Raw genomic sequence first — 144,179 nt, 5'->3', positions numbered from 1 at the left:
TTCAAAAGGATATATTTGCAATTTTTACGGAACTCCAGGCAATGGATGGATACACAATTAATAATACAAAGATGGAAATTTTACTCTATAATTGTTCCCTGGTCACATTAACTTCAGTCATTATATAATGTAAGGCCTATACCTAGGTATATTCATAATGTAAAATGTGAACGATGTCTATATTTTAAATCATATTCGACTATTACCTAAGATTAAATGCTTGTTCGCAAAATGGAACCAGCTCCCAATCTCAGTAATTGGCCGGGTAGGATTGATACAAATGTCCATTTTACCACTATCAGCAATTCCTTATGCATAGCAAATCTCCTTTTTTTAAAGAAGCAGATGGTTTATTCGCATCCATCATATGGGCCAACAAACCACCATCAGCGCTAGCCACTTTCAGTAATCCGACTAAGGATTGTGGGCTGTCTCTTTTCAATTTGAGGGAATATTACTATGCAAATTTTACACATATGTATAGATTTTTGAACCATCTTGACTCATTTTGCACAGACATTTTATTACTGAAGGCATATAAAATCTCGGACACAATGAGACTGTTGAAAAATCCCCAAAACGTTCGGTATAAGGTTCTCCAGTAGTTTTTAAACAGAAAACAAAACTTTTCAAATATTATGATATACCTTTAATAAATGGTACTACGTGTCTGACACGCCTATATATTGGGGGTCAGAGGCTTATCCAACTTAACATTTTAGTGAAATGGGAACAGAACGGTTATATACCTTTGGGAGATTATATTACTCTGATACCTGGAAGGAATGGACAGAAATTGAGTGCGGCCTAAGCCATTTAAAAAATATATTTAAGTGGTCTTTCCTTCAAATTAAACACTTTGTGATGAATTTATATCCGGTGAAACACTGGGCAAAACTAGAACTCAGTGAGGTTCTCTTGGTAACAGCTAGATGTAGATTAATAAGTAGTTGGTTACAAATCCTTAACGAATATAAGGATAAGAGGGTGTATGAAAAAACCCAAGTTAAATGGCTAACAATGGCCTCCAGGTCTCAAGGTCGGTTTGGAACAGAATTAATAAATACATTTCAACACTCCTAAGAGTCATCAATTTTAAGAAAATGCAGTATCACACTAAATGGTTATTGTATAGGACTCCAGCCTTTCTGCATATCCTCAGATAGAAGACAAATGTTTCCGGTGCTTAGCAGAAGGGGGAGGCAACTGGACCCATATTGTATGGGAATGCCCAGAAATTAAATATTTCTGGAAAGAGTTTGAAAATATTGTAAATTTAAGTTACGTCCTAGGTCAACCATTGATAGATATATTGCAACGGTGGGATATTCCCCAAATATAACAGCCAGCACCACACAAGCGGGAGGCTTATATACTTTAGCATTAATGGCTAGATCGATATTATTGCAGAATTGGCGGAGTGAGATTATACCTCCATTTTACCACTGGCAGTCAAAATTGCATAAAGTCAGAGAAATGGAAAAACGTTATGCTTTACTATAGAACATTTAGATCCATTGGAATTCTATAGGAAACTAATCAGCAGAGAATCAAAATCAAACAGAAAGTTGTTATTTACCTTAAATTTGAGCTCTGTAATTTCTAAGGTTTTGTGTAAATGTGCTTTTATTCCATTGTTTTAAGTTATACCCTCTACCTTTATATCTTTGAAGTATATTGTATTGATTAAGTATGTATACTTGAGAATATGAGTTAAGATCGTGATAGTAAAATTTTATCATATAAGCACATTATGGGCCATATTATCAAAAACAGCGATAACATTATCGCCACTTCTATTGGAATTCTCGAGGGCATATTATCAAGCCCCTTATCACCACTTTAGCGGCAGTTTCCTGCCACTAAAGCAGCAATATTGTTATCACCGTTCTTGATAATATGGCCATTGTATATACGATATTGCAAAATGAACACTCATTAAAAAAATATGTTGAAAACAAAAGAAGAAGAAACATATGTTGTCATCGAGCTCCCTCAGAGGCTGCTGGTGTTGGTGCAAAAGGTCTGAGTGAAACAAAACTGTGTTTTGTAGCACCAAGGTCATATATAATTGCTGTCTGATCCTGGTTCATAGGTTTACCATCTGACATATTCACCTTTATGGTAGTCAAAATCCTCCAGCAGGGCAAGACTTTAAGGCACAGCAGGGCTTCATGATGATAGAGACCTTCATGATGATAGAGACCTTCTCCACTAGGTCTAGCTGAACATTTTATCAGGGCTGCAAAAAATTTGGAGCAAGAGGAACCTGTTTTTGTTGCCCACATTGGGTGCTGACCTCTCCTAGCAAGCCTCAGCACCTTTTCCTAGTCCTCAAGAGGTGGAAAATATGAGTCCCAAGTGCTACAATGATTCCTCTTGGCCTGGTCCTTTAAGCCGTAGCTCCTCATGGCAGGGTCCTCGGCATTAATTCTCTTTCCAGTCAGGTTTTCTGCTGTTTCAGCCCTCTGTGGTCAACGGGGCTGTCTTGGAATCAGATTTTATTCTACTTTGAATGACCCTGAATCAGGAGGGCAAGTACTTGAGCTTCAACAGCAGGTCAATTCCATGCATGCTACCAGGATTGAGGAGTCCTTGAGTTCTTGCATACTTGGGTAAGCCCTCTCATTCCAGCGGGAGTCAGGTGACTTCTTCCAGAAGCGTTTCATGTTTCAGATGGAGTCTTCTCAGCTCTGGAATGTTCGGAGGAATTGACGGCTTATGCGCCATATATCTTGTTCACTAGCCAGTGATTGGAGAAATTATATAACCCAGTCCTAACTATTTTCTCCCAGCCCCCAACTCTATTTTCAGCACTTCAATTTTGCCTTACTTCAAACCACCAGTCAAGCCTCTGTTAAGCTTCTTAGCCACTCCCATATTTAGATGAGTTACCCTGACATCTGACTCTGGCAAAACTGGTTCTCTTAGAGACTTGGGAAAGGATAGGAAAAGTCCTCCTAGGCATCTCCAACTCAAAAGATGTTGGGGCATATTTACAAACCCCTATCACCACCACAACATTACTTTTAGTGACGTTGCGATGGCGATAGGGGCTTTGCTTTATTTACAAGGCAGCAAGGGTTGGGAGAAAACCTGAGAACAGTACCTTAACAACGGCAGCACACACAGGGCATGGAAAACGTTGTGGTCACATCTGATGCAAGCAACACCTCTGGACACTGAGAAAAGACCCTTAGCAACTTCCTAATTTCACTCCTGACACAGATGGAAGAGACTACGACATAAAAGTGTCCCAGGATATGTCTCCAAACTACGAGGCTACCCTGGACGCTCAATAAAGCGTTTTCCAGGCAATGCCCTGTAGTTGAGGGGCTGCCTGGGCAATGCAGTAAATCAACAGCTTAGCATATCCTATGTCAGGAAGTCTAGCAGCTGGACACTCCCATGATCAGCTGCTGAATGAGCGAGGCTCCAACTAGCCAAAACCTATTTCTACACCAAAAACTTCACTTTACAGTAAAGGTGCATATTATTCTAAACACCTGATGTAAAAAGCCTTACTTTACATAAGCTCATCTAACAAAGCCTTAATTTACAGAAGCTCCTCTGAACCTTACTAAAATGTTAGGTGGTCTGCCTTCTGAGCCATCTATTTATATTACTAAGTACTACAACCAGTAAAGCAGTATTAAATCTAACAGGTCTGATGGAGAATCAGATGATCTTGCACTACCTACCATCAATAATGAAGACATTAAAAAGATTATTCAACAAGAGATCCGCTCCTGCATGCACAAAACACTCAAGCAGGTCATGTCAACCAAAAGACCTTTTATTGAGGAAGAAGATGGCACTATTAAAACTGAGAATGGCCAAAACTGGAAATACAATAAAAAAGGGGGCAAAATATTAAAGAAAAACAACAACATTGAAAGAACAGGCCCCATGAGCACATTGGGAGGTCTAAGCACCTAAATCATTTGGGAGGTCTACACTCCTCATCATATAAAGGAGGCCTAAGCACCTCAAACTATAAGGCATGTCTACGCACCTCAAAAGTATCAGGTGTCCTAAGCGACACACCTATCAAGGTGTCCAAAGTAGAACAGAATATCTAAGTGCTCGTCATGATACACAAGATCTTAAAATTGAACCATAAGGGGACCAAAACATGAACCCGTTGGATTAATACATCCTTGACCAAGACAAGGATGATCCGAAGAAGAGCTCCCTTCATCCTCTAAATAAATTATATCGAACCCACTGGGTGAGGAGAAGTCCTCTCCACATAATATCAGACACCCGAGGAGCTCAGAATGTTGGCCCCAAGATCACGTAGCCAAATTCATAATAAAACATATTCAGAATTCCCTAATTCCTAAAAAGAGAAACACGAAATATCATAAGGACAGAATGGCCCAGACCAGTGGTTCAAGAAAAGGTATGACTGACACCCAACCTCGACCCAGAATTAATACAATTCTTATTCAAACTGGGTAGAGACCACAGGATGGGCATGGAAAGGTCACAGAAGGCCTGCCAAGATTGCATGCTTGATATTTTTGGTCAGCTGACTAGAAAATTAGATATGGCGGAAGAGAGCCAAATTAACAGTACATTTTTAGACTTAGATCTCCTGAGAGGATGGCGTCAGAGAACCCTGATCCTATTAAGGAATGCAAATGCAGGGATAAATGCATAGCGAAGAAGAGTAGTCTTTACCAAGATCAACACTAAGCTGAGTAACATTGCTGACAAAGAACCCTCAGCAAGCCCCAAAGGACTCCTATTCAGAGAGGACATGATCAAGACCTTAGGCAAATATGTTGCAACCTTCACAGCCATAGACAAGGCTCAGAACAGAATGCGTTGAGTATTCAACCCTAGTGTTTTTGCCACGGCTGGCACAAGCGGCCTTTCTACCAGCCGGTTGACCTTACCAAGTGACTATCCCTACCATTATACCCCCAGAGAAGAAATCCCTACAGCGCTAAAGGATTCAGAGCACATGGACAAGGCTCCAGTAATTTCCAGAGTGAATACCAGCACCCCTCATTTATCTTTTTTCCCGGGAATAGGTGGGAGATCTACTCAGATTCTTTTTACATGTGGAAAACAACTACACAAGACCCCTGGGTTTTAGAAAACATGCAAGGCTTCAGAATTGAATGCTTCAATAACACCCACACAATCCTCGCCCCCAAGAAAGATAGTACTCTCCACAGAACGACAGAAAATAGTAAGGAGGTGGAAATGTCCATGACAGAGGAAGGAGCAATTATAGAAGTACCAAGGAATTGTATGAAATTCGTAAGCATTCTCTTTCTGGTAGGGAAAAAAGACAAGAGTTGAAGAACAGTCATAAACCTGAGTGAATTGAATAAATCTCTCATCTATAGACACTTCAAAATTTAGGGTATCCACATCCTGAGAGACATGCTTCTAGAAAAAGATTGGCTAGTGAAGTTGGACTTGAAAGATGTCTACTTCACAATCCCCATGGCCTCAGAGTTTCAACCATAGCTCCAATTCACATGGAACTGTTGACTATTCCAATTCCAAGCTCTCCCCTTTGGGCTATCCTCTGCTCCTTGCTGTTTTATTGAGGTAATGAGAGCTACAGCATCCGTCTTAAGAGAAAGAGGGAAACAAGTGATTGTCTATCTCTACGACATTCTCATTATGTTCCAGCACCACTCTCAGATTCTTCAAGACCTGAATACAGCAGTATATTAGAGAGCCTTGCCTTCATAATAAACAAAGAACATTCTATCATGACTCCCTCAAAATCTCTGGAATTCTTGGGATTCACAGAAGACACAGTAAAATCACTTTTGCTACTACTCTAGAAGAAAATCACTAAAATACGGTAAGAAATATGACTTGTATTTAAATGAAACCTCTTGTCCCTAAGAGAACTAGCTAGACTCCTGGGCCTCCTATCTGCCTCTATCCAAGCTATCTTTCTGGGACCTTTGCATTATCAAGCCCTTCAAAGAGTAGAGGGGAAAGCCTTCCATGCTAGACTACGGTATGGAGACAAAGTAACCCTACACCTCGAAGCAAAATCAGAACACGAGAGGTCTATGGTGCTATACAGAGAGCTCACACCACATAAACTAACTAGAATTAACTGCTGGCCTTTACTCTCTGATGAGCTTCAAACAATCCCTACAAGGCAGATCGGTTAGTCTAAAAATGGACAACATATCGTCTGTGGCATACATAAATCGCTTAGGTGGTACAAAATCCTAAGACCTATCAAATCTGGCCAAAAAACATTGGATGTTCTATCTAGAACACAAGATAGCCGTAAAAGCAGAATACTTTCAGAGAAAAAGCAATATTACTGTATACTGGAATTTGAGATCACTCCTAGAACACAACAACTGGAAACTCAATGTGGAAGCCTTCAGAACTCCAAATCAGTTCTGGGGCCCTCTGTGAATAGATCTTTTCACAAGCAGACTGACATTCCAATCTCAGAAATATTTCAGCTGGATGCTAGACCCCGGTGCTCAAGCAGTCAATGCCTTTCTCCAGCCACAGAAAGGAATCCAAGCATACACATTTACCCCATTTGCAATGACCCAGATAGTCCTCCAGAAAGTGAGATAATACCAATGACCCATGGTACTAATAAGAAAGTAAAACCAAAGGGGATGATGGACGGAGTGTTGAACATTGCAAGCACTCACCCCCAGTCAACTGATCTGGGTTTAATCCATCATCATTATTTAGCTCACCAACCCAGTTCAGACATGGCCATATGTAATTCAGTCTGACCCTGTGCCTCATGGGAACAGTCCAGCCCGAACTGCCAAGCCATGTCTTCCCTGGACTGGAAACAAGCATCCTGGCACCGGTTTCTGGCTAATCAGCCGTCATCAGCCAGCCTAGCTTGAATCCAGTAGCAAAGTGAGCAAGGGACCCATGTCTGGGCATACCTTGCCAACTTAGGGCGAATAAAGCAAAACCAAAGGGGATGAAGGCGGCAGACCCTGAAGCAGAGGTCAGACCCGGGACCAGGGTTCAATTCCCGACGCGGCAGGGTATTGAGCCCAATCATCCACGGACTCGATAATTCTCGTTTCGGTGCCTACTCGAGTCACAGGTTCACACTCTGCAGCTCTGGGCATTAGCTTGCTTAATCTCCACTACGGCCCCCCCGCGGCGGGATGCCTGGCTTTCACCTTGGGGATGCCCAGTACGGGTATCTCACAGGGAAAAACCAGGATGGGTTCCCAAGGCAAGCGCCGAGATGCCTACGAGTAATCGAGCGCTATATAAGAACGCTTAATAATAATAATAATAATAATAATGTATGACATTGTTCTGCATTCTGTCCATCAACTGTTGTTTTTGCCTACTCCTCCAAGAGTCATGAGCTCCTGGAACCTACTTTAGATTCAATGGCATCTGGAGAACTCTGGCATGCTGGTGCCTGGAGAGGAACCTGGATTCTGTGGAGGCTCCTATTTCACACGTAACATACTTTTAGTTGAAGAATATGATAGAGGTCTTACTTGCAGATCAGTTAATTGATAAAGATCAGCTATTTCAGCAGGCCACTCTCTAACAAATGGCAAGACCATAGGGAAAAAGCCATAATATGTAGAATTATGAAAATTATCAGACTAAGGAGACAACCTAAACCTAAATACGAAACCCTATGGAACGTTAAGTTACTACAAGACCTTTTCACTATCTGGCCTGAGAACTGATACCTAGATAAGAAGAGACTTTCCATAAAATAGCTTCTCTAATCTGCCTAATCGCCTGCCATAGAGTACCAGACGTTAAAGCACTAGAAGTAACTAATAGGGTCAAGACACCTATGGTGTCAATTTGGAGATCATTAGGAGAACAAAGACTATGTCAGATACAATTTTCAACCCATGTTTAATGCATGCAAAAAACTTTATGTGGTAAATTGTTTAAAAGAATATGATGGAAGAATGAGCAAACATTGTGTGCATGGTGTTATCCAACTACTTATCTCGTTTGTAAAACCCTTCAAACCCATTACATCAGCTTCTATAGCAAGATGAGTTAAATATGCAATGCAATCAGCTGGTATTGACCTAAAAAGGTTCCAAGTACACTCAATAAGGAGTGCTATGACTAGTGAATTATTTTGGAAACGGGGTAAACTGGATAACACTTTTAAAGCAGCTGATTGGTCAAATTCTAACACTTTTGCTAAGCACCATTGGAAACTATTGAACATATGTCAGATGTAGTGTTACTAAACTACCAACAAGCATAATGGTAGCCTCCGGTTTTGTAATAAAATTGCAATTCTCCTAATAACATGACAATATAATCTGGATGTCATAAAAGACACAGAGGCTAACATTATCCCACCCTTTCCCTCCCATGGCTGGATAAATAAATTACTGACAAATAGATGCATAATTTATGATACAATCTTTTTTCAATGTATTGTAGAAAGTTTCATAGAACCTCTTTTAAATGGATTGTTAAACATGTCATAACTTGTCCGCTTTGATATTACACCTTTCTCAGTTACATGACATCAGAGCACTTATACTCTTCCTTATTTCAGATAACTCAACCTAAATGATTCATTTATACTGCTGTTTCGCAAGGAAGATGTTCAGAAAGAGTTAAAACCGTGTCCCCATCCTTCAATCTTCATTGTTTCTATCTGTTTGGAATGCACAACATAAAAAGAGAGAAGAAAGAAGAAAAATAAAGAAAATGTTATACAGAAGAAGACTTATCTTATTACCTCGCATTTAAAAGAGGCAGACTATCCCATGTGCATGGCTATTGTAGATCTGGAAGATTCTATTCTAGATCTGTTTCACTTTATGATGTATTGCTTCTAAGTGGCTGCTTGGAGTTAGCATTAAAAGAAATATGCATAATGTTAGCCTCCGTGTCTTTAATGAAATCCAGATTCTCTTGTCATGTTATAAGGGAGAATCTCAATTCCCTGACATCTGACACTGACAAAACTGGTTCTCTTCCCGACTGTCACTAGAGCCTTGGGAAAGGATAGTAAAAGTCCTCCTAGGCATCTCCAAGTCAAAAGATGTTGGGCATATTTACAAGCTCCTATTGCCACCTCAACATCACTTTTAGTGACTTGTGGTGGCGATGGGGGTTTAACACTACCTTGTAACTAAGGGAATTTATTCATCAAGATTTTCAGATTCAGATTTGTATTTCAATTCTTACAAAAATTTAATCATTTAAATCAATATCTGCTATAACTTTAGTGACCCATTGCAATGTGGTCTAGTTCTGACCTCAGGAAAATTGGAAACGGTCAAATGACTTTCATTGGTAGTCCTGGTGTTTATCTGATTTTGATTATCCCCGGGACTAAATTTAAATGTTTTTTCATTTTTGTAGACCAGTCATCCTCTTTTCCTTACTGCACTTAATGCTTCCAATTTGTAAAAGCAATCTTTCGGTGTGGTACGCGGAAGCCTCTCGGAGTCACGTGAATGCTGACCTCAGCTTAGGAGGTCAGCATTCAAAATCAGATAAAGACCAGGACTACCAATGAGAGTCATTTGATCGTTTCCAATTTTTTTGATGTCAGAACTGGACCACATTGCAAAGGGTCACTGCTAAATGCACACTGTGTAGTCCTGAAGAAGGTCCGATGGATTAATACAATTGAAGACCGAAACGTCTACTAAATAGTCCATTTCTCCATGTGTGAATATTTGTATGTGACCGTTTTATTTAAGAAAAATAGATGTCACTTTTTTTTTCAAATGAATTATAGGAAGAATTGTTAAACTATTTTTTCATTTGTAAGCATTGCAATCAACATGAACTGTTGATCTGCACCCTATGAACTTATGAGCAATATAAATAAGATTTTTTTTTCTCAAAAAGATTATCCCCTATTGTTTTTCATCTTTACTCTGACTATATCACTTGAATAGTTTTTTTGCTGTATTGATTGTCAGAACATTACAACTCGACTAAAGTTATAGCAGATATTGATTTAATTGATTAGATTTTTGTTAGAATTGAAATACAAATCTGAAAATCTTCTCGATTAATAAATTCCCTTGCTGACACCTTAAACCCTATACTGTTAGTACCTGCCCAAGCCCGCAAGGGTATATTGGGTTCTCCCACCCCCCTCTCTTTAGACCTTGTAAATAAGGTGCCCTTTCAGGGTGTACTTAGCGTGGAAGGGGAGGGCAATGGGTGTTGCAGTGGGTGTTTCACCGCAACCCCCGTTGATTTTGACACTTCCCCCTATTTACAAGGGTGGCGAATTTAGAAAGCAGCGCCAAAATTAAAACCAGGGAAAGCCTGGTCTTAAAAAGAAGAAAAGAGAAGAAATTTGTTATTTCTCCTTGTTTGTGCTGTTTCCATGTGTACTGCCTTGTGCAGCACACATTGAAACAGCAAATTGCCTATGATTGTTTATGTGCAGGAAGATGACCCTTCCTGCACATAAACAATAAAAAAAATGCAGTTTTGCAACTTTTATGTGTACTGCATTAAGCAGCAGACATAGAAGTTTCAAAACGCCATAAATGTTTGTTTATGTGCAGGAAGGAAGAACAATCATTTCCCCCAATGCAGACACCCTTGCACTATGGTGCATTGGCGATGGTGCTAGGCAGCTGCACTTAGCACCAGCGCTAGGGGAAATGCAGGGGTGCACTGCATTCTTGTGAATACGGCACATCCCAGCATTTTCAGAGTGGAGAAGCGTGGTGTTAGCAATGTTTACTCAATGCCCTGCTTCTCCATTCTGTTGAAAATATATGTCCTGTAGTGTTAAAGCTGTCCTTTGTTCTACCAATTACCCCTGCTGACTCTCAGGTAGCTAACCCCCATTAAGTAGTCAGCAGTTAACTCCCACTTGCTCTTACTGGGCTCTGAGGCAAACTATTGTCCCCTGAGCCAGTCATTAACTCTCCCAACCAATCATGTGTATTCCAGCTCTAGAGCTGTGATGAGCGGCAGAACAAGCTTTAAGCCAGTTCTGCCTCAGTCAGCCTTAAGTGCAGTTTCCAAAGTAACTTTTCTACTTATGCAATCATACATCTGATTTTGCCATTAAATCAGATTTACAAAATGTAGCATAAAATAACTTACAAAGTGTTTTCTAGCATTTTCCTAAGTGAAAATGGGAAAAAGGGTTGTTAATCCAATCCAGGCCTGCTCAGGGGAAAGGTTAGCTGGTCCTACATGGTGCAATAGCTTATGAGTTTAATATCAGTCTGAGCAAAATCTAGCCAAGAAAAGTAGTATGTCCTATTTTTATATATTGGCATTCTGTCCTGTGGGCTTACAAAGCACATTTTAGCATGACTTATGAATATACATATATATAGCAATAGACTTTTACTACGTGACAAAGTGACTTTACCTTACATGTGACCCTTCAGGGCATTTAAACTGCAGGTCAGCCAGAACACATTGGCAAAACAAACTATTGTCATATACATTGATATTGTAATGTAAGTTTTCCATTCCACTGGTGCATTTTAGGCACTATTTACAATGGACTTCAGACAAGTTAAATAGACCAAATGGGGCTCCCATGCTCCGCACATGTGTTGGGTGGAAATCACACATGCTTTACTACTGTTTAGCACTGGTAAAGTGCATAGAGTCCTAATGCTAGCAAGGTCACTTAGGGGACCATGGTAAAAATTGGCTAATTACTCATAGCCAGTTTATGACAAGATAAATTGGAGACCAGAGTCATTGAAAGTGTAAGATAGTAATCTAAACGATAAAACAAGAAATTATATAGACTCGAGATATAGGTAGAAACCCCTCAATTGAATTGCAAAGATTTTGAGAATATCAGCATTGTGTATGTACGTGTGTATATGGTATTTGTATGATGCAATATATTGCTAGAGGCACTCCTATGGTTTGACACCGCATGATGACCTTCGACTACCATGATTTTAATTGACTTTTGGTGTTTTATTTTACCCAAGCCTGAATGTACAACATTATTTTTCCCTGCATGTGCTTGTTTCCTTGAAGATGTCTCTAGTGTAGTCTTGTAGTTTGAAAGTTGGAGAACTTTCACAGAGTGGAACTACCTTGCCAAGAACAGAACGTGTGGGGTGTGCATTTGAAAGCATGAGAAAGAAAGAGGTGTGGAATGTACTTTTTGGTCTCACAGTGCAGTGTTATGAGCAGTGGTGCTCAAATGTGCATTATGTTGTACATTGGGGTATGAAGTGTGCCGTGCTATCGGCAGTGGTGCACAAATGTGCATTGTGTTGTACATTGGAGAGTATTATGAAGTTCTTAATATTGGCTTTGACATGCCCTCATGTCATCTTGAATTCTGACTCGGTCTTGCTTGAGCTTTTTGTACGCACAAGCAGTCCCCCAGATTAATCCAATTGTTTAGGATATTCATGTTCAAGGTTGCTTTATTTTTTGAAGATTGTTGAATGTACCGCCGGAGACTTTCGTAAGCTTTATCAAAATAAGGGCTGGAACACATGAGAATGCAGAGGGAACGTGAGAACTCCCTTGCCTTTGGAATGTTTGCATGGAAAACGGCCAATTCCACTAAGATTCCTTGGTGCAGAGGGAAGACCTCTTGGAACATTCTAGTGTATTTTAAAGCTGAGGTTTCTTGACTTAAAGACCGCGATTTGAGCCTGAACGGTGGATGCATCTTCAGTGCAGGAATCTGGTTGCTGAGTCTCCTGATCTCGACTGTGAATACCCCAGTCTGGAGTGGACCAGGATGAAGTTTGTACCAGGTGATGTGATATATTTTTGATTGTTTCCATTGTGATGCGTGACTGTCTGGGTGCTCATTCAGTTTCCAGTGGCTGTGACAGTCATGTGTGAATGTCAGTGTGCACCTCCAAGTTCATCTGATGCATGTAATGTACATATCTTTCTGATTTCTTGCAGGACATCCATTATTATATGCTTGTGTTAATTTTATTATATTATTATCCAGACATTTAACAGCTTCATTCCCAAGTGTGTTTTATTTGCTTGCATATATGTGTATATATATATATATATATATATATATATATATATATATATATATATATATATATACACATATATATATATATATTATTACAGCAAAAGTCCCAATATGAGAGGAGCGGCCACAAGCTGGTGCAGGCAGCGAGGTTCGGGACACCCTCGCAAATCAATGAATACAGCAAAGTTTCTTCAAAGGAAGACGCCGCACACCACCTCAATTATGTGACTTTTTTGTTTATTTCTTGTAGGTTCCCCACCTACGCGTTTCAGACAGGTAAACTGTCCTTGATCACGGTTACAAACCGTGTAACCGTGATCAAGGACAGTTTACCTGTCTGAAACGCGTAGGTGGGGAACCTACAAGAAATAAACAAAAAAGTCACATAATTGAGGTGGTGTGCGGCGTCTTCCTTTGAAGAAACTTTGCTGTATTCATATATATATATATATATATATATATATATATATATATATATATATATATATATATATGTATATATATATATTCGGCTCCAATAATCCTCCAGGACTCCACCTGTACAGATACGCCGCACTTACGGGGATGGTTTTTAAAGAGTTTTATTTTAAAAACCTCTAGCACATCAAAGACGCGTTTCGGCGTTTAGCATTTGTCAATTTGCTCAATAGTTGGCGCCATGTTTGTTCGTGTTTATATATGCATCACATGATTTACTATTATGAACATAGAAAGTGGACTATCGATTACCATTTCAACACATCTCCATTTTGCAGTGTGCAAATGTGTAAATGAGACGAGATAAATATCACTAACCTTAAAATTCTCAAAACATGTCGTATGACAGCAAAATGAGGTCAACCTTTCACAATCCCCATTTCTACATTATCTCGCCCTGAATGGGCTTAACCAAGTCGGAGTCCATTTGTTAACCCCTTCCATGCTCATGACGGAACGGTTCCGTCATCAGCGTCGATGCTCCGGTGCTGATGACGTAACATTTCCGTCATGAGCCAATACGCTTTTAAACCCTTCAGCACTGCAGCGAAATTCGCGCAGCACTGAAGAGGTTAAGCTCCTCACAATCACGCCCTGGATGGGCTAGTAGTTCAGACATAGTAAATCGGACACATACCTATATTTGATGCTAGTTCAGGTCAACTTGATATTCTTATGTTAATTCATCCAAATAATTCATATTTACACATATAATAGAGGAAGACATCATACAAGAACATTAATCACAGCATCATACACTTCGCATCTCTAGCCTAGATGTACTGCTAGTTCTTCATGAACATTTAAACCGTTCGGCATCTTACTTTGCAAATCGATAATATATCGCGACTCCAGCCGCCTCAATTTCTGTAGCCGATCGCCCCCTCTTACACTCACGGGGACGCTATCTAAGCAAATGTATGTCAACAGATCCCTGTTGCGTCCATGTGCTTTGTCAAAATGTCTAGCGACAGGGTAGGATGCGTCAGCATTGTTGTTGGCTCGCATATGCTCCAATATCTTGACTGGATGGGTGGTGCTCCCTATGTACCAGTATATAGCATAGGGTGTCGTGCAGGTCAGAAATTTCTGTATTTTTCTAGGTGTTACTAGACCTGGGTGTCAGGGTCTGACGTGTGCCTACCCAGTTGTGAAGGAGTGGACTACATCTCCCAGAATCCTTAGGGGCGCCAGGAAAGGGAGAGGCTTCAAATATGCGTGAGACGCTGGGGGCGGTGCACGTGATTTGTCTATGTTCGTTCTGATGAGCGAGGCAGTGGAAGCTTGTTCCCTTGGTGCCTGTCAAAGATTGCAGATTTTGATGTCCTGTTAACTCGCTGCTGTGCCTTGCCGGTCGATGTCCTAAGCCGGCTCAACTGCAGTGGAGGATTTTTGTTTGGACTTTGTGGGCGCCTTCTTGCACAGAGCAGAGACGCAGGTTTCCTCTGCTTCTGTTGGCAAATGGTGAGTGCCTAGTTGTATCGCTAGGGACGCTGGATTTCCCCCCCTTGCGGTACAAATGCCTTGTTGTGTTGACTCGGAGAGACGCCGGATTTGCCCCCTCTCGAGTTAGACAGCCTTAGCCCCGGTAGAGAGACGCTGGATTTCCCCCTCTCTAAACCGGAGGACTCATAAGGTGTGCGTGGATGTTGGAACGCTCTCTAGGAAGTGGCTGGCATCACGGTTGCTGGTAAGACCTCTGACAAGAATAATTGACAGTTACAAACTGCTGAACCACTGTGGCTTTAACGGTTTATTCCTTGGTTGCTATAGTTTATTTTCTATCGGGATTACTCGCTGAATCTTCCAAGTGGGTATCCCAGGATTTCCTTTCTGCTACGGGGCGAGAACGCATGGTATGTATGTGGTCTTGTATGTATCATGTGTTACATCGAGTGTTGTCCCAGCGAAGCTCCTGGAGTGTTGTTTATTTTGTTCATATCATTACAGACACCTATCCTTAAGAAGTGAGAGACGACATCTCATATACTTGAGTAGAAGAGGGAAGGGCCTAGCAGCATCTGAGACGTATCAGGTGGGCAACTGTCTTACGGTGGTAGAGAAGTAGGGGGGTAGGTCGAGAACACCTCTAATGCTTGTTCTCTTGTGCTTTTACAGATTACCCTTCCATGACGGTTCCCGCCCCGGCCTCTTTTTTCCCTCACCTGCTGACCACGGTGCTCTGTACCTCTGTTGAGTTGGAGCACGGGGACAGCTGGAGGTGGACCCCTTTATAGCATCTCATCGATCCTGAGGAATCGTTGGTCCGTGACACTGGGATCTTATAGGATACAGTCCGTTTGCTGAATTTACACGCTTTACAGCGGCCACACGGATAGAAGCCATTAAGTTGTTTCAACGGAGGTTGAACACTATGGCTCTCATAGTGGCTGTGTACCAAATGGTCTTTTAGCACCCTAGCTTTCCTGAATGTGACCAGCGGGTTAGATGGAAGGTCTTGTCTAAGGATGTTATCGGTCATTAAGATGTTCCAGTTTTTTCGCAGAATCCTTTTCAGGTCCCCTGCATTCTCCGAGAATGTAGTGATCAGTCTGAACGTGCCACTCTCTGACTCCCTGTTTTTCGTTTTGAGTAGCTCGCCCCTCTCTACACTGTTCACTTTTCTCAAAGCTTGGGTTAACACCCCATCTTTGTAACCTCTTGCTTTAAATCTGGTAAGACTTTCTTTTGCCGCTTTCTGAAATTCTTGGTCACATGTGTTATTCCTCTTAATCCTCAGTAGCTCCCCATACGGAATACTGTTTACCAATTGCTTGGGGTGACTACTGGTGGCATAAAGTGTTGAGTTGCCTGCTGTGGATTTACGAAAGAGTTTTGTGTGTATTTTGCCATTCTCTATATACACAGTAAGGTCTAGATAGTTCACCTCTATACTGCTTATCTCTCCCGAAAACCTCAAATTTACATCATTACTATTCAATACGTCCACATATGCTGCAGCTACTTCAACCGGGCCATCTAGAATGATAAAAAGGTAATCGATATAACAATACCAACCCTTAATTTTCTTATTCCATTCATAGTTGGTTTCTGACGAAGCCACCTGCTCCTCCCACCAGCCCACGAAAAGATTCGCAAAACTGGGGGTGGAGCAGGTTCCCATGGCCACGCCCGACATCTGCTTAAACAATTCTTTTCCAAATAGAAACATATTGTTATTAAGAATGAATAGAATGAATTCAGACAACATCTTATTATGCTCGTAATATATAGCAGGTCGCTTATCCATGAAACTCTGTACTGCTTTAAGTCCATCTTTGTGCGCAATGCACATATATAGACTGGTTATATCTATAACCATCATACAATAACCTTACGTACCACTAACTAAGTACACCGAAAGTAACAGCCACAAGCCCTTGTTAAGGCAAAATTCAATAGTCAAAACACATTTTTACCAGTGCAGTCTGCCTGGACCACGCATCATCACAGGCTCCACACAAACCGCCCCTACCTCAGTCCACCACAACTCATGAACTCTTTACAATAGAATCTTCTGTGTATTATTTGACATACGTGCTCGTACCTTTGTACAGCAGAAGTCATAAACCGTTCATGATTAAATATCTGTATATGATATTATGATTACTATTCTACTTCTTATCAACAACAAAGTAATAAAATGGAGTCGAGCACACGTGCCCGTACCCACTTCAACTATCTATCTGTGTCTGTGTATTTATTGTGTTTTTAAAATGCTGCTCCTCCGCCCTACCACATTATATTGTGCTATAAATAGCGTATGCAACCATCTTACCTGTAACAGTAAGTGTGGGCTATTCCTCCTTTTAAATTTTTTTTTTTTGCATATTTATATAGCGCAAAATTAACCCAAACCTAATACTTTTTCAAGCATGCATACATTACGTCATTAATCTACAATAACAAGATGTGGATGCAACTCCGAGGCTCGAACACTGATTTCCAGCACCAAGTTCTACAGTGTACCTGAATAACCACATACGTATATATATATATATATATATATATATTTTTTTTTTTTTTTTGTACAAATGGAGCGGCACAAAGAGAGAATTTTAGAAGCCTTTATTCAGCGCTTCACCCCACCAACGCGTTTCAGCCACACAAGGCTTTGGTCACGGTCAGTTGGTCCTTCTACTATTTCCTACTTTATACTAGCCCATATTAGTCATTATGGAGCATTATGGGATATGTAGTATGAAAACAGTATACATACACTTTTTAAAAAAAAGAAAGAAAGACTGGTGTGATCTTATGAATTACATTTCTTCTTCATGTTAAGTCATATGGGCAAATTAAATTAAAGTCAGTATTTGGAATATTTCCAAAGTAATGTCACTTGTTGCAGGGTATAGTACCCTACTCATCTTTGTTGACTTCGTTGCTGGTACTGTTACAGTCACTCTAAATGCACATGGAGGTCCTCTCCAAAGTTCATGCCTCTCGGTATTTTTGTTCGCAACCGGATGATCAGACGGGACTCCATTTGTCGCAATTTCCTAACAGAATCACAAACTCTCTCTGTCTTGGTTAGCATTTTCAGTCCATAGAATAGCATCGTTTTCCAATCTCCTTCTTGGCATGTATTTATGTGTTTTGCCGTTGCATACAGCATGTTTTTGTTTTTTACTGCCCTGATGTGTTCAAGGATCCGCTTTTTAAGCATGCATGTGGTGCTGCCTATGTATTTGCTCCCACATTTGCATTCAATCACATAGACCACATTTTTGGATGTACAAGTAATCTGTTGGTCAATGTGCATTATTTTTCCATTTGGTTCCTCAATGCTCTTTTTGCTGGTCCCAATTTTGCGAGCTTTACAGGAGATGCAAGGTTTGAATCCTTTGCGTTGATCTTTCAACCAATTTGTCTCTGGTTTCTTCTGAAAATAGCTTTTTACCAAGAGATCTTTGAGGGATGTGTTATTTTTGTAGGTGATTTGAGGTTGCTTGCCTACTAAGTCTCGTAGATCTGGGTCTCCAGATATAAGGTGCCAATATTTTTTCATCTTATTGGCGATGAGTCCACTTTCTTTGTTGCAAGTGGTTACAAATCTCGGTGGGTCAGCCTTGTTTGTTGTTTTTGGTTTTTCAACTAGTAATTCTGCTCTTGTTTTTTGATCAGCCTTTTTTTTGCATTTCTGTAAGACACGATCTTCATAACCTCTCAACTTGAATGTCATCTTGCATTCTTTCAATTTTCTTTCAGCATCTTCTGGATTAGAACAATTTCGTTTGAGCCTCAAATATTCTCCATACGGTATGCTTTTAAGGAGGGCTTGTGGATGGAAGCTAGTTCCGTGTAACACACTGTTAGTGGCTGTTTTTTTGCGGAACAGTGTGGATTCAAGCTTTCCTTCTGAGATATAGATTTGAGTGTCCAAAAAGTCGATCTGTTTTTTGTTTGTTGTACATGTAAACTGTAAACCAACATTATTCTGATTCAGTTTTGAAAAATAGTTTTGGAATTCAAGATCCGATCCATGCCAAATTATAAACAGATCGTCTATATATCGGACCCACAAAATGATCCGTTCCAGTTCTTGTTGGTTATTTATATTCCATGCCACTGTGGTATTAGCGTAGTTAGGAGAAAATGAAATGCCCATGGCTGTGCCACATTCTTGCCTATACAGGTCTTGATTAAAGAGAAAGACGTTATTTGTCAAGCATAGATGGATCATTTTTAGGAGCATGTTTGTATGTTCCAGTTTGGTGATACTTCGTTGCTTTAGGAAGTATTGACAGGCTTCCATCCCTACGTTGTGTCTTATTATGTATAGAGCGAGACCACATCAATTGTGACTAGAAGATATTCCTCACTCCATACTACATCTTGAATGATTCTCAGGAACTCCCCAGTATCCTTGATGTAGGAGGACATGCTTTGGGCAATCGGAGCTAAAAAGGTGTCCACATATTTAGAGACATTCCCGTACAAGGAGCTGCATGAAGACACAGTGGGTCTCCCCGGTGGATTTATTAGTGTCTTGTGAATTTTTGGTAAAAAGTAGATGCAGGGCATCACTGGATAGTCGTTATTTAGAAATTTATTTTCCTCATCATTGATTAATCCTTGTTTGTGCCATTCATCTAAATGGTTTTTTAATTCCTTAGGCATGTTAGTCATAGGATTGAACGTAAGTTTTGAGTAATTTTGTTGTACATTCAATTGTCTCATGGCTTCCATGATATAATCGGAAGTTTCCATTATTACAATGTTCCCCCCCTTATCGGCGGGTTTGATTGTGATTTTCCCATTCTCCATGAGAGACGTCATAGCTTTTCGTTCATCCTTTGTTAGGTTTTCTCTGCTGTTATTTCTTACTTTCACTAGTTTTTCTAGCTCCTCATTCATTGCATCCGAAAAGAGGTCGATCTTATTTCCAGGTGATAGGATGGGATAATACCGAGATTTTCTTTTTAATCCGGTATCAGGTCTTTCATTGGTTCTAGTGTCCAATTGTTCAAGAATCTGGATATCTGTTAGATTTGCGTTTCCTTGATCAAATAGCATTCCAAACGTTTGTCTCAAATCAGGTAGTTGTTCACTCGTTGTCATCATATCGCCATTCTCATTATCACAATTCAATGTTTGCTCATTTGAACTCGAAGGTTTGTTGATATGAATTTTAGCAAGTTTTAGTTTTCTGACAAATTTGTATAAATCAATTTTCGTTTGTGTATAGTCGAAGTGGGATTCCGGGCAAAATGACAGGCCTTTATTCAAAACCATTTTTTCTTTCTCTGTTAGTTGGTGGCTAGAGAGATTTACAATTAAATTGACTATTTCCTGTTGCGCAGAGGATACTGCCTTCTTTCGCTGTTTGGATCTGCGCGTTTTTCGGGTGCTGGTGCGGGGGTATGTTGTACCTGTGTTGCTCTTCCCCGTCCTCTTCCTTGGTATGGTCTTCTCCCCCTTCCTCATCCGCGTGTGATGCTCTTCTCTAGGTTCATCAATGCTACTTCGTTTAAAACAGACAAGTTTTTTGTCTGAGATGCTTCAAATCTTGCTCCGTTCTCACTTACATCCGACTCACTTGCGCTAGATGCCACATAATGCCCAGGATAGTTCTTTTTCAGGGTGTCATAGCGTCTAGCAAATGTCAGAATCCTGCCACATAAATAATCTTGTTCATCCCGTTTGAACTTGCGTTCCTTTCTTTCTTCAATTTCTTTTTCATAGAGATCAAGTCTGGCTTCCATATCCTGTCTTAATTTAATGATATTATCTTGATTTGTTTCATTTTCTAAAGCTTTTTCTGCTTCTTTGATTTTGTTCGTTAACTCAACCAAATCAATTTGTGCATGTTTAATCAATATGCGCATCATATTCAGTGAACAATTGGTATTATTTTCCATCCATTCCATTAATAATTCCTCTTTAGTGTCTGGATGTGTGGGCATTGTAAAAATGCGGAGGCCTCGGTGAATGCGTTTCACCTCCACGTAATTTTCGAGAGCTATCGCCTCCCAGCTTTTGTTAATTTCCTTTTTATACAGTCTCTCAAGTGTGTTCATTTTTTGTTTCTGTGTCAAACTGTCTTTATCAACTGTTGTAGCGTCTGGATTCTTAGTTACCATTTCTGCCCCAGACTTAAACATTGTGGATGCTTTGGATGCACGTTTAGCTGCTCGCGCTTCCATCTTGATATTAGTATTCTCACACCATAAACATTAAGGGTGATTTCCTTCGCGCTTATTTTAAGCCTTGTTTCTCTCTTCCGAGATGTAATTGTCAGCCGAGCGTTTTGTAAACAGGCGCGGCGTCTATAGACAATCACATCATACGGCCACTTCGATTTTCGCTTCGTGACATATGCTGTCCATTCAGTTCACTAACCTCTTCTTCGGTGTGTTCTAGCAGCTCCGCACAACCGCACGGTTCCCTGCTCGCCGATTCAGAAGGGCGTGGAATCAGGAAGTAATCTCCTTCAGGTTGCGAAAAAATCGGGCGCTTCTCTCTGCAATTTTCAATCTGTTACAAAGTGATCCAGCAGGCTGCGACAGCGCTCCACAGTGTGTGCTCGGCTCAGGGGTCGGATCCAGACCCAAACAATTACCTTTTTGTACAAATGGAGCGGCACACAGAGAGAATTTTAGAAGCCTTTATTCAGCGCTTCACCCCACCAACGCGTTTCAGCCACACAAGGCTTTGGTCACGGTCAGTTGGTCCTTCTACTATTTCCTACTTTATACTAGCCCATATTAGTCATTATGGAGCATTATGGGATATGTAGTATGAAAACAGTATACATACACTTTTTTAAAAAAAGAAAGAAAGACTGGTGTGATCTTATGAATTACATTTCTTCTTCATGTTAAGTCAAAATAGTAGAAGGACCAACTCACCGTGACCAAAGCCTTGTGTGGCTGAAACGCGTTGGTGGGGTGAAGCGCTGAATAAAGGCTTCTAAAATACTCTCTTTGTGCCGTTCCATTTGTACAAAAAGGTAATTGTTTGGGTCTGGATCCGACCCCTGAGCCGAGCACACACTGTGGAGCGCTCTCCCAGCCTGCTGGATCACTTTGTAACATATTGAAAATTGCATAGAGAAGCGCCCGATTTTTTCGCAAGCTGAAGGAGATTACTTCCTGATTCCACGCCCTTCTGAATCGGCGAGCAGGGAACCGTGCGGCTGTGCGGAGCTGCTAGAACACACCGAAGAAGAGGTTAGTGAACTGAATGGACAGCATATGTCACGAAGTGAAAATCGAAGTGGCCGTATGATGTGATTGTCTATAGACGCCGCGCCTGTTTACAAAACGCTCGGCTGACAATTACATCTCGGAAGAGAGAAACAAGGCTTAAAATAAGCGCGAAGGAAATCACCCTTAATGTTTATGGTGTGAGAATACTAATATCAAGATGGAAGCGCGAGCAGCTAAACGTGCATCCAAAGCATCCACAATGTTTAAGTCTGGGGCAGAAACTGTAACTAAGAATCCAGACGCTACAACAGTTGATAAAGACAGTTTGACACAGAAACAAAAAATGAACACACTTGAGAGACTGTATAAAAAGGAAATTAACAAAAGCTGGGAGGCGATAGCTCTCGAAAATTATGTGGAGGTGAAACGCATTCCTCGAGGCCTTCGCATTTTTACAATGCCCACACATCCAGACACTAAAGAGGAATTATTAATGGAATGGATGGAAAATAATACCAATTGTTCACTGAATATGATGCGCATATTGATTAAACATGCACAAATTGATTTGGTTGAGTTAACGAACAAAATCAAAGAAGCAGAAAAAGCTTTAGAAAATGAAACAAATCAAGATAATATCATTAAATTAAGACAGGATATGGAAGCCAGACTTGATCTCTATGAAAAAGAAATTGAAGAAAGAAAGGAACGCAAGTTCAAACGTGATGAACAAGATTATTTATGTGGCAGGATTCTGACATTTGCTAGACGCTATGACACCCTGAAAAAGAACTATCCTGGGCATTATGTGGCATCTAGCGCAAGTGAGTCGGATGTAAGTGAGAACGGAGCAAGATTTGAAGCACCTCAGACAAAAAACTTGTCTGTTTTAAACGAAGTAGCGTTGATGAACCTAGAGAAGAGCATCACACGCGGAGGAGGAAGGGGGAGAAGACCATACCAAGGAAGAGGACGGGGAAGAGCAACACAGGTACAACATACCCCCGCACCAGCACCCGAAAAACGCGCAGATCCAAACAGCGAAAGAAGGCAGTATCCTCTGCGCAACATGAAATAGTCAATTTAATTGTAAATCTCTCTCGCCACCAACTAACAGAGAAAGAAAAAATGGTTTTGAATAAAGGCCTGTCATTTTGCCCGGAATCCCACTTCGACTATACACAAACGAAAATTGATTTATACAAATTTGTCAGAAAACTAAAACTTGCTAAAATTCATATCAACAAACCTTCGAGTTCAAATGAGCAAACATTAAATTGTGATAATGAGAATGGCGATATGGTGACAACGAGTGAACAACTACCTGATTTGAGACAAACGTTTGGAATGCTATTTGATCAAGGAAACGCAAATCTATCAGATATCCAGATTCTTGAACAATTGGACACTAGAACCAATGAAAGACCTGATACCGGATTAAAAAGAAAATCTTGGTATTATCCCATCCTATCACCTGGAAATAAGATCGACCTCTTTTCGGATGCAATGAATGAGGAGCTAGAAAAACTAGTGAAAGTAAGAAATAACAGCAGAGAAAACCTAACAAAGGATGAACGAAAAGCTATGACGTCTCTCATGGAGAATGGGAAAATCACAATCAAACCCGCCGATAAGGGGGGGAACATTGTAATAATGGAAACTTCCGATTATATCATGGAAGCCATGAGACAATTGAATGTACAACAAAATTACTCAAAACTTACGTTCAATCCTATGACTAACATGCTTAAGGAATTAAAAAACCATTTAGATGAATGGCACAAACAAGGATTAATCAATGATGAGGAAAATAAATTTCTAAATAACGACTATCCAGTGATGCCCTGCATCTACTTTTTACCAAAAATTCACAAGACACTAATAAATCCACCGGGGAGACCCATTGTGTCTTCATGCAGCTCCTTGTACGAGAATGTCTCTAAATATGTGGACACCTTTTTAGCTCTGATTGCCCAAAGCATGTCCTCCTACATCAAGGATACTGGGGAGTTCCTGAGAATCATTCAAGATGTAGTATGGAGTGAGGTATATCTTCTAGTCACAATTGATGTGGTCTCGCTCTATACATCAATAAGACACAACGTAGGGATGGAAGCCTGTCAATACTTCCTAAAGCAACGAAGTATCACCAAACTGGAACATACAAACATGCTCCTAAAAATGATCCATCTATGCTTGACAAATAACGTCTTTCTCTTTAATCAAGAACTGTATAGGCAAGAATGTGGCACAGCCATGGGCATTTCATTTTCTCCTAACTACGCTAATACCACCATGGGCTGGTGGGAAAAAACAGTGGCATGGAATATAAATAACCAACAAGAACTGGAACGGATCATTTTGTGGGTCCGATATATAGACGATCTGTTTATAATTTGGCATGGATCGGATCTTGAATTCCAAAACTATTTTTCAAAACTGAATCAGAATAATGTTGGTTTACAGTTTACATGTACAACAAACAAAAAACAGATCGACTTTTTGGACACTCAAATCTATATCTCAGAAGGAAAGCTTGAATCCACACTGTTCCGCAAAAAAACAGCACTAACAGTGTGTTACACGGAACTAGCTTCCATCCACAAGCCCTCCTTAAAAGCATACCGTATGGAGAATATTTGAGGCTCAAACGAAATTGTTCTAAACCAGAAGATGCTGAAAGAAAATTGAAAGAATGCAAGATGAGATTCAAGTTGAGAGGTTATGAAGATCGTGTCTTACAGAAATGCAAAAAAAAGGCTGATCAAAAAACAAGAGCAGAATTACTAGTTGAAAAACCAAAAACAACAAACAAGGCTGACCCACCGAGATTTGTAACCACTTACAACAAAGAAAGTGGACTCATCGCCAATAAGATGAAAAAATATTGGCACCTTATATCTGGAGACCCAGATCTACGAGACTTAGTAGGCAAGCAACCTCAAATCACCTACAAAAAGAACACATCCCTCAAAGATCTCTTGGTAAAAAGCTATTTTCAGAAGAAACCAGAGACAAATTGGTTGAAAGATCAACGCAAAGGATTCAAACCTTGCATCTCCTGTAAAGCTTGCAAAATTGGGACCAGCAAAAAGAGCATTGAGGAACCAAATGGAAAAATAATGCACATTGACCAACAGATTACTTGTACATCCAAAAATGTGGTCTATGTGATTGAATGCAAATGTGGGAGCAAATACATAGGCAGCACCACATGCATGCTTAAAAAGCGGATCCTTGAACACATCAGGGCAGTAAAAAACAAAAACATGCTGTATGCAACGGCAAAACACATAAATACATGCCAAGAAGTAGATTGGAAAACGATGCGATTCTATGGACTGAAAATGCTAACCAAGACAGAGAGAGGTGGTGATTCTGTTAGGAAATTGCGACAAATGGAGTCCCGTCTGATCATCCGGTTGCGAACAAAAATACCGAGAGGCATGAACTTTGGAGAGGACCTCCATGTGCATTTAGAGTGACTGTAACAGTACCAGCAACGAAGTCAACAAAGATGAGTAGGGTACTATACCCTGCAACAAGTGACATTACTTTGGAAATATTCCAAATACTGACTTTAATTTAATTTGCCCATATGACTTAACATGAAGAAGAAATGTAATTCATAAGATCACACCAGTCTTTCTTTCTTTTTTTTAAAAAGTGTATGTATACTGTTTTCATACTACATATCCCATAATGCTCCATAATGACTAATATGGGCTAGTATAAAGTAGGAAATAGTAGAAGGACCAACTGACCGTGACCAAAGCCTTGTGTGGCTTAAATGCGTTGGTGGGGTGAAGCGCTGAATAAAGGCTTCTAAAATTCTCTCTTTGTGCCGCTCCATTTGTACAAAAAGGTAATTGTTTGGGTCTGGATCCGACCCCTGAGCCGAGCACACACTGTGGAGCGCTCTCGCAGCCTGCTGGATCACTTTGTAACAGATATATATATATATATATATATATATATATATATATATATATATATATATTAGCTGCCCATCATGTGCCAAAAACTGCAACTTAAACCTTTCACAGCCCTGTATTACTACAGCTACAACACTCCACTGAATGTATAACAAAGATTCATAATCGCAGAAATGCTTCATGTCCACCATCTTTTATGTATGCAACTATGAACAAATATAGAGCGGAAATGGATGTAGATTTATAAATGGAAATGGATGTAGATTTATAAAGCACGAATTGCTGCCCGGAGGCGTCCAAGCGCTAGAATAACCATGCACCTACAAGGGGAGGCTAGCTGAGATTAATGATGCAGTTTGAAAAGGAAGGTTTTTAACTGCTTGCGAAACTCAGAGAGATTGGAATTAGCTCTGAGATGCAGGGGAAGGGTGTTCCAGGTCCTCGATGCATTGTAGGCGAACGTCCTGCCACCAGATTCGGTCCTTTTTATTCTTGGGGCCATAGCCAGGAAGGTCTGGCTGGAGCGGAGGTTTCTGCTGGGAAGGTAGTGGGTGACTAAGTCACGGGTAATCCTGGGACCTGTGTCCCAGAAGGCCTGATGGGCAATACACATGGCCTTGAAAAGAATTCTCTGGCGCACTGGCAGCCAGTGAAGGCTGACCAACCCTGCCCTCACTGATTGTCTGCGAGGGAGCTCGAGCAGTAAGCGGGCTGCGCAGTTCTGCACTGTCTGGAGTCTGCGCAGGGTGTACTCTGGGGCGCCGAGGTAGAGCACATTGTTGAAGTCTAGGCGTGACTGTATTAGCCCCTGTATAGCCACCTGTTTGGCCTCCATGGGAAGGAGAGGGAAGATTTTCTTTAGCATCCTCATGAGGCCAAAACAGGTGGCTGGGAGTTTTGTGGCCTGGACGTCGAATGAAAGGGGTCTGTCCAGCCATACCCCAAGGCTCTTGATGTTGTTTTTAGGGGTTGGAGGGGGGCCTAGACAAGGGGGCCACAGAGAGTTAGAGAAGCAGAGATCAGGGGGGCCTAGGAGCATCAGCTCCGTTTTGTCCCCATTCAGTTTGAGGGATGATGACGACATCCAACTCTTCACTTCTTCTAGGCATTCTCTAAGTCCACCTGACACAGGCATGTTGGCCTCCTGTGCCAGTGAGACCACCAGCTGCGTGTCGTCCGCATTAGAGATAATCTTGACCCCAAATGGGCGGACGACCTCAGCCAGTGGCCTCATATACATGTTGAAAAGTGCGGGGCTTAAAGAGGAGCCCTGGGGGACTCCGCACTTTAAAGATCTGCTGGTGGACACAGATTCACCCTCGAAGACTCGAAAGGATCTGTCCTCTAGAAAGGATATGAACCACAGCCAGGCTTTGTCCTTGATCCCGGCGCAAGACATACGGTACAGCAAGGTGTCGTGGCTGACCGTGTCATATGCCGCGCTGAGGTCAAGGAGGATCACTGCCACTGATCCTCCTTGATCCAGGATTTTTCTGGATTCCTCAGTGACCATAAGGAGGGCGGTCTCGGTCCCGTGTTTAGGTCTGAAGCCCGTCTGGGTGGAGTCTAGTAAATGGTTATCTTCGAAGAAGTTTACCAGTTGGAGATTTATATATTTTTCCAGAATCTTGCTCACCCATGGGAGCAGGGAGATGGGCCGGTAGTTACCAAGGTCAGTCGGATCTAAATTGGGTTTCTTCAATAATGATCTGACCATGGCCTGCTTCCAGACAGTCAGGACAGTACCGGAGGTGATGGATGCGTTTAATACATCCCTAATAGTGGGCAGAATGATCTGGGAGGCTGCCATTATGATGTCTGGCGGGGCTGGGTCGTCAGGGGAACCGGATTTTACTTTCCGAGCTACGGATTCAAGGGCTGCAAGGTCTAGAAGGGGGAAGTGAGTCAGAGTGGATTGAGGCTGAGGGGGGGGGGCTGTGACTTTATTGAGTTGGGCTGAGGAAGTGATGTCCCTAGGGGGGAAAGCTGAGTAGATAGTGTTCACTTTTTGATGGAAGAACTCAGCAACGGTATTATAGTAGGTAATGGATTTTGTGACTTGCAGGCCGGGGGGAGGTTTTGTTAATTTTTTCACGATTTGGAAAATTTCTTTAGGTTTTGACTTGGCAAGAAGAATTCTGTTCGAAAAGTATGTAGCCTGGGCAGCTTTAACTTGTGCTTTATATTCACTGATTGACTCTCGGTAAAGGGTTTTGGTATCTACCGAGTAGTCTGAACGCCATCGTCTTTCCGTTTTCCTACATTGGCGTTTCTTGTCCCTGAGAACCTCCGTGTACCAGGGGGCAGTTTTATGGGGGCGCTCCAGCATGATTTTACTTTTTGGGAGTGTGGCGTCGAGAGTTTGTGTAACCCAGTCAACGTAGGCCTGGTTGGCTAGACCAGGATCCTCGTTATCGAGGGGTTGGTTGCTGGTAAGTTTGATAGACCAGTCGTCAACTGAGAGTCGGTGATACCCTGTTCCTTCTATGTTGGCCAAGTTGTGGGACTTTACAGATATAATGACACATTTCTTTTTAAGACCCGGGTGATGTCGGAACTACAAAACGGACACCCGAATCACTTGATTTCTCACATAGCTTATGACGGGACCACGCCCATAGCTCCAGAATCATGGTTCAGAGCCTCGCGTAGCACCAGCATACGTCAGGCCAGGCCACTCCACTTACGTTTCCAGGAAAACATAACATTGCCCTCATTTAATTGTAGCGATTTCTTACTTGCAGGTCTAGTTGTCAGAACGGTTCACACACGCTCCCTCATGGCTGGTATACATCCACGCAGGTAAAGGGGCAAAAACATTGCCCGCACCCACCGCACAGTTGCTGAGCCTCTCTGGCAGTCGCTTTTAGTACCTACAATTGTACTTCTTTTTAACCATTATTAACCATTCTTTTGTCAGTCTCTGGTAAATCCATTGATCCACTTTAATACATGCTTTATGTCACTCCACACACGGGATTTTGTAGCAATTTTCAAATTTCTACTACGAATGCTGTGCCAATCCGGACCTCTTGCATAAGCATGACAAAGGCAAAGGGTTCTTCCAAAAACAGCGTTTTTTTATCACATATGCCTATCATTACCCTTTTTCAATCGTCACTCGAAAAAATTAATTAACTAAAAGCAGCTCAAATTCTCTCGTTGAAACGCCCATTTCCATCTCCCTTACGCGCTAGCTTGCATGTTGTCCTTCAGGTGAAAAGTTACACAATCATAGTGTCACATTATCATCGCTTACGCTTTTAAATCAGGCGCTAGCACTGCATACCTGTTCTAAACGTTCTCACCACTGCAGTCGACAGCTTCGATTCTCTAACAATCTAGTGAAACCACCCTTATTTGAACCCCTCCCTTTCTAAACCACTCCTCTTCATTACGGTTCTAATTGATGTCTAGGCATATGTGATAAAAAAACAAAGGGAATGGAACGATCGGCAGACGCATCCATATTCAAAGGGAATGATTTACGCTTTTAGTATTTACTGATAGATATGGGCAATGAATAGGAATTAGAGAACATGGAAAAGGAATGCTAAGTATTCGGATCGTTAACTGAGGTAGCAACCACACCATAGTGAACCACATAATTGGGGGATATAATAGAGAAGTGTTAGTGATTCTAATGTAAAAAGGGTTTTTCATGTTATATAAAGTGATGAGTTATAAGTGATTCTGTAAGCCGTTTAGCACTTGGGACGTAAAGAATGATTTTAATATGAATGAGACTCACAAATGAGACACTATGTACTAAGTAATGACAAATGTATAAAAATGTTATATATTGAGCAGAGCTAAGCTATTATTGAATATTTTTGTTTCTGTATTACTTCCAGAGTACCCTGACGAAGAGCACTTGATGCTCGAAATGCATTGGTTTTTGAATAAACGCTGTTTTTGGAAGAACCCTTTGCCTTTGTCATGCTTATGCAAGAGGTCCGGATGGGCACAGCATTCGTAGTAGAAATTTGAAAATTGCAACAAAATCCCGTGTGTGGAGTGACATAAAGCATGTATTCAAGCATGTATTAAAGTGGATCAATGGATTTACCAGAGACTGACAAAAGAATGGTTAATAATGGTTAAAAAGAAGTACAATTGAAGGTACTAAAAGCGACTGCCAGAGAGGCTCAGCAACTGTGCGGTGGGTGCGGGCAATGTTTTTGCCCCTTTACCTGCTTGTTCACTGGTGCCTTCGGGTTTAGGCACTTACCCAACCTGCACGCAAATGAGGAACATGAGTAGTTCCGAGTGGAAATAATGGAAAAACGGAGTAATATGGAGTGCTCCTTAAAACCCCCCATGTAGTGGTATACATCCACACCACACCCATCCAGCACCTGCATCACAACACACGTGACCCTACCAATAAAATAGACGGGGCGCACGTGCTCTACCCCATTTTAGAGTTGCTCTCATCCCAAGCGCTGTGATGGCCCGTCCGAGTGATTCAAACGCCTCATGTAGGCCCGAACCACTGAGTAGGGGGGCCCACCACTACGTGTGTGGCCTCTTTGGTCACTGAGCTAGTGGTATCAGAAGCACTGAGCGGGTGAGGAACCTGTGATGATGATGGGAGCACGAGTATGTCGGAAGCCATACCGATATCTAGAGTCGGCACCATATATGAGACTTCTTTGTGGCAGAGCGGGACTACATGATGCAGAAGGTGTCCTGTCCACGAAAAGGTGAGTAGTGAGGCCTGTGTGTGCATCAGAGGGAGTCGATGGGCTTGCAGAAGACTGGATACAAGAAAACGACGCAGCGATTTAGACAAACGCAGTCCTATATAGTGTATCAAATTACATGTAAAAAAAAATTCCCACTAGCACGAACATTTTGATAATCGCTCAAACTTCCGGAATGTAAACTATACGAATAGTTCTTTTAAATATGAGAGGGAACGTGCGTGAAAGGCCAATGTTATTCAACTCCACATTAAGATAGTAACAATTACCAAAGATAACATCTTTCTTTTACTATCTTTTATATGTAAAGCGTCAGGGTGCATTATGTCCCAGCACGTGGTGAAAAACACACTGACGACAGAAACTTGAGATGCGAATATTATTTGCATTCACTCTCTCACTTTCTCTCTACTTTGATAAAAAAAATTACATACAATATTAACTTCCTTTTTACCTTACAGGTTGTGTTTCACAAATTGGTGTCCCCCCCAATACCTCTAAAACTCAACGTTTGAGGATTCTGCAATGATGCATCACCATCGTAACAACGTTTGAGAAGGCTGCTACAGCACGTGGTGCACCCTCTTTGAATCACGCGAATGGCACAAGATGAGTAAAAAAGCTTCTTTCCGAAACAACGGCAAGTCATCTGTGAAAGGAGAGAGTGGGTAGTGTGCAGCAGCTTTACTGCGTAGAAATGTACAATTACCTCTGAGGAGTGACAATAGATAGTTTACAACAGTCCGAGAGACAAATCTACAAGCCCCTTACGACACTTTTGTATGTACTATACTATGACTAACTCTATATACTCTATATCAGATCACTAAACTGGAGGACACACTATGAATCAGCACATACTTGGACACACAGCCAAGGCAAAAGGTGAGCTACGAGTATTTTCTCCACTATTAACTGCTCCATCTATAACTTTCACTCTCTCACAGTTTTAATGTCGTTTTCTCTCTCTTTCTGCATCTCCCTCTCACAACATTTCTCTTTCTCTTTTAAAGTTATGGACGCTGTTGTCCACTGTGCCGTGACCAACCAAAGCTGACTTCAATTTGTGAACTCTGTTGGCCACAGTGTTTACACAAGGAAAGCAGAGCGACCTAGATATACAGTAAGCGTCCCCCGGTTGAAATGATATTTATAATTTGAAGTAAAATTCTAAGGCTAACTCTTTACCAGATCTTTACCAGAGTCTATACCTATGACTAACGGTTCCTATAGAAAAGTTTAAAAACTCCAGCACAGTAACTTTTTTCCTTACCAACATAGTGTAGTGGACTTCTAACCTCTGTGCTCATTTAAGTGTTCCATGAACTGTTACTATGGTAACAGGCAGAAAGCTGTTTGGGGGTAGAGCTGAAAGGTACTGGCTGTACAAAAACCGTTGTATTAACCCTGGATCCTCTACAAGACTACAAGACCAAAAAGGAAAGCAAACTAAAACAAAACAATGTGTACAAGATTTACAACCCACTTGCACCACTTTCGCGTCCAAGCCCCCCCCTACAAAATTATAAGTGTGTGGGCCTCAACGATCCCCCTCAATCCCCGCAAACCACCACCCCCATAAATTTGTGTATTGTGAGAGACAGACTGGGTGACCTTATGCCTACAGCCCTTGAGAGCCCTGGAGCCAGCAACGCCGGCCGGGCAGCTCATGCAGTGTCCTGGGGTGCCTACCCCCGGGACACTGGTGTTTGCTTTTAGAGGACAGGAGTATCAATGCTCCTGCCCTCCCATAGCAGACTTAGTTTGCATTTTGAAAGACGGAGCAGAGAAATCTGTTCTCACTTTCAAAATAAAAAGCGGATTGCATTTCCACATACAAGTTAGCATCTCCCCTTGCGTAAAAGCAATGCAGACTTGGAAAGAACGCGGGAAGCCGGCGGGACCGTGGGGGTATTGTAGCTCCCCTCACGGTCCCCAACATTTGTTATAAGACCCGGGGGATAGGGTCCCCAGAGATATTAGAATTTAATGATAGGGGCTATTTTTTACGGTAAAATTACAAGTCGCGCACCCAGCGCAGCGCTCAGTGCGGCCCCCTTGTGTGCACCCGCTGCTCGCACTACTCATAATCTGTAGGGTACGCGACTCCAGCACCTTTGATGCACAACCTCTACGCGTTTGGGACTCGACATTACTTTTCCACATCATGAGCTACTAACATACAACTCCCCATGTGGAAAAGCAATCTGGTTTTGATTTTGAAAGAGAGAACAGATTTCCTTGCTATGGGAGGTGGGATGGACACCCCGGAACACTACAGGAGCCAGGCACTCCCCGGCCCTTCCACAATACATAAAGCCCCAGGGAGTGGAGACCTTACAACCCCCCTCCCTAGCCATACTTTTGTTTCTAGCCCCTGTGGGTAATGGGGCTCTCTAGTGCTCCAGTAGGTGAGCCATGTAGTCCCCCTCCCTCAATACATAAACCCCCGACGGGTGATGGTCCCTGCGTCTTTCAGGACCTTCAACCCCTCCCCCCACCATTTTTTTCTTTTTAGCCCCGGGCACTGACGATCCCCGAGGCTGGAGGTCCCCTCTGGGCCCCACATAAAATTTAAAAATTTTGCCCTCGGAATTTAATCCCCCAGATTAATTATTCTAAAAAACTCCTTTTTATTTAATTATTTAATTTATTTTACGGCACAGTCCACGCACCCTACACGTATACCGGTTTAAAAAAAAATATGTGGGCCCTGGGGACTACAGGGTAAAATTATTTCTACCCTACCCCCTTTTGCCGTTTTGAACACATATTCCACTGACTTTCTCAGCCTCGCTTCTACCGAGGCACAAAATGGCTGCCAACAGTTCTTGGTTTCGAATGTTTACAACCGCTTGACAGCTAATTAGCATTGAGTGCGTGATCAGGAAGGTGCGCTTATAATACCATGACAATCTTTGCACAATCCGCGGATCCCCTGCGCCCATAGATATATAAATGACTTTAACCGTGATTTTCTCAGGAACTACTGAACAGATTAAAATCATTTAAGCAAAAGGCACAAGTCGGAACTGAGGACTACCTCTCTGCCAAATTTGGAGTAATTCCGTTCAGCCGTTCGGGCTGTAGCCGTGGCTAAAGGTCCTATGGGAAATTGCATGGGGAAAACATGTTTTGGGACCACCCTTTTTTCTCAGCCCCCGCTTGACCAATCACCCTCAAACTCTCTGGGAAGGAGCAGAACTGAGCTGGCCAAAAGTTTGGGAAATTTCAAGAAGATTCATCAATCGACGCCAAAGTTATTGTCAATAGAATGTTGCAGTTTTCCTAAGGATAATAGGTCCTAACTATATATATATTCACTGAAAAAACCATAGGTTTTACACCAGTTATAGTTAGGTGGAAATTTTACTGGCATAAAACCATTGAAATTCCCACGTTATAGTTAGTTGGACTCACTATAACTTGCGCGTGCAATGCACTGCTGATGACGTCACATATTACATCACTCATGACATGGTCAGTGACATCACTCATGACATCACTGATGACACCATCCAGTGAATGTGTGTCTTTCCGAGAAATAAATATGTGTTATATATGTATATGTAAAAGTTGATGGAAGAATAAATGTTTAAATAAGTGTTTAGATTTTTTTTTTTAATTGATTGGTTAACTTGCTTATTAAGTGTATCTTAGGCAATACATATAATAGTGAGTAATGTTTAAATATTTAAATATAAGGATTAGTGTTTCACTTTCTGTATAAGTGGCTGCATGGGTTGGTGAGTAGCTACATGTGTATGTATATGGGTTATTTGATCTTTGTTTTAGTATCAGTGTGAGTGTTTGTATGGTTTGGTGGGGGTATTACTTAGCACATATATGCATGAATAACTGACTCTCTGTATGTGTTTTGAAGACAGCATATGTGCAGGACTGTATGGGTGGATGAGTGTGTATATGTGTGTGTTAGTGAGTGAATGACTGTCTCACTAGTGTCTTTATCAGTAACTACATATGTTTTAATCTAGTATATGTGAATATTGATGTATGTAAGTGAGTATATGTGAGAGTATGAGATTGTAAGATTCCTGTTTAAATAAGTATGTGTTTCTATAAGTGATTGTTTAAGAGAGTAAGTATGTGTAAGTTCCCTTAGAAGTAAGGTGGTTGTGTGTATATAGCTGTATATGCAAATAAATGGATGTTCAATAGTTTATTTGCATGTGTGAGTATGTGTGTGAGTAACTTTTGGATGACTGTCGGTGTGTAACAGGATGTATAGGTGTATCACTACATATGATGAGTGAGTATATGTATGAGTGACTATATAGAACTGTTTGTGAATAAGTGGATGTGTATATAGATGGTGGAATTACTGAATTGGTTGTTGTAACTGATATGGGTATCTCCATTTTTTTGAAAATTTTAGTTTTTATTTTTGAATATGTGTTTCTTTTTTTTTTTTTTTTATAAATTTTATTGAGCATTTGTGATAAACAGTTGAATATGTGTTATAGTATACACATTATGATACATAAAAAAGAAACACATTTTTCATCATGTAGGAGCGCACGTAGGATGAAAACATAGTTTAGATGTAAATATTGATATGAGTTCCTTTTAAAGGATGTGGCAAGTATAGTAATAATGTCTAAGCAATAAATTGCTACAACTAAAACTAATAGAAAAAAAAGAAAAAAGCAAACAGTTAACAAAGAAAACAAACAGGAGCAGGCATTACACAATATATACTCATTTTTTCCATTTCAAACCTCTATACTTCTAAACAGTATATAGTATTGACTTCCCTATTACGCTACTATGACTAGTTCTAGTCTCAAGCCCTTTGCAGTTCGTACCAATTAGCCACCAGGGACCAAATCAATTCCCCTCTAGCTCTAGATTTTATCCCTCTAGTTTCATATATGGCTTTTTCTTGTTTAAATGTTGCTAAAAGTCTATTAACCCATCCCTGGAATGTAGGGGCCTCAGTATCCTTCCAGCTGCTAAAATAATCCTGTATATGGCTGTACATATATAGGTCGTGTAAATTTCTGGGTTGCTAAGTTCTAGGGAGCTGTCAAAACCTAATAAGAATAATGTTGATGAAGTTTGAATCTCACGGCTGAAAATCTCGATCCAATATTTGACTATACTATCCTTTAGTTGTTTCAGCTTGGGGCATTCGTAAAACATATGTACTAGGTCTGCAGGACCAAGTGCACATCTAGGACACTTATCCTGGCTGATCTTGCCCCATGAGAATAGCTTAGATGGTGTGTAATATACATTGCAGATCGTTTTATAGATTTGGGCTTTTAGGTTACTTGCTAATAAAACTTTAGAAGATAGTTGCAGCACCATATCTATGTCAACGTTGGGATTGTTTAGTTTATCCGCCCAGCTTTTTTCTATTTTTTCCAAATCATCCGGGTGGTTGTTTAAAAGAATCCCGTAGATATCGCTGATTCTAGCTGTTAATTTTGATATCAAGTCTAGGAGTGGTATCGACTGTGTCTCCATATTTGTAGCACTTTGTCTTAATATTGTGAAGATTTGGATAAATTTTAAATAGTCCGCTTGGTGGATTTGATATTTAAGGCATAACTCGTTAAAGGTTATTCTACCATCTGAATTTAGAAAATCGCCAATAGTAATAATACCCGAATCTTCCCATCGTTTAGTAATATTATCATTGAGATAATGGGGGATTATAGAACTGTGCCATAGAGGTGTATATTTTGTATATTTGGGTATTGATAGTAATTTAGTGACTCTAGTCCAAATTTTAAAGGCATCCGTAATTATTTTAAATTTAATTTTTTTATAGTATGAGGGCTCGATTTGTCGTAGTAATAGTCCTCGAGCTGTTTTTCCTAATGTCAATTCATAGATAGAAGGGATGATATGCAGTGATGTATTTTGATCTGGACCTTTAGGTGTAATTAGGAAGAATATTTGTTGTAAAATAGCAGCCCACATATAATATGTTAAATTAGGAACTGCTAGTCCACCGCGGGCTATCGGTAGCGTTAGCTTGGATATGGCCCTTCTTGTCTTCCCATAATTCCAGATAAATGATGTTATTGTTTGGTCTATCTTCTTCATATAAGTATTGTCGATTAGAATAGGAATTGCACGAAATAGGTATAGTAGTTTTGGAAATATTGTCATTTTTATGTAATTGCTTCTGCCAATTATAGATAACCTAAGGTTATTGACTCTAAGAAGGTCTTTTTTAATTCTTGCGATTAAAGGATCATAATTTAACGTGATAATGTTATTGATATTAGGTGAGATGTTAACTCCTAGGTATTTCGCGTTCTCCACTCTATATTGGCTTGTATATGGTGTGTTGTCGGTACAGACTACCATTGTTTTGTCTTGATTCAGTGAATACCCTGAATAGTGACCATATATTTTAGTGACTGCTTCTATTTCAACTAGTGCCTCAGTAGGATTAGTTGTTAATATCGCTACATCATCGGCGTAGGCAAGAATTTTAGTATTATATGTACCGGTTTTTATCGGTGTTATCGCCGGTGATGTTAGTAATTTAATGATTAAGGGGTTAATATAGAGTGCGAATAAAAGTGGAGAGCACGGACACCCTTGTCGCGTGCCTCTTTGGATGTTTATACTTTCGGATTCGCTACCACCTGTCAAGACGTTGGCTTTAGGTTCTACATATAAGGCTTTTACTGACTTTATAAACCCAGGGCCGATGTTATTTAGGGCTAGTAACTGCCAGAGAAACTGCCAGGAGACCCGGTCAAAAGCCTTTTCGGCATCTAGTAATATAAGGGACATCTGGCCTTTCTCGATTTTCATAATATCGAAAAGTGTTATTACTCGACGTATGTGGTCCGTGGTGCTTTTGCCTGGTATAAACCCATGCTGCCAGGGAGAGACTAGTTGTATTATACACTTGGAAAGCCGGTTTGAGAAAATTTTCGCATAAGTTTTAGAATCTGCATTGATCAGCGAAATCGGTCTGTATGATGTTGTTAAATCAGGGGGTTTATCCTTTTTCTTGAAAACTGCTATATTAGTTTGTTTCCATGACTCTGGAGGTTTTCCATGCCATTGGACGCCTAGGAATAGATCATGGAGGAATGGGATTATTATTTTACCTAGTATTTTATATAGGTCTAGTGGTATCCTATCGGGTCCCGCTGCTTTCCCTGCGGCTAATTCCGCTATTGCCAGCTCAACCTCTGTTCTAGTAATTTCTTTCTCCAATTCTTTCCTTGTGTCATCATCCACAGTTTGTAACATATTGGTCTCGCTGAGCCAGCTGACTAAAAACTCCTTAGTTTCATCAGCCGTTTGCTTATCTTCGTTCTGATATAATTTTTGATAATATTCTTTAAAGCAGTTGGCTATTTCTTCCTGGGTATTATATTTGCGCGCGTTATAATCAATACTTTGTATAGTGTTGTGAGATTGTGTCTGTCGTGTTTTTAAGGCAAGATGTCTCCCAACGTTTTCACCTATCTCGTATGTTTTATTTCGATGAGCTTCGATAGTTTCTGCGGCTTTAATCGTAAGCTCATTATTTATCTCTGCTTTAAGTACTAGGATTTTTGTTAGGGTATCCTCAGCCTCTTTACCATGGTGTATTTGGTTGGCATGTTTATACTCTAGCTGTACTAATTCGTTTATCAATTGGTTATGAATTTTCATACGCTCTTTCTTGCGACTAGCAACAAATGCAGCAGTCTCCCCCCTTAATGCAGCCTTAAAACTATCCCAAACGCTGCAGCGTGAAGCACTATATTGATTAGCATCAAAAAATTCTTTGGTCCATTGGGCTATGTATGATATATATTCTTGACTAACTAATAGTTTCCTATCGAATGTCCATTGTGTGTGGACCCGGTTGTAGCCAGATACTTCCAATGTAGTATATATAGAATTATGGTCGGAGATTGTCTTCGGGTCCTTAAAGACCAGAGCGTTCAGAGCGATATCTGGAGTTGCAAAGATGTAATCTATACGAACATATTTCCTGTGAGGGTAGGAGAAATATGTGTATCCTGGATCCTTACTGTTTTTTAACAGCCATATATCGTGAAGATTATGGGTCTGAATCAAATTTAATACAGCTCTGAACACTCTGGGCTTCCGCCCGGAGTACGTATAATGGTTCTGGAGAGACCGGGTTTGATCAAATGTTAAATTAAAGTCTCCACAGAGAATCAGAGTACTTGGCCATAACGCTAATTCCGATTCCAAATCATTATAAAGTATAGGGTCGTCAAGATTAGGGCCATAAATGGAGCAAATTGTAATTCCCAGATCTAATTGGACAATGGCCCATCGTCCGTGATCGTCAGCTTTTTTACGTACCGGGAGACCTAATCTTGTTCTTGCTAAAATTGTGACCCCCCTAGTTCTTGTGGTTTGTGTTGTTGTAATTAATATATGATAACCAGGTACTTTCAGTTGGTTGATCTCTCCTATTGGAATATGGGTTTCTTGTATACAAATAATGTCCCAGGAACTATGAGCTATTATTTGGCAAAATTGGGCCCTTTTTCCTCTGTCGTTTAAACCAGCCACATTCCAACATCCTATATTTAACCTGCCCATTTATAAATATTAGTTTTTGAGTGGCTTTCATCCATCAGCGTTCCTTTAGTAGTATCATTTTTGCCCATTTTATATTTTTTTACTCCCCCAGCCCCTGCACCAAGTGCACCCCGTGCCCCCCGTGCACCCTGACTCCCACCCCCCACCCCTCTCTCTCCTCTCCATCCCCCCCTCCCCTTAACCACCCAGACAGGGCATTGAGACTCCATAAGAGTCTGTAGTGATGCATTAGCATGTTCCAATCAGGACTAGCGAAGCATACATTCTTAAGTGTACAAAAAAGAAAGAAAAAAAAATAGAATAAACATTACCGGAGTGAGAGAGGAAATGTGATTAAAGAGCATAAAACAGCATGAAAAGGTAGGAAAGTTAATAATTAAAGACTGTAGAATCCATATATTTTCTCATATATTTTCACTTGTTTTTTTCATAGACTCTCTAGATATTCCTTAGCTTTGACCTCGGAAGTGAAAAATTTGGTTTGTCCCTTATATATTACTTTCAGTTTCGCAGGATTGTTCAGATATACTACTGCCTTCTTCTCCATAAATGGTTTGATGAGTTGCCTCAGTCGCCACCTCCTTTCGACAGTCCAGTGGCAAAAATCAGGGCGTACAAAATACGATATTGAGTCTTTTTTGCGATGTTTATCAGGAGTGACTTTTTCCGCAATGGCTTGTCGAAGCAGGAAGTTGCCGAAGTACACTAGTATTGCTCGTGGGTATTTACTTGCAGATGCCTTGGGTTTTAAGGATAATGGAACTCGATGAGCTCTTTGCACCTCATATTCCCAATCCCAGGTATTAAATTCAGGAAGGGTGTCTCGTAATAGTTGTATAATGAAGGTGCGACAGTCCTCACCCTCTGTTTTTTCCGGAATTCCTAACACTCGTAGGTTGTTCCTTCGAAGCCTATTTTCGTAATCTTCAAGCTTCCATCTCATGTCCTCAACCTGTGATTCAGTAGCTTCGACTCGTTCGTTTGTGGCTACGGCTTCTGTTTCATTGACCATGATGCGATCCTCGATGTCATTTAATCTCTCTGTAAAAGCGCCCATGGTTTTTGAGAGTTTACGAACCACTCCTTGAACCTTTTGTAGCCCAGCTCGGGCTTTGCGACTATCTTTTGAGGTTTCCTCTCGGTGTGATGCTATAGCTTGCAGGACTGTCTCCATGACTTGTGTTAAGGTGGTTCCTGACGCCTCGAAAGGTTCTTTATTTAGATTTTGATCTGAGGGTGGCCTCTGATTTCTAGGATCAGGAGTATGACTCTGATTCAATGCCAGAACTGTAGGAGTGTAATCCCATGTTAATTCATTAGCACCGTGGTGTCCAGTTTTCCTCTTTTTTAATATAGTTCTCTTTTTATCACGCTGATCATTTGGTGGATTGGCATCAGATTCCGAGCTTAGGTTAGAGTCTGAATCACTCTCCGGCTCTTCTGTTGCGTCTAGTTCGTGTGTATCACCAGACCAGCTGATGTCTTCTGATAAAGAGTAAAAGTCCGTTATGTCTTTGTCAGTCTCTAATGCCTCTATAGCATCCACGAGGTGTTCATTTATTGCAAAGCTAGATTGTGGCATTTCTGTATCTAGTTTTGCTGCTTCTGAGGTCTCTACAGTCTCTCGTATATGAGTTACTAAACTCTCCAGTGAGGGGTTTGCGGTAAAACTTGGATTAGCGTGCTTGTTACCAGTAATACCAGTGTTACCAGTGTTACCAGTATTGCTGTCGGGCAATGTTGTAGGAAGACTTGTAGACCCATGTCTATCAAAATGATGATTAGTATTTGCAAAAGCATTTTCATTGGTTGCATTGGTTGCATTGGTTGGATAACGATTCTCCACTCGGCTTGCTGGACAGTTATTAACCGCCATCTCTCCGTTGGTAATATCAGCCCCCCCCTGATTAGTTATATCAGACCTGACGAGTGCCGAACCAGAACCAGAACCAGAAGAGGTACAGTGGCTTACCTGATCGGCAGTAGACACAGGTCCAGATCTGTTGTCAGTCTCCGCCTCAGGTTCAGACCCTTGTCTTTGCTCCTGCTCCTGCTGTAGGTCTGGTACTCTCTGTGCCCCTATTAGATCGGTTGCACCATTGTTTCCCACCAATATTGGCATTGAGGGGCCCATCTGCCCTGCTGCTCTCATTCCTCCAATGTCGCTCACTACGCCCCCCGCATTTACTAACATTGGGTCGGGCGCTTGCTGCTTTTCCATGCTCTGCTGTGTCTCTCTTGACACTGTTCTCTGGTTAGCAGCGCGGAACATTGTTACCACTGTAGTGACGTTTGTTGGTGTATTCTTACCGGGTTGGGTAGCTAGCGATGTTTTACTAGCGGTTCCCCTCCGAACCGGTGTTTTTTCCACTGCTTTTACTTTTGCTGCAATCTCTGCAATCTCTGCGGGCACCGCTTGCGCCCTCCCATGCTGCTGCTGCCTACTCGTCTCCTGATCACGTAGTGCTTGTCTTGCAGCCCTTGTCTTAGCTGCTGCTGCGGCGGCCGCCGCCGCGTTTTTCGGGGCCATAGATGATGTCAGTTTCTGCACGTTATGCGCTGCTGCTGCTGCTGCTATTCTCCCGTATTCCGTCTCTCTCGCGGAATTCAAGTTCTCTGCAGCACTCTTCAGACTCTTCAGACTAGCTAGCCGTAGCCACCAAAAGGAGCGCAGTTCAGTCACTGATCGGTGATTGCCGATCAGCAGGCGGAGAACAGCAAACCCGACTGCAGAGGCGAGAAGTGACAGCGGCGTCCTCGTTGGAGGTGAGCGCTCGGACGGAACAAACTCAGCTTCGCCGGGCTGCATTGGTCTTTTCAATTTCTCCCTCTAGGCGTTAGTACATCACCGCATCACCGCATCACCGCATCACCGCATGTCACCGCATATCAGTCTCCGGTATTGATATGGTACACTCCGCTGTCCTGATCAGAGCTGCTACCGGCGTCTAGCCTGACGCCTCCATCTTGCCCAAAAACCGCTCGGTATATGAATATGTGTTTCAAGGGTTACATTACAGTGAATGGTTTTATGCCAGTAAAATGTCCACCTAGCTATAACTGGTGTAAATCCTGTGTTTTTTTAAGTGAATTTAATAGGTTTTTTAAATGCTAATTCCTAACTATAACTGGTGTGAAACCTATGGTTTTTTCAGTGAATTTAAATGGGTTTTTAATAGCAAATCTCTATAGGTATGAAAAGTAATATTTTTTATAACGAAGTTTATATTGTATAATTATGTAATAGTATTTTTTTTATTTTTTTTTATTTTTTTGCCCCGGAGCGCTCCCGGGGCGCGTACCCATGCGCTCACCGGTAAGCGCAGTGCTTCGGCGCACCCCGGGGCGCGTACCTGTGAGCGTCCCGTTAGCGCTATTCCCGCGAACGAAAACAACATCGTGACGTATCGCGTAGCTGCGTGATGCGTCATATGACGCACTGCGTAAGCGCACCCGGAAGCACCCGAGTGCATACGATCGCGCAACGTAAGCGCCGCCGGGCGCGCCCTGGGGTGCGACTACAGGCGCGCCCCCGGGCACGCACCGGGGCGCGTAGCGTAAGCGCGTCGGGTCATGTGACCTGGAAATAACACTTTTGATTAGTTCCGAACACTTTTGGTTTCCAAATGATGAGAAAGCCCAGGTCATGAGACCTGAAAATAACACTTTTGATTGGTTCACAACAGTTTTATTTTCCAAATGATGAAAGACCCCACCTTTTTTCCTCATTCTCACTTTGTTGTTTGAGTGAAGAAGACCTGCATTCATTCTGTGAGAAATGGCTTCACTAGTAGCAGCTGCAGGTGCATCTGCACCACCACCATCTCCACCACCACCACAAGACCACATTGGTGGTCAAGAAGAACAGGAGGACGAAGAGGAGGAGGAGGAGAGGCACTTTCTGCCTGAGGACAATCCCCCATACAGACCCAAGGAACATTTTATTTGGAACTTTTACAAGATGCCAAGGGGTGCAAAAAAAGTGAATGCAGCTAAGGTGACTTGCCTCATCTGTGGCGAACAACTGTCAAGAGGGAACCCAAAGAAGAAGTACTCTTTTGGGAACCACACTATGATTCGACATATGCAGAGGAAGCACCCGAACAATTATTCGGCAGCAGAGGTCAGGGAACTGACCATGAACCCTCACCATCCTTCTTCTTCAAGCGCCTCCAATCAACCCACTCCATCGGGTGCAGAGGCTAGGGAGATGGTCCCTAATGTACAAACCAGGTTTGCAAAATTTAAATTTGTTTGCATATATTGCAACAAAACAATTTCATATGGTGAGCAAAGAATCACTTTACTCAATCGAGCTGCAGACAACCATCACTGCAGCAAGCAACTTTAATTTTTTTATATTTTTTTTTGCTCCAGTTGAGCTGTTTGCAATTCCCTGTGTTTTGTTTCACCCCAGAAAAACCACCAAAAAATATAAAATTGTTCAGAAAAGCCACAAAAAGTAAAAAATGTTCAAAAAAACAATAAAAAAATATAAAACAACAAAAAGAATAAAAAACAGTTCTTTTCAGAACTACCTCCAATTTATATAAAAATGCTACATTTTTAAAAAAACTCTGACTTTCTTTTTTTCTACAGGGTACGCGTACCGGTACGTGTACCGGTACGTGTACCGGGGCGCGCACCGCCTAAAAATAAAAATAAAAAAATAATGAGTTTGTGCGTGTGTGGTGTGTGTGTGTGGGGGGTGGGTGTAGGGTGTGTTTGTGTGGGGGGTATGTGTGTGGGTGTGTGTGTGTGTGTGTAGGATGTGTGGGTGTGTGTGTGGGGTGTGTGTGGGTGTGTGTGTGTGGGGGGTGTGGGTGTGTGTGTGTGTGTGAGGAGCGTGTGTGTGGGTGTGTGTGTGTGGGGGGGTGTCAGAGGTGTGTGTGTGTGTGGGGGGTGAGGTGTGTGTGGGGGATGTGTGGGGTGTGTCTGTGAGGTGTGTGTGTGGGGGGGGAGTGAGGTGTGTGTGGGTGGGGGTGTGGGTGTAGGTGGGGGTGTGGGTGTGTAAGGTGTGTGTGTGTGGGTGTGGGTGTGTGGGGTGTTTGGGTGTGGGTGGAGGTGTGGGTGTGTGAGGTATGTGTGGGGGGTGTGTGGGTGTGGGGGTATGTGTGTGGGGTGTGTGTGTGTGTATGGGATGTGTGGATGTGTGTGTGTGTGTGAGGAGTGTGTGTGTGTGTGTGAGGTGTGTGTGTGGTGTGTGTGTGGGGTGTGTGTCAGAGGTGTGTGTGTGGGGGGGTGAGGTGTGTGTGTGTAGGAGTGAAGTAAATGATTAAGGGAAAGAGAATGAGTGAGGGAGCAAAGGAAGGGAACAGAGGGTAAGGGAAGTAAAGAAGGGGGACTGAAAGAAGTTGAATGTGGGAGGGGAGTTAGGGAAAGGGGAGTAAACATGGAGGATAAGAATAAGTGAGGGAAGCAGAGTAAAGAAACAGGAGTGAGGTAGGGTGAGAAAATAGGAGTGAGGTTAAAGCAAAGGGTGATGACAAACTAAATTTTTTTTGTCACACTTACCATATAATTAATGTAACTTTAATTACATTTTTTTTACTACACTTTGTATCTGTGAAAGAGAGAAGAAAAAAAAAGTTATAATTAGTAAAATATGTATTTTAAAATAAAAGATACAAATGAAGAGGTTAAAAATCATAACAGTGTATTTAGAAATAAAGTAAGAGTGAAGGACACAGAAAGGGAAATAAAGTAAGGTAGAAGGACAAAAAGAGGGAAAAAGAAATAGAAGGAGAGCAAATTACTAAGAGTAAGGCATATAGATTCACTGACAGAGAGGAAGAGAAGAAGAGAGAAATTAACTGAAGGTAAGAAAGATACTAAAAGAATGTGAGTTAGCAAAACTAAATTAGGAAACAGGAGTAAGTAAAAAGATAATGACTGAGAGGGAAACGAGTCTAATTAAGGATGCATTTAGAAGAATGAGGAATGGAAGATAACTGAGAGTAAGTGAAGGAGAGTCATAGAGTGAAGGGATGAAGGGAGAGAGGATAATATAGAAGGATTGAGGGAAAAGGAGTGAGGTAGTTAGTAGACAGAGAGACTAAGAGAAGGACTGAGTGAAGTGGAGTACAATGAGTGAGGAAAGGAAATGAGTAAGGGAGCAAAAAAAGGAAAGAGAGGAGAAGAGGACTAAAACAGTGGTACTGAGAGAAAGTGATTCGGTGATGAAAGTAAAGAGAAGGACACTGAAAGATAGGAAATGAGGGGTAGTAATGGAACCAGAGTAAAAGAAATGGGATGAAGAACGATGAGAGAGGAGCATTGAAGTTGTTGTAAGAGAAATGATAGAAGGTAGATAAACACAACTGAACATAACACAAGGAGAGTGAGGGACTGAGGACATAGAGGTAGTGAACGGAAAATAGAGAGAAGAGGTAAAAAAAAGGAGCAAACAAAGATAAGCGAGGGAGAGTGGGTGAGTTATAGTGATAAAGTGCAACAATACTGGTGAGTGAGTAAAGAGGAATTACTAAAAGAGCAAAGGAGGAAAAGACAGAAAAGGGAAGTAAAGCAGAGAGACTGAAAGCTGAAAAGTGGTGCAAGGTAGAGAGGGGATGCAGACAGTTGAAATGAAAATGAGGGGTTGTGAAAGAAGTGCAGTAAACAAATGGGTGTGAAACAGAGTGAGAGAAAGGCAGTGTGAGTGAGTAAAGAGAGCTGAAAGAGAGAGGAAAAAGGAAAGTGAGTGTGAGACAATGGGAATACAATATAAATTACACAATACAAACTGTAGAATAATTTATACAACATGTTAGATAGTTTATTTTTGCTGTTCTCAGAACATATTGAATTTCACTAAAAACAGTGAGTTCAAACTATTCATCATATGACAGCGGGAAAAAAAACACAATCAAAAAGATTGTGTTTAAAAAAAAACATATAAACTTACAAATCACATATGTACACTAATCTTTGATTCACTTACTTTTCCTTTAGGCCAAATAGTACATCATGAAGGTCCTTTACGTTGGAAGGTACTCTGCTGTTCTCTAAAAAATCAATTTCATCGACTCTCTAGAAAAAAAGCTCGAAGAACATCTGAAATATGTTTCAATGTTTTTATATACTCCTTCTGTTCAGTCATGACTCTTTGCTCATTCCTTCACCTTTTCTTAAGGCCAAATAGTGTCAGATGTATCAGTATATTTTCAAATTACTTAAAACAAACTCTAAAATTACCGTTTTCCCGACAATCTGAAAGAAAGGCTCAAACAACATTTTCACAATATTTAAATATTCATAATTTCATCTCTGGCTCTCTCATGTTGAACATTTCCTATAATACTGATATCACTTACTATGCGATCCACTTACCATACCTTTATGAGAAGTATAATTTTTATATTGTCTTCATCACTTTTACTCACAGTATAATTTTAAACAGCAAACTAACTTTTATTAACTGCTCCCGTCTTCATAGGGCAATTACCTTTACTTAAATTTATGTTCTAAAAACACTAGGTATGAATTTTTTAAGTCAAAAGGCAAACGTTGTTTGAAAGTCAAATGAGTGTCATTACAGTTAGTCCAACCTTTTCGACTTTTTAAATAGCATGTGTAATGCCCTGATGTTGTTGAAGGACCGTCATGATAAATAATAGCTACAGTTGCAAAATTTCTTCCTGATATTGATAACTGAGCAGCCACAACATTTTTAATAGAAGTTGACAATTTACTTCCATCAGGTCTACATCGTTGGAACATTAAAATGACATATTTACCATAAGTTTGTAAAAATAATGTGGACAGCATTGCAGACTTACATTGGGTACACACCATATTGTGATCAGCTGCTTTAACTAGATTATTAAAAGACACTGATTTGCAGTCTGGTAAAGTCAAATATATAAATCTTTCAGTGTCTATTCTAGTACTACTTGATAAACTACAGTTGTCGCAGTTATGCTGCCATTGATAAGAAAGGCTAAAAAGATTTTTTATATCTACACCTTCATCTTCCAATACATCAAACATATACACTAACTGACAATCAGTCAGCAGGTAGACTGAAGCAGTAGAGTGCAGAGGAGTGCAGATCGCCGAACGTTGGAAGCATGAGTGAGAGGAGGGTGAGAGGACGCGTTGGCAGGCGTGGGCTTTACCGTCTTCGGCCTCTCCGCCTTCCCGCCTCTGCCTGCTGTACCTGCTTGCTGTACCCTGCCCCCTGCCCCCCCCGTGCAGTGAGGTGCGGAGCGCGGGGGATGTGAGTGCAGGAGGCCGCTCACAGTCTCCTTAGCAGCCGCGCCGGGCAAAAAACGGGAGCGGCCCGGTAGCGGCAGGAGCGGCCGTCGCGAGGCTCCTTGCAGGCGGCTGGGGCAGCGGGTGCTCTCGGAAAACTTTGAGATAGCCCGGAAAAGGCAGTGAGGGGTTGCAGCCACGGTTTCTTGGGGCGGAGCTACGACGGGAGACCGCGCAAATCCAGTGCCAGAGGAGCGGAGCAGACTGGAGCACCTCACCTTCGGTCCTGACAACTGCTATCAAGCTAACCCAGCTCCATAGCACCGCCTGTTCCGTAAGTGCTGCGCAGCGCTTAAAGCACAAAAGCACAAGTGACTTTTTAAAAAAGTGTTTTTTCTAAGACACAAAGCCACAGCCGTGAATTACTGACGCCTTGAACAGGGAGCGAGGGGCACTGGAGGGGTGTTCATAGCAGCAGCGGTTCTATCCAGGAGCCAACGGCCAACTATCAACTGTCAACACCCTCCCTCAGCCTGAGTCTGCAGAGGGGGAGAGCGCTCACAACAGTTTACAGTGGCGGTACTCTACGGCTAACTCATCTGCCAACGGATCAGAAGTGGGAGCTGACGACGACGGCGCTAGAGAGCAGAGCATAGCGAGTACTGGGAGCGCCGCAGAGAGCAGCTGCGTGTGGAGCAGAGGTGCGGCGCTGTGCCGAGCAGAGCCGAGCCGAGCCAAGCGGGGGGTGTCAAGCGGCGCGGAGTACGGGAGAGCGCCGCTGTAACAGTCCCTCAGGACTGGCAAACCGGCAAAATCCGCAGGCTCGTGGTTGAAGACTGCTCCTCCTCACATCCCGTAGGCACACACAGCCCAGGAAGCAGGAGCTTCAGAGTCCCAACGCTCCCCCAGCTTAAACGCAGCACACAGAGCTCCTGCACCTTCTATTACCGGGCTGCTGCCATACCTGCTGTTGCTCTACTTGCGGCTATTATCATTACCGATCGCCGACAGCTGCTGTTCCGCGGCTGTTGTAGCTTGTGAATCGGACCGGGGCCAGTGATTCAAATCGCGCCCGGGGCCATTGGCAGCCAACTGCCAATTGTCAACTGCTTAATAATAATTGTTAATTGAACACCAGGGGAAATTCAGTGGGAAGGATCACCACATCACCACATCGTTTTGTAATTCGTGGAGGCGCACAGCAGGAGCTGGCAGCACCACCTCCCACGTTATCCCTGTTTTCCTAACACCTGCTCACGCTATCCTTGTTTCCTAACGCCTGACTACAGAGGTTGGCCACTGAGGCTGGCTCTTTGCGCCGTTGAATGGTCTGACACCCCTCCACCTCTGTCACTGCTACCACCGCCACCCAACGGCTGCCTATCCTGACGGCAGCTGCTCAAGCCGATCTCCGCCACATTTCCGTCCCGCTGCATCACTTCGACCCGCTGTTACATTTAACAGTTGGCCTGCGGTAAGCGGTTAGGCGGGCATCCTGCAGAGCAGACAGGCTTGGAGGTAAGCCGAAGCGTGTGATTGCCGTGATTGTTGGATTGGCGGAGAGGGGGGGCAAAGGTCACCTCTAGAAGAACACAAGGAACAGGGTGTAGGGAAAAAGGGAAAAGAACCAAACTGTGTAACAGTTTAACTAAGTGCCGATAAGAGGGGGCTGCAGGTCTACGCAGGAGTGTTACAATCATACCGGAATCGTACCCACAAGGAGCAAAAGCAAATATATAATCAAAAGCACAGTCCTAGACATGCGATCAGGCAAGGTAAGGACTGTGGGAACAGCAATTAAACGTATAAAAAAACTACAGCAATCAAATGTGGCAAAAAAAATTAAAAATAAACACTCCAGGTCAGAACCAATCTCTTATATCCCCGATTGCACGGATGTTGGAGAAATCTGTTAAAATACCAGACAAATTTCAATTTCTGAAGGATCCTGCGGGTGGTATGATGTCAATGACAATGGAAACAAATAAAGACAAAGACAAATTACAAACACCAATGAAACCTTTTATTACCAATACTAATACTGATGCCCTAAATCAGTCACAAAACAGCAAAGAAATAAAAGATTTGGACCAAATTGAATTTATCTGGAATGAAAATGAATCTGTGGATCTAGAAATACAAACTGCAGCCCAACAGCTGGGGAAAACTCAAGAACAATTCTCAAAAGATATGAGAAATTGCTATACGATGAAAGAAAACAATATAGCTGTAACATCTAACCTGGTTGTCACTACCGCAAACAAACTGCTGTCGCAATTTATGGGATCCAACCAACAAGACTGCCACGATATAACTGAGCAAGCTGGGCAGACAGTACAAAGGGTCCCTTTTGAAGTCAACGTTGAGATCACAAAAAGGCCGGGCATAATCTCTGAGGTAACTGAAATATACCCAGACCATCAACAGGACCATCAACAGGAATCCCAAAGGAGCATTCGGACTGACAACATATCCAAAGAAGTGGCTGACAACAGTGTCAACAAGGTTGAAATTCGGGAGCAAACACTAGACTCCGCGGGAGCCGAAGAATCCAAAGATGAAACTTTAGAAACCGGAGCAAAACACCAGGGTGTAGTCAAACCCTGGGATATTTTCTACCAAACATCAACCCTTACGCTGGAAGCCCTTCACTACCAATCAAATAAAATGGATATACAAATTGACCTTCTAAAAATGATGGCAAATAATGTGGCTGGGATTGACAACAAACTGGCCCAATTAAACGACCTGATAATCAGAGCACAAAGAGATAATGAAAAAACATCCTCTGACAGCATCTATGTGCCTATCATGGACAAGCTATCAGCCTTACCTGCGGTATTGACAAGAGTAATAGATGAAGCCAAAAGAACCATCCATCACAGTAAGGATAATCCTAAAATGAACATCACAAGTTTGATGGGAATGGAAAAAATTACACCTGGGGATGGTACAGACAACCCTATTCCCGTAGAACAGCAATTAATAAGTCACGTTGATGATTCAGTTAACATACATATTTTACAGGCAAAGGATTATCTGGACAATGAAATCCCGTGTGAAGCCCCGTGTAAACTCTCCAAAAACGACCAAACTTTGATTGATACCGAGCCGGATGGATTTTCAACAATGTCAAAACGCCAAAAGAAAAAACTCCGCAAAGCAAGAAAAAATGAGAAACAGAAGTTGAATACTACAGGTATTCCACCTAAGGACCTCAAATCACCTAACTCAGGACCCAACAACTTCTTCCCTATCTTTGGAAAAAAAACATTAAACGTTCATAGTTCGATAAAAACTAATAAATTACAAAACCAGGAATGGGAGGAAGATAGAGAAGTGGAAGTACGAGTAATAAACAGCATGCCAGAGAGTCTACAAATGGAATCTAACCAGGATGAAAACCCAAACAAGGAAGAAAGAGATCAAACTACCTATAACTCTGATACAATGAATGGAAGCATCGCTACTAAAGAGATAGAAACAATGAATCCTTATCTTAAAGCATGCAGGAAGAAAAATACAAAAAAAGACATTGTCCTAACAGAGAGAAGGGCAGAAAGTAGCCACGATATAATAACTGAACAAGACTACTTGCAGATTAAATGTGTGGATGGGAATAAAGCAGTAACTTGTACAACGAAACATACTAAAAAAACGGAGGCCGCAAATCAACACACTACTGAAACTAATGAGAAACTCAAATTTACACCAGAATTCCGCTCTAGAGTTAGACACGATATTCTTAATCGAAGGAACTTACTGCGTCTTTTCAAATCCATACCTTCCCTTAACAACATTGTAACTAATGACATTATATCTGTTCAATTTATGGAGGATGACCAAAACAGCCAGACCCCAACCTTAATCTCACTATCTTCAATATCCACAGCTGATCAGATAATGAAGGAGCAAAAGATATTCAAAACCTGGGGCATAATACTTACCAAACAAACTCCAGAGGTTTACCCGAGTCCTTTTATAGGAGTTGACACTCCACTGAAACAAAAGAAGGTAGGGACGAAGACTCTATCAGTCCTAAGAAACGCACTTGGCAGATCTCCAGAAAAAAATTAATGTCCCACCTTGCAAAAGGAGGTAGAAAGAAACACAGAAATAAATGTAAAATGGATCAACTTGGCACTGCATAGTAATCAGAGTCAATGAAATAGAAGTCCGCTACAAATTGGAGCTAAAAGCACAAACAAAGAAATAATAAGTCGATGTTGCAAAATTCTTACTTGGAACGTGGCTGGACTAAGCGCAAAAACTTCTGATCCTTTATGGCAGGGCTTTGTTAAGCAGTATGATATTTTGGCCTTTCAAGAGACATGGGATACATCACCCAGTTTTTCATTAGATGGCTTTCTTAGTTTCTCAACCTCAGCAGTACCGGGGCGGGGAGGAAGAGCTAAAGGGGGCTTGCTTACACTGTTCTCACTTAACCTGGTTGGGGTGTTTAAAAAAGTTGATCCTACCCCTCTGAATTCATTAATAATTGAATGGACCATTACGGACCATCAAAAATTTCTAATTATTAATTTTTATAATTCCAAGGCGGGCTCATCTGAGAACGAGAATTTGACTGCCCTGGCAGATTTTCTGTCAGTCTACAAACATGATCGCACTTCTGTCCCAGAGATGGTCATCATGGGAGATTTTAATATTCACCCTTGTGAGGGGGATTGTTATAATGATGTACACGGAGGATCACCTGTGGAGGGGATCCCCCATTTTGAACATAGTAAGGAGGGTGATGCCCTTGAGAGTCTCCTTGCCAACTCAAACTTATTCGAACCAGGTTTAGGTAATGACGAGACTAGAGCGCCTACATTTATTGGGAGGGACGCAAACACAGTTATCGACTATATTTTTGTTTCCCCTGGGGTGCTAGCCAAAACGCAGGAGTACAGCGTATTGACAGCAATTTTTAGTGACCACAACCCCGTTTTATTGGCTATGGATCTTGAGAGTTTCTTGCATGGGAGGAACTCAAGCGTGGTGGCCTCAAGAGACTTGTCAACTGGAGGGCAGGGCAGGAGGGTAAAGTGGGAGAAGGTTATTCCAGAAACCTTTTTTAAAACACTTGCACAGGAAACCGAGGACAATATGTCTGTCTGCTTAGACTCCACTGCATCAGGGGCTGATGTTGTGGATGCCTATGTAGAGATATGCTCACGGATTTCCAAAAATTTGGAGTCTAGAAACGGCTCACATTGTGAGAAGGTGTTTAAATGGTTTGACAAAAAGTGCTCACTTGCCCATAGTGCCCTACTTAAAGCGCTGAAACTTAGACCTAGGGATAGGCTAATTGTGGCGAACCTTCGTAAGGAATACAAACTGGCGCTTGCAAATCGCAAGAACCAAATTAAGGCAGAAGCCTGGGATCATCTTCAATCTGCAGATGTGTTGAGAGACAGCAAAAAAATTTGGGCTATCATCAATCAGTTGTTTTTCACTGAGGAGGGAAAATCAGATATGGACTGCGTAATTGAAGATGAGAGTTGGCTTAATCACTTTAGAAACATCTATGACATTGAGCTAGGGGTCCCTACTCCCTCAGACTTAGTTGTACCTCGAAACAATATGTCCATTAAGTTTAACACCTCTGAAGTGGAAAAGGCGATCAAAGATACTAGAAAACATAAGGCCCCTGGCCCTGACGGGGTCCCTGCAGATCTCTACATCTTGTACCCACAATTCTGGTCCAAAATTCTAACAAATGTTTTCAATGCAATACTCACCGCAGGCTCCCCATCTTCTTGGTCAACCTCCATTATTGTTCTGATTTTCAAGAAAGGGAACAGGGGGGACCCCGCTTGCTACAGGCCAATCTCCCTGCTGGACTCCGCCGTAAAGATCTTAGGCAGAGTTATTTTACAGAGATTGGTAGATTGGCTTGAGGGGAGTGGGGTTCTTTCTGATCTCCAGTACGGTTTTAGGGCACATAGGGGGCCCATGGATCAATGCCTAAACCTTCATTTTATTATTAGCAAGTACACTGTGGTGAAGGAGGGGCTTCTATATTTGGGTTTTATGGATCTTTCTTCCGCATTTGATTTGGTCAATCGTTCTAAATTATGGTTTATTTTGCGGGATATGGGTTTGGACACTACGTTGGTTAATTTTCTAAATGATCTTCAACAGAACTTGTCGGCTTCTGTTAGGGTAACAAGGGAGGGCAGATGTACCGAGCAATTCAGATCAAGAAGAGGGGTCAGACAAGGTTGCATTCTGGCCCCCCTCCTATTTACGCTCTATATTAATTCTTTGGGTAAATCCCTAGATCTGGCCACCCAGGATGTCCCGCGTATGGGAGGGTCAGCTATACCGGTCCTCCTGTACGCGGAAGATGCTGTCCTACTTGCTCGAACTGGTACTGGATTACAAAGATTGTTAGATCATTTTAGCTCCTTTATGGAGGCCTTAGACTTAAAAATCAACACCTCGAAATCCCACGTAATGGTGGCTGGTTTACGCAGGAAAACCATTAAGATCAAAACCTTTAGATGCAATGGAACGCCAATCTCAAGGGTACCCTTCCTTTGGTATTTAGGGGTTATATTTGATGAAAGAGGGAATTGGGACCCCCAGTTGAAACTTAAGGGTAACGTGGTTGCAAGATCTACCACAGCCCTCATGAATTTTTCAAAAAGACTGGGTGCAAGACCCATGGAGGCTATGATCCGCATCTATAAATCAAAGTGCGTAGCAATCGCCTCATATGGGGCTGATATTTGGGGCTATGTTCCAACAACAGGGATCCAAATTATAGAAAACAAGTTCCTACGATCCCTTCTGTCACTCCCTCAATCATCCCCTACATATTCTATCCACTGTGAAGTAGGCTTGGGGTATATTTCTGATCACTTAAAAATTGCCCCATTATTACGATGGGTTAAAACCTGGCTAAATGAGGAGATCACGCTTAACCACCTAATACTCAATGACTGTATGGCCCTGGATAGAGTGGATAGAATACCCTGGCTTGCGTATGTTAGAGCGGCATGCGTGAGGCTGGGGCGTCCGGAAATGTATCTATCACCACAGGGTCTCAGGAATGAGGATGTAGGGTGGATTAAGCGCAACTGCCTCAATTTACTTGAGTCAGAAAGGGAGGAGGTTGAACTCAGGAAACCTACGGTGAGATCAATCTATCAACTTGTGATCTCCCCAGTCATGGAACCCTATCTGAAGTACGTGACCAACTATTACCATCGTTTCCTTTTAGTTAGATTCAGGTTCAACCTCATCCACCTCACACTTGGTACCTATCTGAAGTGGGGGACCCCTGAAGATACTCCACCCTGCACCTGTGATAGTTTCTCTACACAGGACACGCTCCACTTGGTGATGTTTTGCGAGCACTATCTGGTGGCCCGTAAAAAATGTTTATACCCTGTTCTGAAGGAGCTAAAATTCGTCCAGGTGAGGCCTGCCCTCCTACATTTACAAATGCTTGACTCTATACAGGTTACCTATAGTGTAGCCAGTTTTTTGGTAGCGGCAGCGCGTATAAATAAAATTAGACTCACCCAAATGTATTTACTATCAGGAGGACACATAACTGAATGAGGATTGTTTGAAAATAGGGTTGGGCCTTTATATTCATGACACAGATTTTGTCTCTTTTCTCTTTGCATCAAAGATTGTAACTGTTTTAGATTGTTTTGAACTGCAATCATGTGTATATCTTATTTCTGTACAAATTTTAATGTGTACATAATGTGTATATAATGAATGTTTTTATTGCATTGCTTTTATGGTTTTCATTAACCGAAATAAAGATGTATTGACTGACTGACTGACATTAAAAATTCCTGACAATCCTGCTGAATATTCTGTGAAAATTGATTTTGACCAGAACATATGTCTAGAAAATTTCGAATTTCTGAAACACTTTCTATTTTTGCTCTATCACTGCTACATTTCTCAAACACAGAATTCAATAAACAGCAGAATGTTTGATCCCGATTTTCAACAATCTGTTCTTGTAAATTTTGAAGAAAAAAACAACATTAAGCACTACATTAGCATAGCAGTTGACACCAGAACTGTTTTCAAACTGAAATCCAACAACATCTTCAACAGAATCCTTTTTCTTTCTGCTTACAATTACAGTTTCATCTATTTTTTGTCTTTTTGCTACTACCTCACTGCAATTATTCTCATTTCTTCTTTTTCGGCCTACCACACGTTTTTCAAACAGAGGATATTGAGGCAAATGTGGAGCATACTCTCTTCTTAACCTATTGTATTCTTTAATACAATCTAGATCAGCACAAATCTTTGTTTCATCACACTCAATCAAGTACAATCCTGATAAAGTTCTGACTCGTGATAATGCCACATATGCCATACCCTCTTTAAACACAGAACTTCCAATGTTCACCAAAGCACTATCTACACTTAAACCTTGAGCTTTATGAATTGTCACCGCATATGCCAAACAAACAGGAAACTGTTTTCGGCGAACATATAAGTCTTTCACAAGCAAAAATCTAGCTGAACAACGACAAATTTGTTCTATTTCGTCAATGCCATCAAATTTAATTTTTAATATTTCAATTCCATCTCTATTTTTGTAATTCACAAAATCAACAACTTGCCCCATTGCTCCATTTACCAGACCTCTTTCAACATTTAAATTCCTTCTCAAAATGATACGACAATTTAAACACACATTCAGAGTATTTTCAAAACCAGCAGTTTTAGATATAATCTTCTCTAATGAATCCAATTTTGATTTCAAATTTTCAGACAAAATAATTGTTGCTCCCATATGCTCTATTTTATCTATAGCTTCCAGTTTCACAATCTCTTCATTTTCTAACTTTAACATTTTGTGGTTGAAGATGGAACATTCTTGCAGAGTTGGCATCAAGCATATCCCAGATTTGTTCTCAGTAATTTTCTTAAAAATATTCTCTGGAAGAATGTTTTCATTTGGATACAAATTTGAAATTATCATGCATGTAAAGCTTCTTTCCCATGCTCACTTACTTTTCCGATTCTTACATCTTGTAGAATATTTTTATAATCTTCATCCTTTGCCTGTCACATATTTTGAAGTAGTTCTGCATATTTGAAATTTAACCATATATTAACGTTTCCAATGCTTGCTAGGCACTTCCTGGTATCTTCATGCGTGACCATTTTAAACACTGGTTGTCCTTTTACTGGAGTCAACTGCAGTAGATCTCCAAAAACAATAATGTGTTTTCCTCCGAATAAGACATCATAGTCTGTTCTAAGAATGTCTTGCATTCTCAAATGCACAAAAGCAAGCATTAGATTTGATACCATGCTTACCTCATCAATGATAAGAAGTTTCATTTTCTTCAGGACTCTGGAAACTTCAGAACAAGCATCTCCAGATAGCTTGTGGTATTGTAATTTGTTATCATGCTCAACTGGTAGCATCAGTAAATGATGTAAAGTAATCCATTTAATGTTATGTGCTGCCAGCCCAGTAGGAGCGGTAACAACACAAGACAGCGGTGATTCAGTCCTTTTCTGCAGATAAGTTGCAATTGCTTTAATCAGTTCCCGCTTCTCCACTCACATACAGTCGGACAGGCTTAAATGATGTACATGAGCACTCTTTTTTCTCATGACTGAATCCATGTTCAACCTGTTCTGTGACTTCGTCATATATCTGTTTCTGCTCAATGTTTAGTTGTTTCACCAAATCTTCTAAGTTAATTACATCCTCTTCAGCTTGTTCCATAGCTCTTTCCACCTCATCCATGGCAGTGGCAGCCTCATTTTGAATAATTGGTCCTCCTAGTGGATCCTGACTCAATGAAGTAGAACTCTGACTGTCTTGAGAACTGTCTCTCGCTATCTCTGCAGCAATTGTTGCTTCTTGCTCTATTTCTTCGTTCAACATTTGCAGATAATTTGGAAAAACAGGACATTCTATGGTATCCTTGGTTGCATTAAAAGAGTCTTCGTAACAGGGAAAATCTCCAAGTAGTTTCTCTTCTGTACGCCATGGTTTAAAGAGTTGCAAAAGAGCCAAATAGTAAAATTCCCTTTTGTCTGGATTTTCGCAACTTAATTTTCGATGATTAATCAAATGACCTTTTCTCTGTTTCACTAGACATCCTTCACATCCAATGACAGCATATATTCCATTATTGATATCTTCTCTGATGTTCCTCTTATAAATATATCTTTGCAGAACTTCATAGAGACAAGCGTTCTCAAGGTAAGGACTTCTATTTGGATAGTATGTATCCAACATGTTTGTCTTCAAAATATCTGTACTTTCCGGTTCTTTCTCCGCCAAATACTCTCTTTCTTGTACATATTTCAAAACTCGGTTTCGTGTTGCAGCAAGACCTAGACTCACCCAAATGATGGTTCTAGATTTGGCATATAGACTTGCTGATGACAATCGATCAGAACATTCACATGCTCCAATTTCTCGATGTGACAACATCTTCAGACTGTAACTGTATAATTTCTTGCTTAGACTCTTTTCATGTGAAATATCCTCCCACATTTCCTTCAGTTCTGTCTTTTTTTTTTGTGATGTAAGACGTCACATATCGAGCCACAGCAATAGAGTTGTCAGCAACGAATTGAATATCCATGTTAGCATTCCACATGGACAAAATCACTGGGTTGTAGTCGTTGATGTACTTGGATTCTTCGTTTCTTTTTAAATTGTATGTATTTTTGGGTAATTTCCTCGTCACAGTATGTCGTAGAGAAGACATCAAATTATTTACTCTTCCTTTAGAAATCACTGGTCGTGGAAGGTGAAACGACATTTTGTGTAGAACTTTTCCTTGTTTTGGAATTTTCTACGACAATACTTCCCACAACGATAGGATTGAAAGCGTAAAACTTGTTGCCTTAAACTGTTTTCCTCGGTAGTTTTCAGAACAGCACATGTTGAATACTCTTCAATGAAACTCATCACTGTTTCATCCGAATCTGTTCCAAATTTGGGTGCATCTTTAATCCACAACAACATATGTATGTGAGGAGCACCTCTCGCTTGATACTCCTTTCTCCAAAAGAAATCCAAAACCTCTCCAAGGGGAGGATTTTTTTTGTTGGTAATGAAAGACATCATAGCTTCAAATCTATGATTAAAATATCTGCATACATTCACTGGATCCAAAGAACACAGTTCTCCAGGTGTTTTGAATTCTATATTATGTATATTTGCATTTGCTTCGCGTATAAATTGAAGTAAGTCGTCCCATGCATACTCTGCACAGCTAAGAGTGAGGAACCATGTAGGAGTTCCTAAGTTTCTTAGCATACATTTCAATTCCCCATGACGACGGTACCAAAACTCGTTTGTACCGCGCTGGCATGCCATGAGATTGATTAGATGAGATTCCAAAATATTATCTTGCAGATTGACTTTCTCCATAAAGTCCCTTGCTGAAACATTTTGCAGATGTGCTCCACTTTTCAGTATATGATTTACTGCATAAGAAAGCCCAGACAAGTCACTTTCATACAGTAGATGAAACAAATATGGAATACATTGACGAAACCTTGGATCTTCAGCATATAATCTTAAAGTCTGGTATTCAGATGCAGGAATTTGAAGTGCTTGATCGTCATATCGTCCACCTCGACCTGTTGGAAATAAATGTGGAAAACAAACGAGCTTCAAAACTTTCTTCCCATACACTAATGGGACTTCCTTTTGCTGATTTCATTTGAAACAAGTCAATTGCATTCCCCATTACTTCTTTGGAATGCAAAGGATGAACAGTATAATGTTCATATATTTCTTCACTTGTAGACACATCAACTTTTTCAATTTGGCCAGCTAAACAATCACTGTCTTCATCTGCAGCTGTTTCCTCTGCTACAACACATACATGTTTGTAGTACTCATTCTTTTTGACCAAATACAACGTTGCCTTTTTGACTTTCCTAACATCCACTAAATCTTGCCAGATTTTCTTACTCTTTGTCGGAACCCCATTAACTAGAATAACCAGAGGTTTCTCTTCCACTTTCTCTACACCAATTGTATCAATATTTTTCTTGAAATCTAGAGGCAAATAAACAACTCTTCCCTTTAATCCTCTCTGTAAATCTGAAGGAGGCAATTTCCCTATCTTAGGCTCCATGCGAACAATTGCCTGAAAAGGATGGACACATTGAATCAAAATAGACTCATATGTATTTAAATCCATCAATTCAGGAGGAATGTCTACCAACTCAAGATTATTATGAACAGCTCTAGCAGGCATTCTGTTTTGATTTAATTTATTATAACAATATTTACAAATACGCTGATCAGAACTCAAATGAAAAGAATTCTCCACCCACAAATAAGTTGCAAAATCCTTCCACTCATAATTATTTATCTTTTCACTTTTTACATATAAATCAACTAATCTAGTTTGATGCTTATAATGAGTTCGTCGACAACACACAAAAGTAAAATTAGGCCTTTCACTTGATTTCACCTTAAACCTGGTAATTTCCTGGTCAAACTTTTCTGTACTTGAAATCTGTACATTGTCTTCCACATTACCTTGTATTACTGTGTCAATTTCTACACTCCTCTTTTTCACAAAAATAACAAATCTCAATTTCTTCACAAATCTTCTTCACATCTAATTCAGTTCCATGCAAAAGAGCACTATTTAACTGTTTAAGCTTAAGTGCTGGACTTTTTGCATAATACAACCTTCTCACTAATTTCTAACCCTGGGCGTAGTGTGCGGAGTGGGGCTCCGCTGAGCTACGCGAAGTGGGCGCAAAACTACGCCCACCCGTGCACTCCGCGTAGCCCCACCCGCGCCGCCCGCCTCCCTCCCGCCCTCCCTAAATACTGAAATAAAAGGATAGAAAGCGTTTAAAAACACTTACCTTGTCTGCCGCGTCCCCGGGGCTCCCTCTCGCCGTCCCGCGATTCGCGCCGCCACCGATTCGGATACTAATGCGCATGCGCGGGCGCCCGCGCATTCCTCATGAGAAATGCGCATGCGCGGCCGCCCGCGCATGCGCATTAGTATCCGAAATGGCGGCGCGAATCGAGGGACGGTGAGAGGGAGCCCCGGGGACGCGGCGGACAAGGTAAGTGTTTTTAAAAGCTTTTTATCCGTTTTTTAAAAATATATAGGGAGGGCGGGAGGGAGGCGGGTGGCAGCCGGCTACGCACCGTCTGCGGAGCGCGCGTAGTGCCGCCTGGCTACGCCCGCTACGCAAAATGCGTAGGAGACGGCACTACGTGCACTCCGTGCACGGAGCGTAGCTGGCCGCCCACCGTTACTAATTTCCTCATTTTGTTATGATGCACTGCTAACATCCTAAAATGATGAAAAACACTCTGACAGGCTTTTCTAGAAAGACAAGCCAGTGAATGCCCTTGCAAACCTGTGTTTTCTCTCACTCTGCAAGGATCTAAGTCTTGCAACATCTTCATTTTCTGTTTTCGACTTTTCTTACTATATGTACGAAAGAAATTACGAAGCACATCGATTGAATCCTGTCGCAAACTACAAATACTACTACACTTCCAAGTGTACACTGGACCCTTAGTACGTTTCCCTAAAACTTCATCAGCTAACACCTCTTCTGCTTCTCTAGGCACAAGTTTCTCTTTTTCAATCGGACAACCGTCTTTCACCTCATATGCTCGACCACTGGTGTCAACTGCATGCACCAAATCATTCTCCTGGAAGTAACTCTCCTCATTAAAAAATGGCTCACTACTTGAACTACGCATCCATTCTCCAGAAAAAACTTTACAAAAATGAGTCCGAATAATTACTCTTTTGCATCTACTCTTTGATTTGAAAACATCAATTGTCTTGTTAAGTGTCCTAATTCTATTGATTACTAAAATAAATAATGTTTTCTTAACTTCAAAAGCCTGATCAACAATCTTCTCTACACTTTTCTTTTTCTTACAAAAAGCAGCTCTCTGTTTACCTTTCTTAATATTTTTTAACAAATTTAAAACCACCCTATTGCGAAACATTCGTTTACAAATGTCCCTAAATTGATTTTGCCTTCTATTCCTATACATATTATTGTCTCCTGCTGCAGTAGTAACATTTTTGGGGGATCTCTCCTTCCTCTTCAAATTTGCTCTCTCCTTCTGTACATTCACATGTATATTATCATTTTTTTTGGATCTGCATATGTTCCGAAAAAAAGACTTAGTTGTCTTACCAGGAGCTTTTTTCGCGTTTTTTGAAGTATTTGTTATAGGAGACTGCTTTAATTCTGTTGCTGTTTTTGATATTTTCCACTTAGCATCTTTCTGTCTCCTCTGCCTTGAGGGCATATTTCCTTACTATTGAAATCTTGATTTCAATCTGTGGTAAACAAATAAAAAAAAACTCATTATAGACCACTATTACCAAACAACAAAGCAATGACAATAAGCAAACGATATAAACACTATAATGCTTATACATATGACCTTATCTCTGTTTTTTAAATGTAATTCTAAAAAAATATTTTGGGCACATGAATTGGTTTTACATTATTGACAAGGATTAGATAGTATCTGCATGATTAAAAAAATATTTTTGCACATTTCACAATCATATCACCTGTGTTTCCTCAGATTAGTAAGCAGATTGTACACATGAGGTAAGGCCTGTCCTGGGGAGCATAGGTGGTGAGACCGGTGTCTAAGAGTGCACTGGACTGGACTTCATGAAGCCTATCCCCCACTACACTCTTAGACACAGCCCTCACCTTCTTTCCACCCCTGGACAGACCCCTCTTCCACTACACTCTTCAACACAGGCATCACTTCCTATGCACCCCTGGACAATCCTCACCTCATCTGCAACCCTGAATAGACCTCAACTCATCTGCACCATTAGACAGGCCTCAGTTAATCTACACCCCTGGACACGCCTCTTCTCATCTGCACCCTGTTACCATCAATTATACTCAATGTATTGAGGTCTGTCCAAGGGGCATAGATTAGATAATGCTTGTCTAATGGTCAGAGGAGGTAAGTCCTCTCCATTGCACTCATGGACACAGGCCTCAACTCCTTTGCACCCCTGGACATGCCTCACCTCATCTGCACAATCCACTTCCTAATTTGAGGAAACACAGGTGACATGATTGGGAAAGGTTCAAATATTTTTATGTAATCATGCGCACACTATTTATTCCTTCTCAAAAATGTAAAAGCCATTGATTTGCCCCAAAATCGTTTTTTGAATAACATTTTAGAAACAGAGCGCAGGTCCTATGTACACGCATTCCATTTCAGTACTGAAAACCCACTATTTTACAAAATACATTTCCTCTCTATTGGAAACATTCCTACCAAGCATTACCAAAAAAATTACACAAACCAACAGCAAAGAAGCTCAGTCTGCTTCCTAATCTGAGGTAACACAGGTGACATGATTGTGAAAAATGTAAATATTTTTATGCAATCATGCACACACTATTTATTCCTTCTCAAAAATGTAAATGCCATTGATTTGCCCCAAAATTGTTTGTTTGAATAACATTTTAGAAACAGAGCGCAGGTCCTATGTACAAGCATTCAATTTCACTACTGAAACTTCACTATTTTACAAAATACATTTCCGCTCTCTTGCAAACATTCCTACCAAACATTACCAAAAAAATGACACAAACCAACAGCAAAGAAGCTCAGTCTGCTTCCTAATCTGAGGTAACACAGGTGACATTATTGTGAAAGGTTCAAATATTTTTATGTAATCATGCACACACTATTTATTCCTGCTCAAAAATGTAAAAGTCATTGATTTGCCCCCAAATCGTTTTTTGAATAACATTTTAGAAACAGAGCGCAGGTCCTATGTACAAGCATTCCATTTCAGTACTGAAAACTCACTATTTTACAAAATATATGTCCTCTCTATTGCAAACATTCCTACCAAGCATTCCCAAAAAAATGACACAAACCAACAGCAAAGAAGCTCAGTCTGCTTCCTAATCTGAGGTAACACAGGTGACATGATTGTGAAACATTTAAATATTTTTATGTAATCATGCACACACTATTTATTCCTTCTCAAAAATGTAAATGCCATTGATTTGCCCCAAAATCGTTATTTTTAATAACATTTTAGAAACAGAGCACAGGTCCTATGTACAAGCATTCAATTTCACTACTGAAACTTCACTATTTTACAAAATACATTTCCTCTGTCTTGCAAACATTCCTACCAAACATTACCAAAAAAATGACACAAACCAACAGCAAAGAAGCTCAGTCTGCTTCCTAATCTGAGGTAACACAGGTGACATGATTGTGAAAGGTTCAAATATTTTTATGTAATCATGCACACACTATTTATTCCTTCTCAAAAATGTAAATGCCATTGATTTGCCCGAAAATCGTTTTTTTAATAACATTTTAGAAACAGAGCGCAGGTCCTATATACAAGCAATCCAACCAATTTTGTCCACAATTTGAGAAAGCACGGAAACATGTGAATAAATCTGTTTCTGCTTACATGAGAGACTATGGAATGGGTTCAATATACAACAATAACTTGCGTTACAACATGCAAGATATCTACAGAGGAGATGGTGTGCACTTCTCAGATGAGGGGACTAGAATATTCCTTCTGAATTTAAGACTGTGCATTGGAACCTACTTGTAGGTACCTAAATCATCCACAGGACCCAAAAGCTCTTTTCAGGGCTACCCTACCTCTGATCACTCAAAATGATTACTTTTCTCTAACTTTTTCCACTGTTTTTCACCAAAGTACGCTCCCCGGTACGCGTACCGGGCGCTCCCCCCGCGAAAAATAAAAAAAATATATGATTTTTTTGGCCTATATGGGCCTCCTAAGCCCCCCTCAGAAAACCTAGGGGGTCAGGGGGTGTCTACCGTGCCCCCTTCTACGCATTCCCAACGTTGTTTGTCCTCCATCTTGTGTCTCAATTCTTCCGAAACACAAGATGGAGGACTTCCGTAGCGCTACCAGTACGCGTACCGGGGCGCTCACCGGTAAGCGCTCCCAAAAGTTAATTTACATAAAAACCTTTGTAGAGATTTTCACCAAATATAGAATAGGCCCTACTACATACCAGACCCTACCATTTTCCCAAATTTTGTCGAATTCCATTGAGCCATTTGGCCTGTAGCCCTGTCTAAATTACATGACTAAAACACATATGAAAGTGTTAGAATTTGCAACCAATGAAAATGTTACTTTCATTTTGTATTTTTAGGTGCTGACATTTCATTGGTTATAGACATGAATATATATTAAAAATGCGAGGGAAACACAGCCATTTTGACTAGTACTACCTGAGGTACATTTATAAAAGATTTCCTCTAAAAACATCAACTCCTTTCTGAAAGGTAAGTTGTTAATTTGTAAGGGCAACTATGTTCTGCACTTTAACTTAAATTGGAAAAACTTTTCTGATAGTTTTTTACTGTCCCTCTGTAATAGTTATAGATTGAGATAGGCTTCTCTGTAATAGTTATGGATTGAGTTAGGCTTATCTGGTATAATTATGAATTTACTTACTTATGCTTCATCACATGCACTTTTTAATAGTTCTACTTTCTGCCTGAAACCATACACTGCCGAAAATTTACTTCACTGTTAAAGACTCAGAAATACCTGTCTGAACTTAAACCCAAAAGTACCCTAACTCACCTGATAAAGTTATTTTTTATGCAATTTACAGAAAGAAAATGGAAGAAAAACATCAATCCAATGTAATTTCTTTCGAAGTAAAGATTGAAAACAATCCAGATGAAAAAAAAAGATGTCTTGGATTTCATGGATGACTCTATGAACCAACAATTAATTGACTGTTTGGAACAAATTGAATCATGATAATTATGAGGAAATTCCAGACAATATAATGTTAGAAGTTTTATTAAATTTTGAAAAAGAATCAGAAGAATACATTTATATTTATTCATCAAAAATAGTTTGAGACATTATTCATTTTTATATGTAGTTCATGAAGTACTACCAAAATGATTATAATATAAAGTGAGACTTATAGTATTCTGTGCAACTTTTTTGTCTTACATAGTAAGTTTACTCATTTTCATCATCATAAGGGAGCAGGATAGACTACACATGATCCCCTAGGCCTTCTCAGGGAGTGCTCAAAGTATCTATTTCTGCTTTCCTGACAGACTATGATATGGATTCCATATACCACAATAACTTCTGTAACAACATGCAAGATATCTACAGAGGAAACGGTGTACATTAAATTTAAGACTCTGCATTGGTACCTACATGTTGGTACTTAAAACACCCAAACAACACAACAACTCTATTCAGAGCTACACTACCTCTAAGCACTTTAAATTGTTATTTTACTATTTCACTGGGTTTTCACCATGGTACGCTCCCCGGTACGTGTGTGTGTGGGGGGGTGAGGTGTGTGTGGGGGATGTGTGGGGTGTGTCTGTGAGGTGTGTGTGTGTGTGTGGGATGAGGTGTGTGTGTGGGTGTGGGTGTGTGGGGTGTGTGGGTGTGGGTGGGGGTGTGGGTGTGTAAGGTGTGTGTGTGGGTGTGGGGTGTTTGGGTGTGGGTGGAGGTGTGGGTGTGTGAGGTGTGTGGGGGTGTGGGTGTGGGGGGTATGTGTGTGGGATGTGTGTGTGTGTGGGATGTGTGGGTGTGTGTGTGTGAGGAGTGTGTGTGGGTGTGTGTGGGTGTGTGGGATGTGTGGGTGTGTGTGTGTGTGTGGGGGTGTGTGTCTGTGGGGTGTGTTTGTGTGTGTAGGATATGTGGGGTGTGTATATGGGGTGTGTGGGTGTGTGTGGGAGTGTGTTTGGCGGTGTGTGTATGGTGTGTATGTGGGGTGTGTGGGTGTGGGTGGGATGTGTGACTGTGAGGGGGGTGTGTGGGTGTGTGTGTGTGGGGTGTGTGTGTGGGTGTGTGGGTGTGGGTGTGGGTGTGTGTGTGGGGGTGTGGGGTGTGTGTGTGGGTGTGTGTGTGTGAGTGAGAGAGGTGTGTGTGTGGTGTGTGTGTGTGTGAGGTGTGTGTCAGAGGTGTGTGTGTGGGGGGGGTGAGGTGTGTGTGTGGGGTGTGTGGGGTGTGTCTGTGAGGTGTGTGTGTGTGGGGGGGTGAGGTGTGTGTGTGGGTGTGGGTGTGTGGGGTGTGTGGGTGTGGGGGGGGTGTGGGTGTGTAAGGTGTGTGTGTGGGTGTGGGTGTGTGGGGTGTTTGGGTGTGGGTGGAGGTGTGGGTGTGTGAGGTGTGTGTGGGGTGTGTGTGGGTGTGGGGGTGTGAGAGTTATGTGTGTGGGGTGTGTGTGTGTGTGTATGGGATGTGTGGGTGTGGGTGTGTGAGGAGTGTGTGTGTGGGTGTGTGTGGGTGTGTGTGTGGGGTGTGTGCGTGTGGGTGTGTGTGGGATGTACTTGTAGGTACCTAAATCAGCCACAGAACCCAAAAGCTCTTTTCAGAGCTACCCTAACTCTGATCACTGAAAATGATTATTTTACACTAACTTTTTTCACTATTTTTCACCAAAGTACGCTCCCCGGTACGCGTACCGAGCTCTCCCCCCGCGAAAATCGATTTAAAAAAAAAAAAATGTTGCCCCCCGGGGCCCTTTTATGACACCCACATCAAACCTAGGGGGTCAGGGGGGCTCTACCCTGCCCCCTTTTGGTCATTTCCCCCTTTGTTTTTGCCACATCTTGTGTCTCGATCCTATCGAGACACAAGATGGCGGCCGCTCCGGACTGTTTGGAATGTTGACAGACACCCGAAAGCCAATCAGCTTTCCGCTCGCGAACTCGTGGTGCACGCTGGAGCGCTTCCCGGTACGCGTACCGGAGCGCGCTTATAGATATATATTTTTTTTTAACCTAAATTACTCAAAATCCACTGGAGCACATATCTTGAGACATAGCAAAGGCACATCGGGCTACCAGTCCCTACAATTTTGCCACGTTTGGTGGAAATCCATTCAGCCGTTCGGGCTAAAAGTGAGTCCAACCGCCCTATGGAAATTAACATGGGGAAAACATGTTTTGGGACCCCCCTTTTATCTCGGCCCCGCTTAACAAATCCCCCCCATATTTTCAGAGAAGGAGCGGAGCGGAGCTGGCCACCTAATTTGAGAAATTCCCGAAAATTCGTCCACCGGCGCCAAAGTTATTTCCAATAGAATGTTGCGGATTTCCTATGGAAACTAGGTCCTAACTATAACTACCTACTGGCGACCGCCAGTAGGTAATATATTACCTACTGGCGGTCGCCAGTAGGTATATATAGTTAGGATTTTTTCTCTATGGGATTTTTGAAAATTCTATGTCTAATAACTTTGGCGTTTGTGGACGGAATTGGCTGAAATTTTCAGGAAAATGGCACATTTTGTTTCTGAGCAGCCCCTGAAAATTTGGGGGGGGTTCGTCAAGGGGGGGCCGAGAAAAAAGGGGGGTCCCAAAACGTGTTTTTAACATTGAGTTTTCCATAGGGCGGTTGGCCTCACTTTTAGCCCGAACGGCTGAATGGATTTGCACGAAACTTGGCAAAATTGTAGGGACTGGTAGCCCGATGTGCCTTTTGTAGGTCTCAATATATGTGCTTCAGTGGATTTTGAGAAATTAACGTTCAAAAAAAGATATATATCTGTAACAGCGGACCGGGCAGCGCTCCGGTTCGCGGACTTTACGCGGTACGGAGCTTTGTGAAGCGAAGCTGATAGGTTCTCCGGCGTCTGTAAACATTCCAAACAGTCCGTAGCGGCCGCCATCTTGTCTCTCGGTAGGATCGAGAGACAAGCGGAGGCCAAACCGAAGGGGCAAATGACCATAAGGGGGCATAGTAGATCCTCCCTGACCCTCTAGGTTTGATGTGGAGGTTTTAAAAGGGCCCCGCGGGGCAAAAAAAAAAATAATAATAATAATGGAACGGCTGAATGGATTTGCACGAAATTGGCAAAATTGTAGGGACTGGTAGCCCGATGTGCCTTTGCTAGGTCTCAATATATGTGCTCCAGTGGATTTTGAGAAATTAATGTTCAAAAAAAGATATATATCTGTAACAGCGCTCCGCTTCGCGTACTTTTCGCGTTACGGAGCTTTGCGAAGCTGATTGGTTCTTCGGCGTCTGTAAACATTCCAAACAGTCCGTAGCGGCCGCCATCTTGTCTCTCGGTAGGATCGAGAGACAAGTGGAGGCCAAAGCGAAGGGGCAAATGACCATAAGGGGGCATAGTAGATCCTCCCTGACCCCCTAGGTTTGATGTGGAGGCTTTAAAAGGGTCTCGCAGGGCAAAAAAAATAAATATTGTTTTTTTAGTTTTTTTGCGTGGAGTGCGCCGGGTTCGCGAACCGGGAAGCGTTCTGGGGAGCGTACTTTCTTGAAAATTAGTGAAAAAAGTTAGAGTAAAATAATAATTGTGAGTGATCAGATGTAGGGTAGCTCTGAGAAGAGCTTTTGGGTTTATGGTACATTTAGGTACTTATAAGTAGGTACCAATGCACAGTCTTAAATTCAGAGTGAAAATTCTGTTGGCCTCATCTGAGAAGTGAACTCCATCTCCTCTGTAGATATCTTGCATGTAGTAACGCAAGTTATTGTTGTACAGGGAGCCCATTCCATGGTCTCTCATGTAAGCTGAAACAGATTTGTTTACATGCTTCCTCGATTTCTCAATTTGTGGACAAAATTGGTTCGACCACCTCCGTTTTTGTGTTTGGCATATATTTGAATATACCAAGGCAGTCTGAGGAAAAAGTGCCATCAATTGCTCAAAGGTGTCCTTTAAAAGCATTTCCAGACCTACCCCAGTCAAAGTGCCCAAATCATTACCTCCACAGTGCACAATTAACAGGTCAGGTTTTGGCAAATGCATAAAGGTTTTCACCAATGGTATCAATTGGTGACATTTTAATCCTCTGTGGCCAAACCACTTAATTTCCACATCTTGTAAATTGAGGTTAGGTAAATTCCTGTAGATGTAACTATGTCCAACAATCCAGACAGAAAACATGGCGAGAGAAGGTTCTCCTGCAGTCAGATGAAGTGTGGCAATGAAATGGCAGTTGAAAAAATGAGAGTGTAAAATGAAAAAAACTGAGGAGTTTCTGTGTTAATGAAGCAGTAAGAGTGATTGGTGGATTTTGATTGCTGAAAACAGAAAGTTAGGGTGCATGGATGAGTTCGTTGAAAGATGTATTTTGAGTGGCGAAGAAAAAATCATTAAATGAAAGATTGCACTGGATATGCAGGTGCACTGAGAGTTCAGAGTTCAATTGCAACATTGTTGTGTGAACTTGGAAACACCAGAGGTCTTGCAAGAGGTGGTTGCTATGCAGAAAAAGCAGAGAGGGGGCAGAGGGGGAAAGGGTTTTGATTTGAAAAAAAGTGAGGGAAGAGTTTTGATTGGGTGACATGAGAGATATGTGTGAAGAATTACAGCATTTCTGTGCTTTTGATAGCTGCAGACTCTGGAGTGCATACCTTTTGCTCTGCTGAAGACAAATTGGTGTGTTTCTGAGACTGTTTTGAAACTCAAAGTATTTGCTAAGGTGAGAAAAGATTTCTTTAATTTAGATAGAAAATAGTGTGCTTTAAGGAGAAAATTATGAAGAAAGTTGTGTTTTTCAAATGTTGGTTTGTCTCAAGTGTTTTACAAATAGATTTTGTTTCTTTGAGAAATTGTAATTGGAGAAAATGTGAAGTATTAGTACTGACAGGGTTTTTATGTGCATAGCAGCTGTGGAGTGTTTTCAAATTATGACTTGTAAATCGTTTTTGAGGAAAAGCAATGGTTTTAATATTGATGACAAGGACATAATGGTGTCTGCTTCTTTATAAGGTAATTGAGAGTCTCTGATGTTATTTTTCCCATTTCAATGTAAGAAGTTTGTATGTGGAGCAAATTGCTTGTAAATATGCTCCCACCTGTGCATGGCAAATTTAGATTTTGAATGTTTGCGTTACATAGGCATGTTAAAGGTGACTGAAACATGCTGCAAAGGCAATCAAAAAACGCTTTTATGTGTCTTAAGGACATTTTAAGTCATTTCCCCATGTGCAGTGTTTTCAAATTATGAGTTGAAAATCGTTTTTGAGGTAAAGGAATGTTTTCAAAATTTATGTGCGCCATATGCCCCCAAATTTCTTTTTCAGGGGTGCAGCAGGGTGTTCTTGAGACACCCCTGCACCCTCGGAAAAATTTGTAATTTGCGATGAGGTAATTGCTAATCGCAAATTGCACCTTCATTCCTATGGGCCTCCTGCTGCATGGAAATGAATGGGTAATTTGTAATTAGCAAATAGCTCATCGCAAACTAGGAATGGTAAAGAATCGCTATTTATTCCTTAAAGTTCGCTATTTAGGAAATGCAAAAAACTTTGATGATACATATGGCGGTTTATCTCTAACAAGATAAGAAGCATAGGGATAGATTTATGATGACTGGCGCATCACCAGGGATGTGTTATTCATTCTGTGCCGCTGTTCCGCCACCTATGGTGTGCTGCATTTACAATGCGGCGCATCATGGGGCAAAAACAGCACAGATGCGTGACGTATCTGTGCCGTGAAGGTGGCGCATTGCTGGAGTTGTATCGCAAGTGTGATGAAGCTCCAGCAAGGCTCAGGGGTGCCCCTGTCGCAGGGTTTCTGTTCTCACACAGAACTGTGGACAGAGGATTGGAACCTCGGCGAATTAGGGTGTCCCAAAACTCACCTTAGTAATCAAAAACCCCTTAGCAAGCTAGGTACAGTGTCACATTGGATATAACAAACTCTCAATGTTTAGACAATCCAGAATATGAACTTATAGTACCTCAGGATACGTGGAACTCATGAACACTCGGTCGTTATATATTTCTTAGAAACCAGAACATGGAGTTAAGAAGAACACATGTGTATTTGATATGTTTATTTACTAATGCCGTCTTCTCAGGCGTAGTATCTTAGATAATACAAGTACACATATTATCAGTCTCTTTGTGTTGGTTTAGGGCGTGCCCATACTTTAGTGTCTTAGATTTGAAGGAATCACATCAGCATACACCAGCTCTCTCTTCATGTGAACCGCATCAAGTGTTGTGTATGTGTGTTCGGCAAAGCAATATAAAACCCGCCTCATGCCCAGAATTGGCAGAAGCTGCACTTATGTTATGAGTATGAAGTCGTGGAGATCAGACCTCATAACAATTCTGTATCGTGTTATTCTTGAAACTTCAGCACTCGCTGTACAGATATAGTTTAACGAGTAAAGCAGATAGTAGAGCAATAGCATATTATTCTCATGTAAATCACGATGAACTATTAGGTTGAAAGCTAAAGCAACAACTAAGTGTCGTGTGCAGAAGTTGCAAAAAAGGAAAAATGGCGTTTAAACTGGTAATGAGCCCATGCTAACTTAACACGGTGTAAAGATATCCAGGATCTAGATGACACCTCCCCATGATCCGGAAACGAACTGAATAAGATAATAGAAGTGCCATCTCATGAGAGCAGATTGCAACTTTATATGTGGACGGTCCGCAAGGTAAAACATTAAAAACTAGGAAAATTTAATGCTAAAGAAAAATAAAACAGCCAACTACTTTATCGAGGCTTAAGCCAATAGGCAGGCTAAATAATAAAAACTTGACAAATAAGTCAATGAATTGTCAATGAAATGCTAGTACTCAGCATATCAAACATGAAAAAGGTCTATGACATAACTGTGTATGCAAAATAAGCTGCAACAGCCTCTAATAGGAAGTCACCGTCTTCATCCGAAAAGAGTTCAGCCATCCAATTTAAAAGCGGAAAAGAACATACGTGCTCTCCCAGCACCGGATCCTCTATCACCATCAGAGGACAGCTCGGTGGGTTTTCAAGAAAGCTCTGTTCCAAGAAAGACTGTGTTGCCGCCAGTAAATTCCAGGGACCAATTAGTCCATGCATCAATGCCACAGCCATAATCCTTTCGCCAGGACAAACCAACTCGTGAGTAATGATAGGACTCATCAGCTGATTAAAGTCGACGTCAGGAGAAACCGGTCCGCAGAGACACAAATCAATGGCCCAATCGAAATCACAGGTCAGGCAGTGAAATACAGGCTGGACACAGGTGAAGTAGGAGAATCGAAAAGATAATCCATATGCCGTGCTTAATATCGCCAACGGCATTATGCCATAATATTCAAGCATGCGATTGCGGAACAGCGTCAGCAGCTGCAGGGCGGGAGCTTGCACAGGAGGGACATCCATATTTAAAAATGTAAAAAAGCACAAGAGCGTCCGCTGGTAATGCAAGTAAAAATGGGAATCCACCAAGCACAGTGGAAAAAATAGAATGAAAGAAAGCAGGGATGACTCCAAAGATTTTCTCAAATGAAGTCACGAGACCACTGGTAACAACTTTAAAAAAGTGCGCCAGGCCCTTTGTGGAGGACGCGTTAAAGATAGTCCGAACCATGTCGCTGAAATGCAAAGGCGAATCAGTATTTAAAAGGGTCTGCACCTCTGTACGGGTGTTCGCTATGTGAAGCACGAAAGTTTCACGGGCCGAACTCAAGGCCACCTCTCTCTGAGACAAAAGAGCTCTTATTCTTGTCATGCCGTTGAAATCTGCTCCCAAGGTTGGTATTTGTGGCCAGATTGAAAACTCCCTATGTTCATGTGTGGGAGGAAATAGAACATTTCTGCAGCAAATAACCCGTTCACTTACTGTTACGATAAAAGGAATACTTTTAATTAACCCAGAACAATCTTCATTATTGAGCATCAAATAACTACCATTTTCCAACAACTTGAACGTGGGGATGATAGCAGGAACTGGCATGCCTTGCAACACGCAAGCCATATTTGGTCGGTGTTTGTTGCATGAACCGTGTAACTGTATGTGCCTACACATTAGTGAATGATCTGGCGTCTTAGTGCATTCCTCTCCATTCAGATAAACTTCTTGATCATCTTTGAAACATCTGTATGTGTATGGAAGCGACCAGACCTCATGAAGAAAACCACTACCTAAAGGTTCATAACGACCTATTGGTATATATTTCATACAATTTGAAAACTTATATAAAGCAAAAGGCAGCGTTATTAAACCGTGGATAAGGCACGTTGCCAAAGCAGCCAACCTTTTGGATTTATACTGGAAATGTTAAAGGAAGAATTACGGAGTAGGGCCTGTAAATCTTTAATGGACAACCGAGTAAAATTACTCCAACCATCATATTCCTCTAACTCCGGGATAGTAGGGGTGTTTAATTTTTTAGAAGTAGCCAATCCAAAGCATTTGGTCTGGGAAATTGTTTCATTCACAAACAACATATGATTTGGGATGAGACATGCACGGTGCAAAGCCTCAGTGCCTTGTACCTGCCAGGTTCGTGAACCCCAAACTGATGTAGATCCTGGATATCTATACACTGTGTTAAGTAAGCATGGGCTCATTACTGGTTTAAACGCCATTTTTCCTTTTTTGCAACTTCTGCACACGACACTTAGTTGTTGCTTTAGCTTTCAGCCTACCTGCGTCAAGATCTATGCCTGCTTCAAGCAGGCGCAGGGTTTTGATGCAGCTTTGTCCTATTTGATTGTAAATGCGGCACACCGTGGGTGGCAGAGCAGCGGTGCACGTTAACTGGTGCATCCCTGGGGATGTGCTAGTTAATATAAATCTGCCCCTTTACATTTAATTATGTGCAGGGGACACAGAGTCGGTGAGGTTTATCCAAGGTTAAGAAGAGATGAGTCCTGTTCAGTGAAAAATTGGAGATAGGCTTCACCTCCTCTCAGCATCGTTGGACATGGTTAAATAATAGCTGCAAAATGTTACTCTTGTTAAACAATTTTACTATTATAATCTCTGAGATTTGTCTCTTACTCTGCAACATCTCATTGTTGTTATCTTTCTTTAAAGATAAAGACAACATCAACATGAGCGACAATCAGCAATCAGTTGATTTCGACCTCATCATTGAACTCGTAATTGAAACATCAGTGGATGTTGATCCCTTGGATGATTTCAATCCTGAGGATGAAGAAGAACGTGATGAGGATGCAGATTTGTCAGAATTGTATGACATAGGATGGGAAGCTGACGTGCTTGAGCCTATGGAACTATAAACATTTATTTTATAAATTTATAATAAATAAAAAGTAAATATTTAAACCGTTTAATTTAAAAATAAAGACACCTTCAAAAACAGGTTATGTGTAGTGTCTTCAATAAAATATTAAAATATGGTCATAAAATTAGATCAGATTCATATATAAAACAGCACAGGTAAAATGAATATAAATTCCATTTCTTTTCTGCTATTTCTGTATTCTAAATTTGCCATGTACAAAAAAATGTTCTATGTAAAAATGTTAAGTAATGTGTTAAGTTTTTGATGACTGTTATTAATTTACTGTTGGGTAATAGTGGTTAATAACATTTTTTATTATATTTTACCACAGATTCAACTGCAGATTATTTCAAGATTTTAGGATGCCAAGCAAAGAAAGAGTGAGAAAGGCTGCAAAACGTCAAAGACAGCAGGTGAATGAAAAAAAGCAGCAGTCCTCTAACAAAAAGATTTGTCAAGTCACCAAGAAAGCACCGGGTAAGAGTACAAAAACATTCATAAGAAATATCTGTAGTAAAAAAAATATTACTACAGAAAATGTTTCAGTCCAGAAAAGGAGAAGCAATTCAAACGGTAAGGAAAGGCCAATGAAAAATGTTACTGCTAGAGTAAGAGATATGCATGAAAGTAGAAGGAAACAACAGTTTAGGGACATTCGTAAACGAATGTTCCGCAACAGGATAATTGGCAATTTGTTAAAAAATATTAAGAAAGGTCAACAGAAAGTGGTTTTTTATAAGAGAAAAAAAATAGTTGAGAAAGTTATTGATCAGGCATTTGAAATTAAACGTAAGTTATTTATTTTGACAATCAATAGAATTAGGAAGCTAAACAAGGCAATTTATGATTTCAAAAGAAATAGTAGATGGAAGAGAATAGTTAATCGTAGTAATTTTTGTGAAGTTTTTTCTGGAGAATGGATGCATAGTTCAAGCTCTGAGGCATTTTTTAATGAGGAGAGTTATTTCCAGGATAATGATTTGGTGCATGCAGTTGACACCAGTGGTCGAGCTTATGAAGTGAAAGATGGTTGTCCAGTTGAAAAAGAAAAACTTGTGACAACAGAGATAGAAGAGGTGTTAGGTAATGAGGTTTTAGGGAGACGTCCTAAGGGTCCTGTGTACACCTGGAAGTGTAGTAGTATTTGCAGTGTACGACAGGATTCCATCAATTTGCTTTGTGATTTTATACGGTCCAATGGGTTTCTATATTAAACATAAGTTTTAAACATGGAAACACAGACTGAAAGTCCTGCTTTCTCTTTGCTTTTGAAATACCTGCTTGTCGTTTATTTCCTGGCATAATTCCAAGACACAATCCCTTTCTCTTTTTCTCAGGGTGGTGCGTCGACTCCACGGCTGGACCTGCCGTGTATAAATCATCCAAAGTTTGCCCTGCAAATGAGCCCGCACTCCACACAGGCATTTATTTCAGAGTAAAGCAAGCATTTTAGTCCGAGGCTTTTTCCAGTCTCTTGCCTGACGCGTTTCAGAGAACATTTCTCAATTGTCTAAACGCATGTTTTTCTTTGTGTAAAATTGATTGTATAACTGACTGATTAATTGTATCTTAGCGAATACATGGGTTAGTGAGTAATGTTTAAATATGTAAATATCTGTATCAGTCTCTCACTTTGTGTATACGTGGCTGCATGGGTTGGTGAGTAGCTACATGAGTGTCTATATAGGTTATTAGTTGTTTGTTTGAGTATCACTATGAGTGTCTGAGTGTCTGTATGGTTCGGTGGGAGATATTACTTAGCACATAGATGTATGAATGAGTGACTCACTGTTTGTATGTGTTTTGAAGACAGCATGTGTGCAGGACTGTATAGGTGGATGAGTGTGTGTATGGGTGTGTTAGTGAGTGAATGAATGTCTCAATAGTGTCTTTATGAGCAAGTACATATGCTTTAAACTACTATATGTAAGTATTTATGTATGTAAGTGAGTATATGTGAGAGTGAGAGATTGGAAGAGTTCCTGTATAAATAAGTATGTGTTTCTATAAGTAATTATTTAAGAGAGTAAGTATGTGTATGTTTCTGTAAAAGTAAGTGTAGTGGTTTAGGTATAGCTGTATATGCAAGTAAATGGATGTTTGAAGTTTATTTGCATGTGTGAGTATGTGTGTGAGTAACTCTATGGATGAGTGTCGGTGTGTAACAGCATTTATAGGTGTATGAGTACATATGAAGAGTCATTACATGTATGAATGACTATATAGAAGTGTTGGTGAATGAGTGGATGTGTATGTAGATGGTAGAATTACTGTATAGGTTGTTGTAAGTGGTATTGGTATCTCCATTTTTTTGAAAAACTTTAGTTTCTATTTTTGAATGTGTGTATCAACGGTAATATTACGCTGAGAGCAGGTCTGCCACTCTGTCACAAGGATGATGTCATCAGTGACGTCATCAGTGATATCATTTGAGATGTCATTAGTGATGTCATGAGTGATGTCACTGACCATGTCATGAGTGATGTAATATGTGATGTCATCAGCAGTGCATTGCGGACGCGCGAGTTATAGTTAGCTGAAGTAACTATAACGGGGGAATTTCAAAGGTTTTGTATGAGTGAACTGTCCAGCTAACAATAACATGTGTGAAACCTATGGTTTTTTGCAGTGAATTTCTAAGGTTTTTTAAATACTAATTCCAAACTATAACGTGTGTGAAACCTATGGTTTTTTCAGTGAATTTGCAAGGTTTTTCAAATGCTAATTCCTAACTATAACGTGTGTGAAACTTATGGTTTTTTCAGTGAATATATATATATATATATATATATGCACTGGAAAACTAAACACCCACTTCCCTTACAAAGAAGTGGAAATTTGCATGTCTGCAGCCTTTCTTATTTTTCACCTTATTCATCTTCCGCTCAATCAACACATCATCCACACATCCACACACCTACTTGCTGCCTTTCTTGGCTGGGGTTATGAATTATTGTTCTTTAATTCAAATTCAAAGTGCAGGCCTTTATAAAGCCTTTTTTATTGTAACAACTACCCCAGCCAAAGTCACAGTGAAATTTGCACACTTGCTCCCTTTCTTGACTGGGGTTATCAATTATTCTTCAATTTGATATTCTGATTCAAACTCAAAGCCCTTTATCTAGCCTTTTTGTTGTAGCTACTGTTGCAGGGATTCTGCTCCTACACAGAACTGTACATAAAAACGTAGGACCTCAGTGAATTACAGTGTTCCAAAACCCACCTTAGCATCCAAACCCCCTAACAGACTAGCAATCAATTACTCATTTGTTCTTCGTCCTATAGCAAAAAAAACTATAACTAGTCAACCCAGAACATGCAACTTAGATTACCTCAAGTAAGGTGGATAACAAGAGCACTCTTTCGTTATAGTCTTACACCAGTCCAAAACCAGCAGTACATCAAGACACGTGCAAGTTTGAAATGTTTATTTCTAACGCCGTAATCTCATGCGCAGAACCTTAGATAATGGGAAACAGATTTAAAATATACCTAGATTTCACACTCCCTACCTAACAGGTTAGTTTATAACTACAGAATGTCTCATAGGATTACATGGGCGGACCCATACCTCTGGTACTCAGCAGTAGTGGATCACATTGAGTTCTGCACAAACTGTCAGGAAATAAATATTCTCCAACTGTGTGTAATCATGCCTGCACAGTGCATTATTAAACGCATCAGTATAAGAGGTGGCCACAGCTGCATATGTGTTATGGCTCGAATGTGCGAGGATCATTCCGAATAACAGACACAGTCTCCAAGATAAACTTGATGTTCCATGCTCTCACTATACACACTAAACTTGCGAGGCAGTCTACAAATGTAGCATAACAAATTATTCTCATGTGAAGCAAAAGCCTTCTCTAAACAATATTGCAAGTGTGTGTCGTGTGGAAAGCAAAAATGGCGTTTAAGCTTCTAATAAACCCATGCTAACTTAACACGGTGTGAGTGGAAGCCTCAGCCCCACGACACCCTTCCTTGATCGAAGCACGTGATATAAACGTGGACTAATTGCGAACGCAGAGTCCAAGCCTGAAAAGAACGGTCAAGTTCATATTTGCAAAAAAAAAGATTCGCTGTTTCATAGAAAGCAGTAACTAAATAATAAAGGATAGGTAGAAAAATCAAAGAGTCTTATTCCAACAGCGTATAAGCACAGTATGTAGCAACAGCCTCCAAGAGGAAGTCATTGTTCCCATCTGAAAACATTTCAGCCATCCAATTCAATAGAGGGAATGAACATACATGTTCCTCAATGACCGGAGCCTCTATCACCACCGCAGGAAAACGAGGGTAATCTTCAATGTAACTGCGTGCCAAGAAGTCATGCGCCGCTGCAAAAAAATTCCAATGTCCCATTATTCCATGTATCGCTGCTAAGGTCATAATCCCGCCGCCAGAACAGAGCAAGTCATGAGTCACTAAGGGGCTCATCAGCTGGTCATAATCCACGTTGGGAGACACCGTACAGCAGAGACACAAATCCAGGGCCCAGTCGAAATCGCAGATCAGGCAATGGAAGACAGGTTGAACGCATTTGAAATAGGAAAATCGAAACGATAATCCATAAGCTGCACTCAATGTAGCCAGAGGCAGCACTCCGTAATAACTAAGCATTCGGTTGCGCACCAGCAACAACTGAGAAAAATTGTCACAAAAATACACAAAGACGCAAATGTTTTTAATTGTTTAAAAACATATATTTATGTATTTAATGAACATAGTACCAGAAGACATTATCTAGGATAATTATGAAAAAAAAAATTAAGTTCCAATAATCCTATATTACTTTTAAAAGCAAGTACACAAATCATGGTGGAACGTCATGTGTACTTGCATCGTAAGAGTAAGGTAATCACAGCGTAAGCATACGCAAAGCCATGTGACTTTAAAAGAAGAGATTTGATTGGTTCATAACACTTCCTATTACAACTGTTGAAACTTCTGTCCCATTTTAATAATTCTACATTGACTTTCTAAGAAGAAGCATCTCTTCTGAGAATCTTGTCAAATAGAACAATGTTTACCATAATAACAGCAATGGACTCATCTTCCAGCAATTCTTCAGAGGAATATTTTATTCCTGAAGAACCTCCAAAGAAGAGGAAAGAAGCTCTAATTTGGCAGTTTTTTACTTTTCCAGAAGGGCAAAAAAAGGTTAATGCTCCAAAAGTAACCTGTAAAATTTTCCAAACCCTTTCAAGGGGTGATTCATCTAAAAAATACTCCTTTGGCACAGCAAATATGGAGCGACACGTGAAGAACTTATACCCCAACAACTTTGCTCGAGCTCCAACACAGAAGTTGAAGGACAACCCACCTGCTACTGCACCAAGCACATAAACTGCTGCAGCATCATTTTCTGCAAGCACTCCACACCTACAAATTGATCCTTTTCTTGCTAAAGTTAAAATTCTATGCATTTATTGCAATAAACTTTTGTGTTATGGGAAACAGTCTATTGGCCTGATAAAACGCAGGAAGAAGGAGCATCGCTGTCCTCGACAGTAGTTTTTTTTTTCATTCTTTAGTTCCTGTTTGACACTTCCAAGCCCCCCATTATAAAAAAAAATTGCAGACCGGGATTTGGCCCCCCCAGGAGCTAATAAAGAATAAAACGGACTTCTAGGTTTTTTTTTCCTTTTCCACCGGGTACGAGGACAATATGCATATCCCGCTTTTTTTTTATTTACAAAAAAAAAAATGTTTGCGCCTAATGATCCATGTGGGACCCCCTGAGCAGGCCTAGAGGATCAACATGTCTCTACCCTGCCCCCTTTCTTTATTTTTAAACTTTCTTTTACTGTTTTCTTGTGACTCGGTGCTACGGAGGCATAAGATGGCTGCCAACACTTCCTGTTTTGAAGTGTTGACAGACAGTTGACATCCAATCAACATGCAGCTCGTGCTCGTAATTGTACGTATTTTGGTACTCGTGCAGTACTTCGTCTCTAGATATCGCTATGATTTTCTCAGTAACTACTGAACGGATTTACACCATTTAACAAAAAGCACAATCTGCGAACCGAACTCTACCTCTCTGCCAAATTTGGTGTAATTCCGTTCAACCGTTCGGGCTGTAGCCCTGGCTAAAGGTCCCCCTTTTTTCTCTGCCCCCACTTGACGAATCACCCCCAAACTTTCAGGGAAGGAGCGGAGCTGAGCAGGACATTTTCTTTTAGAAATTTGCAAAGATTCGTCCACCAGCGCCAACGTTATTTCAAATAGAGTGTTGTGGATTTCCTATGGAAACAGGTCCTAACTATAACTACCTACTGGCGACTGTTTCCGTGGTTTGAAGGGCGTCATTGTAAATGTGGTACACATTGTTTTGTTTTACTTTGATTTATAGTCCATCCAGAGAAAATATAACTTCTTGTACAGTCAGTACTTTTCAACCCTACTCTTGAACATCTTACTATAATACTTCAAATTATAAATATTATTTTTATTGTGGACTGTCACCCCCCAAAAAAAAGAAGTATGTAGTTTTTTTAATTAACTTTTATTAAAACAACAATAACTGTAAACGTAACTTAATTATAACAATATAATAAACAACTAGAAAAATAACTTAATAAAACAATATTATCAAAAAATTATGATGTGGACTCCAAAAGACGTACTATAGGTAATCTGCAAAACAAAAAATAAAATTAGAGTTTAAAATTATGTAGATGTGACTAAATGAGGTGAAACATTACAAGTTAAGGTAACACTACGATTTTACGTGTGCAGTGTGCCGGGTTCATTTTACTTCAGTTGTAGCCCCGCGTTCAAGTGGTGTCTAAATGGAAGTGTCTACTGCGTTACTGATACAAAAGTGGCACAACGGGATTGTAAATACACCGATTTATTTCTAATGCATTTAATTGGAGGCATTGAATATCTAGGCCGCTGTGCTTACCTTGTATAAACACTGCGGCCATCAGAGTTCACAACTTGAATTTAACTCTGCTTCTACATGTCAAAGTAATTTCAATACATTGCAGACAATTCCATTGCTGTTGCTCGATATGCCGTGATTGCTTCTGAAGGATGGTTGGTGAAGCAAACAAAAGGACATTTGATTAATCACCGTAAACTGAGTTGCGAAACCCCTGACAAAAGTGAATTATAATGTAAGTTCTTAATAATGCGTACCTAGACTGTTGCACCCCATTGACTCGCAGAGTTTGGAGTTGAGAGTTTTCCTTGTTTTAATTTAGCCAGTACCTAATTAGTCATGGTGCAAAGTGGGCCTTAGGGCATGGACTGCTTCAAACGCCTATAGACTATGCGTGTACTGTTCTATGCACCAGCAAACTTGTGTTTTGTACTTTGTATTCCCCAGTCTGTATCCTTATACTTCCAGCAAACTCTCTGTGATTGCCGATTCATTTTTGTACTGAGCTATTCAGTAGAATGTCCTTATCTATGTACTGTGCAAAAAATGAAGCTCTTATAGATTCACTCATGCACTCTCCTTGCAAAACTGTAATCATGCAGTCAGTACCCATGTACTTATGGAGCAAAGTTGGTCTTAGGCCATGCACTGTTTTAAACCTGTATAGACTATGCTTGCAGTCTTCTATGCACCTAAAAACTTGCCTTTTATACCTTCAATTTCTCCAGTCTGTATTGTTAGACGTCCACTAAACACTCTCACAGTACTGTTTCAGTATTGTAGTGAACCATACAGCATTATGTGGTTATCTATACAATGTTGTAAAAGTAAATCTGCTATACTTTCAGCTACATACTCTCCTTGCAGAACTGTAATTGTCCAGTCAGTACCCAAATAATCATGGAGCAAATTAGGCCTTAGGCCATGGATTGCTTTAAACCATGCATGCAGTCTTCTATGTACCTGCAAAATTGTTTTTTATACCTTCAGTTTCCCAGTCTGTATCATTAGACTTTGACCAAACACTGTCATACTAGTGTTTCAATATTGTAGTGAGCCATTTAGCAGTATTTGTTTATCTATGTACTGTGGTAAAACTGAAGCTGTTATTCAGAAAGGCACTTTCTTTGTAGAACTGTAATCATCCATTCAGTACCTAAGTACTCATACATTAAAATAGGCCTTGGGCCATAGACTGCTTCAAACCCCTATAGACTTTGCATGCAGTCTTTTATGCACTGGCAAACTTATCTTTTATACCTTCACTTCCCCAGTCTGTATTTTTACACTTCCAGCAAACACTCTGTGATTGCTTATTCAGTTTGTACTGAGCTATTCAGTAGAATGTGCCTATCTATACACTGTGCTAAAATTAAAGCTGTTATAAATTCAGTTATACACTCTCTTTACAGAACAGTAATCATGCAGTCAGTACCCAAGTAATTTTAGTATTTTAGTGAGTCATGCAGTAGTATGTTCTTATGTATGCACTGTTCTAAAAGCATGCTATATATTCAGTCAGACAGTCTTCTTGTAGAACTGTAAGCATTCAGTTGGTTCCCAAGTACTCATGCACTAAAGTAGGTCTTAGGGCATAAACTGCTTCAAATCCCTATAGACTATGCATCCACTGTTCTATACACCGGCGAACTTGCCTTTTATACCTTCAATTCCCCAGTCTGTATTGTTACAGATTCATCAAATACTCTCACACTACTGTTTCAGTATTGTAATGAATCATAGAGCAGTATGTGCTTATCTATACATTGTTCTAAAAGTGAAGCTGCTATACATTGAGGCAGACACTCTCCTTGCTGAATTGTAATCATTCAGCTAGTACTCAAGTACTCTTGGTGCAAAGTAGGCCTAAGGGCATGGACTGCTTTAAACCCCTATAGACTATACATGCACTGGTCTATGCACCTACAAATTTGCCTTTTATATGTTCAATTCCCCAGTCTCTATCCTTACAATTCCACTAAACACTCTGTCACTCCTGTTATAGTTTTGTAGTGACTAATTGATCAGTGTGTAGTAATCCATTCAGTACATTAAAACACTAATCAACAGATGTACAATAAGTAGTACATTCCTAGAGATATGCCAGTTTTGTGCACTGTGACATCAGCACTATGGATGCACCGTATTTACAATGGTGTACTATGGGGTAAAAACGACACAAATATGTGATGTATTTGTGTTGTGAAGGCGGTGCATTGCTTGACTTGTGTTACAAGTGCAACACAGCTCCAGCAAAGCTCTTGGGGGCCTATGCTCACAATGCTGTGTCAATCATGACACCTGCTTCAAGCAGGTGCAAGGTTTTGACGCAGCATTATCCGAAAAGTGATGAATTAAATCTTATAGACTTCACTAAGTCACTTTTAGAAGGCGTTCAAGCGCCAGAACACCCCCCCCCTGCACAGGAAAGCCTCCTTCTGGCTCAGGGCTTTACAATGTCAGATAACGTCTTTCCTTAATATGTACATTAAATACTTTCGTGCCTTTCGCGTATGGGGCGCCGTATATGCCGTCACACGGAAACGTGGATGCGACACGTAACGTCAAAGCGCATTCGTAACGTATGCACAGTACGATTTGCCGTACAAAGCGTGGTGCGATCACCGTACGCGTATGGTACGATTAACAAAAAAAAAACAATGAAAAAGGAATGATATAGAATTTAATTTTAATATATTGTAAAAAAACAGTAATAAAAAATACTTTTTGAATTTACTTTTGTTGTTATTTTACATTAAAAATATGAAATGTGACTTAAAAAATAAAATAAATATAAGTGCATTGCGGGCGCGCGCGAGTTATAGTTAGCTGAACTAACTATAACGGGGGAATTTCAATGGTTTTGTATGAGTGAAATGTCCAGCTAACTATAACTTGTGTGAAACCTATGTTTTTTTTAGTAAATTTGCAAGGTTTTTTAAATGCTAATTCCTAACTATAACATGTGTGAAACCTATGGTTTTTTCAGTGAATATATATATATATATATACATATATTAGGTAGTTATAGTTAGGATCGTTTTCCATAGGAACATTCTATTGGGAATAACTTTGGCGCCGAATGAGGGATCTGCCTGTAATTTTCCTTAACGTTGCCTCGCTGCGCTCCGCTCCGCTCCTTCCCTTAAAGTTTCGGGGGGGGATCGGTCAAGCGGGGGCCGAGATAAAAGTCGGGTCCCAAAACGTGTTTTCCCCATGTTAATTTCCATAGGGCGGTTGGACTCACTTTTAGCCTGAACGGCTGAATGGATTTCCACCAAACTTGGCAAAATTGTAGGGACTGGTACCCCGATGTGCCTTTGCTATGTCTCAAGATATATGCTCCAGTGGTTTTTACGAAAATTAACTTTGAAAAAATATATATTGGGCTACATTGGGCTATATATATGTTAGAGCCCAAATGTAGCCCAATGTAGCCCAATGTAGCCCAATGTAACCCAAAGATGGCCACCAGAGACAAAAAAAAACAAATGTAGCCCAAATATCAGCCAGATGTAGCCCAACTATAGCCCAATGACAGAATGTCCCAGAGTGTTCTAAAGAACAACTAGAGCGCTATCAGTCTTACTTATGACAAAAGTATGGCACACCTGAAGTCATCTTGATTGGAATAAAGTGTTAACACTTAAAACATTTAATTTGCAAAGGAACAAAATGAGGGGGTTCATTTTGCCATAGAAATTATGATTAGTGCTGAAGAAAGAAAAATTAGGGCACATTTTGAGTGACTTCGCAAATCCTCTTATATTTAATAATTTTTTTTTTGATATGCAGTCTCCCAAGATGGCCACCAGAGACAAAAGAGCCCAAATGTAGCCCAAATATCAGCCAGATGTAGCCCAACTATAGCCCAATGACAGAATGTCCCAGAGTGTTCTAAAGAACAACTAGAACGCTAACAGTCTTACTTATGACAAAAGTATGGCACACCTGAAGTCATCTTGATTGGAATAAAGTGGTAACACTTAATACGTTTAATTTGAAAAGGAACAAAATGAGGGTTTTCATTTTGCCATAGAAATTTTATATATATATATATCTATATATATATATAGATATATATATATATATATATTACCTACTGGCGGTCGCCAGTAGATATATATAGTTAGGATTTTTTCTCTATGGGATTTTTGAAAATTCTATGTCTAATAACTTTGGCGTTTGTGGACGGAATTGGCTGAAATTTTCAGGAAAATGGCACATTTTGTTTCTGAGCAGCCCTTGAAAATTTGGGGGGGGTTCGTCAAGGGGGGGCCGAGAAAAAAGGGGGGTCCCAAAACGTGTTTTTAACATTGAGTTTTCCATAGGGCGGTTGGCCTCACTTTTAGCCCGAACGGCTGAATGGATTTGCACGAAACTTGGCAAAATTGTAGGGACTGGTAGCCCGATGTGCCTTTTGTAGGTCTCAATATATGTGCTCCAGTGGATTTTGAGAAATTAACGTTTAAAAAAAGATATATATCTGTAACAGCGGACCTGGCAGCGTCCCAGGACGCGTACTTTACGCGCAACGGAGCTTTGTGAAGCGAAGCTGATTGGTTCTCCGGCGTCTGTCAACATTCCAAACAGTCCGTAGCGGCCGCCATCTTGTCTCTCGGTAGGATCGAGAGACAAGAGGAGGCCAAAGCGAAGGGGCAAATGACCATAAGGGGGCATAGTACATTGTCGCTCACCCCCTAGGTTTGATGTGGAGGTTTTAAAAGGGCCCCGCGGGGCAAAAAAAATTAAAAATAATAATAATCGAACAGCTGAATGGATTTGCACGAAACTTGGCAAAATTGTAGGGACTTGTAGCCCGATGTGCCTTTGCTAGATCTCAATATATGTGCTCCAGTGGATTTTGAGAAATTAACGTTCAAAAAAAGATATATATCTGTAACAGCGCACCGCTTCGCGTACTTTTCGCGTTACGGAGCTTTGCGAAGCGAAGCTGATTGGCTCTCCGGTGTCTGTAAACATTCCAAACAGTCCGTAGCGGCCGCCATCTTGTCTCTCGGTAGGATCGAACAGCTGAATGGATTTGCACGAAACTTGGCAAAATTGTAGGGACTGGTAGCCCGATGTGCCTTTGCTAGGTCTCAATATATGTGCTTCAGTGCATTTTGAGAAATTAACGTTCAGAAACAAGATATATATCTGTAACAGCGCTCCGCTTCGCGGAGATAAAATTATATGTGTATTACCTAGCTGTTGCTAACACCAGTTAGCGACGGCTAGTAGAATATAGCGACCATCTTGGGCCCCACTTTGCATGTGAGTGATATTTATCACTAATGACATGCAAAGTGGGCATGCCAAGATGTTAGCGACTGGAAACAGTCGCTAACATCGCTATCTCCTATTATCAACTTTTGGAAATATTCGAGATAAGCACGAATATCTCCAAAAGCTACCACCTGCCCTGAGCAGTTCTTAGCCATGTTATCCAATGGGAGGTGGATAACATGGCTAAGAGCATTAGCTCGGTAATGCATGAATATCGCTGAGTTTTCAGCGATATTAATGCATTGCGGTCGTTTTTTATCGTATTTCCGATAAACCTTGATAATAGCAAGGTTTATCTGCGATAATTTCTGACGGTAAAAAAATCGTTGCTAAGCATCGTTAGGGATAAATATCGCTTAACTTTGGTAATATGGCCCAACGTCTGTTAACGTTCGATTCGAAGGAAATCAGGAAGTGTTGAAAAACATTGTCTGCGCCATCTTGTCTTTTTTCAAATGCCACACTTTTGTCGTGCACGGCAGCCATTTTAGATGCCTTGACCAGACCCACTCTGTGCACGCTGTCGATCCTTAGCATGGCTCCCCACCCTCGCAAGCATCTCCCCCAGGCAGTGGTCACCCCCGCTCTCTGTCTTATGCATGGGTAATAAACCTCCCCCATCTGCGCTGCTCTTCCCTGAGAATCACACCCTGTGCCCGCCCGACACCTCCCTTTCGCCCTATTCACTACCGCACCCTCTGACACTCCTTTTCCTCTGTGTCCGATTGTCCAGGCTGGTCCTAGGGTATCAGCTAGCCCTGCAGATGTAGTTTATGGCCACAGCTGTAAAGAATCACCCCTCTTCAAAGGAGTTATAGTAGATCAAGGCCCACACTCGATGAGATCCGTCACAGCAGAAGCGTTGCTATTATCTGAAAACCATCCTGTATTGTGATTGGGGAGGGGACCGAGCCTGAAGCGGAAGATTCCAGGGATGACTCTTTGTACATCAAAGTTTTTACAATTATGTGTCACATTAAAAATATATAGCACTCCGACAAAGTAGTAAGATTATAAAACTTTAATAATTTATAAATATATACAAGAAAACAAAAATAGTAATAACATATAAACATTTTTAGGGAAAAACAACGAAGTAGCGGTCGGCTGTGCGAATAGTCCCAACGCAGCACAACGTCCAGATTTCCGGCGTGGGGCGTCGCGGGGGGTGGGTCATCAGTAGCAAACTGTTGTGTGAATAGTTCCAAGGCAGCAGAACGCGCTGAAATCTAGATGACACGAAAGTGATGTCTAGTAAGTTGCCACCCAGCAAATAACGGCATGGGGCGTCGCGGGGGTGGGTCATCAGTAGCAAACTGTTGCGCGAATAGTTCCAAGGCAGCAGAACGATGGCACCAAGGTGATGTCCAGTAAGTTGCCGCACTGGTTTTGGTATCCTACAATGCTGCTCCGAATAACGGCGTGGGGCGCTCCGGGGGAGGCGGCGTGAACGGGCCTCTCCAGGTGGAGTGTCATCTGTTGTAGTGGGGCGCCCCTTTACCGTTTCAGTTGCCATTCCGTCCGTTTTTGGTCCACTGTGTCAAAAGCCGCAATTCAGCTGAGTTGCGCCCACTCTTGCGGTGCAGCGATAGGCGGCTGTCACAGGACTCTCAAAATGGCGGCAGGCTGTTTCCTTTTTGGGCCTGGTCCACTGAAATGGCCCTGGGACACCTTGGAAATCGGACGCTTGTCTGCTAGGTCTTGGACCCCATTCTCGAAAGCGTCCCCTCCGCCTTGAGAATTCATCAAAAGTTTTGGGGGCTCCGACTCCTGCAGGCTTCTGGTGGGGAGCGGCTGCCATGATTGCTCGCGGAATGACCACGACTGAGCTACGAGATGGTGGTGCTCTCATGCTGACGCCAGCTTCAGTCTGAAACATCCAGAAACAAGGTGGGGCTTTCATCGTTTGGGAAAAAAAAAAAAGTTTTCATCCAATGAAAAGTGTTGTTTTTAGGTCACATGATCAAGCCTTCCATCATTAGGAAACCAAAAGTAAAATGAACCAATGAAAAGTTTTATAAACAAGTCACATGACCTGTTATGCGGCATAGGGTGTAAAATGCGGAGAAAATACGTTGGCACGTGAGGCGGCGTCAGTAGCGGACCGATGTGCGAATAGGCCGAAGGCAACACAACGCGCCAAGATCCGGATGGCACCGAGGTGGTGTCCAGCAAGTTGCAGCACTGGTGTGGCCATCCTACAATGCTGAAAGTCGGCGTGGGGCGCCCCGTTGGCCTGTGAGTTTGCGTCAGTAGCGGACCGATGTGCGAATAGGCCGAAGGCAGCACAACGCGCCAAGATCCGGATGGCACCGAGGTGGTGTCTAGTAAGTTGCCGCACTGGTGTGGCCATCCAACAATGCTGAAAGTCGGCGTGGGGCGCCCCGTTGGCCTGTGAGTTTGCGTCAGTAGCGGACCGATGTGCGAATAGGTCGAAGGCAGCACAACGCGCCAAGATCCGGATGGCACCGAGGTGGTGTCTAGTAAGTTGCCGCACTGGTGTTGCCATCCTACAATGCTGAAAGTCGGCGTGGGGCGCCCCGTTGGACTGTGAGATGGCGTCAGTAGCGGACCGATGTGTGAATGGGGCCGAAGGCAGCGCAACAATATTTTCGGAATAGAAGACACCACTAGGCGCTGAGATTCCAAGATCCGGATGGCACCGAGGTGGTGTGTAGCAAGTTGCCGCACTGGTGTGGCCATCCTACAATGCTGAAAGTCGGCGTGGGGCGCCCCGTTGGCCTGTGAGTTTGCGTCAGTAGCGGACCGATGTGCGAATAGGCCGAAGGCAGCACAACGCGCCAAGTTCCGGATGGCACCGAGATGGTGTCTAGTAAGTTGTCGCACTTCTGTGGCCATCCTACAATGTTGAAAGTCGGCGTGGGGCGCCCCGTTGGCCTGTGAGGTGGCGTCAGTAGCGGACCGATGTGCGAATGGGGCCAAAGGCAGCGCAACAATATTTTCTGATTTGAAGACACCACAAGGCGCTGAGATGCCAAGATCCGGATGGCACCGAGGTGGTGTCTAGCAAGTTGTGGCACTGGTGTGGCCATCGTACAATGGTAAAAGTCGGCGTGGGGCGCCCTGTTGGCCTGTGAGATGGCGTCAGTAGCGGACTGATGTGTGAATGGGGCCAAAGGCAGCGCAACAATATTTTCTACAATATTTTCGGAGTAGAAGACACCACAAGGCGCTGAGATGCCAAGATCCGGATGGCACCGAGGTGATGTCTAAGTTGCGTACCGATGTGCGAATGGGGCCAAAGGCAGCTCAACAATATTTTCTGAAGAGAATACACCACAAGGCGCTGAGATGCCAAGATCCGGATGGCACCGAGGTGATGTCTAAGTTGCGGACCGATGTGCGAATGGGGCCAAAGGTAGCGTAACAAGATTTTCTGTATGGAAGATACCACTAGGCGTTGAGATGCCAAGATTCGGATGGCACCGAGGTGATGTCTAGCAAGTTGTGCCACTGGTGTGGCCATCGTACAATGGTAAAAGTCGGCGTGGGGCGCCCTATTGGCCTGTGAGATGGTGTCAGTAGCGGACTGATGTGCGAATGGGGCCAAAGGCAGCGCAACAATATTTTCTGACTGACACCACAAGGCGCTGAGATGCCAAGATCCGGATGGCACCGAGGTGATGTCTAAGTTGCGGACTGATGTGCGAATGGGGCCAAAGGCAGCGTAACAATATTTTCTGTATGGAAGATACCACTAGGCGTTGAGATGCCAAGATTCGGATGGCACCGAGGTGATGTCTAGCAAGTTGGTGTGGTCATCCTACAATGCTGAAACTCGGCGTGGGTCACCCCATTAGCCTGTGAGATGGCGTCAGTAGCGGACCGATGTGCGAATAGGCCGAAGGCAGCACAACGCGCCAAGATCCGGATGTCACCGTGGTGGTTTCATAGTTGAGAGGCACTTCATCTGCAGTGGGGCGCCGAGATCCGGATGGCACCGAGGTGATGTCTAGCAAGTTGCTGTACTGGTGTGGTCATCCTACAATGCTGAAATGTAGTGGGGCGCCCATTTACCGTTTCAGTTGCCATTCAGCTGAGTTTCGGCTGCTCTTGATGCTACAGCGACAGGCGGCTGCAAGAGGACTCTCAAAATGGCAGCCTGTTCTTTGGATTTGGGCCTGGTCCACTAAAATGGCCCTGGGACACCTTAGAACTTGGACGCTCGATTTTTTTTCCTTTCCTGTACATGCAAAAAAAGGTAAATGCCCGGTACGTTACACGCTTCATCTGCCACGATGAACTCTCCAGAGGAACCGAACAAATATATAGTTGTGGTAACTATACCATGCATCGTCATATGGAGAGGTGGCACCAATTAATTATAGTGCTGCATAAAAGAGAGATTTGGAGGAGAACCCCTGACCTGCTAGTACATTCATCAAAGAAGTGGCACTGAGAGCTTCAGAGGCAAGGGAAACGGTCCCAAATATTTAGAAGAACTTTGGAAAGATTAAAATGACATGTTTAGATTGTGGTAAATTAATTTCATGTGGACAGATGAGTGTTACTCTAATAAATACAGCATATGAACATCATCATAGTCGATGGTTGGTAGAGACATTTTGACTATATCCTGGACCTGCCCGTCCTCGCCCAAAATGGCGCCGGAATAAATGGGACTCGTAACTCCTTGTTGTGTACTGGTTGCAGAACCTTGAAATCACGAGATACGTATGCAGTTTTGAAGCACATGGCGGGCGGGGACGAGAATTGATTGAATATTTCGACATCCCTATTGATATTAAGTTCTGATGTGTTATTGATTACTGTACTGTTGAAAGTTCGAATTAACGTCACCCATGGTACTTGCCCGCAAATGTATATCTAGATAATTTTATTGTAACTGGCCCTGTCGTATTTTAATTATAAAATGTACGTCCACCGATTCCGTAACTGTTAGACACCTTAGTTCTTGCAACCTAATGGCCCGCCCGTTACGTTCCTCTACAGTGTAAATGTCTATTCATCATATACGATTACAGTTTGCTCCGTGGCAGGCCCACGTGGTTATAGGCTCGTATTTGTATAATGAAATTTTCACAATAAAGGTTTTTAAAAGAAAACATGGTAGTAGTATATACATTGGTAAAGTTTTTAATAATAGTCACTGTTTTAGAATCATTAAAAGGCAAGTGAAATAAAGCAGACCAATTACATGAAGGGTAAAAGGTATAATACGAAGGAACGCAGTAAAGATAAATGGTCAAGGGCTGTTGTGTTTTCTATTCCTGCAACATAAAGTGATCGCTAAGAATCTCATATTCAGGCGTATCGGCGACTAAGACAGCAGGTCGACCCTCTTTTGCTCAACGGCTCCGTCATGGGACGAAGAAACGCTCTTTTTCTCGAAAAAAGAATATATTTTACTTGCAGGACAGTTGTAAAATTTCCGGGAAAGTACATTAGCCTGGAACATTATAACATATATTTAAGAAAAAATAATGTTCGGAAGTAATTAAAAGCGTAATTTTTAGGTGATATGACCAAGGCTTTCATCATTAGAATAAGAAAAGTAAAATGAACCAATGAAAAGTTTTATTAACAAGTCACATGACTTGTTATGCTTACGTTACGCGCTGCGCGCCCCGGATGACTTCCGGATGCGCTAACGCGGCGCGTCATATGACGCATTACGCGACAACGCAGGTCCAGAATATAGTCAAAATGTCTCCACCAACCAGCGGTCGAAACACAACCCCTTTCAGCAGGCTAAATAGTTCTGTTAAATGACAACAGAAGGGACAGGCAACAAGAACCATCAGTCAATGAGGGGAGGGCTAGTTCTTCTCTACCGGGTTACATTGGGGCGCTACCGGAACTGATCGAATTGGTAGTCTACAGTGTTTCTGGATGTTTCAGACTGAAGCTGGGGTTAGCATGAGAGCACCACCATTTCGTAGCTCCGTTGTGGCCATTCCGCAACCAATCATGGCAGCCGCTCTTTATCGTTATTTTGGGCGGGGTGGGTGGCGGAGCCGAGCTGTTTTGCAGCCATCATTGTGTGGAGTTCAGTTCATCTCACTAGTTTTGTATTTGTCATGAGGGGTTGTTCCTAATGTTTCTATTTTAGCGAGGTCAAAAAGAGATCCCATTAGTGGCCTACTGATTTTGCTCGATTCCTTTTCTTTTTTTTTACACGATTTTTCGTTATCTGCAAAGACTAAACAGAGTATTGCGACTCTGTGTTTGTTTGTAAATAGAGAATGAACCAAAGAGAACTAATTCTAAAACAGTAAATACTTGGATAACAATCAATCAAATGGAGAGAGAAGCAGGCACGACGGATTACAACGGGGGCAAAGGCCTGCGTTAACTACCTTTCACTATCTGCAAAGAGAGAGTACTCCTAATAGAAATGAGGGGGGGGGGGCACCATTCAAAGCAGATCAGTGTGCATAAACACGAAAATGTTTTCACTTACCACGTACTTGACATTCGACAGCTTATGATATTTGCTATTAAAAAACCATTGAAATTCACTGAAAAAACCATAGGTTATAGACCATATATAGTTAGGAATTAGCATTTACAAAACCTTGAAAATTCACTGAAAAAACCATAGGTTATAGACCATATATAGTTAGGAATTAGCATTTAAAAAACCTTATTTTACTCACACAAAACCATTGAAATTCCATATATAGTTAGTTGCACTAACTATATATCGCGCACCCGCAATCCACTGCTGATCATGTCACATATTACATCATTCATGACATGGTCAGTGACATCACTGATGACAACATCCAGTGATTATGTGTTTCTGTAAAGTTTAAATATGTTTTACATATTGAAGAATGAGTGGATGTATAAGTGTCTGAATGAAGGTTTTAGTAGGTGCGTGATTGACTGTATGAGTGAGTGATTAAATGCGTCTTACTGAATGCACGGGTTAGTGACTAAACTGTCTAAAAGTGTGCATCAGTATGTCTGTTGTTGTGCAAGCTGCTGCACGTGTTGATCAGTAGCTATATAAGTAGCTATATGGGTTATTGATTGGTTGCACAAGTATTTGTATGGGAGACTGAGTGTGTGTATGGCTGGCTGGGAGGTGTGTGACTCTGTGCAGATCAATGTGTACTTGTATCAGTGATTCTATAAGAGAGTAACTATGTGTTAGTATATGTTTCAAAAATGTAAGGTGTTCTGTGTTTAACTGTATAGATGAGAAAATGGAAGTGTGATTGATTCTTTTCAGGACTGACTAGGTGTGTGAGTAACTCCATGGATGAGTGGCAGAGTGTGAGTGTCTGTATAGGTGTATGAGTGCATATGATAGTGTTGTAAAGATGAGTGATTGTATGTATGAATGATTGTATGAGTGAATGTGTGTGTAGACATAGGAATCAGTGAGTGCGTATGTAGTAACTAGTATTGGTGTGTCAATGGTTTCAAAAATGATACTCTCTATTTAACACTGGGTGTAACAGAGGTTATATTAGAGTGTGAGGAGATGCATTGTATTATCACATGAATGATATCATCAGTGACGTGATCATTGATGTCAAGTGAGATGTCATCAGTGATGTCATTTGAGATGTCATCAGTGATGTCATCAGTGATGTCACTGACCATGTCATGAATGATGTAATATGTGACATGATCAGCAGTGGATTGCGGGTGCGCGATATATAGTTAGTGCAACTAACTATATATGGAATTTCAATGGTTTTGTGTGAGTAAAATAAGGTTTTTTAAATGCTAATTCCTAACTATATATGGTCTATAACCTATGGTTTTTTCAGTGAATATATATATATATAGATATATATCTATATCTATATATATATATATATATATATATATATATAGATATATATATATATCTATATATATATATATATACTGAAAAAACCATAGGTTTCACACCAGTTATAGTTAGGAATTAGCATTTGAAAAACCTATTAAATTCACTGAAAAAAACATAGGTTTCACACCAGTTATAGTTAGGTGGAAATTTTTCTCGCATAAAACCATTGAAATGCCCACGTTATAGTTAGTTGGACTCACTATAACTTGCGCGTGCAATGCACTGCTGATGACGTCACACATTACATCACTCATGACATGGTCAAAGACATCACTCATGACATCACTGATGACATCTCAAATGACATCACTGATGACATCATCCAGTGAATGTGTATCTTTCTGAAAAATAAATATTTTTTATATATGTACATCTAAAGGTTGATGGAAGAATAAATGGGTAAATGAATGTCTAAATGGATTTTTTTTGTGTAAAATTGATTGGTTAACTGACTTATTAAATGTATCTTAGTGAATACATATATTAGCGAGTAATGTTTAAATATTTAAATATCTGTATCTGTGTCTCACTTTGTGTATAAGTGGCTGCATGGGTTGGTGAGTAGCTACATGAGTGTGTATATGGGTTATTAGTTGTTTTTTTGAGTATCAGTATCAGTGTCTGTATGGTTCGGTGGGGGATATTACTTAGAGCACAGATGCATGAATGAGTGACTCACTATTTGTATGTATTTTGAAGACAGCATGTGTGCAAGACTGTATGGGTGGATGATTGTGTGTATGGGTGGGTTAGTGAGTATGTGTTTTTATAATTGATTGTTTAAGAGAGTAAATATGTTTCCGTTTCTGTAGAAGTATGTGTAGTGGTGTGTATATAGCAGTATGATCAAGTAAATGTTTTTTTGATAGTTTATTTGCATGTGTGAATTTGTGTGTGAGTAACTATATGGATGAGTATTAGTGTGTAACAGTAAGTATAGGTGTATGAGTACATATGATGAGTAAGTACATGCATGAGTGACTATATAGAACTGTTGGTGAATGAGTGGATGTGCATGTAGATGTTGGAATTACCTAATAAGTTGTTGTAATTGGTATTGGTTTCTCCTTTTTTAAGAACATTTTAGTTTCTATTTTTGAATGTGTGTGTCAAAGGGTATTTTATGCTGATAGGAGGTCTACCACTTTGTCACAAGGATGTTGTCATCAGTGATGTCATTTGAGATGCCATCAGTGATGTCATGAGTGATGTCACTGACATGTCATGAGTGATGTAATATGTGACGTCATCAGCAGTGCATTGCACGCGCAAGTTATAGTGAGTCCAACTAACTATAACGTGGCAATTTCAATGGTTTTATGCGAGTAAAATTTCCACCTAACTATAACTGGTGTGAAACCTATGGTTTTTTCAGTGAATATGTATATATATATATATATATATATATATATATATATATATATATATATATATATATATATATATATATATATATATATATATATATATATATATATATATATATTTCTATATACATTTGAATGTTGTTCATTTTACATCTGGGAAAGCCTTTCTGTTAGAGAGCATTGCATAAATTAAATCCAAAGCCTTATTCTGAAACCATTCCTTGTTGTGCTTCATTTTATAAAGTGAAATCCCTTTGCAGGTGGTGTTGTGTTGTGTATATTGCTTCATTGTGTTAGAGCCTCCGTGTGGGAGAGTGATATTCTATATTAACTGGGAGTGCGAAGCAATACATGCAAATATAGCTGAAAGGAAGTGGAGTGCTGTACAATGGTATTGATAGGATTCATAGAGTGTGTGTTTATCTGGAGGCATCTTGGCGCTTTCTCTGATCAATGGAGGAGGACCAGATAGTTAGAGAAAAGGCACGTTTTTAACAACTTTCTGAAAGTCAAGAGAGTGGTGGCGCATTTCAGAATTTGGGGAAGACTGTTCCATTCAAGAGCAGTGCATATGATAAAGATTCAGCCTCTCATGACACATGCTTGTGAGGAACCACCAGATTTCTGGAGAGGCTGGAGCATAGAGATCTACCCGCTGAATACCATTTAAGGTTGTTCTTCAAGCAGGTAGGGCCAATTCCATGAAGGACGATAGTATGATGTAATTTTCATAAAAAGTGGCCTTGAGGTAGTTGAGTATGTCAGCGACATCTTAGAGAGCTAGGGTTTTGAATATTGACCATTGCGGAATTCTATGGGAAGGGATGGATATAGAATTGAAGCAGGCTTGGTGTCTTGATGTGCTCAGAAGCAGAGGATGCCGGTATTGCACTTATCTGTGGAGTTAGGAATAGGTGGGTCTAGCAAGGGGTTAATGCAGTGCTTGATTGTCTTGAATGTGGTATTATGAATTCGGTTGAGGATGCAGAAAGTATGAAGATCTGCGAGTATGTCTGAGTTTAGCCATATTCTGCACTTGAAAGAAGAAGAAACAATAGGAATTGAAAGAGTGCACAGGGCGGACCCAAGAATGAAAGGCAACTTTGAGCAATGCAAGCATATAGCAGTAAAACTGCCTGCTTATGCACAAAACCAGAGCATATTGAAGGAAGCTAGGAGATTTCATCCATATTTATTTTGCAGAAAAGTAACTGATTCTACTGTAAGATCTTTCTCAGTCTGCACTGGACAAATGGAGACAACGTTATCTGATTGCAAATATTCCTGACAAGAAAGATATACAAATAAGATACATTTAGAGGTGGGTGATGACTTAATCCTAGGTGCATATTTACATACTCATCCCCTTGGTGATGGCTCCATGAACAGCATTTACAAATTTAAAGTTTACATTTCTAACTTTTCGCACTCAAACAGAAGTCTACACCAATGAGGTAAAGTATAGGAAAATGTAATGACGTTTTTTAAACTTTTACAAAATTCTAATGCAATATTTTATTATAAAATATCAGTGTGAAATATATCATTTTTATATATTTTACTTCTTGAATGAATAAAATAAAATCTTACAGTCATATTATTAATCATAAAAAATATATTTGTTCATTTAATTCAAAAATATATCTAATTTCTGAAATGTTTTAGAGTTTGTTTAAACTTCAAAATTAGAAATACCTTTATTATTCATTTTTAAATATTATAATAATTAGTTATTAATTGCATTTATATATTTTAAAATTAAACAAAATAAGTTTATCTTCATTTTAAAAGTCAAAACAATTGTATTTATTTAAACCTAGTTATCTTCAGGAGTATGTGGCGGTACCTATAAGTGGCCATGTGTGATGCTGGACTTACTCCAAGGGTTGACTGTACTACATTTAAGACTGTTTTGGGATCTTTTTTCTTGCAGTAACTTTAGAAGTTCAGTTTGTAAATACCAATGGGCTTACTCTTATGAAGTGGGTGTTTTGTTTTTGCATGTCCCTCCCTCCATACATTTCGCGAAATGATTCCCTTATAGGAGTAATGATTCCATCAATTCCCCTCCTCCCTCCCACATTTACTAGTAAAATGTAGACCTGCATATGTGAAGAGTTCCGCACTCATGGTGGAGATCACCACACAGAAAAGAAAGTGGAGATCTAATGACATAGGTCTGTGAATTGGAATTTGAGTACTAGTAAACACATTACATAAGGCATCTTGCAAGCCGGCTGAGCTTTCTAGTTCCAATGATGACTACATGGAGTTTAGTAACTCACCTAACTCGCCCAAAGCAGTGCTTTTGGACATATTAAAAGCAGTCATAATGGGTCATTTGATGGAGTCTATGACTAAAGACAAACAGGATAGAGTAATACTGGAGACCAGTCTGGAGGGAACTCCAACACTTATAAAACAGAAATACAAAAATCCAGATCCAGAGCAAAGCTTTAAACAGTTAATGCAATATGGGGTCAACTGAGGGTGCTTACAAAATAACAGATAGCTTTACCAGCCATAAACAGGTTATCCTAGATTTTGTATGGTAACACAAACGTCATAAACCTTTGGTTAAACTTTTAAAGGCATCAAAAGGCAAAGTTAGTATCGGAAAGAAGCTGTCAGCGTGAAGGAGGGTGCGAATCAAATAAACCAGTTGCCCCTGCGGCAGGAAGACGCCTGTGCTGTTTTCCGTACCAGGAGGCGCAGGACAAAGGGAATGCAGGGCCCCTGCAGCGCAGGAGATGCTGGCAGTATGAAGGAGGGGGCAGACCACAAGAATCAGTTGACCCACTGGCAGGAAGCGGTCCCTGCCAATTTGTGCTCCAGGAGGCACAGGACAAAAGCAGAGATGGGCCCCTGCAGCACACAACACACATGGGGTGTGCCTGTGCCAAGAGCGGGCCCATCTGCGCCAATCCGGGGCAGGATGAGGCTGGGCCACACCCTTTGGCTTTGAACTCGGAACCACAGAACTTTGGTAAGAAGATTCTGTTTCATTCACTGTTAAGTGGTGCTACACTACTGTAGCACCACCTATCGAAATGGGAAAACAGAAGTTAGCATCCAATTCTGTGGGTAAGGGTAAAAATAACCACCAGAATTAGTGCTCCCATAAACAATTATTTAAATACTGCAATGGGGCTAATTAATAATGAAATCGTTAATGCAGGGGAGAGCTTAGCTGCCACTAAGACCGCCTTAAACGCAGCTATGAAAGATACCGGGTCTGACATAGCAGCGTTGGAGCCCGGACTAAATACTGATAATTCTTTAAGGGGCAGAAGGCCGACCCGGCAAAAAAAGCGCCATGTTTTTCGAACTTGCCATCGGAGATATCAGTCTTGCCATGGCAAGAAGAGCAAACAACCTCCAAAACAATCGTAACCGAACTAACAAAGACAAAAAAGTTAAAATCTAAAGAATCCCTATTGGGGATAGAGGGTGTTTCAACATCTAACCATCCACAAAATGTGGAAACTTTATTTAAAAATTCCATGGGAAAATTGATGCTATTTGAAAGGAGATTACTGGCTGAGATAAAAACGATCAAAAGCAACGTTGTCCTGATTGCGAAACTGATTACAGATTCATTACCATCTAATAAAACCCTTAGTGCAACCCACTTTAAGGACTTAATTAGCGGCATTGCTGTAGGACATCGCCAACATATAGCCACCAATGCCACTCTATTAGATTTTGCTATCAAAGACAAGGCTAAAACCCCAATTAATAATAGTTATGGGAATAAACATACTACACCTTCCAGGCCAATAAGAAACTATCAGGAGTGTTTACATCTACCAACGCAGGCAACACCATATACAATTGTGCCAAAGTTGACAGATAAGGCCAAAGAGTCTTTGGGGGATCTGAAGAACAAGGTTGTTTACTGGTTTACCAAGAACAGTAATTGCTTTACTAACTTCCTTTTTCAAAGTATCATGATAAGAAGTGTCAGCTGGGTTGGGAATTCTATAAAGTGATGTCAAGGGGACTGTGTTGTGGTAACTTTTTGCTCTCTAGAGATGGTAAATACACTAATAAGTGAATCTCCCTACTGATTTATAATGCCCTCGAAACATCAAGATGACACTGTCATTGCAGTTCCATTGGGGTATCATTATATACCTGGCGCAGAGCAATTCTTCTATGCTAGCAATGGGCCCATACCCGCTGATCGACATACCCCCTTCTCATTGACAAATAGATTATTGCCCCATAGAAGATGTAGTGATCTCGACTGACTACAAAAGGATACAGATCACGAAATTGTCGTTGACCAAGACATAAAAAGCAATGGAAAGCCTATACAAGTCAAAACCAATCAAGAACCTGACTCAAATAAGTCTTTATCATATACAAACTTGATCACTGCCACATGGAATATAGCAGGAATAAAAAACAAGATGAAAGATGAAGGGTGGCTTGAATCCATAAAAAAACTGTTAAATCATTTTCTTACAAGAAACCTAGCACACTGACTTTTTTTATATGGACAGATTCTTTACGGTTGTTACCCCCAGTGACCCCTTCCCAGAATGGAAGGGGTTAAAGGAGGTCTTGCCACCTTGGTTTCAGTTACATCTCCGTTGTTTTTTAAAAAAACCTATACTATTTCACAGTACTTCCAATTCTTGTGGTTCCAAACTATTGAAAATCAATGTATATGAATGATAACTTTTTATAATAATGTATTTGATAATCTGAGAACCAAGGTATTAATGGCCTTAGAATGGAGCTAGATATATTTACAAAACATATTAGGGGTGATTGTCTTTTTATTTTGACTGGTGATTTTAACTGCAAGAAAAGTTATATTCTGGAAGGGGAACATTATGGATACAGGGATGAACATGGTAAAACTTATGCCCATTTCATCATAATTTATATGGAGAGGCAATTAGTGTTGTAATGCACAAATATAATCTAGGACTCCTGGAGCAGGTCACTGTAGAAGGACAAGCTATGGTAACAACATATGATGGTTATAGTCACTCCTCGATTATTGATCACATTCTGATCTCAGAAATTGGACAAGGGCAAATTGTAAAACTTGAGGTGATAGAAAGCCCTTTAGTGATCACCAGCTGCTCTTTTATACCTTTAGACTTAACACAATGTCCCGGGAGAGGATTTGCAGAGCAGCCGACATCAAAACGCAAGGAGAGAATGGTATTTGTATCAAATGGTCATGCGTTAATCCAACCTCCTTCCTAGACAAAATAGTTATTGATAGACAATATGACTTTGATATTTGTATGAAGGGAGCCTCTACTGATTTATATATCATTATGGCATTCTATAATATTACCGCCTCGATTTCAGAAGGCCTAAAATTTAATAACAAAAAGATAGTACCCCAAAACGCTAGTTGGTTTGATCGACAATGTACCAAAGCTAACCAGGCCTTAGAAAATGTCCTAAAGGCCAATTCCAGAGATGGCGAGGTGATAAAAACATTAAGGAAGTTCTATAAACAGACTCCAAATAAAAGGAGAGAAAAGAAAAAGCGTGGGTAAAACTAGTACAAGTGGCCGATACACAGGATGTTACACTATTTTGGAAAACAATGAATCATCCCTATTTTAAAGATTAGGCCGCAGTTAAAGTCAAAACCCTGGTACAATCAATAGATTGGATAAAACACTTTGGACAGATTTTTAACCCACGCAATGAAAACGTATTACTTTTAGAAAATAGAAATTTCATAACCATAGGTTTCCCAAATTTGACTCCTATCACTTTAGCCGAGGTCAAAGTTGCCTAAAATGAGTACATGTGAAGGTGCCAGGTCCTGATAGGGTACCTGTAGATGTTTTAAGACAGATATTGGCCTTTGGGCCCTAATCCTACTAAGAGCCTGCAACGCTTCAGTGGGTGGCCTCTTGCCTGTAACCTGGACAGAAAGTGTTGAATTTCAATTTTCAAGAAGTGAGACAGAAGTGATGCAAAATGCTACCACCCTATATCCCTTCTTGATTCAACTTTAAAACTGATGGGTAGAATCCTCCTGGAGAGACTGGAAACTTGGGCAAATGATAACCAAATCCTTACAGAATCTTAATACGGATTCAGAAGAGAGATATAGGGACCATTGAGCAGTGTGTCAACCTCCATCTAATAACTAGTAAATATACACTTTCCAAAATGGACCACTTACACTTATCTTCCGTAGATCTAACAAGTACCTTCGATCTAGTTAAACATGCAAAATTATGGTAGACCTTGTTAAGGGGGGGTTGACCCCAGTGACATCATTATTTATTTATCAAAAATATATATGTTTTTAACTGCAAGAGTTCGATATGGGCCAAGAGGAGAGTGCACTCCCAGGTTCAGAGTAATGCGTGGGATTAGGCAAGGTAGTGTCCTTAATCTGCTCTTGTTTTCCCTTTATAACAACAGTGTTAATGAATGTATGCCGATGCTCCTAAGGTCGGCAATAGCGTCACCCTGGTTTTGTTGTACGCAGATGACGCCGTACTGCCATGTAGAACTGCAAATGGGCGTCAGTGATTAATTATAAAATTTGCTGAATACATGTACGAAAAGGATTTAAAACTTAATTTAAAGAAAACATTTACTTTGATTTGGGTAAATGGGAAACCAAACACTAGGACACACCATGTCAATAAGGTGCCCAATGCAGAAACACATTCATTTTTATACCTCAGCCTATTATTCACATCTGAGGGACAATGGGGAGCACACATTGATTCATGTAAATCAAAATTTTTACAGTCAACATAATTTCTAAGTATAACGTCCCTGAAACATATGTTTTTTTCAGTGAAATTCAAAGTTTTTTAAAATGATAATTTCTAACTATAATGTCCCTGAAACCTATGTTTTTTTCAGTGAATTTCAAAGGTTTTTCAAATGCCAATTGCTCACTATGTCTCCAGAAGTAAGACATGTTACGAAAGGAGCAGAAAGAAGTAAGAGAAATGCAAAAAGAGGCAACAGAAGTCCAGAAAGAAGCATGAGATATGCCGAAAGAACCAACAGATGTGCAGACAGAGCCCTTTCTCAAAGTCATCCTGGGCCCCCAACTTTTTCATCACTGCTACCGATGGTAACTGACTCTGACTAACCAGGCCCAGAGCCAGTGTTATGCTGAAAGACACTCAGAATACAGTGAAAACACCTACATACACTAGGGTACAATAAGGGTTGGGGTATCCCTGTGATTGGCATGACCTCCCCTTTAAGGCCCTAGTACATAATAGGGGCAGTGGATTAAAAGTACCTCTAACTCAGAGGTGCAGAAAGAGGCAAAAGAGTTGCATAAACAGGCAGGAAATGTGCAGAAACAGGGAACAGGGATGCAGAAAGAGGTAAGTGAGTTGCAGAAAGAAGTTATAGCAGTGCAGAAAGAACCAATAGAGGTGCTAAAAGAGGCAAGAGGGGTGTAGAAAAAGGCAGGAGGGGTGCAGAAAGAGGCAAATGTGTTACAGAAAGAGGCAGGCTGGGTGCTGAAAGAAAGAAGAAAAGTTCAGAAAGAGGCAAGAGAATTGTTGAAAGAAGCAACATAGGTGTAGAAAGAAACAAACAGAGGTGCTGAAACAGGCATGAAGGGTGCAGAAAGAGCAAGAGAAGTGCAGAAAGAAGCAACAGAGTTATAGAGAGAGGCAAGAGCGGTACAGAAAGAGGCAGGAAAGGTTCAGAAAGAGAAAAGAGGGATGCAGAAAGATGCAAGGGATCTGTAGAAAAAAGCAAGAGAGGTGCTGAAAGAGGCAAGTGAGGTATAGAAATAGGCAAGAGATCTGTAGAAAAAAGCAAGAGAGGTGCAGAAAGAGGCAATAAAGGTGCAGAAAGAGAAAAGAGGGATGCAGAAAGAGGCAAGGGATCTGCAGAAAAAGGTAACAGAGGTGCTGAAAGAGGCAAAAGATCTGAAGAAAAAAGCAACAGAGGTGCTGAAAGAGGCAAGTGAGGTATAGAAATAGGCAAGAGATCTGAAGAAAAAAGCAAGAGAGGTGCAGAAAGAGGCAAGAGAGGTGCAGAAAGAGAAAAGAGGGGTGCAGAAAGGGGCAAGAGATCTGCAGAAAAAAGCAACAGAGGTGCTGAAAGAGGCAAGAAAGGTGCAGAAAGAAGCAAAAGAGGTGCTCAAAGTGGTAAGAGGGATGCAGAAAGAACTTAGAGAAGTACAGGAAGAAGCAACACAGGTACAGAAAGAAGCAACAGAGGTGCAAAAGGAGGCATGAGTGTTGCATAAAGAGGGAAGCGAGGTATAAAAAGAGGCAAGAGAGTTGCACAAATAGGGAGGAGGAGTGCAGAAAGAGGCAGGAGAGGTACAGAAAGAAGTAACATAGGTACCAAAAGAGGCGAGTGAGTTACAGAAAGAAACAGGTGAAGTGCAGAAAGAGGCAACAGAGGTGCAGAAAGATGCAAGAGAAGTACAGAAAGAAGCAAATGAGGTGCATAAAAAAGCAAGAGCAGTGAAGAAAGAAGCAACAGGCGTGCAAAAAGAGGCAGGAGGGGTACAGAAACAGGCAGGAAAGGTGCAGAAACAGGGGTGCAGTAAGAGGCAAGTGAGTTACAGAAAGAAGTAAGAGCAGTGCAGAAAGAACCAACAGAGGTGCAAAAAGAGGCAAGAGGGGTGCAGAAAAGGTAGGAGGGGTGCACAAAGAGGCAAGAGTGAAACAGAAAGAGGAAGGAGGGAAGCTGAAAGAAGAGAAGTACAGAAAGAGGCAAGAGAATTGCTGAAAGATGCAACAGAGGTGTAGAAAGAAGCAAGAGAAGTGCAGAAAGAGGCAAGCTAGGTACAGAAATAAGCAAGAGCAGAAAGAACCAACAGAGGTGCTGAAACAGGTGTGAAGGGTCCAGTAAGAGCAAGAGAACTGCATAAAGAGGCAACAGAGTTATAGAAAGAGGCAAGAGAGGTACAGAAAGAGGCAGGGAAGATACAGAAATGGAACAGGGGTACAGAAAGAAGCAAGAAAGGTGCAGAAAGAGAAATGAGGGGTGCATAAAGAGGCAAGGAATCTGCAGAAAAAAGTAACAGAGGTACTGAAAGAGGCAAGTGAGGTGCAGAAAGAGGCAAGAGATCTGGAGAAAAAAGCAACAGAGGTGCTGAAAAACGCATGTGAGGTGCAGAAAGAGGCAAGAGATCTGATGAAAAAAGCAACAGAGGTGCTGAAAGAGGCAAGTGAGGTATAGAAATAGGCAAGAGATCTGAAGAAAAAAGCAAGATAGGTGCAGAAAGAGGCAAGAGAGGTGCAGAAAGAGAAAAGAGGGGCACAGAAAGGGGCAAGAGATCTGCAGAAAAAAGCAACAGAGGTGCTGAAAGAGGCAAGAAAGGTGCAGAAAGAAGCAAAAGAGGTGCTCAAAGAGGTAAGAGGGATGCAGAAAGAACTTAGAGAAGTACAGGAAGAAGCAACACAAATATAGAAAGAAGCAACAGAGGTGCAAAAGGAGGCATGAGTATTGCATAAAGAGGGAAGCGAGGTGTAAAAAGAGGCAAGAGAGTTGCACAAATAGGGAGGAGGAGTGCAGAAAGAGGCAGGAGGGGTACAGAAAGAAGTAACATAGGTACCAAAAGAGGTGAGTGAGTTACAGAAAGAAACAGGTGAAGTGCAGAAAAAGGCAACAGAGGTGCAGAAAGATGCAAGAGAAGTACAGAAAGAAGCAAATGAGGTGCAGAAAAAAGCAAGAGCAGTGCAGAAAGAAGCAACAGATGTGCAAAAAGAGGCAGGAGGGGTACAGAAACAGGCAGGAAAGGTGCAGAAACAGGGGTGAAGTAAGAGGCAAGTGAGTTACAGAAAGAAGTAAGAGCAGTGCAGAAAGAACCAACAGAGGTGCAAAAAGAGGCAAGAGGGGTGCAGAAAAGGTAGGAGGGGTGCACAAAGAGGCAAGAGTGAAACAGAAAGAGGAAGGAGGGAAGCTGAAAGAAGAGAAGTACAGAAAGAGGCAAGAGAATTGCTGAAAGAAGCAACAGAGGTGTCGAAAGAAGCAAGAGAAGTGCAGAAAGAGGCAAGCTAGGTACAGAAAAAAGCAAGAGCAGAAAGAACCAACAGAGGTGTTGAAACAGGTGTGAAGGGTCCAGTTGCAATCTTCTTCAAAAGGCAGTTGACAATGGAAAATCTGATGGCAGACTCGATAGACCTGGCCGATATACTTGGCGTCAAGTTTACTTTCGAAAACTCTTGTTGGGTGATTCTCACCATCTATCGTCCCCCTAACTCCTCACCTGCTTTTAATGATCTCTTTTGCCCCGTAATATCCGATATCTGCTCAAGATACCAAAAAGTGGTGGTTACAGGTGATTTTAACCTACATTGGGAAAAATCCCCTAAAGTATCAGTAACTCGACAATTGGAGGAAGTTATGTCCGCAATCGGCCTGACACAGCTAGTTAAATGTCCCACTCATATTAAAGGACATACGCTCGATCTGATCTGGACCTCAGATCTTGAGGTCACTATAGACAGTGTCTTATCGTGTCCTTGGTCAGATCATTTCTTTATTTACTGTACTATTCCCATTAGTGGGAAACCACCCAGTCAAGCTCCAAAATTGAAGCGAGTACGCCAATGGAGGAGTGTTAATTCACAAGCGTTGTCGGATACTCTCCCGCAACACCTTGTTCCGCTTATTGGAAATTTAGATGAGGACTATATGGACTTAATCCAGACTATCTCCCAGGCAATTGACCAGATAGCCCCAGAGAAATTACAACGAGCAAAGGGTCTGGGAAAGGGGGCACCTTGGTATACCCCCCCTTTGAGAGAATTTAGGAAAAAGCTTCGCGGGATGGAAAGGAGATGGAGGAAATCCAAGGAGGAATCTGATAGAGAACAATATAAAACCCTCTCAAAAGATTATAAGAAAAGGCTATTGGGGGCAAAAGCGGAATACTTTGATATCCGCATTAGGCGGGCACATAACGTGCAGAAAGAAACCTTTAGTATTCTGTCAGAACTGACAAAGAAACCAACGAAGGCGGTTACAAACATTGAGTGTGACACATTCCAAGATTATTTTTTAGATAAAGTTGAGAATATACTTTCTGAGATCAAGAGCAACACGGTGAGTGGCCTTTACGCACCACAGTTGATCAAAGTACCGCAGGATTGTACCATCTCAACTTTTCCTGTGTTGGATGTTAGGAGGCTTGAACATCTCATGTCCTCTATAAAATCAGGCTCACCGGCAGATCCATGTCCTCCAACTGTGTTTCGAGGAGCATTAGCCTTGATGTCAGACCATACTGCTTCCTTTCTAAATAGCTCACTACAAACGGGCTATCTCCCAATGAAGCTTAAAGAAGCCCGGGTACGACCCCTGCTGAAAAAACCTGGAGCTGAACAAACAAATTTGAAAAATTATCGACCTATTTCTCAGCTGCCGTTTATGTCCAAAATTCTTGAGCAGCACGTGTTACAATCGATGTCCACATTCCTGGAATCACACAATCTTCTCCAGGGACGTCAAGCAGGTTTTCGGGCACATCACAGCACCGAGCTGGTGATGCTCTCGGTGCTGGATGAGCTCAGGGACATGGCTGACAGTAGGAAACCGAGTGCCCTGATACTTCTAGATTTGTCAGCGGCATTCGATACTGTCAGCCATGATCTGCTCTTGGATAGACTGGCAAACTTTGGAATAAAGGACACAGCCTATAAATGGCTTGAGTCCTTTTTGACAGGGAGGCAGCAGAGGATTCAATTGGGAGAGGAGACTTCGGAGTTGGGTAGGCTGAACTGTGGGGTTCCGCAGGGATCCGCATTATCTCCGTTACTTTTTAATCTTTATCTGCAACCCCTTATTGAATCCTTGGTACAGATGGGGTGTCGGGTGTTTAACTACGCAGACGACACCCAATTACTCTTTAGCATTGAGAATTCTAAAGCAGCACAACTGCATACACAGGAGGTACTTAAATACACAGTCAGTTGGATGAGGTACAATCTGCTGAAAATCAACCCCGAGAAAACGGAGGTTTTGGTGGTGTCAACCGGCATTTCACCTTGGGGAGATTTGTTTTGGCCAAAAGAACTTGGCCCTACCCCATTGCCAAAGCCAAATGTGAAAAGTCTGGGTATAAAGGTTGACAAGGACTTGTCAATGGTCACCCAGATTTCTGCGGTTGTGGGTATCTGCACCGGCCTAATTAGGCAATTGCGTAGACTAGTCCCTCTCCTATCCGAATCTATGCTTCGGACAGTGGTTTCGGCAACAATATTATCAAGATTGGACTATGGTAATGTTTTATACTTAGGTCTACCAAAGAACTTGATCCATAGACTGCAGGTTGTTTTGAACGACGCTGCACGCCTAATTTTTAAACTTCCGAGAAGATCCCATGCCTCCCCCTTATTGTCCAAGCTCCACTGGCTTCCCGTGAAGCAGAGGGTAGAATTTAAGAGCCTATGTATCGCACACAAGGCAATCCATGGGCAAGCCCCTGGCTACATCAAGGATCGTTTAATGCCTTACAATCCGAAACGAACCTTAAGATCATCTGATGCCTTACTGATGACTTGTCCCCGTTTCAACTTAGTCACAAAAGGAGGCAGATCCTTTTCCATACTTACCCCACTGCTATGGAATAAGCTACCTGTGTCTTTGCGTAAGGAGCCGAATCTCCTTCGCTTCAGAAAACAGCTGAAAACGCTCCTGTTTAGAGAGGCCTTTGGACATACTGGTTAACTTATAATCTGCTTTGAGTATCCTGTGAGTAAGAATAAAGTGTGGTTTTCTTTGGTTCGGAGCGCCTTGAGACCAGTTGGTGAGCTGGCGCTATATAAACCAAGGTAACAATAACAATAACAATAACAGTAAGAGCATGAGAACTGCATAAAGAGGCAACAGAGTTATAGAAAGAGGCAAGAGAGGTACAGAAAGAGGCAGGGAAGATACAGAAATGGAACAGGGGTGCAGAAAGAAGCAAGAAAGGTGCAGAAAGAGAAATGAGGGGTGCCTAAAGAGGCAAGGGATCTGCAGAAAAAAGCAACAGAGGTACTGAAAGAGGCAAGTGAGGTGCAGAAAGAGGCAAGAGATCTGAAGAAAAAAACAACAGAGGTGCTGAAAAACGCAAGTGAAGTGCAGAAAGAGGCAAGAGATCTGTAGCAAAAAGCAACAGAGTTTCTGAAAGAGACAAGAGGGGTGCAGAAAGAGGAGAGAGAAGTGTGGAAAGAAGCAAACGAGGTGCTCAAAGAGGCAATAAGGATGCAGAAAGAGGCAAGAGCAGTGCAGAAAGAACCAAGAGAAGTGCAGAAAGAAGCAACAGAGGTGTAGAAGGAGGCATGAGAAGTGCAGAAAGAAGGAAGAGAAGTTCAGAAAGAAACTACAAACATGCTGAAGTAGGCACATGGGTTACAAAAAGAGGCTAGAGAAGTACAGAAAGACGCGACAGAGGTACAAAAGGAGGCAAGAGGAAGGCAGAAGGAGGCATGAGCAGTGCAGAAAGAACCAAGAGAAGTGCAGAAAGAAGCAACAGAGGTGCAAAAGGAGGCAAGAGTGCTACATAAAGAGGCAGGAGAGTTGCATAAATAGGGAAGAGGCGTGCAGAAAGAGGCAACAGAGGTGCAGAGAGACACAATAGAGGTGCAGAAACAAGGCATAAAAGTGCAGAAAGAGGCAAGAGAATTTCTGAAAGGAGCAACAGAGGTTTAGAAAGAAGCAAGAGAAGTGCAGAAAGAGGCAAGTGAGGCATAGAAAAAAGCAAGAGCAGTGCAGAAAGAAAAAAACAGAGGTTCAAAAAGAGTCAAGAGGGGTGCAGGTGGGCTAGGTGTGAATCACCTTTGTAACTCAAAGCCAGCACAACGCCTTGCTGTGGTATTTACTTTCAATGCAAATCAGATTCGCGTTGAAAAGTTGGAGCATAGTAATGCAAAGTAGTATTATACAATACTTTGTGCTATTTTGTGTCAAGGTGTCATACCAGGGGTGGTACATGGGTGTTCCCATGCACCCGCACACTGGTTTTCACACACATCATTATCTACTAACAATTTTAGACAGTGATTTGCACCAAAACCATACACTTCCTCAGGACAGGAGTGATATTGGAGAAATGCTTTATTTTTCCATATTTTCCAATCTTTGCATATGTGCTGCATTTTACAGCACACATACAAAGTGGGAAAAGCATTAAAGCACAGTTTTTGTACTGGGAGGGTTCCTTTCCAGTAATAAAAACCATGCTTAACAGAACACCCACATCCTTGCTCTATGGTTCAAGGGTGTGTGAGTTGGCGAATGGCAGCCTAAAGAGTCAGCGCTGAGAGAGAACAACACCACATCTTAGTAGATAGAATGCTATATTTCACTTTTCCTTTGAGGCAATGCAGTATTGCAACTTTGGTTGTTTGTGAGTGAGTAGGAAATGCATAATAATTTATAAGTTCTACTGAACGGGGCCACCCAAAATACATTTGTTATGTTATGTTATATTAATTTATAGAGCGCACTTCTACTAGGCAGTGCCCCTGCGCTAGGCAGTGGGGGATCGGACAGGCCATGGGATTAGCTGTTAAAAAGGCTGGTTTTTAGCTTCCTCCTGAACATATCCAGGCTGTGGATAAGCCGGAGATCTAGCGAGAGCATATTTCAGACGAATGGTTCATTTGATCCAGGGTCCTCAAAATTCTTAAGATGTGCCTCTGGTGCCCTAATATACTATTTTTAAGCTAATCACTATATCACAAATTTCACCAAAAAGACAATATTTCAGAACCTTTTATATTACAACTCTTCAATGCTAAATAAGCTGTATTAAGTTAAAGATACTCTTTTGGGGTTTCCTTAGAATTCTATATCTGACACCTTACACCATTTATCAGTGTAACAGTTTTTCCACAGGGCAGGCAGAATTGTTCATGACATTACTGTGCATTAATCATTGAATGTTAGAACTAAAATAGGTATGTCTGTCATGTACATCTAGCTACATATGCACAAATAATTTTACAAGCACTGCTCACAGTTTTAGAATAAAATTAAACTGTTAGAGGAGTTTCTTAAATAACACAGAGGGTTCAGCAGTCCCTGTATGAAACCCCATCTCTAATGTCCTATAATACATAGGTTTTTGAAATCCATGTGTAAACAATCTCTACTTTATTTGTAATAGACATCTTGTTAACCATCCAGTTGCCTATAAATGGTGTCAGGACTCAGCTGTAATAACGTATTACAGTTGAGATCTGACATCACAATTCCAACTGCCAGAGCCAGCAGCCTAAGGGAATGGCAGGTATGGTCACAAAGCCTAATTTAAGTAGCTGTTTAAAGAACAGAAACAAAGCATTGCTTTTCTTTCTTCTGCTCTGTTTTTCTAGCTGTACGTTGACAAGCAGAAAGTAGATATCTATGGCAACATGTTTATTTTTTGCACTCCTTGGTAAATTTTAGAAAGGTTAAACTCTTTCTACATGTTTCTACTATGTCTTTTTTTTAAACCGACTTGTATTAAATGGATTCTAATATCTTTTTCTAAACAAATATCGAACAGCTTTTATGATGTGTTGATTTTGCATTAGAGATTCTATATTTATTCTTCTTCTTTTATGTGAAAGAGCTATGCACACCAGATCAAAGTGGTTTGTGGAAACGGTGATGGTGTGACCAGGTATTATAAGGAGTACCCCCTGACCTACATGATAAGGATTTTGCAAGTTTCTTCGGATCATGAATCACACCTGAGTACAACATATGAAGCAAAAACACTGAAGCACACACAGTTCTGCAACAAAGTTTGCTAAATAAATACATTGTTTATAAAACTTCCTCTTCAGTGCCTGTGGTCCTATTTGGGCCATACGGGGACAGTGTAAAATTTTTCATTTCTAACTTCGGAAATAATAAAATTAACTAAAATAGAATGGTAATCAATTCTATTATTGAAAATCAGTACATATTACATCTTATAATACAACACAATTATATACCTTTAGTAAATATGTCTACATTAAAAGTCATCATCCTTTTTCTTGTCGCATTGGTGATTGTTATGTGTTTTTCTATTTTCATAATAAGAAACTAACAAAGTACATAATTCCGAAGTACATCCTCTTTAAGTGATAAGCGAATATGGCACAAAGGACCAACTTAAATGATAGGCATACCAGTACATACTCAATGACTTTACATATAAGATAACAGTGTAAATAATTGAGTTGCCTCTTGAGCTCAAAGATGTTCAAGAAAGCCTTCAATCTCTGCTATGGTGCTGTAATTTGTTTGAGTGAAATGCATTCAGGGAGAAAAGCGTTTAGAGCAGGATACCCTCCAGAATCACAACACAGCTCACCTATGTAAATTCAAGTAATCCATTGCTAATTGATCAAAACCTAAAGTTACAATGCAGATTTTAACTAATCTTGGGGGTACTAAGAGTACCACTAGTTTGTACCTCAACAACTAATGACCAAGATTAGAACTAAAATAACATAGAATGGAATATTAGCAATGTTGGCTTCCTCCAGCTGCATTAGTGAAGTGTTCAATGTCTGAAATATAGGCATTGCTTTAAGAAAAGCGTTTAGAGCAGGATACCCTCCAGAATCACAACACAGCTCACCTATGTAAATTCAATTAATCCATTGCTAATTGATCAAAACCTAAAGTTACAATGCAGATTTTAACTAATCTTGGGGGTACTAAGAGTACCACTAGTTTGTACCTCAACAACTAATGACCAAGATTAGAACTAAAATAACATAGAATGGAATATTGTCAATGTTTGCTTCCTCCAGCTGCACTAGTGAAGTGTTCAATGTCTGAAATATAGGCATTGCTTTAAGAAAGCTAGGTGGAGGATATCCCCTAATTAAATATATTCACAGTGAAAGGAGTAAAGAACAATTCTGCAATAGCTGGCTTCCATAATATTTGATTTGTTTCATTTGATTGAACGTAAGGTTTGCCAAGTTTTGAAATGAGGCACTGCAGTAAACATTTGTCATTGTGAACTTGCTAGCATAAAACATCCCATGTTGATATGCCAGAGGATCTGTAAGACTGATCCACTAATGCTTTACACTTAAAGGATGGCATCATTATATTATTAAAATGGTTGATTATAAAGAAAGGTATTTTTAGGCCTCTAGAAGAAGATAAGCTAACTAAAAGCAGACAATAAGAGATATTGCAAATGATTAAATCCAAGATGGAGTGAGGTGATAGAATTAGTGTAAGAAATACAGACCTGACTCGCAAAATTATTCATCTTTTATTTCTAGGTATCTTGTTTGTTGTTGGAACTCATACTAAAAAGGATTTTAGACTTGCAATTCTCAATATGTTTAGATGAGTGGTGCTTGAATTAATCAATGCCAAACCATCATTTACTGGGGGTTCAAAAGTATTTGTTGCCAACACTTGTCAACACTATTAGCTAACCATTGTCACAAGGTTAAAAATAATGAGTTTTTAGTAGTCTTTTAACAATTTAATGTGGTGGATTTTGTGGCAATAGAGTTCTACTGAGACACTTGGGCAATTCTTGCTTGTCGTAGACTGCAACATTGTAGAAAGGGTGTATGGCGTTTGGATCTCTCCTTACTATCTAACAGTGGATGAAATAAATAATTAGAGAATGAGAAAAGCTAATTTATTATACCCAATTATCATATACTTCAGCTTACCTAAGGAATATGTATATTCAACTGACATTAGTAGAATAGTTGGTTCTACAGAGGCACTGCAAGCCACAATACTCTCCTCGAACTGCTCGCTGCAGAAGAGTATTTTTCAGCTGCAAATTCTGCCTTGTCTGTCTTGCCAGAGCAATTTATTTAAAGTGAAACCATTAGGCAGGTTCCATCATAAGATCTTTTCCCTCTCATCCGCCCCTTCTCTGTTCCCTCTTGAGCTGCGGGCAAGATCATAATCACCTGAATGCATGGCGGTGATGATGGAGGAGGAGGGAGCTCTGCTATGAGGGCAGATACAGGTTCGCCGTGTCGGCAGGATGTCTATTGTGCGCAAAATGAGCCAAACCATCCTCCTTGACTTCCAACTCTCAGCGGGCGGCTCAGCTGCTCTCAAGTCTGGTACTTTGATCAACTGCACTCTTCGCAACTCCCGCCAAGTAGAGCTCCTCAGGAGCCATGCCACAGTGAACGACTTCACTCGTTGCCGCAGTGCCATTAAAAAAACTGAAAAGATTAAACAGTCTTTTAAGAAAAATGAATAAATGTATGTGTAATATGCAGCTCAACCAGGGAAAATAAAAAAAGGCTACTCTACGGTAGGAGATCTCATGTGTCATTTGCTATATGTCTATGTAGGTTACGAAACTACCAACATATTTTTTCAATTTATCTTTTTTCCTCTACAATATTAAGTTACATTTACACTAATAGGAACCTTCTCAAAATACAAAACAAACCTTCATGTCACGTTGTTCACATGTGTTTTCCTGTATTGTGCGGTGAAGGTATCTAACATGAAACAAGATGTTACCAGCTATTTGAATCAATTTTCTGGCTTAAAGTCAAAGTAGTGTGGTGCAGTTGTGGTATTATTTCCAAAATAAAGAATTTTATGACAGAAAGGAAATATGTCCATTGAAGTATGCTGTGCTTCAAAACACTCAAGCCCCTGTTGAAACAGTATGTCTGTTAGTCTAGAAATGAATGGTCCTTCTCTTGATCAAATCTAAGAAGTGACCAGATTTAGAGAATCAGATTCTATCTAAAGAACCCAGATAGTTATATTTGTAAAATATGCTTTATTTGCTGCAATGTTACTGCTACAGTGATTCTCAGCGCCTTTTGTCCATTAACCAGGAGGATTATGATTCTCCTTCTACATCAGACTCCTTCCATTCCATGTATATTACCAGATATGTTTAATTGTTGACTGGAGTGTAAGCTACATATTATACAATAAAATGGTATGCCATATTATAGACATACAGATATGGATGTATCTGTTGAGTGAAGGTATTTGTGTGTAAGGATAATTATGAAGGGGAACTATTTCTCATGCATTTTTACATTTACATTGCTTAGTGATATGTGAATTGATACTCTTGTCTGAATATAACCCAAGATACCTAATCAAAATGTTCTACATATCATTTGACTTTTCATACAAAATGACTTCTTGTTCGAGTTTACAATTTGACCACGGATTATAATTTTTACCTGGTTGACCTTCTCAAAACATGTAGATTCCTAGTCACAAATTGGAGGTTGTAAGATGTAAAGGTCCAAGTCAACCAATAGGAACATTACACTATGAAAGAGTGTAGCTATTTCCATGAGTGAACTGTTGTACCCTTTTCCATTTTTAGAAGGGCCTCTAGAGCTAACATCACCACAGAAAGTTGAGCAGCATCAATTATTGAAAATGGGTCTAAAATGCAATATTCCCTTAATGGTCATATCAAAATCATAAAGTGTTATTACCATTTGAAAGTAGGGGTCTTTGATTGAAAAGAGTGACTTCAAAAAGTCAGTCAACTAGTAAGAACGTTACACTATGAAAGAGTGTAGCTATTTCCGTGATAGACATTTCGTCCCCTTTTCATTTTTAGAAGGGACTCTAGAGCTCACATTATCACAGAAGGTTGAACAGCCTCAAATATTGAAAATGCCTCTAGAATTGCAAAGTCCCCATAATGGTTACCAAAATCATATAGTATTAACAGCAACTGACAGGAGGTGTGTTTAATTGACTGACTTAAAGGGGTCAACGGTCACACTTTCTGAAAATAAATTTCATATGTATGTGGCCTTTAGTTAAACTGTATGAATAGTTTTTTTAGATTTGATGTTTTTATCATTCTAGATTTAATTCAGTAAAGAATATGAAGTGTTGCTTGGTTGTTGTTTCTTAATTTGATTCAGAAAACATGAGTACGTATCATTTGAGTTGATGAAATTTCCTTGACCTGTTAAGAGGCCATTGCTGGACGTTCATAACAAAAGACAATGACAGGAAACCTACCTAAGCTACTGAAAAAAGTGTAAAAGCTTAAACATCAAAAAGTTCATCCCGATAACTCACAGGGAGTCAAGTAGATTTGACATATACTGGGAAAGAAATGTAGGATAACCTTGCCATCTGGTTAGCCATAGAATGTGAAGGAGTAAATAATCCAATGTGTACAGCATCATCAAATGACTTTATGTTGTGGCGAAGTGTACAAATGGGAATTTATCACAGAAACACTAGCTCCATGATGAAATTTAAAATGAACTCTTGAACATCATTGACCTATGCTTGAGTAGAAATGTAGTACTATTTCTAAATATTATATCATGAATAAACAGCTACCTAGCCACATATCTCTGGGGTTACTGTCTTCAAATTGCGAGGACTGTACGACAATGAGGTAATTGTGCATTCTTACTTCACTTATTTGTTTTCATTTATTTTTATTTTCATTTAATAAACTCTTTTGTTTTCCTTCATTATTTTTTAAGGAATAAAAAGCTGTACCTAACTAAATTTCACCTTCTCTTTTGACTTCCAGATGTTCATATATTTGGTATCGTAGACAAGCACATATATCACAGAGGAGCATAAACGAAAATAGATAAGCTATTGTGATATAATAAATATATAAAACGTATTAAAAGTTATAAGTTGTAATGAAACTAAAAATAAAATCTCATGAACTACAAACATACATGATAAGATGGGGACAGTTATATAAAGGAGCATATTTTACAAAAAGTGGAAGGCTACAAGAATCAAAATGAAAAACCCAAAAATTGATTGCAGTTTTTCTGATCTAAAAGAATTTGTTAATCTCTGATTTTAATAATTACTAGGGTCTAGCAGATAGCAAGAGATCAGAAATGTCAAGACAATTAACTGAAAAGTGAAGTGGAATCCCCATGGCGTAGATTAAAATATCTGAAAAAACATTCACATTAGAGAGAAAAGGAACACATCAATATTTAAGCTCATCTTCCAGTTTCAATAGGGATTGGGGCTAGTCCATATCATAAGGCTTGGTCATGGAAGCCATGAGCTGTTGCATGCTGTTTTAAACAGCACACTTAACGTAAATTACCCCCAATTGCCTAATCTACAATCAGAGTCCAATATATTGGCTGGAGGTTCTCTTAATGCAGCAGCACTCTAAAGTGTTCAAATGAGACTATAACAATTCCAAGGGTTCAAACAATATTTATTTGCAATAAATGCAAAGAAGGAAAGGTACTTTTGAGGTATCCATGGCAGTCACATGTCCATTGCAACATATATCTTACAATTCCAAAAGTCATGCAGAGATTTTTGCCACGGCTGCTTCCTCGATGCTACCAGTCCCTCCTTCCTATGGGATATTACTTCATGACTGCAAAAATGCCCCTCTTCCTTTCTTGGAGGTACATGAATAATGTCCACTTTTACTTCTAGAGAATAAGAAAGGTTGATAACTTTAAGACCATGCTATTTAAATGGAATGTTGTAGGCACTCTCTTCAGCACAGGATCAAAAATCCACGTGGAGACTCAGATTGGTCTTGAAACTTTCATATGAAGTTTTAAGGCCACAGCAGAGAAAAGATGAAGATGGACGGCCATTTATAATTTTCCTGTTTTTCAAGGGGAGCAAAAGAGAGGGTGGCCTAGAAAAGTACAGAGGGTCAGCAAATAATGGGGATGGCCTGTAAACAGCATACTACTACTGTCAATCACATTACTTGTGAAAAACAAATAAACACAGGCGTTGCATCCAGATAGATCTTAAATTCCTTAAGTGATTTACAAAGCTCCTAAATGGACAACATTTACACTTATAGGCTTCCAATTTGTGTAAAGCTATGGTTTTTCTAAAACTGTTACACAATTCATGTACTTATCAGAACTCTTGCGAACTCACATGCTTAAACATTTCCACAGATGGAAGTGTGGAAAATCAACATTTCTACATGCAAAATTGGAATGCAGAAATGCATTTTCACTTGTAAACAGATTCATGGGGATTAAATTGGTTTCTGTGAAAAAACACCAATCCTTTCCCAGCCACATTTTGGAGGTGATGCCTGTGGTATAGGAAAGATGCCAAGTCCACTTAGTAGTTAAGATCCTTTATTCAGGTTCCTTCCAGGTTAGATAGACAGGTTAAGTTGTAAGGGAAACCCCACCAGGAGTCAGCTGTTAGCAACTCAGCCTCAAATGACCAACTGCCACAGTAAGTAATAGACAGGTACAGTGAGCTAGAAGAACACCCTGGCATTCTATGATGTCATAGGTAACATAGTACAGTCTAGCCAGAGAAGAACAGTGGAGAGGACATTTACTACACATCCTCTTCCCTTAAGGAGTAATAGCAGAATAAAGGAATGATCAGCAACAATACCTCAAATGCAACAATCAGCAGAGAAGTACACAAAAGAAGTAGAACCAAAAGTAAAAGTGTACAACACGAGATGACGTTAGCATGAGGTATCATTAGCAGAGAAAACAACATAATATGCCACATCCCCTCCCCTTAACGAAACAGCAAGCTAAGTTAGCTGCTGACACTCATAACCTCCCCACACCTGGGTACACCATAGGGTAAATACCCTAGAAACAAAATGAGTGTAGACTGGGAGAAACATAATATGGGTAATACTCACTTAAGGTAACCCAAGAGGGCAAACTGCTTTGACAAGAATTCACAAAAATTATAAACCACCTCTGATGGAGATATGCAGACACCAAATGTATGATAAAAACATCACTCAAAATCTTACCAAAATGAAGCCCTGGCCAGTAGCTGCAAGAAGGTAGACTTCGAAAGGAAAATAGTGCACAAACAATCTCCACCAAAAACAGGGGACAGCGCATAGTAAGGAGAATGGACTACCCACAGACACTGAACCACCCCTGAAGAGGATACACTGCAAGACAACAATCCTGAGAAAAGAAAAGGGCGTTGACTACCCAAAAAACGTACAACCTCTCCTAATAAGGGTACACCGCAGGGTAAGCAAAAAAAAAAATTACCCCGGGAAATGGGCATGAACTACCCATGAACACTAAACCTCAAAGGGTACACCGCAGGATGAAGACAATAACCCTGGGACAAACTATGGGGCATGGACTACCCACATACACTAACCTCCCCAGAAAAGGGTACACCGCAGGGTAAAGACAATAACCCTGGGACAAACTATGGGGCATGGACTACCCACAAACATCAACTCCCCAGAAAAGGGTACACTGCAGGATATAGACTATAACCCTGGGACAAGAGATGGGCATGGACTACCCACAAACACCAACATCCCCAGAAAAGGGTACACCACAGGTTAAATACAATAATCCTGGGACAAATGATGGGGCATGGACTACCCACAAACACCAACTGCATACACTACTACATGGGGCATGGACTACCCACACAGAAGCCACCACCCCTAGAAAAGGGTACATTTAAGGATACTAACCCTGACAAAATGGATGAGCACACACTAGTACATGGTGCAAGGACCACCCACACAGACACAACCTCCCCTAAAAAAGGGTACACTTAGGGATACAAACCCAAACAATATGGATGAGGATTGACTATACACCACACCATACTACGACACACTTTGAAAGAAACACCAGGAATTTCCGATGCTGAGAACATACTCCTATACAAAACAAAACTGTGTTAAATGATATACATTAGGCGTTGAGAACTGCTACACAAAAACATTAATATTATGAGCTCCGGTGAGCGATCTCTCACCCGAGGTCTCTGTATACAGTTCCACGAAGTCACCACAGAATTTCTCCAGAAAAGAAGAAAGTCATCTAGTCTAGTCAGTAAGTTCTTTTCATACTGTTGCTGCTCACTCTCTCCAATTAATCCGCCTTGAATTTAACATGTTGCCTAGACAGTCGACATAGGAAGGAAACATGACACCAACCAGGCTGGGAAACAAACAGGAGCATGTTTGTTGAACGTAGTTGCCGTGATAGCCAGGTTGAAGGAACATGTCCGACAATCCGAAGTCTTGACTAAGAAATGGAGTGAACCTGAGCTGAATACGAAATGGCAGGACGCATACCATAGACTGTGCAGGAAGGCTCGCTGCAGAAGCGTGCGCCAAAACGTGAAGCACAGCAAAGATTTCGCGAAGAAGGCGTATGTCACAGAAGAGCTTCGCTAACTCCTGGAAGCATTCTAAGGACGTCATCAGAATGAAGGCAGGCGGGAAGGAGAGAAGATTGTTGCTGGCCAACCGTCGACCAACGGACATGGGCATCCAGGACGGTGAGTAAACGAGTCTGGAAAGGCGCAGATAGCAGAGACTGTCCAGTCTTTAAATACTGTCACAATATTGCAGTGCCCCCTTGATTGCGCCAGCCAAGAACAGCGTCGGTGCCAGAATGCGCTAATCTGAACATGTACTTGCCAATTAAAACAGCAAAGGGTAGGACTCGTACGCTGCTTCTGTTTCACATTTAAGCAAACATTCCGACCTGCACTGATGAGTGAGAGTGCGTGAAACGGGGCTCGCAGAGTTCTGAAGAAATTACTTAAACTGGGTAAAATATCTCTTGAGTGAACGCTCGTATGAACACACAGGGTCGAAACGAGCAGAGCAGACAGGGGTTGTTGTACAGTGTCTCAGAGTACACAAGACCCAGTTTGCAGGCTGTCTACAGAGAGATAAGTCAGTCTAGAAGGCAATCAGTACCCAAAATTCATTGTTGCACAAGAACACTTCACACATAGATTAACAGCAGACATTAAGGTGAAACACACGCCCTGGGTGGAGGCTATCCAGGTGGAACAGGATACTGGTGGGGTCAGCAGGGCGTTACCTTTAGTTTGAAATTAGAGTCTCTTTGAAATTCTTGATTCCTTAAGTTCCTTCCTTTAACTTGAATAGTTCTTTAAGTAGTCTTTATCACTTGATCACGCGTAGGTTCATCCTTTTAAGAATCGTCGCCAAGTTGTGGTATAGGAAAGATGCCAAGTCCACTTAGTAGTTAAGATCCTTTATTCAGGTTCCTTCCAGGTTAGATAGACAGGTTAAGTTGTAAGGGAAACCCCACCAGGAGTCAGCTGTTAGCAACTCAGCCTCAGATGACCAACTGCCACAGTAAGTAATAGACAGGTACAGTGAGCTAGAAGAACACCCTGGCATTCTATGATGTCATAGGTAACATAGTACAGACTTGCCAGAGAAGAACAGTGGAGAGGACATTTACTACAATGCCTCCACAGATAAATATACTTTTTTTCAATTGTCATCAATTCATCCGAACATCAGAGACAGTGCAGAATGTGCTTTGAGACTACAGTAATCTCCTGTCAGTTGTTTAAATTGTGTTAGGAGAAGGATTGTAACAATCATTTTTGGCTAGGAGAGTAAGTTGTTTATGTGTTAGTAAAAGCAGTATTGCTAGAGGGCACAGTTTAGGCACTTACCTACAGGACTCCAAAGTTTGTATTGAGCCTGCCTGTCTCCTGGGAGATTCTGAATTGAGGAGCAACTTCCAGCCCCCTGTCCAAGAGCCTGAGCATGCAGATTGGCTACCTAGCTACCGGGCAACCATTGTCCCTCCCCTCACACCTGCATAGATCCCTTAGGAGTTTGTTGGGCGAAACCCAAAACATTCACAGTTTAAAAAGTGACGTTTTTACCTGTTGATGCCTGCATCATTTTATCTGTTGCGTTGTGGGCTTTGCAGCCCCCCCAACCAGGAAACAGACATATTATACCTTAGAGAAAGAGTGTTCTTTGAGACTGCAGTAATCTGCTGTTAGTTGTTTAAATTGTGTTTGGAAAGATATTGTAACACTCATTTCTTGGCTTGGAGAGTGAGTTGTTTAAGTGTTGGAAAAACAGCACTGTTAGAGGGCAACGTTTAAGCCTTTATCTGCAGAACTCCAGAGTGTGGATTGAGGCTGTATGTCTCCTATGAGATTATCAATTGAGGAGCAGTTTCTAGCCCCCTGCCCAGCAGCCTGAGCTTGCTGATTGGCTCCCTAGCTCCCAAGCAACCCTGAGCCCTCCTCTCACACCTGCCCAGAACCCTTAAGGGGTGGTTGGGTGAACCTCAAAACATTCACCTCCATTTTGTGAGCTGCAGCTTTCCTGTGCCCAGGATTGCAGTACACCAAGGACCAGGAGGTGATTTTCCTCTACTCATGATTGCATAATTTTCACCTGTTTTGTATGTTTAAAAAGTGAGTTTTTACCCGTCTGTGAATGCATCATTTTACCTATTGCATTGTGTGCTTTGCAGTTTTAAATCTGTTGATTTGCAATTACCCTTGGATACCTGATTTTCCCTCAGAGTTTCTCCCTTAATCTGTGCTCGGACCGTTATGTTAAGCAATCCACCCCAGCTCCCTTTTTGTCTTAGCAAGTCAGTGAAACAGGTTTAACCCCCCCACCCCCAGAAAACAGCCAATTATACCTATGGGGGCAGTGCAGAGGATTCTTTGAGACTGCACTAATCTTCTCCTAGTTGTTTAAGCTGTTTTTGGAAAGGGATTGTAACACTCATTTTTTGGCTACGAGAGAGAGTTGTTTAAGTGTCCGAAAGGTGGTATTGTTAGAGTGCAAAGGTTAGGCCCTTACCTGCAGAACGCCAGAGCCCGTCTGTTTCCTAGGAGATTCTGAATTGAGGAGCCGCTTAGAGCCCCCTTGCCAGCAGCCTATGCCTGAGGGCACATGCACCTTATATAAGCTTCTATTGGATGCTACATCTGTGCACAGATTGATGATTGCACCTGGTTTTCTGTTGGATTATGGTTAGAGTTCTTATTGGTTGATAATTCAAGGGTTCTGATTGGTTCCTGTGTCAGTTATTCTATCAGATGTAGGGCTTAGGGTTAGTGATCTCATTGGTGGATAGAGTTAGGGTTTCTGATTCGTTCTGTGGCCTAGGGTTTCTATTGGATGTAGGGCGTAGTTTTTCGTGCCTGATTAACTGCTGGGACTAGTGCTGGGCCTAGGGTTTTTATTGGACCCATGGCTTAGGGTTTGGTTTCTGCTTGGCTGCTGGGACTAGGGCTGTGATTGGCTGTAAGAGGCTGGTCTCCTATTGGTCCTCGAGATTAGGGCTGGTATTGTGATTGGTTAGGGTTAGGGCTCTCATTGGCAGAAGGAGTCACCTGATTACTGGGGCTATTTAAGGTCATGGTTCAGGGAGTTTCAGCCTAGGCATTGAGGTTAAGGGTGGAGAGGACAAGGGAATTGCCTGTTTGAGCCTGTTCAAGACTAGTCGGGACTAGGGCCAGGAATGCTGCCCAAATTTACATGCACCAACACCCACCATACCCCATCCACAACCACATTAAAACACTCACAGCACGCGTACTCTACCTATTTACTACAAAACTAATGCTAAACAAAGTCCAATGTATCAGCACCCATTACAAAACCCCTCAATTGATGAGCAGTTTCTAGCCCCCTGCCCAGCAGCCTGAGCTTTCTGATTGGCTCCCTAGCTCCCAAGCAACCCTGAGCCCTCCTCTCACACCTGCCCAGAACCTTTAAGGGGTGGTTGGGTGAACCCCAAACATTCACCCCCATGTTGTGTGCTGCAGCTTTCCTGTGCCCAGGATTGCAGTGCACCAAGGACCAGGAGTTGATTTCCCTCTACCAATTTACTACAAAATTAATGCTAAACAAAGTCCAATGTATCAGCACCCACTACAAAACCCCACACCTATACATCCTTCTATCCCAACTATCAGACATTTGGACCATCACTTACAAACAATACACAACTCAATCCTATACCACTGACTAATCAACTCATCACTACCACATCCCAATTCCACCCATACTTAACTATATCCCATCCAGACACATGCTCCCTCCACTAATTACCCCTAACATACCCCTTTTTGTCACTAACAAACCTATAATCAGCCTTCAATATGATCAGCCACCAACAGCCTCATCTTCATTCTACCACAATAACACAACCATATAATACATACAGTCCTCTGCACCACACATATTACCTCTTTCAGCAATCAAATCTAACACAAACACTCTTAACTCTAGTTCATCCCCTCTTACACACAACATACACTCCACTCACTAGCACATCACTACCCATTTACCTTACAACTTCCACTCACCATCAATACTCTACATACAAATCCTTCTCAGAAAATAAATACACCAGCACCTCTGTTAATTACGCCTCCAAAAAAACCATACCACACACCCCAGCACCAAAAAAATCTTCACACACAACACCTAATAATTATTTCCATCATAAACTACAAACATACAGTTTAGACCCTTATTATATGACATACATGCTGATCCTTCATCCCTAACTCATACATCTTCCACCATAAACAGACGTGAACAAAATAAGCAACATGCCAATCCTCACAACTTTGCTTTTCCATATGTACTGCACAACAAGGTTACACTACAAAAACAAAAAACATACAATTAATAAGGGGTCCAAGGGAAAGTATATTTATAGACCAAGTAGTATTCTATCCCCATCTACAATGTACCATAACAAAAAGGAAACTACTATGATAACAAAAGAAGTTTTATTACAAGCTTTTCACAGTGCCAAAACTAAAAACAGAGTGTGGATAGTTTGTCAAAATAACTATCGTCAGTTGATTAGACAGGTCTACATGTTTCAGCCATTATAGGTAACAATAAACCACTGGCTTTCTTCAGGAGCGAAGACTACACTACTGCAAAAATGGACGGAAAACTGTGTGGTGAAAAAATAATAAGTAATATGATACATCCTACCATCTTTTATGGTTCCATTGTGTAGGACGTGTATTCAAAAGTGGATTCTTTCCCATTATCTCATGGGAGTAATGCTCACCTCTCCTGGCAACTGCTCAGGTGATGAGGCCCAGCTCTGTCCGTCGGTACCTCGGGCTATTCCTAAGCCCCCTCCGCTGTGATAAGCTTCTAATACAATTTCTTTGGTTATCATAGTGGTCAATTTTAAATTGCACTTATAATTTTTCTTATGCTTAGTATCACTGCAAAAAAAAATTTTCAGCACCACAGATTTCACAATCATGGCCTGATCCATCACTGGTGGTTTTGATTTAGGACAGCTCTCAATTACACAAGGTGAGCTGTGTTATCAAATACCGGTTTCTCAAATCCCAGATGATGAAGTGCTGCCACTTGGTGGGTTGATGGGATTCCTTTCCAGTTCAGCACAGGTCTAGCTGCTACAATTTTTTGATTTTGCCGTATACTACCTTTTTGACAGACCAGTAGTTTCCTTTTTGTTATGGTACACTACAAAATCAACACGACTCACCAACTCACTGTCAACTACCATCTCCACCACTTACACACGCTGACCCACCAAAATGCCTTCTTAGCCTGCTGAACGAGGAACGCGGTACAGAACAGCTACATGATTGCTATCCTCAAACACCTAATACCAACACTAAGGACACACCGGCTACAAGCCAAAAACATACTGCTCACTCGTCTACAAAGCAAAGTCACACTATCACCAAATCATATTCTCTAAACTGTCTACTAATAAATAGATGATCGCTCTCTAAAAACAAACATCACATCTAAGACCTTCTCACTGGAATTAGGAAACTTAGAGTTGAACTGTCTGCTATATGCAGATGATGCCATAATAATGGAATTAACCCCAATTGGACTACAAAGACGACTTGGTGAGCGAACTAGGTATACAGAGGATTATTATCTAAAAATAAATATTATGATAAGCAAAATCATGATTTTTAGTGATAAAGGATGTAAGGTCAGACTTTGAATTGCTTCCTGGGAATAGACAAATTGGAAGTAGTAAAATTGTATCCATATTTTGGAAAAATATTTACAAATAGGTGCTCAGTGAATAGACATATGGACCACTGCAAAGGCAAAGCTATTTCACAAGCCTTTGCAATCAATCATTTGTACACACACTGTGGGAAAAGACATTTCTCACCTATTATTTTGGTTTATAAAATAAAGATTCCACAAACCCTGAGCTATGCCAGTGAAACAATAGATGCACAACAGTGGGCAAAATTCGAGAAAGTGGAAGGACAAATCTGGCGCCAAATATGTACTCTGAATCCCGTGGCACTGATTGCAGCGCTTAGAATTTGGTCTTCTCTCTACATACGTGCTTTAAATGGCCACGTGCTTACAATGGAGTACTGCACTGTGAAATAGATCTGAAAATTTGATTCAGGTAGCACTGTACAGAGAAATATTTGAAAATATGAAGAAAAAAGGGCTATTTTTAGGAATAATTTAAAAGCATTATCAATGTTTGGTTTAGATATGGATGGGGTAGTGGTTCTCCGTAAGAGGGCTTTGAAAATTATAATTAAGAAAACAATCTACGGGGTCTCTCATGAAAGAGATATTAAAATGTGTTTAAAGAATAGTAACATGGATTGTATAGTTGGGAGTAGTATTGTCAAAATTCCCCAACCTTATGTTTTATGAAATCTTAAACATGGAGTGTGTAGGGTGATTTTGCTATTAAGATTGAATTTACTCCCCCTACGAGTTGTAACAGGAATTTGGGAGGGTATCCCTAGAAATGAAATGTATTGTCATTTATGTAATTCCTGTATACAAGACTTGAATCATGTTTTATTTGTTTGTCCTGCATTACAGTCAATGCGTCGTAGATATTTAAGAAATTGTTTTCTAAAGTATAATATTGTTACTGCAGAAGAGTCCCAAAATTGTCTGTTTTCCCCCCCATCCTAACTGATGTATTTTACATTTTTTAGCCTTTTTAAACAATTTTTAAACATATATTAAGGGCGTAAAGATCTTCTCAATACGTATTTACATAGCAATTGCACTTTTTTATTATGTTTACGATTAAGCATGTGCACTTTATAAACCGTTTTTGCTGCTAGTTACTAATCATTGGATCTCAAGCACTTTACCAAAATCGTTTTGCTGCTATACCATTATGTATTAGACGATTATTGTCCGATTGATTAGGTTAGGAATTAAATAAGGGCACTATTATAAACTTCTAGTTTCTTATCGTCCAGGATCCCAAGTACCTCACTAAAACCCTGTCTGTTGCTAATCCATTTTAGATTTCATACTAAAAGAAGCGAGTTTATGGTATTGAAATACTTTGTAACGTTATTATGCTGCTGGTTATACAGTACAGTTTAGTGAATAGATAAATTATCTTTTTACATGGTTCTTGTGTTCACGATCTAGTACTGTATAGTGAATTTTAAATTTGTTTATTAATAAGTTTTAATACCGAATGTTTTAGGATAGCATTCGATTATAAATCCATATGAATTTATTTATGTCAGCCTGATTACTCAAGGTTCATGCCCTCTGGCACTGGTACACCACTTGTCAGACTGCTACTGTTAGGTTTAACCAGGTTCTTAGATGTATTGACAATATTAATTTATGTTGGTAAATTTTGTGGAATGAAACGTGCTTTTAAGATGTTCTTTTATGTGGAATTCCGTGGAATTCCAAATCATAATAAATAAAAAATGTTTTTTTTTCGTTTACATAAAACCTGACATACTCTTTATAACTGAATCATGGGTGGGAGATGATATGGCTCCAATTCTGCATAAAGCTGGTCCTCTAGGCTATCAAACTATCATGCAAAATCGCAAAGGCAAAAGAGGGGGTGGGCTAGCAGTTGTGTTCAGATAAACATTACATATGACTTAAGCTTTTAACATCTCCATAGAAGATTGTGAGGCACTTTTCACCAGATGCAATCCTACACAATCTTCCTCCTGTAACTTCCTGCTCCTTTACAGACCTCCACCTAGTAATGCAACTTTACCAGACAAACTTCTAGACACAGTTTCACACTGTATAACACTACACTCCAACCTTTGCATTCTGGGCGACCTCAACATTTGGTTTGACAAACCTAATAGGCTCCATCCAAAAACAATCATCACTGGAATAGATGCAGTGAACCTACATCAGATCGTCAACAAATCCACAGACCGTGCTGGACACATCCTAGATGTCATTTTTGCCAATACAGAACCAGTTACCTTTCAAACAATGACTCCAGTCACATAGTCAGATCACCATTTGCTTGCTCTCCACCATTAAACCACACAAAAAAACTCACCTAAAACCACCTTACGTGCATCCACCAATCGACTGTGGCACAAACTCAATTTTGAACACTTAGAAGTACAACTAACATCCAGTACAGATCTAGACACAATAGATTCTGTTCAAAAACCATCGAGTGGTTACAGGAAGCTTTTGATATCCTAATGTCCCTAAAAACAACACAACAGAACAAAAGAAACCATGCACCTTGGAGAAATACAGAGATAAGAGGTAAAACAAATAATTAGAAAGTTGTAGTTAAGAAAAAGTATTCTTTGGACAGAATTCAAAATGCTAAATGTGCAAATAAAAAATTCTATCAAATATTCACAGAACTTCGTTAACTAAATTGCTTAGACGGAGATCATACCATTACCCAAGATTTCACAGACAAACTGGCAAATCATTACATGGCCAAAGCAGACATGTTGGACTCATATTAAAAGGCACCAGCACCCACCCTTTTCCAAAACAATAATCCAAGAATACTGTAACCAGCCTCTTCATTCCTGCCAACAAATTTGACAAAATGAATTTATGGACCGGGTAACAACAAGCGGACTTGCCAGAAGCCTTCTGACCCGTGTCCACCACAAACTTTCAAGACAATTCCTCCAACAACCTCTGCTGCTCTACCGCTAAGATGTATCATCAACAAATCATTAACTACCAGAATATTTCCAGAAGAACTAAATGAGTCATACAAATGCACATTACTGAAGAAAACAAACCTGTACTGCTGAATCCCGATAACTATGGATTGATTAGAAATGGACATTTCCTGGGAAAACTGATAGAAAGGGTAGCATTTGCCCAGATTTCACAATTCATTGATGATAATGCCATACTTTCAGATTTCCAAGCAGGATTCTGTCCAGGAAGAGGCACAGAATCTGCCTTCGTTGCCATCTAGGATGACCTTGAGAACACAGTTTCCCAGAACGGGGTTGCTGCACTACTTCTCTTGGACCTCTCAGCTGCCTTTGGCATGGGTGACCACGATACTCTGAAACACACACTCTATGAAGCCAGCATAGAAGGACCTGCTCTAGACTGGATCACATCCTACCTTCACAACAGAACTAATGTCATCCATACCTTTCTTTCTCCGAACCGTACTTTACAAAAGCAGAGGTCCTCAAGGCTTTATCATCTCACCCATGCTTTTCAACATTTGCATTAAGTCATTACCAGCCATCAATTTCACCTCATGTGCTATAAGTATGCAGATGACACACACATACTCCTACAACTGGAATGCCCAAAAGACATTGGTAACTCACCAATTTTCAGTTGCGGATCAATGTAAGACATGGAGCCATCTTAAATTGAATGCTTTCAAAAAGGAAATACTCGTGTGGCGATTGGACAAATAATGATCTACTCACCTCTGGCCTGATGATCTGGGAACACTGCCTGACGAATCAAAGGAAGTAAATAACCATTGGAATGACCGTGGAATCCAAGCTATTAATCAATGCCCAAGTGAACAAACGAGCAAGATCAAGCTTTGTTTTATGAAAACTCTGCCACACATGTTTCCCCACCTGGGATTTCCACACAAGGTCCAGGCTACCCTCTCTCTTGTTCTGTCTAAACTACAAAAGATTCAGAACTTGGCTGCCAGGCTACTATTACATATAAAGCTACACGCACACATCTCCCCTGCCTTGAAATCCCTACATTGGTTACAGGTTGCCAGAAGATCCACATGCAAGCTGTTTTGTATCACCCACAAAGCGATACATGGAACAGGACTGCTTTTCATCAGGTATGACATCACCAAATACATTCAACAAAGAAACCTCCGCTCTAGTGTGGCACCTCACCTCAAAATCCAAATGTACAAGAAAAAAGCCATGGGTGGCATATCCTTCACTGTTCAAGCAGCCAAACTATGGAACTCTTTGCCCCTAAACATATAATCCATGGATAACCACCTTATCTTCTGAAGACTGCGCAAGAGTTGGCTCTTCCCCACATAACCACCATACTCAAACATAAATATACAGCATATCCCTCTGTATAGAAGCATTTATTTGGACTGTAGATATGCACGTACACATATCTATTGCTTTGTATAAATGTGTATAATAATTATATTTTCAAAAATATAGACATTAGTTAGTTCTGCTTAAAATTTTTACATATTACTTATAGTTACATTAGTCCATGTTTTAACATGTATATAAGGGACTTCATAAATAAGTACATATAAATCATAACTATTTATCTACAATTGTTTCAGTACTGAATTTCAAAAAATAAAAACAAACAGATTAATTTAAAGTACAACAACACTTGAAAGCTGGAATTTTATTAAACACAACTTTAATCTACATATATTACCTTCCTTATGCTATATATTGCTTCCATGGATTTATGTATCTAGATATGTATTACTTTGCTTATAATTCAGCCTTTTTAATGCACTACCCTGTATCTCACTCTATATCTCTTGCAATATTTCCTCTACCTCCACTCTGATTCATCTCAAATATCATTCTACTACTCTCTCCAATGCCCTACCCTATTTCTCTCTCTATACCCGCTCTCAATTATCCTCTACTTCATCTCTCTGACTCATCTCAAACTTCATTCTACTACTCTTTCCAATGCTCTACCCTATTTCTCACCCTATACCTCTATAAATATATCCTCTTCCTCCACTGTCTCATTCATCCCAAAACCTATACCACTACTATGATCCCCGAAATAACTGGTTCTAGACTCCTCCCTCTTCTACTCCTCCTTGCATCATCTCATACCTCTTTTACTATTCAGATCTCCCAAACAAGTATTTCTAAACCCTTCCTTGTTACTCTTCCCACTCCACACCCCCTTTACTCATCCCAAACCCCCTCCTACTGCTATGAACTCCAAAAAAGAAGAAAATAAACAAATTATAATTCTACACCCTTCCCTCTTCTATCCCTCCACTATTCCTTTTCAATCCAAATAACAGACTAACATGTCCACCACTCAAATTAATTTCATAGTTGCCTATACTAATTCCCCACTAAGCCTGTTTGGGTTCTGGAGTAGCGTGCTACTCACCGAAAAACACTTCAACACCTCATCAGGAGGAGCAAACGCGCTATAAATGCAAACCTTCTCCTTTTCTATCCCTCCACTATCTACCACAATCAAAATAACAGACTTACATACCCACTGCTCAAATTACTTCCATATGTCACTATGCTAATTCAGCACTAATCCTTTATCAGTTCCTGAGTAGCATGCTGCACACCATAAAAGTGTTCTGACGCCTCTTGAGGGGTGGTAAACGCTATACAAATGCAATTACAATTATAATTATCCAGGAATGTAATGTCAAACCTTTGTAAGCATTAAAGCACTCACAGGCTTTTGGAGGAAATTGGACCTTGTAAGGCCCAGAGGTGGGTATCATGAGCAGATTGACTTAGTGAAATGTCCACCATATTGACAGATTTTCAGTATGTTGAAAATCTTCTACAAGTGCAAAGAAAATTTGCATTAATGAATCATTGATGTGAATATAGTTTTGGAAATGGAGCGTCACTTAGATGCGCATGTGAATACGTCCTTCCAATTTAATTTTAAATCAAAAAGCACAGAGCTGTACTAAACAAAATTCCACTAAGGACCTTGTGCACAAAGACTCTTTGCAGTTACAAAGCCTGTGGTTTACAAAGTTGTATGCTTTGAAACTACAAAAATAAAAGTATCAATATACAAATGGTACTTTGCGAGTTGGAAAAGTCTTTCCACCTCACAAAGCCCACTTTGTGAATAGCTGAAAATTGAAAGGTGGCAATATAACTTTCCTCTTTCCAATCAGACATGTCATATATAATGGTTTACAATTGTAATTGGAGGTACAAACCATTGATGATACATTGACTCCTGAAAGAAGGTGGTATCCATTTGCAAGGGGGAAATTTCTCTTAGGAACACCTTCCACCTTGTAAATGTGTGCTGCTGGCACTGGGGGAAGCAGCCAGAAGTCCAGGGCACTACCAGATGCTTCCCTCAATACAATTCACAGAATGTTAACTATTTTAAAGCAGCCACTGCACCTAGAGGTACCGAGACCTACTTTTAATAAATGTTGGCTATGCTACAATGTGCAGAGATGGAGGTTTGGGGTCCCATGTAGGCTTCGTTCCCAGCATTCATTGCCCACTTGGTAGGATTCACAAACAAAGTTTTAACCAATTGATATTAATTAGTCAAGATTTTTTCATTCCTACTAAATGGTCATTTTATGGTATGCCAGATTTGTACATCCGCTGCAGCCCAAAATGTAGGTCAGTGGCATGGCACTAACTACTTTGTGACATGAACTTTGTACTTAAGGCCCAAAGTTCAAAGTGCCCAAAATTTATTTAAATGAAGCAAATAAGAAAATTAAGAGAAATATCACAGAACAATGGTATTGCGAAAAAATGTGTACATTAAACAGATGCGGTTCCTCCTCTAAGGCGGAGACGCGTGACCCCACTGCTCTGCAAGAAGTGGAAAAAGGAATAGTAAAATGATAAAAACAATGTTATTATCATTTTATTTTTTATACTAGCTATGGGCTATGTTAGTGTAGGAGGGGCTGGGGTCACAGGGAGGAGGAGTAGTTGGTGCACAATAAGTGCGCATGACACTTTGGCTGGCCAACTTGAGCGGCCTAATAGTCATGCTCACTTAACATTTCTCCACCTCGTTGTATTTCATAGCCAGGTGGAGAATAGTCCCAATGCTCCCAGGCACTGTCTGAGCAGCCAAATAGGCCTCTCAGACCAATCATGATGCTGCTATCATGCTGGTGGCCATTACAAACTACTGGGGTAACCCAAAATGTATCAAAGGTGCAGCAAAGCAACAAAAACAACTCTCATGCCATCAGTGATGCCGTCAGTGACACTGCGGCCTGCACCGAAGCTTGGGGTATCGCTCATGAAGTGCACGGCACACCGCCGATCTGCACCATAGCTTCGACATCTGCTGATGCCTGCCGATGCCTGCAGTTATCAGCCTTCCCGACACCATCACTCGCACCAAAGCCATCACCGCCAGCATCTGCATCGCATTATTGCAGAGCTGATAACTGATGAGGGTGACGTCACAAACTCTTCGACTTCGCATCACCTCACCAGAACTGATGCATCACCGCTTACACTGCCTAACTTCCCCTGTCCTGGATTCGACACCTCGCCTCCACATGGTCTCAATGCCTTGCCTCCCCCGTGGCAACCAAGGAACTGGCCTCAGCTTTGGCACTGATGCCTCGCCTTCTTGACGCCATGCATCATCTGTAGGCTTTGTTTTCAAAGGTATTGTTGTTTGGGGTCCGTATTACTCCGTGCCCGAAGCCACACACATCACAGTTTTCTCTGTACTTTGGATTTATGCCTGTCACTATGTCGTAATAGCCCCAGTTGGAGGTACTTTGTTTCTACAAGTTAGATTTTTTAAATTACTGTTCTAAAGTCATAATGTGATACTCGTATGTTGGATTTTTGTCGTTTTGGTCTTGTTGAGTTTAGATATTGATACTTTATTTTTCTAAACTGTTGTGGTGTCCATTTGTGGTGTTTTGATTGTGTTATGGTGTGTTTTGAGTACAAATACTTTACACATTGCCTTTTAGATAAGCCTGCCTGCTCGTGCCAAGCTACCAATAGGGTGAGCAGGGGTTATCTAAAGTGTACAACTCCCTTACCTGCTCCATAAGTTTCCTTGTAAAAAATTGGGAGCAACTGATTTTGGACATGCTCCATAAGTTTCCAGCAACATCAGGGAAACAGAGTAAGTTTACCTTCAAAAAGGAGCCCTGGTTTATTATGGAATTAAGAACAAAAAAAAGGAGGGTAGCTAAAGAGGTCCGAGTCCTACCACGCCAAAAAAGACTGGGGTTACAGTTAAACAAGGGAGACCTGATTGAAGCCAGAAGCGCTTATAGAAAGTCACTAAGAATCGCAAAGTCTTCCTATAAGGAAAAGTTATGGAATAAACTCTTAAGTGCAGGAAAACATCCTAACAGTCGTGACTTGTGGGCCATTATTAATGATCTAAATAAAGGATCTAAACTTCATCAGGAAGCAGGTGTGGGAGCTGACTCTTGGTCCCTGCACGTACAAACCCTATATTGCACAACAACAGCAGGTCTCTCGAATGGTTTACGGGCAACAAATATAATTGAGGAGGAACCGATTGGAATTAACAACATAGGTACCGAAGGCTTAGGGACTAAGGGGGTCTTAAAAGAGGAGACTGTATTCCCGGAATTAACCACCAGAGGGGATCTGTGTAAAATCATAACTAGACTAAAGGCAGAAGGTGCAGCAGGCCCGAATGGGCTGCCCAATGCCATCTTCAAACATGACCCGGTGTTCTGGGCAGAAACTCTAACGCCACTTTTCAATCATCTTTATAAAGAAGACCAGGTCCCCGCATCCTGGAAGGGTAATGTCATTCACCCAATATTTAAACATGGTGACCATCGCAATCCAACAAACTACAGACTTATATCCTTGATAGATGTGGAGGCAAAGCTCTACACCTCCTGCATTCTTTTAAAGCTGCAAGACTGGATTGAAGAATCAAACAGAATCCCCTGGTTCCAGACAGGCTCCAGGCGGAAAATGGGAACAACTACCAACTTGACTTGCCTGTCATTATTAACGGATAGAATGGTAGCAAAGGGAGCACGGTTGAACGCCTGTTTTGTAGATATTAAATCGGCATTAGACCGAGTTAACAGAGAGCGTTTATGGGGAAAACTACAGACCTGGGGTGTGCCGACCAAACTGTTAAAGGCAATAAAAGCTCTATATCAAAGCACCTGGGCAAAAGTGAAATTGGGAAACGGAGCCTATACAACGAGGAGTATACCAACGTACCAAGGCATAAAACAAGGTTGTGTTTTAGACCCACTCTTTTTAATCTTTTCAGTTCCGACCTTGCAATTGTGCTGGAGACGGATGAAGTTCACCCACCATCATTGTCTAATCATCGAATTCCTTGCTTGCAATACACAGACGATATAGTATTGCTGAGTAAAACGCTAATTGGTCTACAAAAGCACTAAATATACTAGCAGCATACTTAAAACAGGAAGATCTGGACCTGAACAAAGAAAAAACAAAAGTGGTCCGCCTAGTAGACCCAAAAAAACTAAGGTATACATGGATGGTGAACGGGACAAAGGTGGAAGAACAAGGGTCTTATAAGTACCTTGGAATCACAATATCTCAGGGTGCAAAACAAACGGAGCACAAATTTGCAATACGCGCAAAAGCCCAAACTTTAATTTTCGCTTACCGTCTACTAAAAACAAAAATGGACTGTCCAAATTACAAGCACCTGTTGAAAGTCATGTCGGCCCACATTTTACCCTCTCTGTCCTATGGTCTGGTCACCTGGTGTGGCAAGGAAGCAGATTTACTAATTGATCTCCAAATCAAAATCTATAAAGCTGTTTTTAATCTTCCAAGATGTGCCTCAGCCTCGCAAGTCAGGCTTCAATTTGGTCTGCAAAACCAGAAATACTAGAGCATGAGCGGCTTCGTAAAGCTGTGTTATAAACTTAGATCTGCAGAGCTAAGCTGGGAAGTAATAAAAAATCAAGGGGAGACCAAAACCCGTGCTCCTGGGGAAAATACCTGAAAATCTGTGAGAAAGAGCTGGAGTTCTAAGCAGCATTCGAATCCGCGACGGACAAAGCAATTATAAGTAGATTGGCCAACATGGCAGCAAGGAAGAATTCTTTTCAAGAAGTTAAAGGGACATTTATAAAACGGCGACACGGCTGGACCATTATCAAAGCAGGATTACCACATGCTTACTTAACTTCCCACTTCAACGAGTACTTAAAAAGAGCTTTTATAGACTATAGGATGGGTATGCACATCTCGAAGGATCTATTACCATCCTGGAAAGGTAACCATCAGACTGAGCAATGCAGACTATGCGGTTACAAAACAGAATCTTTAGCACATTTTTTGTGTGTCTGCCCGGCACTTACGGCACAGCCGCAACGACTATTGAAAGGCATTTTTAACAAGCTAAATATCCGCTCCTGCAGACAAGCTGTAACATGCTGGTTGGGAGGGAGTTCTATTATTATGGCGTGCAGGGGAACAAAATTCTTGGCAGAAGTGAAAAAACTTTTGAGTCAAGTAGAACAGGGGGAAGGTCAAGAAGCGGGACATCTTGGCCGCCTTGAATCTAAAGACTGAAAAATATATTACATTTTGTATTATTACTTATCATGTGAAAATTGTAATAATTTTAATTAATTATGCAATAAATCTTTTCACTTGACTTGAACTCCCTTACCCTGACTAGAAACAAGTGTCTGTACTTGGACAAAGGTGCATACCTCTGCTTATTAGAGACCCCCATTTTTAACACCACCCTCTAGTCCCTTTGTCTTATGACCATTGGAGTCAAATCCGTGTTATATTTCAAACTTTCTATTGTTAGTGGTTTTTTATGCTGTTTATCTGCATGGGTTGTGGTTCTTAGTAATGCTCATTTGAGTCTCTTTCCAGAGTTCAAGCAGAGATTACTCGCATATCTCCAGGCACACTCCCACTTTGTTTGGGGATGCTATAAAAGAAGATTCGCTGAATGGAGTACTAGAATGACCATGCTGTTATGTTATTTTTCCGTTCACAGATCTTGTGACAGATGGTTTTACTGTTACTCTGTGTGTTACCCCTTAGATTTTTAGTTTGACTTTGCTTCCATTATGTTGTTGAACCATGCATTTAGTGTTCATTATCACTAACTCTTTGGTTTTTACTTTTGGCAAGCATGTATTTGGATCCCTTACTAGCTTTATATGTAGACATTAGATTACTGACGATAATTTACACGATGGACCTGATGTGCAAAACAGTGGTTGGAAATTGCTATTGCAATCTTGTAATCCAGAGCTCATTCTGCATTGGTAGCTTCTTCAATGTTTGGTAATGAACTAACCTTTAATAATTCTTATCCTCCTAAGTGAACAGCGGGTAGCAGGTGATGCACGTCTTCAAATCATCAGTATACATGCAGTCGGTGCACAAAGTCTAAACATTTGATTTTCTGCATGTTGCTATCTTGTGCCTCCAAGGCTCTCATTTGTCCCACTCCCCGACCCCTTAAACTAAGCCCCCATTTTAGGTTCCTCGGTACACAGACGTGGTCGAGTATATTTAGCAGCTTTAAGTTTGTTTCTATCAGCTCCTAAACTACGTGCATTAGAAGCTGGCACACTGGCTCCATCCCTGTTATTGCATTAGCCCCCTTTGCATTCCAGTATTCTTAATCTAATTAAATCCCTCAATGCCCACAAGTGCTCCTGCTTTTAACCTTTTCTGTCATCCCCATTATCTTAAATCAGTCTGATAGATCACCAGCGCAAGTTCATTGAATTACTCATTTGTGCTTGACCTACATTTGCAATATGATTGCTGCTAATTGTGTAATGTTTATTGTGTTACCAGAAATTCGCGTGTAGGTTTATTTATGGCCGCTCAATTTTAGCGCTCTGTTCGGCTTAACTCGATATCAGGTCTTCGTTTCACAATTCTAAGTATCGCCCCCTTTCTTACCTGCATCATATCATGAACTACAAACAAGAGAAACCCGAGCCCTCGTTTAACATGCTCTAAACATATGTCTTTCTTTAGTTGAGCGATCGCTCTCCTCCTACCAAAGACGAGCAGGCGCATGAATAAATTAGCACAGGCTTAATGAAAGCAATTCAGCCGCATGCATGTTACACACACCAAGTCAAATGCACATGGATCACCGACTGAAAGAAATCCTCTCACAGATTGAACCCTCAGAAACTAAATAGCACTGAAATATAATGAAATCAAGAAACTCATGAACCAGGGGCTGTCCCAGTACACTACCCAAGCCGCAATAACAGCTAATTTGCAAATTGATAAATTGACACGATCCCGCCTAGAAGGATACTAAAGAGCACTCACAGAAAGACAGCAACTATGCGTTTAGATATATAGGGCAAATTCAAGATAACCCTACAGGATATTGTTTTAAAATGCCCCAGTAGTATACATATCAGATATTATTAATTGAACATATTATTAAAAGTATTGCAATGTCCCTGAGATGAACCATACATTCCACAATGGAATACTCATAATGCTAACAGTTCTACGGCAGGCTTATATACGTTATCAATCAGCAACATGTGGGCACATAGACGGACACCTGGAGCTACATATATACTCAATGTTCAGAAGCCAACACATTTAACAGCACATGCGGTTCAACAAACCCGTCACCACAGCACAAGTCTTCTTTAAGGTTTTATTTCTACAAGCAATTGTATTGTCAAGAAGCAACTGAATATAAAACATTGTGTTAAATTGCCAGAATGTCTAAGGAGGCAACAGGAAACTGTATCCAATAGACCAGGGAACAAAAGACCACAGTTGATGTAATCGAGCAGAACATTGTCTTGATCACTGAAAACAAACACAAATAGAAAATGAAGCCACTTTCGATTAGAAGATTTACAAATAACATAATAAATCATAAAGCATACATACAAGCGTACCCACACACAAAGACGTATGATTATTTATTATTTCCCAAGTTTTACAACTGCACTGCAAAGCAACAGACCTCAGTGTGCAACGAATCATCAAAACACAAAAATGTGCAACTGCATACTGCAAGCAGACAAAAGGAAAGGGTATCAAGGTCTCAGCAAAGACGTGAACACTGTTCTGCAATGATCAGTTGCGCAAGGAATGGGGGAACCACCTGTCCGTTTCAGATGTAATCTCCTGGCTTATATGAAACTAGCTTTTATACTGACTGTACTGCAATGTTGATCCAGCAGGTGCTGGACGAGGTGCATAAATGGCTGAATGCCTCTGTTGTCTTTTATTGACTCTCATTTGCATCTTGTCACAGTCTGCTATGTGATACTGTCGATGGTTCTACAGATCTGGATGGGGTTAAGGAGCCATGTTCTGGTCTGAATTTCATTGTTCATAAGTCATTGTTTGCAACCAATAAAGTCAGGTGAGCCCTATCAGCATCTTCCAACATGACACTCAGGGGTATATTCACAAGAACGAGTGCTAAACATCACAAAAAAATGCTAACACACCTTTACACATTGCAGCCTTTCAAGGGAAAATAACCCTGTGTTAACGTGGAATCCCCAACACGGCGGTACCATGCGATAGTCCGCCGAAAACGCAGCCAATGTCCGCGATACAAACACCTCGACGGAGATAAAAACATAAACCTCAACACAAAAACATGCGATGGGCCAAAGCGCGATGAGGAAATCAGCAATAAGCAGCGCCAGTTCTGCAATACACACATGGCAGGTGGAAAAATCACTATAAAAGTAGAAAAAACACACAACCACAAACTGACCAACACCCAAGCACCATGGAGGCAGCCGGAGCAGGCGCAGAGGATGAGCACAACCCCACAAGCACCCCAGGCGACCAGCCTGGGACCTCGGGGACAGGGAAGAGCAAGGACAAGAAGAAGAGGAAGACCAAGTTCAGTTCGCAGAAAAACAGGATCCTGATAACGGAGGTGATGGAACACCATCAACAACTGTTTGTCACCTCCAACGTGTCATTGGGCACCAAAAATGGGATATGGCAGGACATCGTGGACAAGGTGAATGCTGTCGGGAAGCCGAAGAGGTCAATGGACGAGGCCAAGAGGCGATGGATTGACATCAAGCAGAAGACAAAGGAGAAACTAGCAGCCAACCTAAAGGCAGCAATGCAGACTGGAGGTGGGAGCCCAGCGCCACAGCTCATGCTGGATGACATGGAGGAGCTGATGTCGACAGTCATCAGTGTGGAGACTGTGGCCGGAGTCGGGGGAACGGACACTGTTCGACAGGACACAACACAACCGCAACAGGGTGAGTGACCACAAGGTACTGGTGGGACGGGTAGAGATGGCCACAATGGCACACATGCACAATAGAGCAGAGCACAGTGCACACCCACAATGACTCTGGGTCATGGCTCTGATCTACACACTGAGAGAAACCACCACTGGGTCTGGGCTCCCAACAGCACGGCTTAACCACAAGCAATTAATAACCAAAAAGAAGTGCCAATACTGTTTATAACTTGAAAGCAACAATTATCTCAAAACATCCGAATTAAAAAATATGTTTTGGTCTCAAATCTAATCACAAAAAACATGTGCAAGGACTAAAGTTACTAATCAGATATTCCACTTTCACGCTCTATCTTTTGATTTATCCTAATGTGCTTACTTGTGTAGTTGCTCGGATTCAACGGGAAACCATGGACTGCCGGACTCTGTGGAAAGAGGGCAAAGACCATATGTTTCAATTCCCTTGTCTTTAACCCCTTCGGCGCTCATGACAAGCTTAGCTCGTCATGAGTTGTGCCGCTCGCACGCTGATGACGAGCTCAGCTCGTCATGTAACGTGGCTTTTTGAAAAAAGCCGCGTAGCGCAAAAATAGCCACCGCACGCGTGCGGTTAATAATTCCACATCAAAACGGATGTGCTGGCAGATAAATCGTCTTACCTGCTTCGCAGGCTCAGGCTGTTGTGTACCGATGTCACTCGCCCCCTCCTGTGAGTACAAAAACGGAAAAGAATGTGTTACCCAATTATCGGCAACCGGACTGCCTATCTGACGGTTTCGTGGACCAATGGCCTGGACGTCTCGTTTCCTTGACCGACGTGTTTACCTGTCTAATTCTTTAGCAGAGACTCAATGTTGTTGTCTTCCTACTCGATCACTCACGTTCAAACTGATGATGGCGAGCTTCCGGGTCCGCAAAGGATCTCGGGAGTTGAAGTTTTGGTTTTCGCTGCGACTTGGTTTTATGCTGTTAGCGCGGTCTTTTCCTACTCGATCAGTCGCGTATCCAACCGATGATGGCGGGCTTCCGGGTTCACAAAGGATCTCGGGGGTTGTAGTTTGATTTTGGCTGCAACTTGGTTTTGTACTATTGACGCAATCTTTTTGACGTCTTTTGACAATCATATGTCATATATTTGACAGAGGAAGGTTGTATTGTTTTAATAAGACTAATACTGTGGTATCATAGAAACCTATTTTCGGTATTCAAAAAACTTGTGTATTTTCCTTCTTCCTACTGATATTACATGGTTCACACTTGTAATATGAGGTTGCAACTCGGCGGCCATCTTCTGGTGTTGTAACTCCAGGTGGTAGTCTAAATCGGACATAAGGTGTGAAAAAAATCGATTCTGCTTTCCAGACAAGTAGTAGTGTTATCATTAAGTTCATGGTTGGCATGAGATCTCTTTCTAAGTGGGTCAACCAGTTTTGTAGTGTTCTTCTTGGGCTGATCTACTGAGGAGTTCATACTGATGGTTCCTCAAATGAGCTAAATCCAGCTAATGTTGATGTCCGCCTTAACTCAAGTTAGAAATTTCAGTAAGCTTATTAAGTCCATGTACCGCTGTATTAAATTTTACGATCAGCATAGCTTCTCGCCGTGAAAGTTTAGCATCCAGGTCTCCTCCTCTTGCATCGTTTTCGACCTTCGATATTACTGTCCAGAGCAGGTCTGTTTCTTTGTGATTCTGTAAGCGCCAATGACTTACTAAAGGAGCTGTCAGTACATTGTTTTTAATCCTTGATTTATGTTGTTGTATTCGTAATCGTACCTCCTGGTTGGTTTTCCCTATATACACTAAACCACATGGACATGTGATCCCATATACAACAAACCGTGATTTACAGTTAGTGAATGCTTCATGCTTCCACATTATGTTTTTATGTTCGAACGTAGTTCCTTCTTTCGTGCTGTTACAGCATGAACATGTTCCACATTTTCGATGTCCCTGAATGGGTGGTAAGCCCATCATTGTTCTTAAATTCGGGTGCTTATTCTGTGGGAGTGCCGCTCTCACTAATTGATTCGCAATGCTGCAGTTCTTCTTAAATGTGAATAGTGGTTCTTTTGAGAAGGCTTCATCCAGATCTTTTAATAGATGCCAATTATTCTTTACCACTTTTTTTAGTGTATTAGAGTCAGGACAAAATGTCGATACAAAAACCATTCTGTCAGTCTCCTTCTTTGTCTTCTTTTCCAGTAGGCATTCTCGTGGTGTCCACCATGCTCTTTTCTTTGATTTTCTCAATAATTTTTTGGGATACCCACGTTGTAATAAGTTAGTTGTCAAATTTTCTGCGTGTCTTAGATATTCCTCTTTATATTTGCAATTACGTTGAATTTGTAAGTATTGCCCGTACGGGAGGTTGTCCTTAAGGCTTCGAGGATGATTACACCTAAAGCGTAGTGCCTTATTACGGTCTGTGGATTTTTTATAGCGTGTTGTTACCAGACCGCCTTCCGATGGATAGACCTCTACATCAAGGAATGGCATTTTCTTCTGTGAGTGGTTCATACTGAATTTGATTGTTGGTGTCACAGGCGGGGACGAGTGACATCGGTACACAACAGCCTGAGCCTGCGATGATTTATCTGCCAACACATCGGTATTGATGTGGAATTATTAAAGCCAAGGGAATTGAAACATATGGTCTTTGCCCTCTTTCCACAGAGCCAGGCAGTCCATGGTTTCCCATTGAATCCGAGCAAATACACAAGTAAGCACATTAGGATAAATCAAAAGATAGAGCATGAAAGTGGAATACCTGATTAGTAACATTAGTCCTTGCATATGTTTTTTGTGATTAGATTTCATTGTTCGTCGGGGGAAACTCATTGAAACTCATTGAAACTCACCACAAGCGCTCTGAGAACCAGAGGTAAGATAAAAGGAGCTTGTAGTGATGGAGGTAGCAGCCAGATAGCACAGTAATGAAATAACTATTCTAAAAAATAGTTTATTTTCCCTTTCTTCACAGATTTTGGTCCTGATGAGAACTCCATAACAACGCGAGTTCGAAATGCGTATACTATTATAGCCAAAGTCACATAGAACTGATTGACATAATTGAAAAAGAAAAAAATGAACATATGGCTTTCTGAGAATAGTGTCATTCCAGTGTAAATTTATGATTATATGGTGTCTGTGGTTGTGTGAGAGGTTGTATGACTGATTTATGACTGATTGATGGCTGAAAATGTATATAATGTCTTTGGAATTTTATGTTGTAATTAATGTAAATGTTGTGTACATAAGGTCTTGTAAAATGTAAATTTGGTGAAATCACAAACCAAACTCATGAATTAAAATCATTTGATAAGAATAAAAGATTAAATCCAAACACAGATGTGAGACCAAAACATATTGTTTAATTCGAATGTTTTGAGATAATTGTTGCTTTCAAGTTATAAACAGTATTGGCACTTCTTTCTGATCTACACACTGTCACAATGTACAATGCCATGCTGTCTGAATGTCAACATTTACCATGCTTCTACATACATGTGGACACATTGTAATACACCTTCTCGCCTTCACATTACAGAGGCACCGTCAAGACTTCCTGCACAGCAGTCCCAGCCACTCTTCACTGATGACAAGGACGACACCCCCAGCTTCGACACCCAAGCACTCCAACACTTCATGGACATCATCAGCAACTCACCTACAGGATCAGGACATGCCATCAGCATCGAGGATACCCCACCCACTACCCAGCAGGATGCACCCACAGCCCCGGCAGTCTCCCAAGACCCCTAGGAGCAAACCATGGCCTTCCAACCTGTGTGCTGGAGGGCTAGAGGGAGACAGCAGAGCAGGTGTGGGTGGGGTAGAACCTCATGGCTACCAAACTGGACGCCAACCATGGGTGTCTAGGTACCGTCAGGGACCTGCTCCAGTCCCTAACAGACACCCACGACATGCTCCATGGTCTCCAATAAGCCCTGACTAACATCGCTGGAGTCATGACACGGAGAGAAGCACACCTGTCCACTCAGACTGGCTCCAGCAATTCCAGCCGTGAGCTGGCACACATGCGGAGGCTCATGGAGGACATGGTGTGGATGGAGGCGGAAAGGATGGCAGCCACTGCTGCACATCAGCGAAATGTAGCTGGTATCTACCATGCACTACAGGTCCTCATCATAGCATTGCTGCCACAAGGCGTGGCGGTGATGAATGCTGCTGCCCCCACACTGTCCACATCTCCGCCCCCTGGTGTGTCAGAGCCTCACAGTGCAACAGGCATCTCCACTCTGAGACCTGATGTGTCATTGCCACACAGTGCAGCCAACAATCCTCCTCCAGTCCCTGATGTATCAGTGGCACACAGTGCCGCAGCTGGTACTGCAACACCCACAGGTGAGGCAGAGCACACATCCGAGGATGAGGACCTAGATGGGATTGTTGCCAGAAGGAGTCCCTAG

Source organism: Lissotriton helveticus, chromosome 3_1 (genome assembly GCF_964261635.1).
Source record: "Lissotriton helveticus chromosome 3_1, aLisHel1.1, whole genome shotgun sequence".
Classification (NCBI taxonomy): Eukaryota; Metazoa; Chordata; class Amphibia; order Caudata; family Salamandridae; genus Lissotriton; species Lissotriton helveticus.
Note: the sequence above shows the minus strand (reverse complement) of the source record.